The following is a 144,179-nucleotide window of genomic DNA, read 5'->3' as shown; positions in this document are numbered from 1 at the left end:
TCATGTTTGTTTGCCGCAGTCCCAGTAGCTTTCTCCCTAGAAAATACGAATGTGTAGCGCTGGTGTCTCCATGTGGAACCAATTAGTGATTCCAAGCACAAAATTAAATGTTCCCTGATAAAAAACATTCAAAACAATAAAGTCCGTGGAAAATATCAGGAATACAAAAACACAGAGGCTGTAGCAATATCTGGCATTGAGTTAGCCAAAACACAACCGGATATTTCCGGTTTCATCCAGTCATATCTGGACAAACTGGTGTGGAATTTGTATGCAATGGACCGAGAAAATCACAGTAAAAATGGTTGTGGAGAAAAGCAAACTCTTTTCTTTAGGCAAGTCCATAAAATGTCATCTATACAAACAGAAATATCATGTTTGTTTGCCGAACTTCCTCTAGCTTTCTATCTAGAAAATACGAATGTGTGGAGCTGGTGTCCCCTTGATGAACCAATGAGTGTTTCAACGGTAGAAAATTAAATGTTCCCTGATCAAAAACATTCAAAACAATAAAGTCCATCGATAATATCAAGAAAACACAAACACAGAGGCTTTCACAATATTTTGGATTGAGTTAGCCAAAACACAACCGGATATTTCTTGTTTCATCCAGTCATATCCGGACAAACTGGTGTGGAATTCGTATGCAATGGACCGAGAAAATCACAGTAAAATGGTTTTGGAGAAAAGCAAAGTCTTTTCGTTAGGCAAGTGCATAAAATGTCATCTATACAAACAGAAATATCATGTTTGTTTGCCACAGTTCCTCTAGCTTTCTCCCTAGAAAATACGAATGTGTAGTGCTGGTGTCTCCATGTGGAACCAATTACCGATTCCAAGCACAAAATTAAATGTTCCCCGATAAAAAACATTCAAAACAATAAAGTCCGTGGATAATATCAGGAATACAAAAACACAGAGGCTGTAGCAATATCTGGGATTGAGTTAGCCGAAACACAACCGGATATTTCCGGTTTCATCCAGTCATATCTGGACAAACTGGTGTGGAATTCGTATGCAATGGACCGAGAGAATCACAGTAGAAATGGTTTTGGAGAAAAGCAAAGTCTTTTCGTTAGGCAAGTGCAATTAGTGTTTCTGAGGTGCAAAATTAAATGTTGCCTGATAAAAACATTCAAAACAATACAGTCCATCAATAATATCCAGAAAACACAAACACACAGGCTTTCACAATGTTTCGGATTGAGTCAGCCAAAACTCAACAGTATATTTCTGTTTCATCGAATCATATCCGGACAAACTGGTGTGGAATTCGTATGCAATGGATTGAGAAAACCACAGTAAAAATGACTTTGGAGAAGAGCAAAGTCTTTTCGTTAGGCAAGTGCATAAAATGTCATCAATACAAACAGAAATATCATGTTTATTTGTCACAGTTCCTCTAGCTTTCTCCCTAGAAATACGAATGTGTAGAGCTGGTGTCTCCATGTGGAACCAATTACTGTATCCAAGCTTAAAATAAAATGTTCTCCGATAAAAAACATTCAAAACAATAAAGTCCGTTGATAATATCCAGAAAACACACACACTGAGGCTGTATTAATAGCTGGGATTGAGTTAGCCAAAACAAATCCGGATACTTTTTCACTTTCATTAAGGTCATATCCGGACAAAGTGGTGTGTAATTTCTATGCAATGCACTGAGAAAATCACAGTAAAAATGGTTTTGGAGAAAAGCAAAGTCTTTTCGTTAGGCAAGTGCATGAAATGTCATCTATACAAACAGATATATCATGTTTGTTTGCCGCAGTCCCAGTAGCTTTCTCCCTAGAAAATACGAATGTGTAGCGCTGGTGTCTCCATGTGCAACCAATTAGTGATTCCAAGCACAAAATTAAATGTTCCCTGATAAAAAACATTCAAAACAATAAAGTCCGTGGAAAATATCAGGAATACAAAAACACAGAGGCTGTAGCAATATCTGGCATTGAGTTAGCCAAAACACAACCGGATATATCCGGTTTCATCCAGTCATGTCTGGACAAACTGGTGTGGAATTTGTATGCAATGGACCGAGAAAATCACAGTAAAAATGGTTGTGGAGAAAAGCAAACTCTTTTCTTTAGGCAAGTCCATAAAATGTCATCTATACAAACAGACATATCATGATTGTTTGCCGAACTTCCTCTAGCTTTCTATCTAGAAAATACGAATGTGTGGAGCTGGTGTCCCCTTGATGAACCAATGAGTGTTTCAACGGTAGAAAATTAAATGTTCCCTGATCAAAAACATTCAAAACAATAAAGTCCATCGATAATATCAAGAAAACACAAACACAGAGGCTTTCACAATATTTTGGATTGAGTTAGCCAAAACACAACCGGATATTTCTTGTTTCATCCAGTCATATCCGGACAAACTGGTGTGGAATTCGTATGCAATGGACCGAGAAAATCACAGTAAAATGGTTTTGGAGAAAAGCAAAGTCTTTTCGTTAGGCAAGTGCATAAAATGTCATCTATACAAACAGAAATATCATGTTTGTTTGCCACAGTTCCTCTAGCTTTCTCCCTAGAAAATACGAATGTGTAGTGCTGGTGTCTCCATGTGGAACCAATTACCGATTCCAAGCACAAAATTAAATGTTCCCCGATAAAAAACATTCAAAACAATAAAGTCCGTGGATAATATCAGGAATACAAAAACACAGAGGCTGTAGCAATATCTGGGATTGAGTTAGCCAAAACACAACCGGATATTTCCGGTTTCATCCAGTCATATCTGGACAAACTGGTGTGGAATTCGTATGCAATGGACCGAGAGAATCACAGTAGAAATGGTTTTGGAGAAAAGCAAAGTCTTTTCGTTAGGCAAGTGCAATTAGTGTTTCTGAGGTGCAAAATTAAATGTTGCCTGATAAAAACATTCAAAACAATACAGTCCATCAATAATATCCAGAAAACACAAACACACAGGCTTTCACAATGTTTCGGATTGAGTCAGCCAAAACTCAACAGTATATTTCTGTTTCATCGAATCATATCCGGACAAACTGGTGTGGAATTCGTATGCAATGGATTGAGAAAACCACAGTAAAAATGACTTTGGAGAAGAGCAAAGTCTTTTCGTTAGGCAAGTGCATAAAATGTCATCAATACAAACAGAAATATCATGTTTATTTGTCACAGTTCCTCTAGCTTTCTCCCTAGAAATACGAATGTGTAGAGCTGGTGTCTCCATGTGGAACCAATTACTGTATCCAAGCTTAAAATAAAATGTTCTCCGATAAAAAACATTCAAAACAATAAAGTCCGTTGATAATATCCAGAAAACACACACACTGAGGCTGTATTAATAGCTGGGATTGAGTTAGCCAAAACAAATCCAGATACTTTTTCACTTTCATTAAGGTCATATCCGGACAAAGTGGTGTGTAATTTCTATGCAATGCACTGAGAAAATCACAGTAAAAATGGTTTTGGAGAAAAGCAAAGTCTTTTCGTTAGGCAAGTGCATGAAATGTCATCTATACAAACAGATATATCATGTTTGTTTGCCGCAGTCCCAGTAGCTTTCTCCCTAGAAAATACGAATGTGTAGCGCTGGTGTCTCCATGTGCAACCAATTAGTGATTCCAAGCACAAAATTAAATGTTCCCTGATAAAAAACATTCAAAACAATAAAGTCCGTGGAAAATATCAGGAATACAAAAACACAGAGGCTGTAGCAATATCTGGCATTGAGTTAGCCAAAACACAACCGGATATATCCGGTTTCATCCAGTCATGTCTGGACAAACTGGTGTGGAATTTGTATGCAATGGACCGAGAAAATCACAGTAAAAATGGTTGTGGAGAAAAGCAAACTCTTTTCTTTAGGCAAGTCCATAAAATGTCATCTATACAAACAGACATATCATGATTGTTTGCCGAACTTCCTCTAGCTTTCTATCTAGAAAATACGAATGTGTGGAGCTGGTGTCCCCTTGATGAACCAATGAGTGTTTCAACGGTAGAAAATTAAATGTTCCCTGATAAAAAACATTCAAAACAATAAAGTCCATCGATAATATCAAGAAAACACAAACACAGAGGCTTTCACAATATTTTGGATTGAGTTAGCCAAAACACAACCGGATATTTCTTGTTTCATCCAGTCATATCCGGACAAACTGGTGTGGAATTCGTATGCAATGGACCAAGAAAATCACAGTAAAATGGTTTTGGAGAAAAGCAAAGTCTTTTCGTTAGGCAAGTGCATAAAATGTCATCTATACAAACAGAAATATCATGTTTGTTTGCCACAGTTCCTCTAGCTTTCTCCCTAGAAAATACGAATGTGTAGTGCTGGTGTCTCCATGTGGAACCAATTACCGATTCCAAGCACAAAATTAAATGTTCCCCGATAAAAAACATTCAAAACAATAAAGTCCGTGGATAATATCAGGAATACAAAAACACAGAGGCTGTAGCAATATCTGGGATTGAGTTAGCCAAAACACAACCGGATATTTCCGGTTTCATCCAGTCATATCTGGACAAACTGGTGTGGAATTCGTATGCAATGGACCGAGAGAATCACAGTAGAAATGGTTTTGGAGAAAAGCAAAGTCTTTTCGTTAGGCAAGTGCAATTAGTGTTTCTGAGGTGCAAAATTAAATGTTGCCTGATAAAAACATTCAAAACAATACAGTCCATCAATAATATCCAGAAAACACAAACACACAGGCTTTCACAATGTTTCGGATTGAGTTAGCCAAAACTCAACAGTATATTTCTGTTTCATTAAGTCATATCCGGACAAACTGTTGTGGAATTCGTATGCAATGGATTGAGAAAACCACAGTAAAAATGACTTTGGAGAAGAGCAAAGTCTTTTCGTTAGGCAAGTGCATAAAATGTCATCAATACAAACAGAAATATCATGTTTATTTGTCACAGTTCCTCTAGCTTTCTCCCTAGAAATACGAATGTGTAGAGCTGGTGTCTCCATGTGGAACCAATTACTGTATCCAAGCTTAAAATAAAATGTTCTCCGATAAAAAACATTCAAAACAATAAAGTCCGTGGATAATATCCAGAAAACACACACACTGAGGCTGTATTAATAGCTGGGATTGAGTTAGCCAAAACAAATCCGGATACTTTTTCACTTTCATTAAGGTCATATCCGGACAAAGTGGTGTGTAATTTCTATGCAATGCACTGAGAAAATCACAGTAAAAATGGTTTTGGAGAAAAGCAAAGTCTTTTCGTTAGGCAAGTGCATGAAATGTCATCTATACAAACAGATATATCATGTTTGTTTGCCGCAGTCCCAGTAGCTTTCTCCCTAGAAAATACGAATGTGTAGCACTGGTGTCTCCATGTGGAACCAATTAGTGATTCCAAGCACAAAATTAAATGTTCCCTGATAAAAAACATTCAAAACAATAAAGTTCGTGGAAAATATCAGGAATACAAAAACACAGAGGCTGTAGCAATATCTGGCATTGAGTTAGCCAAAACACAACCGGATATTTCCGGTTTCATCCAGTCATATCTGGACAAACTGGTGTGGAATTTGTATGCAATGGACCGAGAAAATTACAGTAAAAATGGTTGTGGAGAAAAGCAAACTCTTTTCTTTAGGCAAGTCCATAAAATGTCATCTATACAAACAGAAATATCATGTTTGTTTGCCGAACTTCCTCTAGCTTTCTATCTAGAAAATACGAATGTGTGGAGCTGGTGTCCCCTTGATGAACCAATGAGTGTTTCAACGGTAGAAAATTAAATGTTCCCTGATAAAAAACATTCAAAACAATAAAGTCCATCGATAATATCAAGAAAACACAAACACAGAGGCTTTCACAATATTTTGGATTGAGTTAGCCAAAACACAACCGGATATTTCTTGTTTCATCCAGTCATATCCGGACAAACTGGTGTGGAATTCGTATGCAATGGACCGAGAAAATCACAGTAAAATGGTTTTGGAGAAAAGCAAAGTCTTTTCGTTAGGCAAGTGCATAAAATGTCATCTATACAAACAGAAATATCATGTTTGTTTGCCACAGTTCCTCTAGCTTTCTCCCTAGAAAATACGAATGTGTAGTGCTGGTGTCTCCATGTGGAACCAATTACCGATTCCAAGCACAAAATTAAATGTTCCCCGATAAAAAACATTCAAAACAATAAAGTCCGTGGATAATATCAGGAATACAAAAACACAGAGGCTGTAGCAATATCTGGGATTGAGTTAGCCAAAACACAACCGGATATTTCCGGTTTCATCCAGTCATATCTGGACAAACTGGTGTGGAATTCGTATGCAATGGACCGAGAGAATCACAGTAGAAATGGTTTTGGAGAAAAGCAAAGTCTTTTCGTTAGGCAAGTGCAATTAGTGCTTCTGAGGTGCAAAATTAAATGTTGCCTGATAAAAACATTCAAAACAATACAGTCCATCAATAATATCCAGAAAACACAAACACACAGGCTTTCACAATGTTTCGGATTCAGTTAGCCAAAACTCAACAGTATATTTCTGTTTCATCGAATCATATCCGGACAAACTGGTGTGGAATTCGTATGCAATGGATTGAGAAAACCACAGTAAAAATGACTTTGGAGAAGAGCAAAGTCTTTTCGTTAGGCAAGTGCATAAAATGTCATCAATACAAACAGAAATATCATGTTTATTTGTCACAGTTCCTCTAGCTTTCTCCCTAGAAATACGAATGTGTAGAGCTGGTGTCTCCATGTGGAACCAATTACTGTATCCAAGCTTAAAAAAAAATGTTCTCCGATAAAAAACATTCAAAACAATAAAGTCCGTGGATAATATCCAGAAAACACACACACTGAGGCTGTATTAATAGCTGGGATTGAGTTAGCCAAAACAAATCCGGATACTTTTTCACTTTCATTAAGGTCATATCCGGACAAAGTGGTGTGTAATTTCTATGCAATGCACTGAGAAAATCACAGTAAAAATGGTTTTGGAGAAAAGCAAAGTCTTTTCGTTAGGCAAGTGCATGAAATGTCATCTATACAAACAGATATATCATGTTTGTTTGCCGCAGTCCCAGTAGCTTTCTCCCTAGAAAATACGAATGTGTAGCGCTGGTGTCTCCATGTGGAACCAATTAGTGATTCCAAGCACAAAATTAAATGTTCCCTGATAAAAAACATTCAAAACAATAAAGTTCGTGGAAAATATCAGGAATACAAAAACACAGAGGCTGTAGCAATATCTGGGATTGAGTTAGCCAAAACACAACCGGATATTTCCGGTTTCATCCAGTCATATCTGGACAAACTGGTGTGGAATTCGTATGCAATGGACCGAGAGAATCACAGTAGAAATGGTTTTGGAGAAAAGCAAAGTCTTTTCGTTAGGCAAGTGCAATTAGTGCTTCTGAGGTGCAAAATTAAATGTTGCCTGATAAAAACATTCAAAACAATACAGTCCATCAATAATATCCAGAAAACACAAACACACAGGCTTTCACAATGTTTCGGATTCAGTTAGCCAAAACTCAACAGTATATTTCTGTTTCATCGAATCATATCCGGACAAACTGGTGTGGAATTCGTATGCAATGGATTGAGAAAACCACAGTAAAAATGACTTTGGAGAAGAGCAAAGTCTTTTCGTTAGGCAAGTGCATAAAATGTCATCAATACAAACAGAAATATCATGTTTATTTGTCACAGTTCCTCTAGCTTTCTCCCTAGAAATACGAATGTGTAGAGCTGGTGTCTCCATGTGGAACCAATTACTGTATCCAAGCTTAAAAAAAAATGTTCTCCGATAAAAAACATTCAAAACAATAAAGTCCGTGGATAATATCCAGAAAACACACACACTGAGGCTGTATTAATAGCTGGGATTGAGTTAGCCAAAACAAATCCGGATACTTTTTCACTTTCATTAAGGTCATATCCGGACAAAGTGGTGTGTAATTTCTATGCAATGCACTGAGAAAATCACAGTAAAAATGGTTTTGGAGAAAAGCAAAGTCTTTTCGTTAGGCAAGTGCATGAAATGTCATCTATACAAACAGATATATCATGTTTGTTTGCCGCAGTCCCAGTAGCTTTCTCCCTAGAAAATACGAATGTGTAGCACTGGTGTCTCCATGTGGAACCAATTAGTGATTCCAAGCACAAAATTAAATGTTCCCTGATAAAAAACATTCAAAACAATAAAGTTCGTGGAAAATATCAGGAATACAAAAACACAGAGGCTGTAGCAATATCTGGCATTGAGTTAGCCAAAACACAACCGGATATTTCCGGTTTCATCCAGTCATATCTGGACAAACTGGTGTGGAATTTGTATGCAATGGACCGAGAAAATTACAGTAAAAATGGTTGTGGAGAAAAGCAAACTCTTTTCTTTAGGCAAGTCCATAAAATGTCATCTATACAAACAGAAATATCATGTTTGTTTGCCGAACTTCCTCTAGCTTTCTATCTAGAAAATACGAATGTGTGGAGCTGGTGTCCCCTTGATGAACCAATGAGTGTTTCAACGGTAGAAAATTAAATGTTCCCTGATAAAAAACATTCAAAACAATAAAGTCCATCGATAATATCAAGAAAACACAAACACAGAGGCTTTCACAATATTTTGGATTGAGTTAGCCAAAACACAACCGGATATTTCTTGTTTCATCCAGTCATATCCGGACAAACTGGTGTGGAATTCGTATGCAATGGACCAAGAAAATCACAGTAAAATGGTTTTGGAGAAAAGCAAAGTCTTTTCGTTAGGCAAGTGCATAAAATGTCATCTATACAAACAGAAATATCATGTTTGTTTGCCACAGTTCCTCTAGCTTTCTCCCTAGAAAATACGAATGTGTAGTGCTGGTGTCTCCATGTGGAACCAATTACCGATTCCAAGCACAAAATTAAATGTTCCCCGATAAAAAACATTCAAAACAATAAAGTCCGTGGATAATATCAGGAATACAAAAACACAGAGGCTGTAGCAATATCTGGGATTGAGTTAGCCAAAACACAACCGGATATTTCCGGTTTCATCCAGTCATATCTGGACAAACTGGTGTGGAATTCGTATGCAATGGACCGAGAGAATCACAGTAGAAATGGTTTTGGAGAAAAGCAAAGTCTTTTCGTTAGGCAAGTGCAATTAGTGCTTCTGAGGTGCAAAATTAAATGTTGCCTGATAAAAACATTCAAAACAATACAGTCCATCAATAATATCCAGAAAACACAAACACACAGGCTTTCACAATGTTTCGGATTCAGTTAGCCAAAACTCAACAGTATATTTCTGTTTCATCGAATCATATCCGGACAAACTGGTGTGGAATTCGTATGCAATGGATTGAGAAAACCACAGTAAAAATGACTTTGGAGAAGAGCAAAGTCTTTTCGTTAGGCAAGTGCATAAAATGTCATCAATACAAACAGAAATATCATGTTTATTTGTCACAGTTCCTCTAGCTTTCTCCCTAGAAATACGAATGTGTAGAGCTGGTGTCTCCATGTGGAACCAATTACTGTATCCAAGCTTAAAAAAAAATGTTCTCCGATAAAAAACATTCAAAACAATAAAGTCCGTGGATAATATCCAGAAAACACACACACTGAGGCTGTATTAATAGCTGGGATTGAGTTAGCCAAAACAAATCCGGATACTTTTTCACTTTCATTAAGGTCATATCCGGACAAAGTGGTGTGTAATTTCTATGCAATGCACTGAGAAAATCACAGTAAAAATGGTTTTGGAGAAAAGCAAAGTCTTTTCGTTAGGCAAGTGCATGAAATGTCATCTATACAAACAGATATATCATGTTTGTTTGCCGCAGTCCCAGTAGCTTTCTCCCTAGAAAATACGAATGTGTAGCGCTGGTGTCTCCATGTGGAACCAATTACCGATTCCAAGCACAAAATTAAATGTTCCCTGATAAAAAACATTCAAAACAATAAAGTCCGTGGAAAATATCAGGAATACAAAAACACAGAGGCTGTAGCAATATCTGGCATTGAGTTAGCCAAAACACAACCGGATATTTCCGGTTTCATCCAGTCATATCTGGACAAACTGGTGTGGAATTTGTATGCAATGGACCGAGAAAATCACAGTAAAAATGGTTGTGGAGAAAAGCAAACTCTTTTCTTTAGGCAAGTCCATAAAATGTCATCTATACAAACAGAAATATCATGTTTGTTTGCCGAACTTCCTCTAGCTTTCTATCTAGAAAATACGAATGTGTGGAGCTGGTGTCCCCTTGATGAACCAATGAGTGTTTCAACGGTAGAAAATTAAATGTTCCCTGATAAAAAACATTCAAAACAATAAAGTCCATCGATAATATCAAGAAAACACAAACACAGAGGCTTTCACAATATTTTGGATTGAGTTAGCCAAAACACAACCGGATATTTCTTGTTTCATCCAGTCATATCCGGACAAACTGGTGTGGAATTCGTATGCAATGGACCGAGAAAATCACAGTAAAATGGTTTTGGAGAAAAGCAAAGTCTTTTCGTTAGGCAAGTGCATAAAATGTCATCTATACAAACAGAAATATCATGTTTGTTTGCCACAGTTCCTCTAGCTTTCTCCCTAGAAAATACGAATGTGTAGTGCTGGTGTCTCCATGTGGAACCAATTACCGATTCCAAGCACAAAATTAAATGTTCCCCGATAAAAAACATTCAAAACAATAAAGTCCGTGGATAATATCAGGAATACAAAAACACAGAGGCTGTAGCAATATCTGGGATTGAGTTAGCCAAAACACAACCGGATATTTCCGGTTTCATCCAGTCATATCTGGACAAACTGGTGTGGAATTCGTATGCAATGGACCGAGAGAATCACAGTAGAAATGGTTTTGGAGAAAAGCAAAGTCTTTTCGTTAGGCAAGTGCAATTAGTGTTTCTGAGGTGCAAAATTAAATGTTGCCTGATAAAAACATTCAAAACAATACAGTCCATCAATAATATCCAGAAAACACAAACACACAGGCTTTCACAATGTTTCGGATTGAGTTAGCCAAAACTCAACAGTATATTTCTGTTTCATCGAATCATATCCGGACAAACTGGTGTGGAATTCGTATGCAATGGATTGAGAAAACCACAGTAAAAATGACTTTGGAGAAGAGCAAAGTCTTTTCGTTAGGCAAGTGCATAAAATGTCATCAATACAAACAGAAATATCATGTTTATTTGTCACAGTTCCTCTAGCTTTCTCCCTAGAAATACGAATGTGTAGAGCTGGTGTCTCCATGTGGAACCAATTACTGTATCCAAGCTTAAAATAAAATGTTCTCCGATAAAAAACATTCAAAACAATAAGGTCCGTTGATAATATCCAGAAAACACACACGCTGAGGCTGTATTAATAGCTGGGATTGAGTTAGCCAAAACAAATCCGGATACTTTTTCACTTTCATTAAGGTCATATCCGGACAAAGTGGTGTGTAATTTCTATGCAATGCACTGAGAAAATCACAGTAAAAATGGTTTTGGAGAAAAGCAAAGTCTTTTCGTTAGGCAAGTGCATGAAATGTCATCTATACAAACAGATATATCATGTTTGTTTGCCGCAGTCCCAGTAGCTTTCTCCCTAGAAAATACGAATGTGTAGCGCTGGTGTCTCCATGTGCAACCAATTAGTGATTCCAAGCACAAAATTAAATGTTCCCTGATAAAAAACATTCAAAACAATAAAGTCCGTGGAAAATATCAGGAATACAAAAACACAGAGGCTGTAGCAATATCTGGGATTGAGTTAGCCAAAACACAACCGGATATTTCTGGTTTCATCCAGTCATATCTGGACAAACTGGTGTGGAATTTGTATGCAATGGACCGAGAAAATCACAGTAAAATGGTTTTGGAGAAAAGCAAAGTCTTTTCGTTAGGCAAGTGCATAAAATGTCATCTATACAAACAGAAATATCATGTTTGTTTGCCACAGTTCCTCTAGCTTTCTCCCTAGAAAATACGAATGTGTAGTGCTGGTGTCTCCATGTGGAACCAATTACCGATTCCAAGCACAAAATTAAATGTTCCCCGATAAAAAACATTCAAAACAATAAAGTCCGTGGAAAATATCAGGAATACAAAAACACAGAGGCTGTAGCAATATCTGGCATTGAGTTAGCCACAACACAACTGGATATTTCCGGTTTCATCCAGTCATATCTGGACAAACTGGTGTGGAATTTGTATGCAATGGACCGAGAAAATCACAGTAAAAATGGTTGTGGAGAAAAGCAAACTCTTTTCTTTAGGCAAGTCCATAAAATGTCATCTATACAAACAGAAATATCATGTTTGTTTGCCGAACTTCCTCTAGCTTTCTATCTAGAAAATACGAATGTGTGGAGCTGGTGTCCCCTTGATGAACCAATGAGTGTTTCAACGGTAGAAAATTAAATGTTCCCTGATAAAAAAACATTCAAAACAATAAAGTCCATCGATAATATCAAGAAAACACAAACACAGAGGCTTTCACAATATTTTGGATTGAGTTAGCCAAAACACAACCGGATATTTCTTGTTTCATCCAGTCATATCCGGACAAACTGGTGTGGAATTCGTATGCAATGGACCGAGAAAATCACAGTAAAATGGTTTTGGAGAAAAGCAAAGTCTTTTCGTTAGGCAAGTGCAATTAGTGTTTCTGAGGTGCAAAATTAAATGTTGCCTGATAAAAACATTCAAAACAATACAGTCCATCAATAATATCCAGAAAACACAAACACACAGGCTTTCACAATGTTTCGGATTGAGTTAGCCAAAACTCAACAGTATATTTCTGTTTCATCGAATCATATCCGGACAAACTGGTGTGGAATTCGTATGCAATGGATTGAGAAAACCACAGTAAAAATGACTTTGGAGAAGAGCAAAGTCTTTTCGTTAGGCAAGTGCATAAAATGTCTTCAATACAAACAGAAATATCATGTTTATTTGTCACAGTTCCTCTAGCTTTCTCCCTAGAAATACGAATGTGTAGAGCTGGTGTCTCCATGTGGAACCAATTACTGTATCCAAGCTTAAAATAAAATGTTCTCCGATAAAAAACATTCAAAACAATAAAGTCCGTTGATAATATCCAGAAAACACACACACTGAGGCTGTATTAATAGCTGGGATTGAGTTAGCCAAAACAAATCCGGATACTTTTTCACTTTCATTAAGGTCATATCCGGACAAAGTGGTGTGTAATTTCTATGCAATGCACTGAGAAAATCACAGTAAAAATGGTTTTGGAGAAAAGCAAATTCTTTTCGTTAGGCAAGTGCATGAAATGTCATCTATACAAACAGATATATCATGTTTGTTTGCCGCAGTCCCAGTAGCTTTCTCCCTAGAAAATACGAATGTGTAGCGCTGGTGTCTCCATGTGGAACCAATTAGTGATTCCAAGCACAAAATTAAATGTTCCCTGATAAAAAACATTCAAAACAATAAAGTCCGTGGAAAATATCAGGAATACAAAAACACAGAGGCTGTAGCAATATCTGGCATTGAGTTAGCCAAAACACAACCGGATATTTCCGGTTTCATCCAGTCATATCTGGACAAACTGGTGTGGAATTTGTATGCAATGGACCGAGAAAATCACAGTAAAAATGGTTGTGGAGAAAAGCAAACTCTTTTCTTTAGGCAAGTCCATAAAATGTCATCTATACAAACAGAAATATCATGTTTGTTTGCCGAACTTCCTCTAGCTTTCTATCTAGAAAATACGAATGTGTGGAGCTGGTGTCCCCTTGATGAACCAATGAGTGTTTCAACGGTAGAAAATTAAATGTTCCCTGATAAAAAACATTCAAAACAATAAAGTCCATCGATAATATCAAGAAAACACAAACACAGAGGCTATCACAATATTTCGGATTGAGTTAGCCAAAACACAACTGGATATTTCTTGTTTCATCCAGTCATATACGGACAAACTGGTGTGGAATTCGTATGCAATGGACCGAGAAAATCACAGTAAAATGGTTTTGGAGAAAAGCAAAGTCTTTTCGTTAGGCAAGTGCATAAAATGTCATCTATACAAACAGAAATATCATGTTTGTTTGCCACAGTTCCTCTAGCTTTCTCCCTAGAAAATACGAATGTGTAGTGCTGGTGTCTCCATGTGGAACCAATTACCGATTCCAAGCACAAAATTAAATGTTCCCCGATAAAAAACATTCAAAACAATAAAGTCCGTGGAAAATATCAGGAATACAAAAACACAGAGGCTGTAGCAATATCTGGCATTGAGTTAGCCACAACACAACTGGATATTTCCGGTTTCATCCAGTCATATCTGGACAAACTGGTGTGGAATTTGTATGCAATGGACCGAGAAAATCACAGTAAAAATGGTTGTGGAGAAAAGCAAACTCTTTTCTTTAGGCAAGTCCATAAAATGTCATCTATACAAACAGAAATATCATGTTTGTTTGCCGAACTTCCTCTAGCTTTCTATCTAGAAAATACGAATGTGTGGAGCTGGTGTCCCCTTGATGAACCAATGAGTGTTTCAACGGTAGAAAATTAAATGTTCCCTGATAAAAAAACATTCAAAACAATAAAGTCCATCGATAATATCAAGAAAACACAAACACAGAGGCTTTCACAATATTTTGGATTGAGTTAGCCAAAACACAACCGGATATTTCTTGTTTCATCCAGTCATATCCGGACAAACTGGTGTGGAATTCGTATGCAATGGACCGAGAAAATCACAGTAAAATGGTTTTGGAGAAAAGCAAAGTCTTTTCGTTAGGCAAGTGCAATTAGTGTTTCTGAGGTGCAAAATTAAATGTTGCCTGATAAAAACATTCAAAACAATACAGTCCATCAATAATATCCAGAAAACACAAACACACAGGCTTTCACAATGTTTCGGATTGAGTTAGCCAAAACTCAACAGTATATTTCTGTTTCATCGAATCATATCCGGACAAACTGGTGTGGAATTCGTATGCAATGGATTGAGAAAACCACAGTAAAAATGACTTTGGAGAAGAGCAAAGTCTTTTCGTTAGGCAAGTGCATAAAATGTCTTCAATACAAACAGAAATATCATGTTTATTTGTCACAGTTCCTCTAGCTTTCTCCCTAGAAATACGAATGTGTAGAGCTGGTGTCTCCATGTGGAACCAATTACTGTATCCAAGCTTAAAATAAAATGTTCTCCGATAAAAAACATTCAAAACAATAAAGTCCGTTGATAATATCCAGAAAACACACACACTGAGGCTGTATTAATAGCTGGGATTGAGTTAGCCAAAACAAATCCGGATACTTTTTCACTTTCATTAAGGTCATATCCGGACAAAGTGGTGTGTAATTTCTATGCAATGCACTGAGAAAATCACAGTAAAAATGGTTTTGGAGAAAAGCAAATTCTTTTCGTTAGGCAAGTGCATGAAATGTCATCTATACAAACAGATATATCATGTTTGTTTGCCACAGTCCCAGTAGCTTTCTCCCTAGAAAATACGAATGTGTAGCGCTGGTGTCTCCATGTGGAACCAATTAGTGATTCCAAGCACAAAATTAAATGTTCCCTGATAAAAAACATTCAAAACAATAAAGTCCGTGGAAAATATCAGGAATACAAAAACACAGAGGCTGTAGCAATATCTGGCATTGAGTTAGCCAAAACACAACCGGATATTTCCGGTTTCATCCAGTCATATCTGGACAAACTGGTGTGGAATTTGTATGCAATGGACCGAGAAAATCACAGTAAAAATGGTTGTGGAGAAAAGCAAACTCTTTTCTTTAGGCAAGTCCATAAAATGTCATCTATACAAACAGAAATATCATGTTTGTTTGCCGAACTTCCTCTAGCTTTCTATCTAGAAAATACGAATGTGTGGAGCTGGTGTCCCCTTGATGAACCAATGAGTGTTTCAACGGTAGAAAATTAAATGTTCCCTGATAAAAAAACATTCAAAACAATAAAGTCCATCGATAATATCAAGAAAACACAAACACAGAGGCTTTCACAATATTTTGGATTGAGTTAGCCAAAACACAACCGGATATTTCTTGTTTCATCCAGTCATATCCGGACAAACTGGTGTGGAATTCGTATGCAATGGACCGAGAAAATCACAGTAAAATGGTTTTGGAGAAAAGCAAAGTCTTTTCGTTAGGCAAGTGCATAAAATGTCATCTATACAAACAGAAATATCATGTTTGTTTGCCACAGTTCCTCTAGCTTTCTCCCTAGAAAATACGAATGTGTAGTGCTGGTGTCTCCATGTGGAACCAATTACCGATTCCAAGCACAAAATTAAATGTTCCCCGATAAAAAACATTCAAAACAATAAAGTCCGTGGATAATATCAGGAATACAAAAACACAGAGGCTGTAGCAATATCTGGGATTGAGTTAGCCAAAACACAACCGGATATTTCCGGTTTCATCCAGTCATATCTGGACAAACTGGTGTGGAATTCGTATGCAATGGACCGAGAGAATCACAGTAGAAATGGTTTTGGAGAAAAGCAAAGTCTTTTCGTTAGGCAAGTGCAATTAGTGTTTCTGAGGTGCAAAATTAAATGTTGCCTGATAAAAACATTCAAAACAATACAGTCCATCAATAATATCCAGAAAACACAAACACACATGCTTTCACAATGTTTCGGATTGAGTTAGCCAAAACTCAACAGTATATTTCTGTTTCATCGAATCATATCCGGACAAACTGGTGTGGAATTCGTATGCAATGGATTGAGAAAACCACAGTAAAAATGACTTTGGAGAAGAGCAAAGTCTTTTCGTTAGGCAAGTGCATAAAATGTCATCAATACAAACAGAAATATCATGTTTATTTGTCACAGTTCCTCTAGCTTTCTCCCTAGAAATACGAATGTGTAGAGCTGGTGTCTCCATGTGGAACCAATTACTGTATCCAAGCTTAAAATAAAATGTTCTCCAATAAAAAACATTCAAAACAATAAAGTCCGTTGATAATATCCAGAAAACACACACACTCAGGCTGTATTAATAGCTGGGATTGAGTCAGCCAAAACAAATCCGGATACTTTTTCACTTTCATTAAGGTCATATCCGGACAAAGTGGTGTGTAATTTCTATGCAATGCACTGAGAAAATCACAGTAAAAATGGTTTTGGAGAAAAGCAAAGTCTTTTCGTTAGGCAAGTGCATGAAATGTCATCTATACAAACAGATATATCATGTTTGTTTGCCGCAGTCCCAGTAGCTTTCTCCCTAGAAAATACGAATGTGTAGCGCTGGTGTCTCCATGTGGAACCAATTAGTGATTCCAAGCACAAAATTAAATGTTCCCTGATAAAAAACATTCAAAACAATAAAGTCCGTGGAAAATATCAGGAATACAAAAACACAGAGGCTGTAGCAATATCTGGCATTGAGTTAGCCAAAACACAACCGGATATTTCCGGTTTCATCCAGTCATATCTGGACAAACTGGTGTGGAATTTGTACGCAATGGACCGAGAAAATCACAGTAAAAATGGTTGTGGAGAAAAGCAAACTCTTTTCTTTAGGCAAGTCCATAAAATGTCATCTATACAAACAGAAATATCATGTTTGTTTGCCGAACTTCCTCTAGCTTTCTATCTAGAAAATACGAAAGTGTGGAGCTGGTGTCCCCTTGATGAACCAATGAGTGTTTCAACGGTAGAAAATTAAATGTTCCCTGATAAAAAACATTCAAAACAATAAAGTCCATCGATAATATCAAGAAAACACAAACACAGAGGCTTTCACAATATTTTGGATTGAGTTAGCCAAAACACAACCGGATATTTCTTGTTTCATCCAGTCATATCCAGACAAACTGGTGTGGAATTCGTATGCAATGGACCGAGAAAATCACAGTAAAATGGTTTTGGAGAAAAGCAAAGTCTTTTCGTTAGGCAAGTGCATAAAATGTCATCTATACAAACAGAAATATCATGTTTGTTTGCCACAGTTCCTCTAGCTTTCTCCCTAGAAAATACGAATGTGTAGTGCTGGTGTCTCCATGTGGAACCAATTACCGATTCCAAGCACAAAATTAAATGTTCCCCGATAAAAAACATTCAAAACAATAAAGTCCGTGGATAATATCAGGAATACAAAAACACAGAGGCTGTAGCAATATCTGGGATTGAGTTAGCCAAAACACAACCGGATATTTCCGGTTTCATCCAGTCATATCTGGACAAACTGGTGTGGAATTCGTATGCAATGGACCGAGAGAATCACAGTAGAAATGGTTTTGGAGAAAAGCAAAGTCTTTTCGTTAGGCAAGTGCAATTAGTATTTCTGAGGTGCAAAATTAAATGTTGCCTGATAAAAACATTCAAAACAATACAGTCCATCAATAATATCCAGAAAACACAAACACACATGCTTTCACAATGTTTCGGATTGAGATAGCCAAAACTCAACAGTATATTTCTGTTTCATCGAATCATATCCGGACAAACTGGTGTGGAATTCGTATGCAATGGATTGAGAAAACCACAGTAAAAATGACTTTGGAGAAGAGCAAAGTCTTTTCGTTAGGCAAGTGCATAAAATGTCATCAATACAAACAGAAATATCATGTTTATTTGTCACAGTTCCTCTAGCTTTCTCCCTAGAAATACGAATGTGTAGAGCTGGTGTCTCCATGTGGAACCAATTACTGTATCCAAGCTTAAAATAAAATGTTCTCCGATAAAAAACATTCAAAACAATAAAGTCCGTTGATAATATCCAGAAAACACACACACTGAGGCTGTATTAATATTTGGGATTGAGTTAGCCAAAACAAATCCGGATACTTTTTCACTTTCATTAAGGTCATATCCGGACAAAGTGGTGTGTAATTTCTATGCAATGCACTGAGAAAATCACAGTAAAAATGGTTTTGGAGAAAAGCAAAGTCTTTTCGTTAGGCAAGTGCATGAAATGTCATCTATACAAACAGATATATCATGTTTGTTTGCCGCAGTCCCAGTAGCTTTCTCCCTAGAAAATACGAATGTGTAGCGCTGGTGTCTCCATGTGGAACCAATTAGTGATTCCAAGCACAAAATTAAATGTTCCCTGATAAAAAACATTCAAAACAATAAAGTCCGTGGAAAATATCAGGAATACAAAAACACAGAGGCTGTAGCAATATCTGGCATTGAGTTAGCCAAAACACAACCGGATATTTCCGGTTTCATCCAGTCATATCTGGACAAACTGGTGTGGAATTTGTATGCAATGGACCGAGAAAATCACAGTAAAAATGGTTGTGGAGAAAAGCAAACTCTTTTCTTTAGGCAAGTCCATAAAATGTCATCTATACAAACAGAAATATCATGTTTGTTTGCCGAACTTCCTCTAGCTTTCTATCTAGAAAATACGAATGTGTGGAGCTGGTGTCCCCTTGATGAACCAATGAGTGTTTCAACGGTAGAAAATTAAATGTTCCCTGATCAAAAACATTCAAAACAATAAAGCCCATCGATAATATCAAGAAAACACAAACACAGAGGCTTTCACAATATTTTGGATTGAGTTAGCCAAAACACAACCGGATATTTCTTGTTTCATCCAGTCATATCCGGACAAACTGGTGTGGAATTCGTATGCAATGGACCGAGAAAATCACAGTAAAATGGTTTTGGAGAAAAGCAAAGTCTTTTCGTTAGGCAAGTGCATAAAATGTCATCTATACAAACAGAAATATCATGTTTGTTTGCCACAGTTCCTCTAGCTTTCTCCCTAGAAAATACGAATGTGTAGTGCTGGTGTCTCCATGTGGAACCAATTACCGATTCCAAGCACAAAATTAAATGTTCCCCGATAAAAAACATTCAAAACAATAAAGTCCGTGGATAATATCAGGAATACAAAAACACAGAGGCTGTAGCAATATCTGGGATTGAGTTAGCCAAAACACAACCGGATATTTCCGGTTTCATCCAGTCATATCTGGACAAACTGGTGTGGAATTCGTATGCAATGGACCGAGAGAATCACAGTAGAAATGGTTTTGGAGAAAAGCAAAGTCTTTTCGTTAGGCAAGTGCAATTAGTGTTTCTGAGGTGCAAAATTAAATGTTGCCTGATAAAAACATTCAAAACAATACAGTCCATCAATAATATCCAGAAAACACAAACACACATGCTTTCACAATGTTTCGGATTGAGTTAGCCAAAACTCAACAGTATATTTCTGTTTCATCGAATCATATCCGGACAAACTGGTGTGGAATTCGTATGCAATGGATTGAGAAAACCACAGTAAAAATGACTTTGGAGAAGAGCAAAGTCTTTTCGTTAGGCAAGTGCATAAAATGTCATCAATACAAACAGAAATATCATGTTTATTTGTCACAGTTCCTCTAGCTTTCTCCCTAGAAATACGAATGTGTAGAGCTGGTGTCTCCATGTGGAACCAATTACTGTATCCAAGCTTAAAATAAAATGTTCTCCAATAAAAAACATTCAAAACAATAAAGTCCGTTGATAATATCCAGAAAACACACACACTGAGGCTGTATTAATAGCTGGGATTGAGTTAGCCAAAACAAATCCGGATACTTTTTCACTTTCATTAAGGTCATATCCGGACAAAGTGGTGTGTAATTTCTATGCAATGCACTGAGAAAATCACAGTAAAAATGGTTTTGGAGAAAAGCAAAGTCTTTTCGTTAGGCAAGTGCATGAAATGTCATCTATACAAACAGATATATCATGTTTGTTTGCCGCAGTCCCAGTAGCTTTCTCCCTAGAAAATACGAATGTGTAGCGCTGGTGTCTCCATGTGGAACCAATTACCGATTCCAAGCACAAAATTAAATGTTCCCTGATAAAAAACATTCAAAACAATAAAGTCCGTGGAAAATATCAGGAATACAAAAACACAGAGGCTGTAGCAATATCTGGCATTGAGTTAGCCAAAACACAACCGGATATTTCCGGTTTCATCCAGTCATATCTGGACAAACTGGTGTGGAATTTGTATGCAATGGACCGAGAAAATCACAGTAGAAATGGTTGTGGAGAAAAGCAAACTCTTTTCTTTAGGCAAGTCCATAAAATGTCATCTATACAAACAGAAATATCATGTTTGTTTGCCGAACTTCCTCTAGCTTTCTATCTAGAAAATACGAATGTGTGGAGCTGGTGTCCCCTTGATGAACCAATGAGTGTTTCAACGGTAGAAAATTAAATGTTCCCTGATAAAAAACATTCAAAACAATAAAGTCCATCGATAATATCAAGAAAACACAAACACAGAGGCTTTCACAATATTTTGGATTGAGTTAGCCAAAACACAACCGGATATTTCTTGTTTCATCCAGTCATATCCGGACAAACTGGTGTGGAATTCGTATGCAATGGACCGAGAAAATCACAGTAAAATGGTTTTGGAGAAAAGCAAAGTCTTTTCGTTAGGCAAGTGCATAAAATGTCATCTATACAAACAGAAATATCATGTTTGTTTGCCACAGTTCCTCTAGCTTTCTCCCTAGAAAATACGAATGTGTAGTGCTGGTGTCTCCATGTGGAACCAATTACCGATTCCAAGCACAAAATTAAATGTTCCCCGATAAAAAACATTCAAAACAATAAAGTCCGTGGATAATATCAGGAATACAAAAACACAGAGGCTGTAGCAATATCTGGGATTGAGTTAGCCAAAACACAACCGGATATTTCCGGTTTCATCCAGTCATATCTGGACAAACTGGTGTGGAATTCGTATGCAATGGACCGAGAGAATCACAGTAGAAATGGTTTTGGAGAAAAGCAAAGTCTTTTCGTTAGGCAAGTGCAATTAGTGTTTCTGAGGTGCAAAATTAAATGTTGCCTGATAAAAACATTCAAAACAATACAGTCCATCAATAATATCCAGAAAACACAAACACACAGGCTTTCACAATGTTTCGGATTGAGTTAGCCAAAACTCAACAGTATATTTCTGTTTCATCCAGTCATATCCGGAAAAACTGGTGTGGAATTCGTATGCAATGGATTGAGAAAACCACAGTAAAAATGACTTTGGAGAAGAGCAAAGTCTTTTCGTTAGGCAAGTGCATAAAATGTCATCAATACAAACAGAAATATCATGTTTATTTGTCACAGTTCCTCTAGCTTTCTCCCTAGAAATACGAATGTGTAGAGCTGGTGTCTCCATGTGGAACCAATTACTGTATCCAAGCTTAAAATAAAATGTTCTCCGATAAAAAACATTCAAAACAATAAAGTCCGTTGATAATATCCAGAAAACACACACACTGAGGCTGTATTAATAGCTGGGATTGAGTTAGCCAAAACAAATCCGGATACTTTTTCACTTTCATTAAGGTCATATCCGGACAAAGTGGTGTGTAATTTCTATGCAATGCACTGAGAAAATCACAGTAAAAATGGTTTTGGAGAAAAGCAAAGTCTTTTCGTTAGGCAAGTGCATGAAATGTCATCTATACAAACAGATATATCATGTTTGTTTGCCGCAGTCCCAGTAGCTTTCTCCCTAGAAAATACGAATGTGTAGCACTGGTGTCTCCATGTGGAACCAATTAGTGATTCCAAGCACAAAATTAAATGTTCCCTGATAAAAAACATTCAAAACAATAAAGTCCGTGGAAAATATCAGGAATACAAAAACACAGAGGCTGTAGCAATATCTGGCATTGAGTTAGCCAAAACACAACCGGATATTTCCGGTTTCATCCAGTCATATCTGGACAAACTGGTGTGGAATTTGTATGCAATGGACCGAGAAAATCACAGTAAAAATGGTTGTGGAGAAAAGCAAACTCTTTTCTTTAGGCAAGTCCATAAAATGTCATCTATACAAACAGAAATATCATGTTTGTTTGCCGAACTTCCTCTAGCTTTCTATCTAGAAAATACGAATGTGTGGAGCTGGTGTCCCCTTGATGAACCAATGAGTGTTTCAACGGTAGAAAATTAAATGTTCCCTGATAAAAAACATTCAAAACAATAAAGTCCATCGATAATATCAAGAAAACACAAACACAGAGGCTTTCACAATATTTTGGATTGAGTTAGCCAAAACACAACCGGATATTTCTTGTTTCATCCAGTCATATCCGGACAAACTGGTGTGGAATTCGTATGCAATGGACCGAGAAAATCACAGTAAAATGGTTTTGGAGAAAAGCAAAGTCTTTTCTTTAGGCAAGTGCAATTAGTGTTTCTGAGGTGCAAAATTAAATGTTGCCTGATAAAAACATTCAAAACAATACAGTCCATCAATAATATCCAGAAAACACAAACACACAGGCTTTCACAATGTTTCGGATTGAGTTAGCCAAAACTCAACAGTATATTTCTGTTTCATCGAATCATATCCGGACAAACTGGTGTGGAATTCGTATGCAATGGATTGAGAAAACCACAGTAAAAATGACTTTGGAGAAGAGCAAAGTCTTTTCGTTAGGCAAGTGCATAAAATGTCATCAATACAAACAGAAATATCATGTTTATTTGTCACAGTTCCTCTAGCTTTCTCCCTAGAAATACGAATGTGTAGAGCTGGTGTCTCCATGTGGAACCAATTACTGTATCCAAGCTTAAAATAAAATGTTCTCCAATAAAAAACATTCAAAACAATAAAGTCCGTTGATAATATCCAGAAAACACACACACTCAGGCTGTATTAATAGCTGGGATTGAGTCAGCCAAAACAAATCCGGATACTTTTTCACTTTCATTAAGGTCATATCCGGACAAAGTGGTGTGTAATTTCTATGCAATGCACTGAGAAAATCACAGTAAAAATGGTTTTGGAGAAAAGCAAAGTCTTTTCGTTAGGCAAGTGCATGAATTGTCATCTATACAAACAGATATATCATGTTTGTTTGCCGCAGTCCCAGTAGCTTTCTCCCTAGAAAATACGAATGTGTAGCGCTGGTGTCTCCATGTGGAACCAATTAGTGATTCCAAGCACAAAATTAAATGTTCCCTGATAAAAAACATTCAAAACAATAAAGTCCGTGGAAAATATCAGGAATACAAAAACACAGAGGCTGTAGCAATATCTGGCATTGAGTTAGCCAAAACACAACCGGATATTTCCGGTTTCATCCAGTCATATCTGGACAAACTGGTGTGGAATTTGTACGCAATGGACCGAGAAAATCACAGTAAAAATGGTTGTGGAGAAAAGCAAACTCTTTTCTTTAGGCAAGTCCATAAAATGTCATCTATACAAACAGAAATATCATGTTTGTTTGCCGAACTTCCTCTAGCTTTCTATCTAGAAAATACGAAAGTGTGGAGCTGGTGTCCCCTTGATGAACCAATGAGTGTTTCAACGGTAGAAAATTAAATGTTCCCTGATAAAAAACATTCAAAACAATAAAGTCCATCGATAATATCAAGAAAACACAAACACAGAGGCTTTCACAATATTTTGGATTGAGTTAGCCAAAACACAACCGGATATTTCTTGTTTCATCCAGTCATATCCGGACAAACTGGTGTGGAATTCGTATGCAATGGACCGAGAAAATCACAGTAAAATGGTTTTGGAGAAAAGCAAAGTCTTTTCGTTAGGCAAGTGCATAAAATGTCATCTATACAAACAGAAATATCATGTTTGTTTGCCACAGTTCCTCTAGCTTTCTCCCTAGAAAATACGAATGTGTAGTGCTGGTGTCTCCATGTGGAACCAATTACCGATTCCAAGCACAAAATTAAATGTTCCCCGATAAAAAACATTCAAAACAATAAAGTCCGTGGATAATATCAGGAATACAAAAACACAGAGGCTGTAGCAATATCTGGGATTGAGTTAGCCAAAACACAACCGGATATTTCCGGTTTCATCCAGTCATATCTGGACAAACTGGTGTGGAATTCGTATGCAATGGACCGAGAGAATCACAGTAGAAATGGTTTTGGAGAAAAGCAAAGTCTTTTCGTTAGGCAAGTGCAATTAGTATTTCTGAGGTGCAAAATTAAATGTTGCCTGATAAAAACATTCAAAACAATACAGTCCATCAATAATATCCAGAAAACACAAACACACATGCTTTCACAATGTTTCGGATTGAGATAGCCAAAACTCAACAGTATATTTCTGTTTCATCGAATCATATCCGGACAAACTGGTGTGGAATTCGTATGCAATGGATTGAGAAAACCACAGTAAAAATGACTTTGGAGAAGAGCAAAGTCTTTTCGTTAGGCAAGTGCATAAAATGTCATCAATACAAACAGAAATATCATGTTTATTTGTCACAGTTCCTCTAGCTTTCTCCCTAGAAATACGAATGTGTAGAGCTGGTGTCTCCATGTGGAACCAATTACTGTATCCAAGCTTAAAATAAAATGTTCTCCGATAAAAAACATTCAAAACAATAAAGTCCGTTGATAATATCCAGAAAACACACACACTGAGGCTGTATTAATAGCTGGGATTGAGTTAGCCAAAACAAATCCGGATACTTTTTCACTTTCATTAAGGTCATATCCGGACAAAGTGGTGTGTAATTTCTATGCAATGCACTGAGAAAATCACAGTAAAAATGGTTTTGGAGAAAAGCAAAGTCTTTTCGTTAGGCAAGTGCATGAAATGTCATCTATACAAACAGATATATCATGTTTGTTTGCCGCAGTCCCAGTAGCTTTCTCCCTAGAAAATACGAATGTGTAGCGCTGGTGTCTCCATGTGCAACCAATTAGTGATTCCAAGCACAAAATTAAATGTTCCCTGATAAAAAACATTCAAAACAATAAAGTCCGTGGAAAATATCAGGAATACAAAAACACAGAGGCTGTAGCAATATCTGGCATTGAGTTAGCCAAAACACAACCGGATATTTCCGGTTTCATCCAGTCATATCTGGACAAACTGGTGTGGAATTTGTATGCAATGGACCGAGAAAATCACAGTAAAAATGGTTGTGGAGAAAAGCAAACTCTTTTCTTTAGGCAAGTCCATAAAATGTCATCTATACAAACAGAAATATCATGTTTGTTTGCCGAACTTCCTCTAGCTTTCTATCTAGAAAATACGAATGTGTGGAGCTGGTGTCCCCTTGATGAACCAATGAGTGTTTCAACGGTAGAAAATTAAATGTTCCCTGATCAAAAACATTCAAAACAATAAAGCCCATCGATAATATCAAGAAAACACAAACACAGAGGCTTTCACAATATTTTGGATTGAGTTAGCCAAAACACAACCGGATATTTCTTGTTTCATCCAGTCATATCCGGACAAACTGGTGTGGAATTCGTATGCAATGGACCGAGAAAATCACAGTAAAATGGTTTTGGAGAAAAGCAAAGTCTTTTCGTTAGGCAAGTGCATAAAATGTCATCTATACAAACAGAAATATCATGTTTGTTTGCCACAGTTCCTCTAGCTTTCTCCCTAGAAAATACGAATGTGTAGTGCTGGTGTCTCCATGTGGAACCAATTACCGATTCCAAGCACAAAATTAAATGTTCCCCGATAAAAAACATTCAAAACAATAAAGTCCGTGGATAATATCAGGAATACAAAAACACAGAGGCTGTAGCAATATCTGGGATTGAGTTAGCCAAAACACAACCGGATATTTCCGGTTTCATCCAGTCATATCTGGACAAACTGGTGTGGAATTCGTATGCAATGGACCGAGAGAATCACAGTAGAAATGGTTTTGGAGAAAAGCAAAGTCTTTTCGTTAGGCAAGTGCAATTAGTGTTTCTGAGGTGCAAAATTAAATGTTGCCTGATAAAAACATTCAAAACAATACAGTCCATCAATAATATCCAGAAAACACAAACACACATGCTTTCACAATGTTTCGGATTGAGTTAGCCAAAACTCAACAGTATATTTCTGTTTCATCGAATCATATCCGGACAAACTGGTGTGGAATTCGTATGCAATGGATTGAGAAAACCACAGTAAAAATGACTTTGGAGAAGAGCAAAGTCTTTTCGTTAGGCAAGTGCATAAAATGTCATCAATACAAACAGAAATATCATGTTTATTTGTCACAGTTCCTCTAGCTTTCTCCCTAGAAATACGAATGTGTAGAGCTGGTGTCTCCATGTGGAACCAATTACTGTATCCAAGCTTAAAATAAAATGTTCTCCAATAAAAAACATTCAAAACAATAAAGTCCGTTGATAATATCCAGAAAACACACACACTGAGGCTGTATTAATAGCTGGGATTGAGTTAGCCAAAACAAATCCGGATACTTTTTCACTTTCATTAAGGTCATATCCGGACAAAGTGGTGTGTAATTTCTATGCAATGCACTGAGAAAATCACAGTAAAAATGGTTTTGGAGAAAAGCAAAGTCTTTTCGTTAGGCAAGTGCATGAAATGTCATCTATACAAACAGATATATCATGTTTGTTTGCCGCAGTCCCAGTAGCTTTCTCCCTAGAAAATACGAATGTGTAGCGCTGGTGTCTCCATGTGGAACCAATTACCGATTCCAAGCACAAAATTAAATGTTCCCTGATAAAAAACATTCAAAACAATAAAGTCCGTGGAAAATATCAGGAATACAAAAACACAGAGGCTGTAGCAATATCTGGCATTGAGTTAGCCAAAACACAACCGGATATTTCCGGTTTCATCCAGTCATATCTGGACAAACTGGTGTGGAATTTGTATGCAATGGACCGAGAAAATCACAGTAGAAATGGTTGTGGAGAAAAGCAAACTCTTTTCTTTAGGCAAGTCCATAAAATGTCATCTATACAAACAGAAATATCATGTTTGTTTGCCGAACTTCCTCTAGCTTTCTATCTAGAAAATACGAATGTGTGGAGCTGGTGTCCCCTTGATGAACCAATGAGTGTTTCAACGGTAGAAAATTAAATGTTCCCTGATAAAAAACATTCAAAACAATAAAGTCCATCGATAATATCAAGAAAACACAAACACAGAGGCTTTCACAATATTTTGGATTGAGTTAGCCAAAACACAACCGGATATTTCTTGTTTCATCCAGTCATATCCGGACAAACTGGTGTGGAATTCGTATGCAATGGACCGAGAAAATCACAGTAAAATGGTTTTGGAGAAAAGCAAAGTCTTTTCGTTAGGCAAGTGCATAAAATGTCATCTATACAAACAGAAATATCATGTTTGTTTGCCACAGTTCCTCTAGCTTTCTCCCTAGAAAATACGAATGTGTAGTGCTGGTGTCTCCATGTGGAACCAATTACCGATTCCAAGCACAAAATTAAATGTTCCCCGATAAAAAACATTCAAAACAATAAAGTCCGTGGATAATATCAGGAATACAAAAACACAGAGGCTGTAGCAATATCTGGGATTGAGTTAGCCAAAACACAACCGGATATTTCCGGTTTCATCCAGTCATATCTGGACAAACTGGTGTGGAATTCGTATGCAATGGACCGAGAGAATCACAGTAGAAATGGTTTTGGAGAAAAGCAAAGTCTTTTCGTTAGGCAAGTGCAATTAGTGTTTCTGAGGTGCAAAATTAAATGTTGCCTGATAAAAACATTCAAAACAATACAGTCCATCAATAATATCCAGAAAACACAAACACACAGGCTTTCACAATGTTTCGGATTCAGTTAGCCAAAACTCAACAGTATATTTCTGTTTCATCGAATCATATCCGGACAAACTGGTGTGGAATTCGTATGCAATGGATTGAGAAAACCACAGTAAAAATGACTTTGGAGAAGAGCAAAGTCTTTTCGTTAGGCAAGTGCATAAAATGTCATCAATACAAACAGAAATATGTTTATTTGTCACAGTTCCTCTAGCTTACTCCCTAGAAATACGAATGTGTAGAGCTGGTGTCTCCATGTGGAACCAATTACTGTATCCAAGCTTAAAATAAAATGTTCTCCGATAAAAAACATTCAAAACAATAAAGTCCGTTGATAATATCCAGAAAACACACACACTGAGGCTGTATTAATAGCTGGGATTGAGTTAGCCAAAACAAATCCGGATACTTTTTCACTTTCATTAAGGTCATATCCGGACAAAGTGGTGTGGAATTCGTATGCAATGCACTGAGAAAATCACAGTAAAAATGGTTTTGGAGAAAAGCAAAGTCTTTTCATTAGGCAAGTGCATGAAATGTCATCTATACAAACAGATATATCATGTTTGTTTGCCGCAGTCCCAGTAGCTTTCTCCCTAGAAAATACGAATGTGTAGTGCTGGTGTCTCCATGTGGAACCAATTAGTGATTCCAAGCACAAATTAAATGTTCCCTGATAAAAAACATTCAAAACAATAAAGTCCGTGGAAAATATCAGGAATACAAAAACACAGAGGCTGTAGCAATATCTGGCATTGAGTTAGCCAAAACACAACCGGATATTTCCGGTTTCATCCAGTCATATCTGGACAAACTGGTGTGGAATTTGTATGCAATGGACCGAGAAAATCACAGTAAAAATGGTTGTGGAGAAAAGCAAACTCTTTTCTTTAGGCAAGTCCATAAAATGTCATCTATACAAACAGAAATATCATGTTTGTTTGCCGAACTTCCTCTAGCTTTCTATCTAGAAAATACGAATGTGTGGAGCTGGTGTCCCCTTGATGAACCAATGAGTGTTTCAACGGTAGAAAATTAAATGTTCCCTGATAAAAAACATTCAAAACAATAAAGTCCATCGATAATATCAAGAAAACACAAACACAGAGGCTTTCACAATATTTTGGATTGAGTTAGCCAAAACACAACCGGATATTTCTTGTTTCATCAAGTCATATCCGGACAAACTGGTGTGGAATTCGTATGCAATGGACCGAGAAAATCACAGTAAAATGGTTTTGGAGAAAAGCAAAGTCTTTTCGTTAGGCAAGTGCATAAAATGTCATCTATACAAACAGAAATATCATGTTTGTTTGCCGCAGTCCCAGTAGCTTTCTCCCTAGAAAATATGAATGTGTAGTGCTGGTGTCTCCATGTGGAACCAATTAGTGATTCCAAGCACAAATTAAATGTTCCCTGATAAAAAACATTCAAAACAATAAAGTCCGTGGATAATATCAGGAATACAAAAACACAGAGGCTGTAGCAATATCTGGCATTGAGTTAGCCAAAACACAACCGGATATTTCCGGTTTCATCCAGTCATATCTGCACAAACTGGTGTGGAATTCGTATGCAATGGACCGAGAGAATCACAGTAGAAATGGTTTTGGAGAAAAGCAAAGTCTTTTCATTAGGCAAGTGCAATTAGTGTTTCTGAGGTGCAAAATTAAATGTTGCCTGATAAAAACATTCAAAACAATACAGTCCATCAATAATATCCAGAAAACACAAACACACAGGCTTTCACAATGTTTCGGATTCAGTTAGCCAAAACTCAACAGTATATTTCTGTTTCATCGAATCATATCCGGACAAACTGGTGTGGAATTCGTATGCAATGGATTGAGAAAACCACAGTAAAAATGACTTTGGAGAAGAGCAAAGTCTTTTCGTTAGGCAAGTGCATAAAATGTCATCAATACAAACAGAAATATGTTTATTTGTCACAGTTCCTCTAGCTTTCTCCCTAGAAATACGAATGTGTAGAGCTGGTGTCTCCATGTGGAACCAATTACTGTATCCAAGCTTAAAATAAAATGTTCTCCGATAAAAAACATTCAAAACAATAAAGTCCGTTGATAATATCCAGAAAACACACACACTGAGGCTGTATTAATAGCTGGGATTGAGTTAGCCAAAACAAATCCGGATACTTTTTCACTTTCATTAAGGTCATATCCGGACAAAGTGGTGTGGAATTCGTATGCAATGCACTGAGAAAATCACAGTAAAAATGGTTTTGGAGAAAAGCAAAGTCTTTTCGTTAGGCAAGTGCATGAAATGTCATCTATACAAACAGATATATCATGTTTGTTTGCCGCAGTCCCAGTAGCTTTCTCCCTAGAAAATACGAATGTGTAGCGCTGGTGTCTCCATGTGGAACCAATTAGTGATTCCAAGCACAAAATTAAATGTTCCCTGATAAAAAACATTCAAAACAATAAAGTCCGTGGAAAATATCAGGAATACAAAAACACAGAGGCTGTAGCAATATCTGGCATTGAGTTAGCCAAAACACAACCGGATATTTCCGGTTTCATCCAGTCATATCTGGACAAACTGGTGTGGAATTTGTATGCAATGGACCGAGAAAATCACAGTAGAAATGGTTGTGGAGAAAAGCAAACTCTTTTCTTTAGGCAAGTCCATAAAATGTCATCTATACAAACAGAAATATCATGTTTGTTTGCCGAACTTCCTCTAGCTTTCTATCTAGAAAATACGAATGTGTGGAGCTGGTGTCCCCTTGATGAACCAATGAGTGTTTCAACGGTAGAAAATTAAATGTTCCCTGATCAAAAACATTCAAAACAATAAAGTCCATCGATAATATCAAGAAAACACAAACACAGAGGCTTTCACAATATTTTGGATTGAGTTAGCCAAAACACAACCGGATATTTCTTGTTTCATCCAGTCATATCTGGACAAACTGGTGTGGAATTCGTATGCAATGGACCGAGAAAATCACAGTAAAATGGTTTTGGAGAAAAGCAAAGTCTTTTCGTTAGGCAAGTGCATAAAATGTCATCTATACAAACAGAAATATCATGTTTGTTTGCCACAGTTCCTCTAGCTTTCTCCCTAGAAAATACGAATGTGTAGTGCTGGTGTCTCCATGTGGAACCAATTACCGATTCCAAGCACAAAATTAAATGTTCCCCGATAAAAAACATTCAAAACAATAAAGTCCGTGGATAATATCAGGAATACAAAAACACAGAGGCTGTAGCAATATCTGGGATTGAGTTAGCCAAAACACAACCGGATATTTCCGGTTTCATCCAGTCATATCTGGACAAACTGGTGTGGAATTCGTATGCAATGGACCGAGAGAATCACAGTAGAAATGGTTTTGGAGAAAAGCAAAGTCTTTTCGTTAGGCAAGTGCAATTAGTGTTTCTGAGGTGCAAAATTAAATGTTGCCTGATAAAAACATTCAAAACAATACAGTCCATCAATAATATCCAGAAAACACAAACACACAGGCTTTCACAATGTTTCGGATTGAGTTAGCCAAAACTCAACAGTATATTTCTGTTTCATCGAATCATATCCGGACAAACTGCTGTGGAATTCGTATGCAATGGATTGAGAAAACCACAGTAAAAATGACTTTGGAGAAGAGCAAAGTCTTTTCGTTAGGCAAGTGCATAAAATGTCATCAATACAAACAGAAATATGTTTATTTGTCACAGTTCCTCTAGCTTTCTCCCTAGAAATACGAATGTGTAGAGCTGGTGTCTCCATGTGGAACCAATTACTGTATCCAAGCTTAAAATAAAATGTTCTCCGATAAAAAACATTCAAAACAATAAAGTCCGTGGATAATATCCAGAAAACACACACACTGAGGCTGTATTAATAGCTGGGATTGAGTTAGCCAAAACAAATCCGGATACTTTTTCACTTTCATTAAGGTCATATCCGGACAAAGTGGTGTGGAATTCGTATGCAATGCACTGAGAAAATCACAGTAAAAATGGTTTTGGAGAAAAGCAAAGTCTTTTCATTAGGCAAGTGCATGAAATGTCATCTATACAAACAGATATATCATGTTTGTTTCCCGCAGTCCCAGTAGCTTTCTCCCTAGAAAATACGAATGTGTAGCGCTGGTGTCTCCATGTGGAACCAATTAGTGATTCCAAGCACAAAATTAAATGTTCCCTGATAAAAAATATTCAAAACAATAAAGTCCGTGGAAAATATCAGGAATACAAAAACACAGAGGCTGTAGCAATATCTGGCATTGAGTTAGCCAAAACACAACCGGATATTTCCGGTTTCATCCAGTCATATCTGGACAAACTGGTGTGGAATTTGTATGCAATGGACCGAGAAAATCACAGTAAAAATGGTTGTGGAGAAAAGCAAACTCTTTTCTTTAGGCAAGTCCATAAAATGTCATCTATACAAACAGAAATATCATGTTTGTTTGCCGAACTTCCTCTAGCTTTCTATCTAGAAAATACGAATGTGTGGAGCTGGTGTCCCCTTGATGAACCAATGAGTGTTTCAACGGTAGAAAATTAAATGTTCCCTGATAAAAAACATTCAAAACAATAAAGTCCATCGATAATATCAAGAAAACACAAACACAGAGGCTTTCACAATATTTTGGATTGAGTTAGCCAAAACACAACCGGATATTTCTTGTTTCATCCAGTCATATCCGGACAAACTGGTGTGGAATTCGTATGCAATGGACCGAGAAAATCACAGTAAAATGGTTTTGGAGAAAAGCAAAGTCTTTTCGTTAGGCAAGTGCATAAAATGTCATCTATACAAACAGAAATATCATGTTTGTTTGCCACAGTTCCTCTAGCTTTCTCCCTAGAAAATACGAATGTGTAGTGCTGGTGTCTCCATGTGGAACCAATTACCGATTCCAAGCACAAAATTAAATGTTCCCCGATAAAAAACATTCAAAACAATAAAGTCCGTGGATAATATCAGGAATACAAAAACACAGAGGCTGTAGCAATATCTGGGATTGAGTTAGCCAAAACACAACCGGATATTTCCGGTTTCATCCAGTCATATCTGGACAAACTGGTGTGGAATTCGTATGCAATGGACCGAGAGAATCACAGTAGAAATGGTTTTGGAGAAAAGCAAAGTCTTTTCGTTAGGCAAGTGCAATTAGTGTTTCTGAGGTGCAAAATTAAATGTTGCCTGATAAAAACATTCAAAACAATACAGTCCATCAATAATATCCAGAAAACACAAACACACAGGCTTTCACAATGTTTCGGATTCAGTTAGCCAAAACTCAACAGTATATTTCTGTTTCATCGAATCATATCCGGACAAACTGGTGTGGAATTCGTATGCAATGGATTGAGAAAACCACAGTAAAAATGACTTTGGAGAAGAGCAAAGTCTTTTCGTTAGGCAAGTGCATAAAATGTCATCAATACAAACAGAAATATGTTTATTTGTCACAGTTCCTCTAGCTTACTCCCTAGAAATACGAATGTGTAGAGCTGGTGTCTCCATGTGGAACCAATTACTGTATCCAAGCTTAAAATAAAATGTTCTCCGATAAAAAACATTCAAAACAATAAAGTCCGTTGATAATATCCAGAAAACACACACACTGAGGCTGTATTAATAGCTGGGATTGAGTTAGCCAAAACAAATCCGGATACTTTTTCACTTTCATTAAGGTCATATCCGGACAAAGTGGTGTGGAATTCGTATGCAATGCACTGAGAAAATCACAGTAAAAATGGTTTTGGAGAAAAGCAAAGTCTTTTCATTAGGCAAGTGCATGAAATGTCATCTATACAAACAGATATATCATGTTTGTTTGCCGCAGTCCCAGTAGCTTTCTCCCTAGAAAATACGAATGTGTAGTGCTGGTGTCTCCATGTGGAACCAATTAGTGATTCCAAGCACAAATTAAATGTTCCCTGATAAAAAACATTCAAAACAATAAAGTCCGTGGAAAATATCAGGAATACAAAAACACAGAGGCTGTAGCAATATCTGGCATTGAGTTAGCCAAAACACAACCGGATATTTCCGGTTTCATCCAGTCATATCTGGACAAACTGGTGTGGAATTTGTATGCAATGGACCGAGAAAATCACAGTAAAAATGGTTGTGGAGAAAAGCAAACTCTTTTCTTTAGGCAAGTCCATAAAATGTCATCTATACAAACAGAAATATCATGTTTGTTTGCCGAACTTCCTCTAGCTTTCTATCTAGAAAATACGAATGTGTGGAGCTGGTGTCCCCTTGATGAACCAATGAGTGTTTCAACGGTATAAAATTAAATGTTCCCTGATAAAAAACATTCAAAACAATAAAGTCCATCGATAATATCAAGAAAACACAAACACAGAGGCTTTCACAATATTTTGGATTGAGTTAGCCAAAACACAACCGGATATTTCTTGTTTCATCCAGTCATATCCGGACAAACTGGTGTGGAATTCGTATGCAATGGACCGAGAAAATCACAGTAAAATGGTTTTGGAGAAAAGCAAAGTCTTTTCGTTAGGCAAGTGCATAAAATGTCATCTATACAAACAGAAATATCATGTTTGTTTGCCGCAGTCCCAGTAGCTTTCTCCCTAGAAAATATGAATGTGTAGTGCTGGTGTCTCCATGTGGAACCAATTAGTGATTCCAAGCACAAATTAAATGTTCCCTGATAAAAAACATTCAAAACAATAAAGTCCGTGGATAATATCAGGAATACAAAAACACAGAGGCTGTAGCAATATCTGGCATTGAGTTAGCCAAAACACAACCGGATATTTCCGGTTTCATCCAGTCATATCTGGACAAACTGGTGTGGAATTCGTATGCAATGGACCGAGAGAATCACAGTAGAAATGGTTTTGGAGAAAAGCAAAGTCTTTTCGTTAGGCAAGTGCAATTAGTGTTTCTGAGGTGCAAAATTAAATGTTGCCTGATAAAAACATTCAAAACAATACAGTCCATCAATAATATCCAGAAAACACAAACACACAGGCTTTCACAATGTTTCGGATTCAGTTAGCCAAAACTCAACAGTATATTTCTGTTTCATCGAATCATATCCGGACAAACTGGTGTGGAATTCATATGCAATGGATTGAGAAAACCACAGTAAAAATGACTTTGGAGAAGAGCAAAGTCTTTTCGTTAGGCAAGTGCATAAAATGTCATCAATACAAACAGAAATATGTTTATTTGTCACAGTTCCTCTAGCTTACTCCCTAGAAATACGAATGTGTAGAGCTGGTGTCTCCATGTGGAACCAATTACTGTATCCAAGCTTAAAATAAAATGTTCTCCGATAAAAAACATTCAAAACAATAAAGTCCGTTGATAATATCCAGAAAACACACACACTGAGGCTGTATTAATAGCTGGGATTGAGTTAGCCAAAACAAATCCGGATACTTTTTCACTTTCATTAAGGTCATATCCGGACAAAGTGGTGTGGAATTCGTATGCAATGCACTGAGAAAATCACAGTAAAAATGGTTTTGGAGAAAAGCAAAGTCTTTTCATTAGGCAAGTGCATGAAATGTCATCTATACAAACAGATATATCATGTTTGTTTGCCGCAGTCCCAGTAGCTTTCTCCCTAGAAAATACGAATGTGTAGTGCTGGTGTCTCCATGTGGAACCAATTAGTGATTCCAAGCACAAATTAAATGTTCCCTGATAAAAAACATTCAAAACAATAAAGTCCGTGGAAAATATCAGGAATACAAAAACACAGAGGCTGTAGCAATATCTGGCATTGAGTTAGCCAAAACACAACCGGATATTTCCGGTTTCATCCAGTCATATCTGGACAAACTGGTGTGGAATTTGTATGCAATGGACCGAGAAAATCACAGTAAAAATGGTTGTGGAGAAAAGCAAACTCTTTTCTTTAGGCAAGTCCATAAAATGTCATCTATACAAACAGAAATATCATGTTTGTTTGCCGAACTTCCTCTAGCTTTCTATCTAGAAAATACGAATGTGTGGAGCTGGTGTCCCCTTGATGAACCAATGAGTGTTTCAACGGTAGAAAATTAAATGTTCCCTGATAAAAAACATTCAAAACAATAAAGTCCATCGATAATATCAAGAAAACACAAACACAGAGGCTTTCACAATATTTTGGATTGAGTTAGCCAAAACACAACCGGATATTTCTTGTTTCATCCAGTCATATCCGGACAAACTGGTGTGGAATTCGTATGCAATGGACCGAGAAAATCACAGTAAAATGGTTTTGGAGAAAAGCAAAGTCTTTTCGTTAGGCAAGTGCATAAAATGTCATCTATACAAACAGAAATATCATGTTTGTTTGCCGCAGTCCCAGTAGCTTTCTCCCTAGAAAATATGAATGTGTAGTGCTGGTGTCTCCATGTGGAACCAATTAGTGATTCCAAGCACAAATTAAATGTTCCCTGATAAAAAACATTCAAAACAATAAAGTCCGTGGATAATATCAGGAATACAAAAACACAGAGGCTGTAGCAATATCTGGCATTGAGTTAGCCAAAACACAACCGGATATTTCCGGTTTCATCCAGTCATATCTGGACAAACTGGTGTGGAATTCGTATGCAATGGACCGAGAGAATCACAGTAGAAATGGTTTTGGAGAAAAGCAAAGTCTTTTCGTTAGGCAAGTGCAATTAGTGTTTCTGAGGTGCAAAATTAAATGTTGCCTGATAAAAACATTCAAAACAATACAGTCCATCAATAATATCCAGAAAACACAAACACACAGGCTTTCACAATGTTTCGGATTCAGTTAGCCAAAACTCAACAGTATATTTCTGTTTCATCGAATCATATCCGGACAAACTGGTGTGGAATTCGTATGCAATGGATTGAGAAAACCACAGTAAAAATGACTTTGGAGAAGAGCAAAGTCTTTTCGTTAGGCAAGTGCATAAAATGTCATCAATACAAACAGAAATATGTTTATTTGTCACAGTTCCTCTAGCTTTCTCCCTAGAAATACGAATGTGTAGAGCTGGTGTCTCCATGTGGAACCAATTACTGTATCCAAGCTTAAAATAAAATGTTCTCCGATAAAAAACATTCAAAACAATAAAGTCCGTTGATAATATCCAGAAAACACACACACTGAGGCTGTATTAATAGCTGGGATTGAGTTAGCCAAAACAAATCCGGATACTTTTTCACTTTCATTAAGGTCATATCCGGACAAAGTGGTGTGTAATTTCTATGCAATGCACTGAGAAAATCACAGTAAAAATGGTTTTGGAGAAAAGCAAAGTCTTTTCGTTAGGCAAGTGCATGAAATGTCATCTATACAAACAGATATATCATGTTTGTTTGCCGCAGTCCCAGTAGCTTTCTCCCTAGAAAATACGAATGTGTAGCGCTGGTGTCTCCATGTGGAACCAATTAGTGATTCCAAGCACAAAATTAAATGTTCCCTGATAAAAAACATTCAAAACAATAAAGTCCGTGGAAAATATCAGGAATACAAAAACACAGAGGCTGTAGCAATATCTGGCATTGAGTTAGCCAAAACACAACCGGATATTTCCGGTTTCATCCAGTCATATCTGGACAAACTGGTGTGGAATTTGTATGCAATGGACCGAGAAAATCACAGTAGAAATGGTTGTGGAGAAAAGCAAACTCTTTTCTTTAGGCAAGTCCATAAAATGTCATCTATACAAACAGAAATATCATGTTTGTTTGCCGAACTTCCTCTAGCTTTCTATCTAGAAAATACGAATGTGTGGAGCTGGTGTCCCCTTGATGAACCAATGAGTGTTTCAACGGTAGAAAATTAAATGTTCCCTGATCAAAAACATTCAAAACAATAAAGTCCATCGATAATATCAAGAAAACACAAACACAGAGGCTTTCACAATATTTTGGATTGAGTTAGCCAAAACACAACCGGATATTTCTTGTTTCATCCAGTCATATCCGGACAAACTGGTGTGGAATTCGTATGCAATGGACCGAGAAAATCACAGTAAAATGGTTTTGGAGAAAAGCAAAGTCTTTTCGTTAGGCAAGTGCATAAAATGTCATCTATACAAACAGAAATATCATGTTTGTTTGCCACAGTTCCTCTAGCTTTCTCCCTAGAAAATACGAATGTGTAGTGCTGGTGTCTCCATGTGGAACCAATTACCGATTCCAAGCACAAAATTAAATGTTCCCCGATAAAAAACATTCAAAACAATAAAGTCCGTGGATAATATCAGGAATACAAAAACACAGAGGCTGTAGCAATATCTGGGATTGAGTTAGCCAAAACACAACCGGATATTTCCGGTTTCATCCAGTCATATCTGGACAAACTGGTGTGGAATTCGTATGCAATGGACCGAGAGAATCACAGTAGAAATGGTTTTGGAGAAAAGCAAAGTCTTTTCGTTAGGCAAGTGCAATTAGTGTTTCTGAGGTGCAAAATTAAATGTTGCCTGATAAAAACATTCAAAACAATACAGTCCATCAATAATATCCAGAAAACACAAACACACAGGCTTTCACAATGTTTCGGATTCAGTTAGCCAAAACTCAACAGTATATTTCTGTTTCATCGAATCATATCCGGACAAACTGGTGTGGAATTCGTATGCAATGGATTGAGAAAACCACAGTAAAAATGACTTTGGAGAAGAGCAAAGTCTTTTCGTTAGGCAAGTGCATAAAATGTCATCAATACAAACAGAAATATGTTTATTTGTCACAGTTCCTCTAGCTTACTCCCTAGAAATACGAATGTGTAGAGCTGGTGTCTCCATGTGGAACCAATTACTGTATCCAAGCTTAAAATAAAATGTTCTCCGATAAAAAACATTCAAAACAATAAAGTCCGTTGATAATATCCAGAAAACACACACACTGAGGCTGTATTAATAGCTGGGATTGAGTTAGCCAAAACAAATCCGGATACTTTTTCACTTTCATTAAGGTCATATCCGGACAAAGTGGTGTGGAATTCGTATGCAATGCACTGAGAAAATCACAGTAAAAATGGTTTTGGAGAAAAGCAAAGTCTTTTCATTAGGCAAGTGCATGAAATGTCATCTATACAAACAGATATATCATGTTTGTTTGCCGCAGTCCCAGTAGCTTTCTCCCTAGAAAATACGAATGTGTAGTGCTGGTGTCTCCATGTGGAACCAATTAGTGATTCCAAGCACAAATTAAATGTTCCCTGATAAAAAACATTCAAAACAATAAAGTCCGTGGAAAATATCAGGAATACAAAAACACAGAGGCTGTAGCAATATCTGGCATTGAGTTAGCCAAAACACAACCGGATATTTCCGGTTTCATCCAGTCATATCTGGACAAACTGGTGTGGAATTTGTATGCAATGGACCGAGAAAATCACAGTAAAAATGGTTGTGGAGAAAAGCAAACTCTTTTCTTTAGGCAAGTCCATAAAATGTCATCTATACAAACAGAAATATCATGTTTGTTTGCCGAACTTCCTCTAGCTTTCTATCTAGAAAATACGAATGTGTGGAGCTGGTGTCCCCTTGATGAACCAATGAGTGTTTCAACGGTAGAAAATTAAATGTTCCCTGATAAAAAACATTCAAAACAATAAAGTCCATCGATAATATCAAGAAAACACAAACACAGAGGCTTTCACAATATTTTGGATTGAGTTAGCCAAAACACAACCGGATATTTCTTGTTTCATCCAGTCATATCCGGACAAACTGGTGTGGAATTCGTATGCAATGGACCGAGAAAATCACAGTAAAATGGTTTTGGAGAAAAGCAAAGTCTTTTCGTTAGGCAAGTGCATAAAATGTCATCTATACAAACAGAAATATCATGTTTGTTTGCCGCAGTCCCAGTAGCTTTCTCCCTAGAAAATATGAATGTGTAGTGCTGGTGTCTCCATGTGGAACCAATTAGTGATTCCAAGCACAAATTAAATGTTCCCTGATAAAAAACATTCAAAACAATAAAGTCCGTGGATAATATCAGGAATACAAAAACACAGAGGCTGTAGCAATATCTGGCATTGAGTTAGCCAAAACACAACCGGATATTTCCGGTTTCATCCAGTCATATCTGGACAAACTGGTGTGGAATTCGTATGCAATGGACCGAGAGAATCACAGTAGAAATGGTTTTGGAGAAAAGCAAAGTCTTTTCGTTAGGCAAGTGCAATTAGTGTTTCTGAGGTGCAAAATTAAATGTTGCCTGATAAAAACATTCAAAACAATACAGTCCATCAATAATATCCAGAAAACACAAACACACAGGCTTTCACAATGTTTCGGATTCAGTTAGCCAAAACTCAACAGTATATTTCTGTTTCATCGAATCATATCCGGACAAACTGGTGTGGAATTCATATGCAATGGATTGAGAAAACCACAGTAAAAATGACTTTGGAGAAGAGCAAAGTCTTTTCGTTAGGCAAGTGCATAAAATGTCATCAATACAAACAGAAATATGTTTATTTGTCACAGTTCCTCTAGCTTACTCCCTAGAAATACGAATGTGTAGAGCTGGTGTCTCCATGTGGAACCAATTACTGTATCCAAGCTTAAAATAAAATGTTCTCCGATAAAAAACATTCAAAACAATAAAGTCCGTTGATAATATCCAGAAAACACACACACTGAGGCTGTATTAATAGCTGGGATTGAGTTAGCCAAAACAAATCCGGATACTTTTTCACTTTCATTAAGGTCATATCCGGACAAAGTGGTGTGGAATTCGTATGCAATGCACTGAGAAAATCACAGTAAAAATGGTTTTGGAGAAAAGCAAAGTCTTTTCATTAGGCAAGTGCATGAAATGTCATCTATACAAACAGATATATCATGTTTGTTTGCCGCAGTCCCAGTAGCTTTCTCCCTAGAAAATACGAATGTGTAGTGCTGGTGTCTCCATGTGGAACCAATTAGTGATTCCAAGCACAAATTAAATGTTCCCTGATAAAAAACATTCAAAACAATAAAGTCCGTGGAAAATATCAGGAATACAAAAACACAGAGGCTGTAGCAATATCTGGCATTGAGTTAGCCAAAACACAACCGGATATTTCCGGTTTCATCCAGTCATATCTGGACAAACTGGTGTGGAATTTGTATGCAATGGACCGAGAAAATCACAGTAAAAATGGTTGTGGAGAAAAGCAAACTCTTTTCTTTAGGCAAGTCCATAAAATGTCATCTATACAAACAGAAATATCATGTTTGTTTGCCGAACTTCCTCTAGCTTTCTATCTAGAAAATACGAATGTGTGGAGCTGGTGTCCCCTTGATGAACCAATGAGTGTTTCAACGGTAGAAAATTAAATGTTCCCTGATAAAAAACATTCAAAACAATAAAGTCCATCGATAATATCAAGAAAACACAAACACAGAGGCTTTCACAATATTTTGGATTGAGTTAGCCAAAACACAACCGGATATTTCTTGTTTCATCCAGTCATATCCGGACAAACTGGTGTGGAATTCGTATGCAATGGACCGAGAAAATCACAGTAAAATGGTTTTGGAGAAAAGCAAAGTCTTTTCGTTAGGCAAGTGCATAAAATGTCATCTATACAAACAGAAATATCATGTTTGTTTGCCGCAGTCCCAGTAGCTTTCTCCCTAGAAAATATGAATGTGTAGTGCTGGTGTCTCCATGTGGAACCAATTAGTGATTCCAAGCACAAATTAAATGTTCCCTGATAAAAAACATTCAAAACAATAAAGTCCGTGGATAATATCAGGAATACAAAAACACAGAGGCTGTAGCAATATCTGGCATTGAGTTAGCCAAAACACAACCGGATATTTCCGGTTTCATCCAGTCATATCTGGACAAACTGGTGTGGAATTCGTATGCAATGGACCGAGAGAATCACAGTAGAAATGGTTTTGGAGAAAAGCAAAGTCTTTTCGTTAGGCAAGTGCAATTAGTGTTTCTGAGGTGCAAAATTAAATGTTGCCTGATAAAAACATTCAAAACAATACAGTCCATCAATAATATCCAGAAAACACAAACACACAGGCTTTCACAATGTTTCGGATTCAGTTAGCCAAAACTCAACAGTATATTTCTGTTTCATCGAATCATATCCGGACAAACTGGTGTGGAATTCGTATGCAATGGATTGAGAAAACCACAGTAAAAATGACTTTGGAGAAGAGCAAAGTCTTTTCGTTAGGCAAGTGCATAAAATGTCATCAATACAAACAGAAATATGTTTATTTGTCACAGTTCCTCTAGCTTTCTCCCTAGAAATACGAATGTGTAGAGCTGGTGTCTCCATGTGGAACCAATTACTGTATCCAAGCTTAAAATAAAATGTTCTCCGATAAAAAACATTCAAAACAATAAAGTCCGTTGATAATATCCAGAAAACACACACACTGAGGCTGTATTAATAGCTGGGATTGAGTTAGCCAAAACAAATCCGGATACTTTTTCACTTTCATTAAGGTCATATCCGGACAAAGTGGTGTGTAATTTCTATGCAATGCACTGAGAAAATCACAGTAAAAATGGTTTTGGAGAAAAGCAAAGTCTTTTCGTTAGGCAAGTGCATGAAATGTCATCTATACAAACAGATATATCATGTTTGTTTGCCGCAGTCCCAGTAGCTTTCTCCCTAGAAAATACGAATGTGTAGCGCTGGTGTCTCCATGTGGAACCAATTAGTGATTCCAAGCACAAAATTAAATGTTCCCTGATAAAAAACATTCAAAACAATAAAGTCCGTGGAAAATATCAGGAATACAAAAACACAGAGGCTGTAGCAATATCTGGCATTGAGTTAGCCAAAACACAACCGGATATTTCCGGTTTCATCCAGTCATATCTGGACAAACTGGTGTGGAATTTGTATGCAATGGACCGAGAAAATCACAGTAGAAATGGTTGTGGAGAAAAGCAAACTCTTTTCTTTAGGCAAGTCCATAAAATGTCATCTATACAAACAGAAATATCATGTTTGTTTGCCGAACTTCCTCTAGCTTTCTATCTAGAAAATACGAATGTGTGGAGCTGGTGTCCCCTTGATGAACCAATGAGTGTTTCAACGGTAGAAAATTAAATGTTCCCTGATCAAAAACATTCAAAACAATAAAGTCCATCGATAATATCAAGAAAACACAAACACAGAGGCTTTCACAATATTTTGGATTGAGTTAGCCAAAACACAACCGGATATTTCTTGTTTCATCCAGTCATATCTGGACAAACTGGTGTGGAATTCGTATGCAATGGACCGAGAAAATCACAGTAAAATGGTTTTGGAGAAAAGCAAAGTCTTTTCGTTAGGCAAGTGCATAAAATGTCATCTATACAAACAGAAATATCATGTTTGTTTGCCACAGTTCCTCTAGCTTTCTCCCTAGAAAATACGAATGTGTAGTGCTGGTGTCTCCATGTGGAACCAATTACCGATTCCAAGCACAAAATTAAATGTTCCCCGATAAAAAACATTCAAAACAATAAAGTCCGTGGATAATATCAGGAATACAAAAACACAGAGGCTGTAGCAATATCTGGGATTGAGTTAGCCAAAACACAACCGGATATTTCCGGTTTCATCCAGTCATATCTGGACAAACTGGTGTGGAATTCGTATGCAATGGACCGAGAGAATCACAGTAGAAATGGTTTTGGAGAAAAGCAAAGTCTTTTCGTTAGGCAAGTGCAATTAGTGTTTCTGAGGTGCAAAATTAAATGTTGCCTGATAAAAACATTCAAAACAATACAGTCCATCAATAATATCCAGAAAACACAAACACACAGGCTTTCACAATGTTTCGGATTGAGTTAGCCAAAACTCAACAGTATATTTCTGTTTCATCGAATCATATCCGGACAAACTGGTGTGGAATTCGTATGCAATGGATTGAGAAAACCACAGTAAAAATGACTTTGGAGAAGAGCAAAGTCTTTTCGTTAGGCAAGTGCATAAAATGTCATCAATACAAACAGAAATATGTTTATTTGTCACAGTTCCTCTAGCTTTCTCCCTAGAAATACGAATGTGTAGAGCTGGTGTCTCCATGTGGAACCAATTACTGTATCCAAGCTTAAAATAAAATGTTCTCCGATAAAAAACATTCAAAACAATAAAGTCCGTTGATAATATCCAGAAAACACACACACTGAGGCTGTATTAATAGCTGGGATTGAGTTAGCCAAAACAAATCCGGATACTTTTTCACTTTCATTAAGGTCATATCCGGACAAAGTGGTGTGGAATTCGTATGCAATGCACTGAGAAAATCACAGTAAAAATGGTTTTGGAGAAAAGCAAAGTCTTTTCGTTAGGCAAGTGCATAAAATGTCATCTATACAAACAGAAATATCATGTTTGTTTGCCACAGTTCCTCTAGCTTTCTCCCTAGAAAATACGAATGTGTAGTGCTGGTGTCTCCATGTGGAACCAATTACCGATTCCAAGCACAAAATTAAATGTTCCCCGATAAAAAACATTCAAAACAATAAAGTCCGTGGATAATATCAGGAATACAAAAACACAGAGGCTGTAGCAATATCTGGGATTGAGTTAGCCAAAACACAACCGGATATTTCCGGTTTCATCCAGTCATATCTGGACAAACTGGTGTGGAATTCGTATGCAATGGACCGAGAGAATCACAGTAGAAATGGTTTTGGAGAAAAGCAAAGTCTTTTCGTTAGGCAAGTGCAATTAGTGTTTCTGAGGTGCAAAATTAAATGTTGCCTGATAAAAACATTCAAAACAATACAGTCCATCAATAATATCCAGAAAACACAAACACACAGGCTTTCACAATGTTTCGGATTGAGTTAGCCAAAACTCAACAGTATATTTCTGTTTCATCGAATCATATCCGGACAAACTGGTGTGGAATTCGTATGCAATGGATTGAGAAAACCACAGTAAAAATGACTTTGGAGAAGAGCAAAGTCTTTTCGTTAGGCAAGTGCATAAAATGTCATCAATACAAACAGAAATATGTTTATTTGTCACAGTTCCTCTAGCTTTCTCCCTAGAAATACGAATGTGTAGAGCTGGTGTCTCCATGTGGAACCAATTACTGTATCCAAGCTTAAAATAAAATGTTCTCCGATAAAAAACATTCAAAACAATAAAGTCCGTTGATAATATCCAGAAAACACACACACTGAGGCTGTATTAATAGCTGGGATTGAGTTAGCCAAAACAAATCCGGATACTTTTTCACTTTCATTAAGGTCATATCCGGACAAAGTGGTGTGGAATTCGTATGCAATGCACTGAGAAAATCACAGTAAAAATGGTTTTGGAGAAAAGCAAAGTCTTTTCATTAGGCAAGTGCATGAAATGTCATCTATACAAACAGATATATCATGTTTGTTTGCCGCAGTCCCAGTAGCTTTCTCCCTAGAAAATACGAATGTGTAGCGCTGGTGTCTCCATGTGGAACCAATTAGTGATTCCAAGCACAAAATTAAATGTTCCCTGATAAAAAATATTCAAAACAATAAAGTCCGTGGAAAATATCAGGAATACAAAAACACAGAGGCTGTAGCAATATCTGGCATTGAGTTAGCCAAAACACAACCGGATATTTCCGGTTTCATCCAGTCATATCTGGACAAACTGGTGTGGAATTTGTATGCAATGGACCGAGAAAATCACAGTAAAAATGGTTGTGGAGAAAAGCAAACTCTTTTCTTTAGGCAAGTCCATAAAATGTCATCTATACAAACAGAAATATCATGTTTGTTTGCCGAACTTCCTCTAGCTTTCTATCTAGAAAATACGAATGTGTGGAGCTGGTGTCCCCTTGATGAACCAATGAGTGTTTCAACGGTAGAAAATTAAATGTTCCCTGATAAAAAACATTCAAAACAATAAAGTCCATCGATAATATCAAGAAAACACAAACACAGAGGCTTTCACAATATTTTGGATTGAGTTAGCCAAAACACAACCGGAAATTTCTTGTTTCATCCAGTCATATCCGGACAAACTGGTGTGGAATTCGTATGCAATGGACCGAGAAAATCACAGTAAAATGGTTTTGGAGAAAAGCAAAGTCTTTTCGTTAGGCAAGTGCATAAAATGTCATCAATACAAACAGAAATATCATGTTTATTTGTCACAGTTCCTCTAGCTTTCTCCCTAGAAATACGAATGTGTAGAGCTGGTGTCTCCCTGTGGAACCAATTACTGTATCCAAGCTTAAAATAAAATGTTCTCCGATAAAAAACATTCAAAACAATAAAGTCCGTTGATAATATCCAGAAAACACACACACTGAGGCTGTATTAATAGCTGGGATTGAGTTAGCCAAAACAAATCCGGATACTTTTTCACTTTCATTAAGGTCATATCCGGACAAAGTGGTGTGGAATTCGTATGCAATGCACTGAGAAAATCACAGTAAAAATGGTTTTGGAGAAAAGCAAAGTCTTTTCGTTAGGCAAGTGCATGAAATGTCATCTATACAAACAGATATATCATGTTTGTTTGCCGCAGTCCCAGTAGCTTTCTCCCTAGAAAATACGAATGTGTAGCGCTGGTGTCTCCATGTGGAACCAATTAGTGATTCCAAGCACAAAATTAAATGTTCCCTGATAAAAAACATTCAAAACAATAAAGTCCGTGGAAAATATCAGGAATACAAAAACACAGAGGCTGTAGCAATATCTGGCATTGAGTTAGCCAAAACACAACCGGATATTTCCGGTTTCATCCAGTCATATCTGGACAAACTGGTGTGGAATTTGTATGCAATGGACCGAGAAAATCACAGTAAAAATGGTTGTGGAGAAAAGCAAACTCTTTTCTTTAGGCAAGTCCATAAAATGTCATCTATACAAACAGAAATATCATGTTTGTTTGCCGAACTTCCTCTAGCTTTCTATCTAGAAAATACGAATGTGTGGAGCTGGTGTCCCCTTGATGAACCAATGAGTGTTTCAACGGTAGAAAATTAAATGTTCCCTGATAAAAAACATTCAAAACAATAAAGTCCATCGATAATATCAAGAAAACACAAACACAGAGGCTTTCACAATATTTTGGATTGAGTTAGCCAAAACACAACCGGAAATTTCTTGTTTCATCCAGTCATATCCGGACAAACTGGTGTGGAATTCGTATGCAATGGACCGAGAAAATCACAGTAAAATGGTTTTGGAGAAAAGCAAAGTCTTTTCGTTAGGCAAGTGCATAAAATGTCATCAATACAAACAGAAATATCATGTTTATTTGTCACAGTTCCTCTAGCTTTCTCCCTAGAAATACGAATGTGTAGAGCTGGTGTCTCCCTGTGGAACCAATTACTGTATCCAAGCTTAAAATAAAATGTTCTCCGATAAAAAACATTCAAAACAATAAAGTCCGTTGATAATATCCAGAAAACACACACACTGAGGCTGTATTAATAGCTGGGATTGATTTGCCAAAACAAATCCGGATACTTTTTCACTTTCATTAAGGTCATATCCGGACAAAGTGGTGTGGAATTCGTATGCAATGCACTGAGAAAATCACAGTAAAAATGGTTTTGGAGAAAAGCAAAGTCTTTTCGTTAGGCAAGTGCATGAAATGTCATCTATACAAACAGATATATCATGTTTGTTTGCCGCAGTCCCAGTAGCTTTCTCCCTAGAAAATACGAATGTGTAGCGCTGGTGTCTCCATGTGGAACCAATTAGTGATTCCAAGCACAAAATTAAATGTTCCCTGATAAAAAACATTCAAAACAATAAAGTCCGTGGAAAATATCAGGAATACAAAAACACAGAGGCTGTAGCAATATCTGGCATTGAGTTAGCCAAAACACAACCGGATATTTCCGGTTTCATCCAGTCATATCTGGACAAACTGGTGTGGAATTTGTATGCAATGGACCGAGAAAATCACAGTAAAAATGGTTGTGGAGAAAAGCAAACTCTTTTCTTTAGGCAAGTCCATAAAATGTCATCTATACAAACAGAAATATCATGTTTGTTTGCCGAAATTCCTCTAGCTTTCTATCTAGAAAATACGAATGTGTGGAGCTGGTGTCCCCTTGATGAACCAATGAGTGTTTCAACGGTAGAAAATTAAATGTTCCCTGATAAAAAACATTCAAAACAATAAAGTCCATCGATAATATCAAGAAAACACAAACACAGAGGCTTTCACAATATTTTGGATTGAGTTAGCCAAAACACAACCGGATATTTCTTGTTTCATCCAGTCATATCCGGACAAACTGGTGTGGAATTCGTATGCAATGGACCGAGAAAATCACAGTAAAATGGTTTTGGAGAAAAGCAAAGTCTTTTCGTTAGGCAATTGCATAAAATGTCATCAATACAAACAGAAATATCATGTTTATTTGTCACAGTTCCTCTAGCTTTCTCCCTAGAAATACGAATGTGTAGAGCTGGTGTCTCCCTGTGGAACCAATTACTGTATCCAAGCTTAAAATAAAATGTTCTCCGATAAAAAACATTCAAAACAATAAAGTCCGTTGATAATATCCAGAAAACACACACACTGAGGCTGTATTAATAGCTGGGATTGAGTTAGCCAAAACAAATCCGGATACTTTTTCACTTTCATTAAGGTCATATCCGGACAAAGTGGTGTGGAATTCGTATGCAATGCACTGAGAAAATCACAGTAAAAATGGTTTTGGAGAAAAGCAAAGTCTTTTCGTTAGGCAAGTGCATGAAATGTCATCTATACAAACAGATATATCATGTTTGTTTGCCGCAGTCCCAGTAGCTTTCTCCCTAGAAAATACGAATGTGTAGCGCTGGTGTCTCCATGTGGAACCAATTAGTGATTCCAAGCACAAAATTAAATGTTCCCTGATAAAAAACATTCAAAACAATAAAGTCCGTGGAAAATATCAGGAATACAAAAACACAGAGGCTGTAGCAATATCTGGCATTGAGTTAGCCAAAACACAACCGGATATTTCCGGTTTCATCCAGTCATATCTGGACAAACTGGTGTGGAATTTGTATGCAATGGACCGAGAAAATCACAGTAAAAATGGTTGTGGAGAAAAGCAAACTCTTTTCTTTAGGCAAGTCCATAAAATGTCATCTATACAAACAGAAATATCATGTTTGTTTGCCGAACTTCCTCTAGCTTTCTATCTAGAAAATACGAATGTGTGGAGCTGGTGTCCCCTTGATGAACCAATGAGTGTTTCAACGGTAGAAAATTAAATGTTCCCTGATAAAAAACATTCAAAACAATAAAGTCCATCGATAATATCAAGAAAACACAAACACAGAGGCTTTCACAATATTTTGGATTGAGTTAGCCAAAACACAACCGGATATTTCTTGTTTCATCCAGTCATATCCGGACAAACTGGTGTGGAATTCGTATGCAATGGACCGAGAAAATCACAGTAAAATGGTTTTGGAGAAAAGCAAAGTCTTTTCGTTAGGCAAGTGCATAAAATGTCATCTATACAAACAGAAATATCATGTTTGTTTGCCACAGTTCCTCTAGCTTTCTCCCTAGAAAATACGAATGTGTAGTGCTGGTGTCTCCATGTGGAACCAATTACCGATTCCAAGCACAAAATTAAATGTTCCCCGATAAAAAACATTCAAAACAATAAAGTCCGTGGATAATATCAGGAATACAAAAACACAGAGGCTGTAGCAATATCTGGGATTGAGTTAGCCAAAGCACAACCGGATATTTCCAGTTTCATCCAGTCAAATCTGGACAAACTGGTGTGGAATTCGTATGCAATGGACCGAGAGAATCACAGTAGAAATGGTTTTGGAGAAAAGCAAAGTCTTTTCGTTAGGCAAGTGCAATTAGTGTTTCTGAGGTGCAAAATTAAATGTTGCCTGATAAAAACATTCAAAACAATACAGTCCATCAATAATATCCAGAAAACACAAACACACAGGCTTTCACAATGTTTCGGATTGAGTTAGCCAAAACTCAACAGTATATTTCTGTTTCATCGAATCATATCCGGACAAACTGGTGTGGAATTCGTATGCAATGGATTGAGAAAACCACAGTAAAAATGACTTTGGAGAAGAGCAAAGTCTTTTCGTTAGGCAAGTGCATAAAATGTCATCAATACAAACAGAAATATGTTTATTTGTCACAGTTCCTCTAGCTTTCTCCCTAGAAATACGAATGTGTAGAGCTGGTGTCTCCATGTGGAACCAATTACTGTATCCAAGCTTAAAATAAAATGTTCTCCGATAAAAAACATTCAAAACAATAAAGTCCGTTGATAATATCCAGAAAACACACACACTGAGGCTGTATTAATAGCTGGGATTGAGTTAGCCAAAACAAATCCGGATACTTTTTCACTTTCATTAAGGTCATATCCGGACAAAGTGGTGTGGAATTCGTATGCAATGCACTGAGAAAATCACAGTAAAAATGGTTTTGGAGAAAAGCAAAGTCTTTTCATTAGGCAAGTGCATGAAATGTCATCTATACAAACAGATATATCATGTTTGTTTGCCGCAGTCCCAGTAGCTTTCTCCCTAGAAAATACGAATGTGTAGCGCTGGTGTCTCCATGTGGAACCAATTAGTGATACGAAGCACAAAATTAAATGTTCCCTGATAAAAAACATTCAAAACAATAAAGTCCGTGGAAAATATCAGGAATACAAAAACACAGAGGCTGTAGCAATATCTGGCATTGAGTTAGCCAAAACACAACCGGATATTTCCGGTTTCATCCAGTCATATCTGGACAAACTGGTGTGGAATTTGTATGCAATGGACCGAGAAAATCACAGTAAAAATGGTTGTGGAGAAAAGCAAACTCTTTTCTTTAGGCAAGTCCATAAAATGTCATCTATACAAACAGAAATATCATGTTTGTTTGCCGAACTTCCTCTAGCTTTCTATCTAGAAAATACGAATGTGTGGAGCTGGTGTCCCCTTGATGAACCAATGAGTGTTTCAACGGTAGAAAATTAAATGTTCCCTGATCAAAAACATTCAAAACAATAAAGTCCATCGATAATATCAAGAAAACACAAACACAGAGGCTTTCACAATATTTTGGATTGAGTTAGCCAAAACACAACCGGATATTTCTTGTTTCATCCAGTCATATCCGGACAAACTGGTGTGGAATTCGTATGCAATGGACCGAGAAAATCACAGTAAAATGGTTTTGGAGAAAAGCAAAGTCTTTTCGTTAGGCAAGTGCATAAAATGTCATCAATACAAACAGAAATATCATGTTTATTTGTCACAGTTCCTCTAGCTTTCTCCCTAGAAATACGAATGTGTAGAGCTGGTGTCTCCCTGTGGAACCAATTACTGTATCCAAGCTTAAAATAAAATGTTCTCCGATAAAAAACATTCAAAACAATAAAGTCCGTTGATAATATCCAGAAAACACACACACTGAGGCTGTATTAATAGCTGGGATTGAGTTAGCCAAAACAAATCCGGATACTTTTTCACTTTCATTAAGGTCATATCCGGACAAAGTGGTGTGGAATTCGTATGCAATGCACTGAGAAAATCACAGTAAAAATGGTTTTGGAGAAAAGCAAAGTCTTTTCGTTAGGCAAGTGCATGAAATGTCATCTATACAAACAGATATATCATGTTTGTTTGCCGCAGTCCCAGTAGCTTTCTCCCTAGAAAATACGAATGTGTAGCGCTGGTGTCTCCATGTGGAACCAATTAGTGATTCCAAGCACAAAATTAAATGTTCCCTGATAAAAAACATTCAAAACAATAAAGTCCATCGATAATATCAAGAAAACACAAACACAGAGGCTTTCACAATATTTTGGATTGAGTTAGCCAAAACACAACCGGATATTTCTTGTTTCATCCAGTCATATCCGGACAAACTGGTGTGGAATTCGTATGCAATGGACCGAGAAAATCACAGTAAAATGGTTTTGGAGAAAAGCAAAGTCTTTTCGTTAGGCAAGTGCATAAAATGTCATCAATACAAACAGAAATATCATGTTTATTTGTCACAGTTCCTCTAGCTTTCTCCCTAGAAATACGAATGTGTAGAGCTGGTGTCTCCATGTGGAACCAATTACTGTATCCAAGCTTAAAATAAAATGTTCCCCGATAAAAAACATTCAAAACAATAAAGTCCGTTGATAATATCCAGAAAACACACACACTGAGGCTGTATTAATAGCTGGGATTGAGTTAGCCAAAACAAATCCGGATACTTTTTCACTTTCATTAAGGTCATATCCGGACAAAGTGGTGTGGAATTCGTATGCAATGCACTGAGAAAATCACAGTAAAAATGGTTTTGGAGAAAAGCAAAGTCTTTTCGTTAGGCAAGTGCATGAAATGTCATCTATACAAACAGATATATCATGTTTGTTTGCCGCAGTCCCAGTAGCTTTCTCCCTAGAAAATACGAATGTGTAGCGCTGGTGTCTCCATGTGGAACCAATTAGTGATTCCAAGCACAAAATTAAATGTTCCCTGATAAAAAACATTCAAAACAATAAAGTCCGTGGAAAATATCAGGAATACAAAAACACAGAGGCTGTAGCAATATCTGGCATTGAGTTAGCCAAAACACAACCGGATATTTCCGGTTTCATCCAGTCATATCTGGACAAACTGGTGTGGAATTTGTATGCAATGGACCGAGAAAATCACAGTAGAAATGGTTGTGGAGAAAAGCAAACTCTTTTCTTTAGGCAAGTCCATAAAATGTCATCTATACAAACAGAAATATCATGTTTGTTTGCCGAACTTCCTCTAGCTTTCTATCTAGAAAATACGAATGTGTGGAGCTGGTGTCCCCTTGATGAACCAATGAGTGTTTCAACGGTAGAAAATTAAATGTTCCCTGATAAAAAACATTCAAAACAATAAAGTCCATCGATAATATCAAGAAAACACAAACACAGAGGCTTTCACAATATTTTGGATTGAGTTAGCCAAAACACAACCGGATATTTCTTGTTTCATCCAGTCATATCCGGACAAACTGGTGTGGAATTCGTATGCAATGGACCGAGAAAATCACAGTAAAATGGTTTTGGAGAAAAGCAAAGTCTTTTCGTTAGGCAAGTGCATAAAATGTCATCTATACAAACAGAAATATCATGTTTGTTTGCCACAGTTCCTCTAGCTTTCTCCCTAGAAAATACGAATGTGTAGTGCTGGTGTCTCCATGTGGAACCAATTACCGATTCCAAGCACAAAATTAAATGTTCCCCGATAAAAAACATTCAAAACAATAAAGTCCGTGGATAATATCAGGAATACAAAAACACAGAGGCTGTAGCAATATCTGGCATTGAGTTAGCCAAAACACAACCGGATATTTCCGGTTTCATCCAGTCATATCTGGACAAACTGGTGTGGAATTCGTATGCAATGGGCCGAGAGAATCACAGTAGAAATGGTTTTGGAGAAAAGCAAAGTCTTTTCGTTAGGCAAGTGCAATTAGTGTTTCTGAGGTGCAAAATTAAATGTTGCCTGATAAAAACATTCAAAACAATACAGTCCATCAATAATATCCAGAAAACACAAACACACAGGCTTTCACAATGTTTCGGATTCAGTTAGCCAAAACTCAACAGTATATTTCTGTTTCATCGAATCATATCCGGACAAACTGGTGTGGAATTCGTATGCAATGGATTGAGAAAACCACAGTAAAAATGACTTTGGAGAAGAGCAAAGTCTTTTCATTAGGCAAGTGCATAAAATGTCATCAATACAAACAGAAATATCATGTTTATTTGTCACAGTTCCTCTAGCTTTCTCCCTAGAAATACGAATGTGTAGAGCTGGTGTCTCCATGTGGAACCAATTACTGTATCCAAGCTTAAAATAAAATGTTCTCCGATAAAAAACATTCAAAACAATAAAGTCCGTTGATAATATCCAGAAAACACACACACTGAGGCTGTATTAATAGCTGGGATTGAGTTAGCCAAAACAAATCCGGATATTTTTTCACTTTCATTAAGGTCATATCCGGACAAAGTGGTGTGGAATTCGTATGCAATGCACTGAGAAAATCACAGTAAAAATGGTTTTGGAGAAAAGCAAAGTCTTTTCGTTAGGCAAGTGCATGAAATGTCATCTATACAAACAGATATATCATGTTTGTTTGCCGCAGTCCCAGTAGCTTTCTCCCTAGAAAATACGAATGTGTAGCGCTGGTGTCTCCATGTGGAACCAATTAGTGATTCCAAGCACAAAATTAAATGTTCCCTGATAAAAAACATTCAAAACAATAAAGTCCGTGGAAAATATCAGGAATACAAAAACACAGAGGCTGTAGCAATATCTGGCATTGAGTTAGCCAAAACACAACCGGATATTTCCGGTTTCATCCAGTCATATCTGGACAAACTGGTGTGGAATTTGTATGCAATGGCCCGAGAAAATCACAGTAAAAATGGTTGTGGAGAAAAGCAAACTCTTTTCTTTAGGCAAGTCCATAAAATGTCATCTATACAAACAGAAATATCATGTTTGTTTGCCGAACTTCCTCTAGCTTTCTATCTAGAAAATACGAATGTGTGGAGCTGGTGTCCCCTTGATGAACCAATGAGTGTTTCAACGGTAGAAAATTAAATGTTCCCTGATAAAAAACATTCAAAACAATAAAGTCCATCGATAATATCAAGAAAACACAAACACAGAGGCTTTCACAATATTTTGGATTGAGTTAGCCAAAACACAACCGGATATTTCTTGTTTCATCCAGTCATATCCGGACAAACTGGTGTGGAATTCGTATGCAATGGACCGAGAAAATCACAGTAAAATGGTTTTGGAGAAAAGCAAAGTCTTTTCGTTAGGCAAGTGCATAAAATGTCATCAATACAAACAGAAATATCATGTTTATTTGTCACAGTTCCTCTAGCTTTCTCCCTAGAAATACGAATGTGTAGAGCTGGTGTCTCCATGTGGAACCAATTACTGTATCCAAGCTTAAAATAAAATGTTCTCCGATAAAAAACATTCAAAACAATAAAGTCCGTTGATAATATCCAGAAAACACACACACTGAGGCTGTATTAATAGCTGGGATTGAGTTAGCCAAAACAAATCCGGATACTTTTTCACTTTCATTAAGGTCATATCCGGACAAAGTGGTGTGGAATTCGTATGCAATGCACTGAGAAAATCACAGTAAAAATGGTTTTGGAGAAAAGCAAAGTCTTTTCGTTAGGCAAGTGCATGAAATGTCATCTATACAAACAGATATATCATGTTTGTTTGCCGCAGTCCCAGTAGCTTTCTCCCTAGAAAATACGAATGTGTAGCGCTGGTGTCTCCATGTGGAACCAATTAGTGATTCCAAGCACAAAATTAAATGTTCCCTGATAAAAAACATTCAAAACAATAAAGTCCGTGGAAAATATCAGGAATACAAAAACACAGAGGCTGTAGCAATATCTGGCATTGAGTTAGCCAAAACACAACCGGATATTTCCGGTTTCATCCAGTCATATCTGGACAAACTGGTGTGGAATTTGTATGCAATGGACCGAGAAAATCACAGTAAAAATGGTTGTGGAGAAAAGCAAACTCTTTTCTTTAGGCAAGTCCATAAAATGTCATCTATACAAACAGAAATATCATGTTTGTTTGCCGAACTTCCTCTAGCTTTCTATCTAGAAAATACGAATGTGTGGAGCTGGTGTCCCCTTGATGAACCAATGAGTGTTTCAACGGTAGAAAATTAAATGTTCCCTGATAAAAAACATTCAAAACAATAAAGTCCATCGATAATATCAAGAAAACACAAACACAGAGGCTTTCACAATATTTTGGATTGAGTTAGCCAAAACACAACCGGATATTTCTTGTTTCATCCAGTCATATCCGGACAAACTGGTGTGGAATTCGTATGCAATGGACCGAGAAAATCACAGTAAAATGGTTTTGGAGAAAAGCAAAGACTTTTCGTTAGGCAAGTGCATAAAATGTCATCAATACAAACAGAAATATCATGTTTATTTGTCACAGTTCCTCTAGCTTTCTCCCTAGAAATACGAATGTGTAGAGCTGGTGTCTCCATGTGGAACCAATTACTGTATCCAAGCTTAAAATAAAATGTTCTCCGATAAAAAACATTCAAAACAATAAAGTCCGTTGATAATATCCAGAAAACACACACACTGAGGCTGTATTAATAGCTGGGATTGAGTTAGCCAAAACAAATCCGGATACTTTTTCACTTTCATTAAGGTCATATCCGGACAAAGTGGTGTGGAATTCGTATGCAATGCACTGAGAAAATCACAGTAAAAATGGTTTTGGAGAAAAGCAAAGTCTTTTCGTTAGGCAAGTGCATGAAATGTCATCTATACAAACACATATATCATGTTTGTTTGCCGCAGTCCCAGTAGCTTTCTCCCTAGAAAATACGAATGTGTAGCGCTGGTGTCTCCATGTGGAACCAATTAGTGATTCCAAGCACAAAATTAAATGTTCCCTGATAAAAAATATTCAAAACAATAAAGTCCGTGGAAAATATTAGGAATACAAAAACACAGAGGCTGTAGCAATATCTGGCATTGAGTTAGCCAAAACACAACCGGATATTTCCGGTTTCATCCAGTCATATCTGGACAAACTGGTGTGGAATTTGTATGCAATGGACCGAGAAAATCACAGTAGAAATGGTTGTGGAGAAAAGCAAACTCTTTTCTTTAGGCAAGTCCATAAAATGTCATCTATACAAACAGAAATATCATGTTTGTTTGCCGAACTTCCTCTAGCTTTCTATCTAGAAAATACGAATGTGTGGAGCTGGTGTCCCCTTGATGAACCAATGAGTGTTTCAACGGTAGAAAATTAAATGTTCCCTGATAAAAAACATTCAAAACAATAAAGTCCATCGATAATATCAAGAAAACACAAACACAGAGGCTTTCACAATATTTTGGATTGAGTTAGCCAAAACACAACCGGATATTTCTTGTTTCATCCAGTCATATCCGGACAAACTGGTGTGGAATTCGTATGCAATGGACCGAGAAAATCACAGTAAAATGGTTTTGGAGAAAAGCAAAGTCTTTTCGTTAGGCAAGTGCATAAAATGTCATCTATACAAACAGAAATATCATGTTTGTTTGCCACAGTTCCTCTAGCTTTCTCCCTAGAAAATACGAATGTGTAGTGCTGGTGTCTCCATGTGGAACCAATTACCGATTCCAAGCACAAAATTAAATGTTCCCCGATAAAAAACATTCAAAACAATAAAGTCCGTGGATAATATCAGGAATACAAAAACACAGAGGCTGTAGCAATATCTGGGATTGAGTTAGCCAAAACACAACCGGATATTTCCGGTTTCATCCAGTCATATCTGGACAAACTGGTGTGGAATTCGTATGCAATGGACCGAGAGAATCACAGTAGAAATGGTTTTGGAGAAAAGCAAAGTCTTTTCGTTAGGCAAGTGCAATTAGTGTTTCTGAGGTGCAAAATTAAATGTTGCCTGATAAAAACATTCAAAACAATACAGTCCATCAATAATATCCAGAAAACACAAACACACAGGCTTTCACAATGTTTCGGATTCAGTTAGCCAAAACTCAACAGTATATTTCTGTTTCATCGAATCATATCCGGACAAACTGGTGTGGAATTCGTATGCAATGGATTGAGAAAACCACAGTAAAAATGACTTTGGAGAAGAGCAAAGTCTTTTCATTAGGCAAGTGCATAAAATGTCATCAATACAAACAGAAATATCATGTTTATTTGTCACAGTTCCTCTATCTTTCTCCCTAGAAATACGAATGTGTAGAGCTGGTGTCTCCATGTGGAACCAATTACTGTATCCAAGCTTAAAATAAAATGTTCTCCGATAAAAAACATTCAAAACAATAAAGTCCGTTGATAATATCCAGAAAACACACACACTGAGGCTGTATTAATAGCTGGGATTGAGTTAGCCAAAACAAATCCGGATACTTTTTCACTTTCATTAAGGTCATATCCGGACAAAGTGGTGTGGAATTCGTATGCAATGCACTGAGAAAATCACAGTAAAAATGGTTTTGGAGAAAAGCAAAGTCTTTTCGTTAGGCAAGTGCATGAAATGTCATCTATACAAACAGATATATCATGTTTGTTTGCCGCAGTCCCAGTAGCTTTCTCCCTAGAAAATACGAATGTGTAGCGCTGGTGTCTCCATGTGGAACCAATTAGTGATTCCAAGCACAAAATTAAATGTTCCCTGATAAAAAACATTCAAAACAATAAAGTCCGTGGAAAATATCAGGAATACAAAAACACAGAGGCTGTAGCAATATCTGGCATTGAGTTAGCCAAAACACAACCGGATATTTCCGGTTTCATCCAGTCATATCTGGACAAACTGGTGTGGAATTTGTATGCAATGGCCCGAGAAAATCACAGTAAAAATGGTTGTGGAGAAAAGCAAACTCTTTTCTTTAGGCAAGTCCATAAAATGTCATCTATACAAACAGAAATATCATGTTTGTTTGCCGAACTTCCTCTAGCTTTCTATCTAGAAAATACGAATGTGTGGAGCTGGTGTCCCCTTGATGAACCAATGAGTGTTTCAACGGTAGAAAATTAAATGTTCCCTGATCAAAAACATTCAAAACAATAAAGTCCATCGATAATATCAAGAAAACACAAACACAGAGGCTTTCACAATATTTTGATTGAGTTAGCCAAAACACAACCGGATATTTCTTGTTTCATCCAGTCATATCCGGACAAACTGGTGTGGAATTCGTATGCAATGGACCGAGAAAATCACAGTAAAATGGTTTTGGAGAAAAGCAAAGTCTTTTCGTTAGGCAAGTGCATAAAATGTCATCAATACAAACAGAAATATCATGTTTATTTGTCACAGTTCCTCTAGCTTTCTCCCTAGAAATACGAATGTGTAGAGCTGGTGTCTCCATGTGGAACCAATTACTGTATCCAAGCTTAAAATAAAATGTTCTCCGATAAAAAACATTCAAAACAATAAAGTCCGTTGATAATATCCAGAAAACACACACACTGAGGCTGTATTAATAGCTGGGATTGAGTTAGCCAAAACAAATCCGGATACTTTTTCACTTTCATTAAGGTCATATCCGGACAAAGTGGTGTGTAATTTCTATGCAATGCACTGAGAAAATCACAGTAAAAATGGTTTTGGAGAAAAGCAAAGTCTTTTCGTTAGGCAAGTGCATGAAATGTCATCTATACAAACACATATATCATGTTTGTTTGCCGCAGTCCCAGTAGCTTTCTCCCTAGAAAATACGAATGTGTAGCGCTGGTGTCTCCATGTGGAACCAATTAGTGATTCCAAGCACAAAATTAAATGTTCCCTGATAAAAAACATTCAAAACAATAAAGTCCGTGGAAAATATCAGGAATACAAAAACACAGAGGCTGTAGCAATATCTGGCATTGAGTTAGCCAAAACACAACCGGATATTTCCGGTTTCATCCAGTCATATCTGGACAAACTGGTGTGGAATTTGTATGCAATGGACCGAGAAAATCACAGTAAAAATGGTTGTGGAGAAAAGCAAACTCTTTTCTTTAGGCAAGTCCATAAAATGTCATCTATACAAACAGAAATATCATGTTTGTTTGCCGAACTTCCTCTAGCTTTCTATCTAGAAAATACGAATGTGTGGAGCTGGTGTCCCCTTGATGAACCAATGAGTGTTTCAACGGTAGAAAATTAAATGTTCCCTGATAAAAAACATTCAAAACAATAAAGTCCATCGATAATATCAAGAAAACACAAACACAGAGGCTTTCACAATATTTTGGATTGAGTTAGCCAAAACACAACCGGATATTTCTTGTTTCATCCAGTCATATCCGGACAAACTGGTGTGGAATTCGTATGCAATGGACCGAGAAAATCACAGTAAAATGGTTTTGGAGAAAAGCAAAGTCTTTTCGTTAGGCAAGTGCATAAAATGTCATCAATACAAACAGAAATATCATGTTTATTTGTCACAGTTCCTCTAGCTTTCTCCCTAGAAATACGAATGTGTAGAGCTGGTGTCTCCATGTGGAACCAATTACTGTATCCAAGCTTAAAATAAAATGTTCTCCGATAAAAAACATTCAAAACAATAAAGTCCGTTGATAATATCCAGAAAACACACACACTGAGGCTGTATTAATAGCTGGGATTGAGTTAGCCAAAACAAATCCGGATACTTTTTCACTTTCATTAAGGTCATATCCGGACAAAGTGGTGTGGAATTCGTATGCAATGCACTGAGAAAATCACAGTAAAAATGGTTTTGGAGAAAAGCAAAGTCTTTTCGTTAGGCAAGTGCATGAAATGTCATCTATACAAACACATATATCATGTTTGTTTGCCGCAGTCCCAGTAGCTTTCTCCCTAGAAAATACGAATGTGTAGCGCTGGTGTCTCCATGTGGAACCAATTAGTGATTCCAAGCACAAAATTAAATGTTCCCTGATAAAAAACATTCAAAACAATAAAGTCCGTGGAAAATATCAGGAATACAAAAACACAGAGGCTGTAGCAATATCTGGCATTGAGTTAGCCAAAACACAACCGGATATTTCCGGTTTCATCCAGTCATATCTGGACAAACTGGTGTGGAATTTGTATGCAATGGACCGAGAAAATCACAGTAAAAATGGTTGTGGAGAAAAGCAAACTCTTTTCTTTAGGCAAGTCCATAAAATGTCATCTATACAAACAGAAATATCATGTTTGTTTGCCGAACTTCCTCTAGCTTTCTATCTAGAAAATACGAATGTGTGGAGCTGGTGTCCCCTTGATGAACCAATGAGTGTTTCAACGGTAGAAAATTAAATGTTCCCTGATAAAAAACATTCAAAACAATAAAGTCCATCGATAATATCAAGAAAACACAAACACAGAGGCTTTCACAATATTTTGGATTGAGTTAGCCAAAACACAACCGGATATTTCTTGTTTCATCCAGTCATATCCGGACAAACTGGTGTGGAATTCGTATGCAATGGACCGAGAAAATCACAGTAAAATGGTTTTGGAGAAAAGCAAAGTCTTTTCGTTAGGCAAGTGCATAAAATGTCATCTATACAAACAGAAATATCATGTTTGTTTGCCACAGTTCCTCTAGCTTTCTCCCTAGAAAATACGAATGTGTAGTGCTGGTGTCTCCATGTGGAACCAATTACCGATTCCAAGCACAAAATTAAATGTTCCCCGATAAAAAACATTCAAAACAATAAAGTCCGTGGATAATATCAGGAATACAAAAACACAGAGGCTGTAGCAATATCTGGGATTGAGTTAGCCAAAACACAACCGGATATTTCCGGTTTCATCCAGTCATATCTGGACAAACTGGTGTGGAATTCGTATGCAATGGACCGAGAGAATCACAGTAGAAATGGTTTTGGAGAAAAGCAAAGTCTTTTCGTTAGGCAAGTGCAATTAGTGTTTCTGAGGTGCAAAATTAAATGTTGCCTGATAAAAACATTCAAAACAATACAGTCCATCAATAATATCCAGAAAACACAAACACACAGGCTTTCACAATGTTTCGGATTCAGTTAGCCAAAACTCAACAGTATATTTCTGTTTCATCGAATCATATCCGGACAAACTGGTGTGGAATTCGTATGCAATGGATTGAGAAAACCACAGTAAAAATGACTTTGGAGAAGAGCAAAGTCTTTTCGTTAGGCAAGTGCATAAAATGTCATCAATACAAACAGAAATATCATGTTTCTTTGTCACAGTTCCTCTAGCTTTCTCCCTAGAAATACGAATGTGTAGAGCTGGTGTCTCCATGTGGAACCAATTACTGTATCCAAGCTTAAAATAAAATGTTCTCCGATAAAAAACATTCAAAACAATAAAGTCCGTAGATAATATCCAGAAAACACACACACTGAGGCTGTATTAATAGCTGGGATTGAGTTAGCCAAAACAAATCCGGATACTTTTTCACTTTCATTAAGGTCATATCCGGACAAAGTGGTGTGGAATTCGTATGCAATACACTGAGAAAATCACAGTAAAAATGGTTTTGGAGAAAAGCAAAGTCTTTTCGTTAGGCAAGTGCATGAAATGTCATCTATACAAACAGATATATCATGTTTGTTTGCCGCAGTCCCAGTAGCTTTCTCCCTAGAAAATACGAATGTGTAGCGCTGGTGTCTCCATGTGGAACCAATTAGTGATTCCAAGCACAAAATTAAATGTTCCCTGATAAAAAACATTCAAAACAATAAAGTCCGTGGAAAATATCAGGAATACAAAAACACAGAGGCTGTAGCAATATCTGGCATTGAGTTAGCCAAAACACAACCGGATATTTCCGGTTTCATCCAGTCATATCTGGACAAACTGGTGTGGAATTTGTATGCAATGGACCGAGAAAATCACAGTAAAAATGGTTGTGGAGAAAAGCAAACTCTTTTCTTTAGGCAAGTCCATAAAATGTCATCTATACAAACAGAAATATCATGTTTGTTTGCCAAACTTCCTCTAGCTTTCTATCTAGAAAATACGAATGTGTGGAGCTGGTGTCCCCTTGATGAACCAATGAGTGTTTCAACGGTAGAAAATTAAATGTTCCCTGATAAAAAACATTCAAAACAATAAAGTCCATCGATAATATCAAGAAAACACAAACACAGAGGCTTTCACAATATTTTGGATTGAGTTAGCCAAAACACAACCGGATATTTCTTGTTTCATCCAGTCATATCCGGACAAACTGGTGTGGAATTCGTATGCAATGGACCGAGAAAATCACAGTAAAATGGTTTTGGAGAAAAGCAAAGTCTTTTCGTTAGGCAAGTGCATAAAATGTCATCTATACAAACAGAAATATCATGTTTGTTTGCCACAGTTCCTCTAGCTTTCTCCCTAGAAAATACGAATGTGTAGTGCTGGTGTCTCCATGTGGAACCAATTACCGATTCCAAGCACAAAATTAAATGTTCCCCGATAAAAAACATTCAAAACAATAAAGTCCGTGGATAATATCAGGAATACAAAAACACAGAGGCTGTAGCAATATCTGGGATTGAGTTAGCCAAAACACAACCGGATATTTCCGGTTTCATCCAGTCATATCTGGACAAACTGGTGTGGAATTCGTATGCAATGGACCGAGAGAATCACAGTAGAAATGGTTTTGGAGAAAAGCAAAGTCTTTTCGTTAGGCAAGTGCAATTAGTGTTTCTGAGGTGCAAAATTAAATGTTGCCTGATAAAAACATTCAAAACAATACAGTCCATCAATAATATCCAGAAAACACAAACACACAGGCTTTCACAATGTTTCGGATTCAGTTAGCCAAAACTCAACAGTATATTTCTGTTTCATCGAATCATATCCGGACAAACTGGTGTGGAATTCGTATGCAATGGATTGAGAAAACCACAGTAAAAATGACTTTGGAGAAGAGCAAAGTCTTTTCGTTAGGCAAGTGCATAAAATGTCATCAATACAAACAGAAATATCATGTTTCTTTGTCACAGTTCCTCTAGCTTTCTCCCTAGAAATACGAATGTGTAGAGCTGGTGTCTCCATGTGGAACCAATTACTGTATCCAAGCTTAAAATAAAATGTTCTCCGATAAAAAACATTCAAAACAATAAAGTCCGTAGATAATATCCAGAAAACACACACACTGAGGCTGTATTAATAGCTGGGATTGAGTTAGCCAAAACAAATCCGGATACTTTTTCACTTTCATTAAGGTCATATCCGGACAAAGTGGTGTGGAATTCGTATGCAATACACTGAGAAAATCACAGTAAAAATGGTTTTGGAGAAAAGCAAAGTCTTTTCGTTAGGCAAGTGCATGAAATGTCATCTATACAAACAGATATATCATGTTTGTTTGCCGCAGTCCCAGTAGCTTTCTCCCTAGAAAATACGAATGTGTAGCGCTGGTGTCTCCATGTGGAACCAATTAGTGATTCCAAGCACAAAATTAAATGTTCCCTGATAAAAAACATTCAAAACAATAAAGTCCGTGGAAAATATCAGGAATACAAAAACACAGAGGCTGTAGCAATATCTGGCATTGAGTTAGCCAAAACACAACCGGATATTTCCGGTTTCATCCAGTCATATCTGGACAAACTGGTGTGGAATTTGTATGCAATGGACCGAGAAAATCACAGTAAAAATGGTTGTGGAGAAAAGCAAACTCTTTTCTTTAGGCAAGTCCATAAAATGTCATCTATACAAACAGAAATATCATGTTTGTTTGCCGAACTTCCTCTAGCTTTCTATCTAGAAAATACGAATGTGTGGAGCTGGTGTCCCCTTGATGAACCAATGAGTGTTTCAACGGTAGAAAATTAAATGTTCCCTGATAAAAAACATTCAAAACAATAAAGTCCATCGATAATATCAAGAAAACACAAACACAGAGGCTTTCACAATATTTTGGATTGAGTTAGCCAAAACACAACCGGATATTTCTTGTTTCATCCAGTCATATCCGGACAAACTGGTGTGGAATTCGTATGCAATGGACCGAGAAAATCACAGTAAAATGGTTTTGGAGAAAAGCAAAGTCTTTTCGTTAGGCAAGTGCATAAAATGTCATCTATACAAACAGAAATATCATGTTTGTTTGCCACAGTTCCTCTAGCTTTCTCCCTAGAAAATACGAATGTGTAGTGCTGGTGTCTCCATGTGGAACCAATTACCGATTCCAAGCACAAAATTAAATGTTCCCCGATAAAAAACATTCAAAACAATAAAGTCCGTGGATAATATCAGGAATACAAAAACACAGAGGCTGTAGCAATATCTGGGATTGAGTTAGCCAAAACACAACCGGATATTTCCGGTTTCATCCAGTCATATCTGGACAAACTGGTGTGGAATTCGTATGCAATGGACCGAGAGAATCACAGTAGAAATGGTTTTGGAGAAAAGCAAAGTCTTTTCGTTAGGCAAGTGCAATTAGTGTTTCTGAGGTGCAAAATTAAATGTTGCCTGATAAAAACATTCAAAACAATACAGTCCATCAATAATATCCAGAAAACACAAACACACAGGCTTTCACAATGTTTCGGATTCAGTTAGCCAAAACTCAACAGTATATTTCTGTTTCATCGAATCATATCCGGACAAACTGGTGTGGAATTCGTATGCAATGGATTGAGAAAACCACAGTAAAAATGACTTTGGAGAAGAGCAAAGTCTTTTCGTTAGGCAAGTGCATAAAATGTCTTCAATACAAACAGAAATATCATGTTTATTTGTCACAGTTCCTCTAGCTTTCTCCCTAGAAATACGAATGTGTAGAGCTGGTGTCTCCATGTGGAACCAATTACTGTATCCAAGCTTAAAATAAAATGTTCTCCGATAAAAAACATTCAAAACAATAAAGTCCGTTGATAATATCCAGAAAACACACACACTGAGGCTGCATTAATAGCTGGGATTGAGTTAGCCAAAACAAATCCGGATATTTTTTCACTTTCATTAAGGTCATATCCGGACAAAGTGGTGTGTAATTTCTATGCAATGCACTGAGAAAAGCACAGTAAAAATGGTTTTGGAGAAAAGCAAAGTCTTTTCGTTAGGCAAGTGCATGAAATGTCATCTATACAAACAGATATATCATGTTTGTTTGCCGCAGTCCCAGTAGCTTTCTCCCTAGAAAATACGAATGTGTAGCGCTGGTGTCTCCATGTGGAACCAATTAGTGATTCCAAGCACAAAATTAAATGTTCCCTGATAAAAAACATTCAAAACAATAAAGTCCGTGGAAAATATCAGGAATACAAAAACACAGAGGCTGTAGCAATATCTGGCATTGAGTTAGCCAAAACACAACCGGATATTTCCGGTTTCATCCAGTCATATCTGGACAAACTGGTGTGGAATTTGTATGCAATGGACCGAGAAAATCACAGTAAAAATGGTTGTGGAGAAAAGCAAACTCTTTTCTTTAGGCAAGTCCATAAAATGTCATCTATACAAACAGAAATATCATGTTTGTTTGCCGAACTTCCTCTAGCTTTCTATCTAGAAAATACGAATGTGTGGAGCTGGTGTCCCCTTGATGAACCAATGAGTGTTTCAACGGTAGAAAATTAAATGTTCCCTGATAAAAAACATTCAAAACAATAAAGTCCATCGATAATATCAAGAAAACACAAACACAGAGGCTTTCACAATATTTTGGATTGAGTTAGCCAAAACACAACCGGATATTTCTTGTTTCATCCAGTCATATCCGGACAAACTGGTGTGGAATTCGTATGCAATGGACCGAGAAAATCACAGTAAAATGGTTTTGGAGAAAAGCAAAGTCTTTTCGTTAGGCAAGTGCATAAAATGTCATCTATACAAACAGAAATATCATGTTTGTTTGCCACAGTTCCTCTAGCTTTCTCCCTAGAAAATACGAATGTGTAGTGCTGGTGTCTCCATGTGGAACCAATTACCGATTCCAAGCACAAAATTAAATGTTCCCCGATAAAAAACATTCAAAACAATAAAGTCCGTGGATAATATCAGGAATACAAAAACACAGAGGCTGTAGCAATATCTGGGATTGAGTTAGCCAAAACACAACCGGATATTTCCGGTTTCATCCAGTCATATCTGGACAAACTGGTGTGGAATTCGTATGCAATGGACCGAGAGAATCACAGTAGAAATGGTTTTGGAGAAAAGCAAAGTCTTTTCGTTAGGCAAGTGCAATTAGTGTTTCTGAGGTGCAAAATTAAATGTTGCCTGATAAAAACATTCAAAACAATACAGTCCATCAATAATATCCAGAAAACACAAACACACAGGCTTTCACAATGTTTCGGATTGAGTCAGCCAAAACTCAACAGTATATTTCTGTTTCATCGAATCATATCCGGACAAACTGGTGTGGAATTCGTATGCAATGGATTGAGAAAACCACAGTAAAAATGACTTTGGAGAAGAGCAAAGTCTTTTCGTTAGGCAAGTGCATAAAATGTCATCAATACAAACAGAAATATCATGTTTCTTTGTCACAGTTCCTCTAGCTTTCTCCCTAGAAATACGAATGTGTAGAGCTGGTGTCTCCATGTGGAACCAATTACTGTATCCAAGCTTAAAATAAAATGTTCTCCGATAAAAAACATTCAAAACAATAAAGTCCGTAGATAATATCCAGAAAACACACACACTGAGGCTGTATTAATAGCTGGGATTGAGTTAGCCAAAACAAATCCGGATACTTTTTCACTTTCATTAAGGTCATATCCGGACAAAGTGGTGTGGAATTCGTATGCAATACACTGAGAAAATCACAGTAAAAATGGTTTTGGAGAAAAGCAAAGTCTTTTCGTTAGGCAAGTGCATGAAATGTCATCTATACAAACAGATATATCATGTTTGTTTGCCGCAGTCCCAGTAGCTTTCTCCCTAGAAAATACGAATGTGTAGCGCTGGTGTCTCCATGTGGAACCAATTAGTGATTCCAAGCACAAAATTAAATGTTCCCTGATAAAAAACATTCAAAACAATAAAGTCCGTGGAAAATATCAGGAATACAAAAACACAGAGGCTGTAGCAATATCTGGCATTGAGTTAGCCAAAACACAACCGGATATTTCCGGTTTCATCCAGTCATATCTGGACAAACTGGTGTGGAATTTGTATGCAATGGACCGAGAAAATCACAGTAAAAATGGTTGTGGAGAAAAGCAAACTCTTTTCTTTAGGCAAGTCCATAAAATGTCATCTATACAAACAGAAATATCATGTTTGTTTGCCAAACTTCCTCTAGCTTTCTATCTAGAAAATACGAATGTGTGGAGCTGGTGTCCCCTTGATGAACCAATGAGTGTTTCAACGGTAGAAAATTAAATGTTCCCTGATAAAAAACATTCAAAACAATAAAGTCCATCGATAATATCAAGAAAACACAAACACAGAGGCTTTCACAATATTTTGGATTGAGTTAGCCAAAACACAACCGGATATTTCTTGTTTCATCCAGTCATATCCGGACAAACTGGTGTGGAATTCGTATGCAATGGACCGAGAAAATCACAGTAAAATGGTTTTGGAGAAAAGCAAAGTCTTTTCGTTAGGCAAGTGCATAAAATGTCATCTATACAAACAGAAATATCATGTTTGTTTGCCACAGTTCCTCTAGCTTTCTCCCTAGAAAATACGAATGTGTAGTGCTGGTGTCTCCATGTGGAACCAATTACCGATTCCAAGCACAAAATTAAATGTTCCCCGATAAAAAACATTCAAAACAATAAAGTCCGTGGATAATATCAGGAATACAAAAACACAGAGGCTGTAGCAATATCTGGGATTGAGTTAGCCAAAACACAACCGGATATTTCCGGTTTCATCCAGTCATATCTGGACAAACTGGTGTGGAATTCGTATGCAATGGACCGAGAGAATCACAGTAGAAATGGTTTTGGAGAAAAGCAAAGTCTTTTCGTTAGGCAAGTGCAATTAGTGTTTCTGAGGTGCAAAATTAAATGTTGCCTGATAAAAACATTCAAAACAATACAGTCCATCAATAATATCCAGAAAACACAAACACACAGGCTTTCACAATGTTTCGGATTGAGTTAGCCAAAACTCAACAGTATATTTCTGTTTCATCGAATCATATCCGGACAAACTGGTGTGGAATTCGTATGCAATGGATTGAGAAAACCACAGTAAAAATGACTTTGGAGAAGAGCAAAGTCTTTTCGTTAGGCAAGTGCATAAAATGTCTTCAATACAAACAGAAATATCATGTTTATTTGTCACAGTTCCTCTAGCTTTCTCCCTAGAAATACGAATGTGTAGAGCTGGTGTCTCCATGTGGAACCAATTACTGTATCCAAGCTTAAAATAAAATGTTCTCCGATAAAAAACATTCAAAACAATAAAGTCCGTTGATAATATCCAGAAAACACACACACTGAGGCTGCATTAATAGCTGGGATTGAGTTAGCCAAAACAAATCCGGATATTTTTTCACTTTCATTAAGGTCATATCCGGACAAAGTGGTGTGTAATTTCTATGCAATGCACTGAGAAAAGCACAGTAAAAATGGTTTTGGAGAAAAGCAAAGTCTTTTCGTTAGGCAAGTGCATGAAATGTCATCTATACAAACAGATATATCATGTTTGTTTGCCGCAGTCCCAGTAGCTTTCTCCCTAGAAAATACGAATGTGTAGCGCTGGTGTCTCCATGTGGAACCAATTAGTGATTCCAAGCACAAAATTAAATGTTCCCTGATAAAAAACATTCAAAACAATAAAGTCCGTGGAAAATATCAGGAATACAAAAACACAGAGGCTGTAGCAATATCTGGCATTGAGTTAGCCAAAACACAACCGGATATTTCCGGTTTCATCCAGTCATATCTGGACAAACTGGTGTGGAATTTGTATGCAATGGACCGAGAAAATCACAGTAAAAATGGTTGTGGAGAAAAGCAAACTCTTTTCTTTAGGCAAGTCCATAAAATGTCATCTATACAAACAGAAATATCATGTTTGTTTGCCGAACTTCCTCTAGCTTTCTATCTAGAAAATACGAATGTGTGGAGCTGGTGTCCCCTTGATGAACCAATGAGTGTTTCAACGGTAGAAAATTAAATGTTCCCTGATAAAAAACATTCAAAACAATAAAGTCCATCGATAATATCAAGAAAACACAAACACAGAGGCTTTCACAATATTTTGGATTGAGTTAGCCAAAACACAACCGGATATTTCTTGTTTCATCCAGTCATATCCGGACAAACTGGTGTGGAATTCGTATGCAAAGGACCGAGAAAATCACAGTAAAATGGTTTTGGAGAAAAGCAAAGTCTTTTCGTTAGGCAAGTGCATAAAATGTCATCTATACAAACAGAAATATCATGTTTGTTTGCCACAGTTCCTCTAGCTTTCTCCCTAGAAAATACGAATGTGTAGTGCTGGTGTCTCCATGTGGAACCAATTACCGATTCCAAGCACAAAATTAAATGTTCCCCGATAAAAAACATTCAAAACAATAAAGTCCGTGGATAATATCAGGAATACAAAAACACAGAGGCTGTAGCAATATCTGGGATTGAGTTAGCCAAAACACAACCGGATATTTCCGGTTTCATCCAGTCATATCTGGACAAACTGGTGTGGAATTCGTATGCAATGGACCGAGAGAATCACAGTAGAAATGGTTTTGGAGAAAAGCAAAGTCTTTTCGTTAGGCAAGTGCAATTAGTGTTTCTGAGGTGCAAAATTAAATGTTGCCTGATAAAAACATTCAAAACAATACAGTCCATCAATAATATCCAGAAAACACAAACACACAGGCTTTCACAATGTTTCGGATTGAGTTAGCCAAAACTCAACAGTATATTTCTGTTTCATCGAATCATATCCGGACAAACTGGTGTGGAATTCGTATGCAATGGATTGAGAAAACCACAGTAAAAATGACTTTGGAGAAGAGCAAAGTCTTTTCGTTAGGCAAGTGCATAAAATGTCTTCAATACAAACAGAAATATCATGTTTATTTGTCACAGTTCCTCTAGCTTTCTCCCTAGAAATACGAATGTGTAGAGCTGGTGTCTCCATGTGGAACCAATTACTGTATCCAAGCTTAAAATAAAATGTTCTCCGATAAAAAACATTCAAAACAATAAAGTCCGTTGATAATATCCAGAAAACACACACACTGAGGCTGCATTAATAGCTGGGATTGAGTTAGCCAAAACAAATCCGGATATTTTTTCACTTTCATTAAGGTCATATCCGGACAAAGTGGTGTGTAATTTCTATGCAATGCACTGAGAAAAGCACAGTAAAAATGGTTTTGGAGAAAAGCAAAGTCTTTTCGTTAGGCAAGTGCATGAAATGTCATCTATACAAACAGATATATCATGTTTGTTTGCCGCAGTCCCAGTAGCTTTCTCCCTAGAAAATACGAATGTGTAGCGCTGGTGTCTCCATGTGGAACCAATTAGTGATTCCAAGCACAAAATTAAATGTTCCCTGATAAAAAACATTCAAAACAATAAAGTCCGTGGAAAATATCAGGAATACAAAAACACAGAGGCTGTAGCAATATCTGGCATTGAGTTAGCCAAAACACAACCGGATATTTCCGGTTTCATCCAGTCATATCTGGACAAACTGGTGTGGAATTTGTATGCAATGGACCAAGAAAATCACAGTAAAAATGGTTGTGGAGAAAAGCAAACTCTTTTCTTTAGGCAAGTCCATAAAATGTCATCTATACAAACAGAAATATCATGTTTGTTTGCCGAACTTCCTCTAGCTTTCTATCTAGAAAATACGAATGTGTGGAGCTGGTGTCCCCTTGATGAACCAATGAGTGTTTCAACGGTAGAAAATTAAATGTTCCCTGATAAAAAAACATTCAAAACAATAAAGTCCATCGATAATATCAAGAAAACACAAACACAGAGGCTTTCACAATATTTTGGATTGAGTTAGCCAAAACACAACCGGATATTTCTTGTTCCATCCAGTCATATCTGGACAAACTGGTGTGGAATTCGCATGCAATGGACCGAGAAAATCACAGTAAAATGGTTTTGGAGAAAAGCAAAGTCTTTTCGTTAGGCAAGTGCATAAAATGTCATCTATACAAAAAGAAATATCATGTTTGTTTGCCACAGTTCCTCTAGCTTTCTCCCTAGAAAATACGAATGTGTAGTGCTGGTGTCTCCATGTGGAACCAATTACCGATTCCAAGCACAAAATTAAATGTTCCCCGATAAAAAACATTCAAAACAATAAAGTCCGTGGATAATATCAGGAATACAAAAACACAGAGGCTGTAGCAATATCTGGGATTGAGTTAGCCAAAACACAACCGGATATTTCCGGTTTCATCCAGTCATATCTGGACAAACTGGTGTGGAATTCGTATGCAATGGACCGAGAGAATCACAGTAGAAATGGTTTTGGAGAAAAGCAAAGTCTTTTCGTTAGGCAAGTGCAATTAGTGTTTCTGAGGTGCAAAATTAAATGTTGCCTGATAAAAACATTCAAAACAATACAGTCCATCAATAATATCCAGAAAACACAAACACACAGGCTTTCACAATGTTTCGGATTGAGTTAGCCAAAACTCAACAGTATATTTCTGTTTCATCGAATCATATCCGGACAAACTGGTGTGGAATTCGTATGCAATGGATTGAGAAAACCACAGTAAAAATGACTTTGGAGAAGAGCAAAGTCTTTTCGTTAGGCAAGTGCATAAAATGTCATCAATACAAACAGAAATATCATGTTTATTTGTCACAGTTCCTCTAGCTTTCTCCCTAGAAATACGAATGTGTAGAGCTGGTGTCTCCATGTGGAACCAATTACTGTATCCAAGCTTAAAATAAAATGTTCTCCGATAAAAAACATTCAAAACAATAAAGTCCATTGATAATATCCAGAAAACACACACACTGAGGCTGTATTAATAGCTGGGATTGAGTTAGCCAAAACAAATCCGGATACTTTTTCACTTTCATTAAGGTCATATCCGGACAAAGTGGTGTGTAATTTCTATGCAATGCACTGAGAAAATCACAGTAAAAATGGTTTTGGAGAAAAGCAAAGTCTTTTCGTTAGGCAAGTGCATGAAATGTCCTCTATACAAACAGATATATCATGTTTGTTTGCCGCAGTCCCAGTAGCTTTCTCCCTAGAAAATACGAATGTGTAGCGCTGGTGTCTCCATGTGGAACCAATTAGTGATTCCAAGCACAAAATTAAATGTTCCCTGATAAAAAACATTCAAAACAATAAAGTCCGTGGAAAATATCAGGAATACAAAAACACAGAGGCTGTAGCAATATCTGGCATTGAGTTAGCCAAAACACAACCGGATATTTCCGGTTTCATCCAGTCATATCTGGACAAACTGGTGTGGAATTTGTATGCAATGGACCGAGAAAATCACAGTAAAAATGGTTGTGGAGAAAAGCAAACTCTTTTCTTTAGGCAAGTCCATAAAATGTCATCTATACAAACAGAAATATCATGTTTGTTTGCCGAACTTCCTCTAGCTTTCTATCTAGAAAATACGAATGTGTGGAGCTGGTGTCCCCTTGATGAACCAATGAGTGTTTCAACGGTAGAAAATTAAATGTTCCCTGATAAAAAAACATTCAAAACAATAAAGTCCATCGATAATATCAAGAAAACACAAACACAGAGGCTTTCACAATATTTTGGATTGAGTTAGCCAAAACACAACCGGATATTTCTTGTTCCATCCAGTCATATCCGGACAAACTGGTGTGGAATTCGTATGCAATGGACCGAGAAAATCACAGTAAAATGGTTTTGGAGAAAAGCAAAGTCTTTTCGTTAGGCAAGTGCATAAAATGTCATCTATACAAACAGAAATATCATGTTTGTTTGCCACAGTTCCTCTAGCTTTCTCCCTAGAAAATACGAATGTGTAGTGCTGGTGTCTCCATGTGGAACCAATTACCGATTCCAAGCACAAAATTAAATGTTCCCCGATAAAAAACATTCAAAACAATAAAGTCCGTGGATAATATCAGGAATACAAAAACACAGAGGCTGTAGCAATATCTGGGATTGAGTTAGCCAAAACACAACCGGATATTTCCGGTTTCATCCAGTCATATCTGGACAAACTGGTGTGGAATTCGTATGCAATGGACCGAGAGAATCACAGTAGAAATGGTTTTGGAGAAAAGCAAAGTCTTTTCATTAGGCAAGTGCAATTAGTGTTTCTGAGGTGCAAAATTAAATGTTGCCTGATAAAAACATTCAAAACAATACAGTCCATCAATAATATCCAGAAAACACAAACACACAGGCTTTCACAATGTTTCGGATTGAGTTAGCCAAAACTCAACAGTATATTTCTGTTTCATCGAATCATATCCGGACAAACTGGTGTGGAATTCGTATGCAATGGATTGAGAAAACCACAGTAAAAATGACTTTGGAGAAGAGCAAAGTCTTTTCGTTAGGCAAGTGCATAAAATGTCTTCAATACAAACAGAAATATCATGTTTATTTGTCACAGTTCCTCTAGCTTTCTCCCTAGAAATACGAATGTGTAGAGCTGGTGTCTCCATGTGGAACCAATTACTGTATCCAAGCTTAAAATAAAATGTTCTCCGATAAAAAACATTCAAAACAATAAAGTCCGTTGATAATATCCAGAAAACACACACACTGAGGCTGCATTAATAGCTGGGATTGAGTTAGCCAAAACAAATCCGGATATTTTTTCACTTTCATTAAGGTCATATCCGGACAAAGTGGTGTGTAATTTCTATGCAATGCACTGAGAAAAGCACAGTAAAAATGGTTTTGGAGAAAAGCAAAGTCTTTTCGTTAGGCAAGTGCATGAAATGTCATCTATACAAACAGATATATCATGTTTGTTTGCCGCAGTCCCAGTAGCTTTCTCCCTAGAAAATACGAATGTGTAGCGCTGGTGTCTCCATGTGGAACCAATTAGTGATTCCAAGCACAAAATTAAATGTTCCCTGATAAAAAACATTCAAAACAATAAAGTCCGTGGAAAATATCAGGAATACAAAAACACAGAGGCTGTAGCAATATCTGGCATTGAGTTAGCCAAAACACAACCGGATATTTCCGGTTTCATCCAGTCATATCTGGACAAACTGGTGTGGAATTTGTATGCAATGGACCAAGAAAATCACAGTAAAAATGGTTGTGGAGAAAAGCAAACTCTTTTCTTTAGGCAAGTCCATAAAATGTCATCTATACAAACAGAAATATCATGTTTGTTTGCCGAACTTCCTCTAGCTTTCTATCTAGAAAATACGAATGTGTGGAGCTGGTGTCCCCTTGATGAACCAATGAGTGTTTCAACGGTAGAAAATTAAATGTTCCCTGATAAAAAAACATTCAAAACAATAAAGTCCATCGATAATATCAAGAAAACACAAACACAGAGGCTTTCACAATATTTTGGATTGAGTTAGCCAAAACACAACCGGATATTTCTTGTTCCATCCAGTCATATCTGGACAAACTGGTGTGGAATTCGCATGCAATGGACCGAGAAAATCACAGTAAAATGGTTTTGGAGAAAAGCAAAGTCTTTTCGTTAGGCAAGTGCATAAAATGTCATCTATACAAAAAGAAATATCATGTTTGTTTGCCACAGTTCCTCTAGCTTTCTCCCTAGAAAATACGAATGTGTAGTGCTGGTGTCTCCATGTGGAACCAATTACCGATTCCAAGCACAAAATTAAATGTTCCCCGATAAAAAACATTCAAAACAATAAAGTCCGTGGATAATATCAGGAATACAAAAACACAGAGGCTGTAGCAATATCTGGGATTGAGTTAGCCAAAACACAACCGGATATTTCCGGTTTCATCCAGTCATATCTGGACAAACTGGTGTGGAATTCGTATGCAATGGACCGAGAGAATCACAGTAGAAATGGTTTTGGAGAAAAGCAAAGTCTTTTCGTTAGGCAAGTGCAATTAGTGTTTCTGAGGTGCAAAATTAAATGTTGCCTGATAAAAACATTCAAAACAATACAGTCCATCAATAATATCCAGAAAACACAAACACACAGGCTTTCACAATGTTTCGGATTGAGTTAGCCAAAACTCAACAGTATATTTCTGTTTCATCGAATCATATCCGGACAAACTGGTGTGGAATTCGTATGCAATGGATTGAGAAAACCACAGTAAAAATGACTTTGGAGAAGAGCAAAGTCTTTTCGTTAGGCAAGTGCATAAAATGTCATCAATACAAACAGAAATATCATGTTTATTTGTCACAGTTCCTCTAGCTTTCTCCCTAGAAATACGAATGTGTAGAGCTGGTGTCTCCATGTGGAACCAATTACTGTATCCAAGCTTAAAATAAAATGTTCTCCGATAAAAAACATTCAAAACAATAAAGTCCATTGATAATATCCAGAAAACACACACACTGAGGCTGTATTAATAGCTGGGATTGAGTTAGCCAAAACAAATCCGGATACTTTTTCACTTTCATTAAGGTCATATCCGGACAAAGTGGTGTGTAATTTCTATGCAATGCACTGAGAAAATCACAGTAAAAATGGTTTTGGAGAAAAGCAAAGTCTTTTCGTTAGGCAAGTGCATGAAATGTCCTCTATACAAACAGATATATCATGTTTGTTTGCCGCAGTCCCAGTAGCTTTCTCCCTAGAAAATACGAATGTGTAGCGCTGGTGTCTCCATGTGGAACCAATTAGTGATTCCAAGCACAAAATTAAATGTTCCCTGATAAAAAACATTCAAAACAATAAAGTCCGTGGAAAATATCAGGAATACAAAAACACAGAGGCTGTAGCAATATCTGGCATTGAGTTAGCCAAAACACAACCGGATATTTCCGGTTTCATCCAGTCATATCTGGACAAACTGGTGTGGAATTTGTATGCAATGGACCGAGAAAATCACAGTAAAAATGGTTGTGGAGAAAAGCAAACTCTTTTCTTTAGGCAAGTCCATAAAATGTCATCTATACAAACAGAAATATCATGTTTGTTTGCCGAACTTCCTCTAGCTTTCTATCTAGAAAATACGAATGTGTGGAGCTGGTGTCCCCTTGATGAACCAATGAGTGTTTCAACGGTAGAAAATTAAATGTTCCCTGATAAAAAAACATTCAAAACAATAAAGTCCATCGATAATATCAAGAAAACACAAACACAGAGGCTTTCACAATATTTTGGATTGAGTTAGCCAAAACACAACCGGATATTTCTTGTTCCATCCAGTCATATCCGGACAAACTGGTGTGGAATTCGTATGCAATGGACCGAGAAAATCACAGTAAAATGGTTTTGGAGAAAAGCAAAGTCTTTTCGTTAGGCAAGTGCATAAAATGTCATCTATACAAACAGAAATATCATGTTTGTTTGCCACAGTTCCTCTAGCTTTCTCCCTAGAAAATACGAATGTGTAGTGCTGGTGTCTCCATGTGGAACCAATTACCGATTCCAAGCACAAAATTAAATGTTCCCCGATAAAAAACATTCAAAACAATAAAGTCCGTGGATAATATCAGGAATACAAAAACACAGAGGCTGTAGCAATATCTGGGATTGAGTTAGCCAAAACACAACCGGATATTTCCGGTTTCATCCAGTCATATCTGGACAAACTGGTGTGGAATTCGTATGCAATGGACCGAGAGAATCACAGTAGAAATGGTTTTGGAGAAAAGCAAAGTCTTTTCGTTAGGCAAGTGCAATTAGTGTTTCTGAGGTGCAAAATTAAATGTTGCCTGATAAAAACATTCAAAACAATACAGTCCATCAATAATATCCAGAAAACACAAACACACAGGCTTTCACAATGTTTCGGATTGAGTTAGCCAAAACTCAACAGTATATTTCTGTTTCATCGAATCATATCCGGACAAACTGGTGTGGAATTCGTATGCAATGGATTGAGAAAACCACAGTAAAAATGACTTTGGAGAAGAGCAAAGTCTTTTCGTTAGGCAAGTGCATAAAATGTCTTCAATACAAACAGAAATATCATGTTTATTTGTCACAGTTCCTCTAGCTTTCTCCCTAGAAATATGAATGTGTAGAGCTGGTGTCTCCATGTGGAACCAATTACTGTATCCAAGCTTAAAATAAAATGTTCTCCGATAAAAAACATTCAAAACAATAAAGTCCGTTGATAATATCCAGAAAACACACACACTGAGGCTGTATTAATAGCTGGGATTGAGTTAGCCAAAACAAATCCGGATACTTTTTCACTTTCATTAAGGTCATATCCGGACAAAGTGGTGTGTAATTTCTATGCAATGCACTGAGAAAATCACAGTAAAAATGGTTTTGGAGAAAAGCAAAGTCTTTTCGTTAGGCAAGTGCATGAAATGTCATCTATACAAACAGATATATCATGTTTGTTTGCCGCAGTCCCAGTAGCTTTCTCCCTAGAAAATACGAATGTGTAGCGCTGGTGTCTCCATGTGGAACCAATTAGTGATTCCAAGCACAAAATTAAATGTTCCCTGATAAAAAACATTCAAAACAATAAAGTCCGTGGAAAATATCAGGAATACAAAAACACAGAGGCTGTAGCAATATCTGGCATTGAGTTAGCCAAAACACCACCGGATATTTCCGGTTTCATCCAGTCATATCTGGACAAACTGGTGTGGAATTTGTATGCAATGGACCGAGAAAATCACAGTAAAAATGGTTGTGGAGAAAAGCAAACTCTTTTCTTTAGGCAAGTCCATAAAATGTCATCTATACAAACAGAAATATCATGTTTGTTTGCCGAACTTCCTCTAGCTTTCTATCTAGAAAATACGAATGTGTGGAGCTGGTGTCCCCTTGATGAACCAATGAGTGTTTCAACGGTAGAAAATTAAATGTTCCCTGATAAAACACATTCAAAACAATAAAGTCCATCGATAATATCAAGAAAACACAAACACAGAGGCTTTCACAATATTTCGGATTGAGTTAGCCAAAACACAACCGGATATTTCTTGTTTCATCCAGTCATATCCGGACAAACTGGTGTGGAATTCGTATGCAATGGACCGAGAAAATCACAGTAAAATGGTTTTGGAGAAAAGCAAAGTCTTTTCGTTAGGCAAGTGCATAAAATGTCATCTATACAAACAGAAATATCATGTTTGTTTGCCACAGTTCCTCTAGCTTTCTCCCTAGAAAATACGAATGTGTAGTGCTGGTGTCTCCATGTGGAACCAATTACCGATTCCAAGCACAAAATTAAATGTTCCCCGATAAAAAACATTCAAAACAATAAAGTCCGTGGATAATATCAGGAATACAAAAACACAGAGGCTGTAGCAATATCTGGGATTGAGTTAGCCAAAACACAACCGGATATTTCTGGTTTCATCCAGTCATATCTGGACAAACTGGTATGGAATTCGTATGCAATGGACCGAGAGAATCACAGTAGAAATGGTTTTGGAGAAAAGCAAAGTCTTTTCGTTAGGCAAGTGCAATTAGTGTTTCTGAGGTGCAAAATTAAATGTTGCCTGATAAAAACATTCAAAACAATACAGTCCATCAATAATATCCAGAAAACACAAACACACAGGCTTTCACAATGTTTCGGATTGAGTTAGCCAAAACTCAACAGCATATTTCTGTTTCATCGAATCATATCCGGACAAACTGGTGTGGAATTCGTATGCAATGGATTGAGAAAATCACAGTAAAAATGACTTTGGAGAAGAGCAAAGTCTTTTCGTTAGGCAAGTGCATAAAATGTCATCAATACAAACAGAAATATCATGTTTATTTGTCACAGTTCCTCTGGCTTTCTCCCTAGAAATACGAATGTGTAGAGCTGGTGTCTCCATGTGGAACCAATTACTGTATCCAAGCTTAAAATAAAATGTTCTCCGATAAAAAACATTCAAAACAATAAAGTCCGTTGATAATATCCAGAAAACACACACACTGAGGCTGTATTAATAGCTGGGATTGAGTTAGCCAAAACAAATCCAGATACTTTTTCACTTTCATTAAGGTCATATCCGGACAAAGTGGTGTGTAATTTCTATGCAATGCACTGAGAAAATCACAGTAAAAATGGTTTTGGAGAAAAGCAAAGACTTTTCGTTAGGCAAGTGCATGAAATGTCATCTATACAAACAGATATATCATGTTTGTTTGCTGCAATCCCAGTAGCTTTCTCCCTAGAAAATACGAATGTGTAGAGCTGGTGTCTCCATGTGGAACCAATTACTGTATCCAAGCTTAAAATAAAATGTTCTCCGATAAAAAACATTCAAAACAATAAAGTCCGTTGATAATATCCAGAAAACACACACACTAAGGCTGTATTAGCAGCTGGGATTGAGTTAGCCAAAACAAATCCGGATACTTTTTCACTTTCATTAAGGTCATATCCGGACAAAGTGGTGTGTAATTTCTATGCAATGCACTGAGAAAATCACAGTAAAAATGGTTTTGGAGAAAAGCAAAGTCTTTTCGTTAGGCAAGTGCATGAAATGTCATCTATACAAACAGATATATCATGTTTGTTTGCCGCAGTCCCAGTAGCTTTCTCCCAAGAAAATACGAATGTGTAGCGCTGGTGTCTCCATGTGGAACCAATTAGTGATTCCAAGCACAAAATTAAATGTTCCCTGATAAAAAACATTCAAAACAATAAAGTCCGTGGAAAATATCAGGAATACAAAAACACAGAGGCTGTAGCAATATCTGGCATTGAGTTAGCCAAAACACAACCGGATATTTCCGGTTTCATCCAGTCATATCTGGACAAACTGGTGTGGAATTTGTATGCAATGGACCGAGAAAATCACAGTAAAAATGGTTGTGGAGAAAAGCAAACTCTTTTCTTTAGGCAAGTCCATAAAATGTCATCTATACAAACAGAAATATCATGTTTGTTTGCCGAACTTCCTCTAGCTTTCTATCTAGAAAATACGAATGTGTGGAGCTGGTGTCCCCTTGATGAACCAATGAGTGTTTCAACGGTAGAAAATTAAATGTTCCCTGATAAAAAACATTCAAAACAATAAAGTCCATCGATAATATCAAGAAAACACAAACACAGAGGCTTTCACAATATTTTGGATTGAGTTAGCCAAAACACAACCGGATATTTCTTGTTTCATCCAGTCATATCCGGACAAACTGGTGTGGAATTCGTATGCAATGGACCGAGAAAATCACAGTAAAATGGTTTTGGAGAAAAGCAAAGTCTTTTCGTTAGGCAAGTGCATAAAATGTCATCTATACAAACAGAAATATCATGTTTGTTTGCCACAGTTCCTCTAGCTTTCTCCCTAGAAAATACGAATGTGTAGTGCTGGTGTCTCCATGTGGAACCAATTACCGATTCCAAGCACAAAATTAAATGTTCCCCGATAAAAAACATTCAAAACAATAAAGTCCGTGGATAATATCAGGAATACAAAAACACAGAGGCTGTAGCAATATCTGGGATTGAGTTAGCCAAAACACAACCGGATATTTCCGGTTTCATCCAGTCATATCTGGACAAACTGGTGTGGAATTCGTATGCAATGGACCGAGAGAATCACAGTAGAAATGGTTTTGGAGAAAAGCAAAGTCTTTTCGTTAGGCAAGTGCAATTAGTGTTTCTGAGGTGCAAAATTAAATGTTGCCTGATAAAAACATTCAAAACAATACAGTCCATCAATAATATCCAGAAAACACAAACACACAGGCTTTCACAATGTTTCGGATTGAGTTAGCCAAAACTCAACAGTATATTTCTGTTTCATCGAATCATATCCGGACAAACTGGTGTGGAATTCGTATGCAATGGATTGAGAAAACCACAGTAAAAATGACTTTGGAGAAGAGCAAAGTCTTTTCGTTAGGCAAGTGCATAAAATGTCATCAATACAAACAGAAATATCATGAATATTTTTCACAGTTCCTCTAGCTTTCTCCCTAGAAATACGAATGTGTAGAGCTGGTGTCTCCATGTGGAACCAATTACTGTATCCAAGCTTAAAAAAAATGTTCTCCGGTAAAAAACATTCAAAACAATAAAGTCCGTGGATAATATCCAGAAAACACACACACTGAGGCTGTATTAATAGCTGGGATTGAGTTAGCCAAAACAAATCCGGATACTTTTTCACTTTCATTAAGGTCATATCCGGACAAAGTGGTGTGTAATTTCTATGCAATGCACTGAGAAAATCACAGTAAAAATGGTTTTGGAGAAAAGCAAAGTCTTTTCGTTAGGCAAGTGCATGAAATGTCATCTATACAAACAGATATATCATGTTTGTTTGCCGCAGTCCCAGTAGCTTTCTCCCTAGAAAATACGAATGTGTAGCGCTGGTGTCTCCATGTGCAACCAATTAGTGATTCCAAGCACAAAATTAAATGTTCCCTGATAAAAAACATTCAAAACAATAAAGTCCGTGGAAAATATCAGGAATACAAAAACACAGAGGCTGTAGCAATATCTGGCATTGAGTTAGCCAAAACACAACCGGATATTTCCGGTTTCATCCAGTCATATCTGGACAAACTGGTGTGGAATTTGTATGCAATGGACCGAGAAAATCACAGTAAAAATGGTTGTGGAGAAAAGCAAACTCTTTTCTTTAGGCAAGTCCATAAAATGTCATCTATACAAACAGAAATATCATGTTTGTTTGCCGAACTTCCTCTAGCTTTCTATCTAGAAAATACGAATGTGTGGAGCTGGTGTCCCCTTGATGAACCAATGAGTGTTTCAACGGTAGAAAATTAAATGTTCCCTGATAAAAAAACATTCAAAACAATAAAGTCCATCGATAATATCAAGAAAACACAAACACAGAGGCTTTCACAATATTTTGGATTGAGTTAGCCAAAACACAACCGGATATTTCTTGTTTCATCCAGTCATATCCGGACAAACTGGTGTGGAATTCGTATGCAATGGACCGAGAAAATCACAGTAAAATGGTTTTGGAGAAAAGCAAAGTCTTTTCGTTAGGCAAGTGCATAAAATGTCATCTATACAAACAGAAATATCATGTTTGTTTGCCACAGTTCCTCTAGCTTTCTCCCTAGAAAATACGAATGTGTAGTGCTGGTGTCTCCATGTGGAACCAATTACCGATTCCAAGCACAAAATTAAATGTTCCCCGATAAAAAACATTCAAAACAATAAAGTCCGTGGATAATATCAGGAATACAAAAACACAGAGGCTGTAGCAATATCTGGGATTGAGTTAGCCAAAACACAACCGGATATTTCCGGTTTCATCCAGTCATATCTGGACAAACTGGTGTGGAATTCGTATGCAATGGACCGAGAGAATCACAGTAGAAATGGTTTTGGAGAAAAGCAAAGTCTTTTCGTTAGGCAAGTGCAATTAGTGTTTCTGAGGTGCAAAATTAAATGTTGCCTGATAAAAACATTCAAAACAATACAGTCCATCAATAATATCCAGAAAACACAAACACACAGGCTTTCACAATGTTTCGGATTGAGTTAGCCAAAACTCAACAGCATATTTCTGTTTCATCGAATCATATCCGGACAAACTGGTGTGGAATTCGTATGCAATGGATTGAGAAAATCACAGTAAAAATGACTTTGGAGAAGAGCAAAGTCTTTTCGTTAGGCAAGTGCATAAAATGTCATCAATACAAACAGAAATATCATGTTTATTTGTCACAGTTCCTCTGGCTTTCTCCCTAGAAATACGAATGTGTAGAGCTGGTGTCTCCATGTGGAACCAATTACTGTATCCAAGCTTAAAATAAAATGTTCTCCGATAAAAAACATTCAAAACAATAAAGTCCGTTGATAATATCCAGAAAACACACACACTGAGGCTGTATTAATAGCTGGGATTGAGTTAGCCAAAACAAATCCAGATACTTTTTCAATTTCATTAAGGTCATATCCGGACAAAGTGGTGTGTAATTTCTATGCAATGCACTGAGAAAATCACAGTAAAAATGGTTTTGGAGAAAAGCAAATTCTTTTCGTTAGGCAAGTGCATGAAATGTCATCTATACAAACAGATATATCATGTTTGTTTGCTGCAATCCCAGTAGCTTTCTCCCTAGAAAATACGAATGTGTAGAGCTGGTGTCTCCATGTGGAACCAATTACTGTATCCAAGCTTAAAATAAAATGTTCTCCGATAAAAAACATTCAAAACAATAAAGTCCGTAGATAATATCCAGAAAACACACACACTGAGGCTGTATTAGTAGCTGGGATTGAGTTAGCCAAAACAAATCCGGATACTTTTTCACTTTCATTAAGGTCATATCCGGACAAAGTGGTGTGTAATTTCTATGCAATGCACTGAGAAAATCACAGTAAAAATGGTTTTGGAGAAAAGCAAAGTCTTTTCGTTAGGCAAGTGCATGAAATGTCATCTATACAAACAGATATATCATGTTTGTTTGCCGCAGTCCCAGTAGCTTTCTCCCAAGAAAATACGAATGTGTAGTGCTGGTGTCTCCATGTGGAACCAATTAGTGATTCCAAGCACAAAATTAAATGTTCCCTGATAAAAAACATTCAAAACAATAAAGTCCGTGGAAAATATCAGGAATACAAAAACACAGAGGCTGTAGCAATATCTGGCATTGAGTTAGCCAAAACACAACCGGATATTTCCGGTTTCATCCAGTCATATCTGGACAAACTGGTGTGGAATTTGTATGCAATGGACCAAGAAAATCACAGTAAAAATGGTTGTGGAGAAAAGCAAACTCTTTTCTTTAGGCAAGTCCATAAAATGTCATCTATACAAACAGAAATATCATGTTTGTTTGCCGAACTTCCTCTAGCTTTCTATCTAGAAAATACGAATGTGTGGAGCTGGTGTCCCCTTGATGAACCAATGAGTGTTTCAACGGTAGAAAATTAAATGTTCCCTGATAAAAAACATTCAAAACAATAAAGTCCATCGATAATATCAAGAAAACACAAACACAGAGGCTTTCACAATATTTTGGATTGAGTTAGCCAAAACACAACCGGATATTTCTTGTTTCATCCAGTCATATCCGGACAAACTGGTGTGGAATTCGTATGCAATGGACCGAGAAAATCACAGTAAAATGGTTTTGGAGAAAAGCAAAGTCTTTTCGTTAGGCAAGTGCATAAAATGTCATCTATACAAACAGAAATATCATGTTTGTTTGCCACAGTTCCTCTAGCTTTCTCCCTAGAAAATACGAATGTGTAGTGCTGGTGTCTCCATGTGGAACCAATTACCGATTCCAAGCACAAAATTAAATGTTCCCCGATAAAAAACATTCAAAACAATAAAGTCCGTGGATAATATCAGGAATACAAAAACACAGAGGCTGTAGCAATATCTGGGATTGAGTTAGCCAAAACACAACCGGATATTTCCGGTTTCATCCAGTCATATCTGGACAAACTGGTGTGGAATTCGTATGCAATGGACCGAGAGAATCACAGTAGAAATGGTTTTGGAGAAAAGCAAAGTCTTTTCGTTAGGCAAGTGCAATTAGTGTTTCTGAGGTGCAAAATTAAATGTTGCCTGATAAAAACATTCAAAACAATACAGTCCATCAATAATATCCAGAAAACACAAACACACAGGCTTTCACAATGTTTCGGATTGAGTTAGCCAAAACTCAACAGTATATTTCTGTTTCATCGAATCATATCCGGACAAACTGGTGTGGAATTCGTATGCAATGGATTGAGAAAACCACAGTAAAAATGACTTTGGAGAAGAGCAAAGTCTTTTCGTTAGGCAAGTGCATAAAATGTCATCAATACAAACAGAAATATCATGAATATTTTTCACAGTTCCTCTAGCTTTCTCCCTAGAAATACGAATGTGTAGAGCTGGTGTCTCCATGTGGAACCAATTACTGTATCCAAGCTTAAAAAAAATGTTCTCCGGTAAAAAACATTCAAAACAATAAAGTCCGTGGATAATATCCAGAAAACACACACACTGAGGCTGTATTAATAGCTGGGATTGAGTTAGCCAAAACAAATCCGGATACTTTTTCACTTTCATTAAGGTCATATCCGGACAAAGTGGTGTGTAATTTCTATGCAATGCACTGAGAAAATCACAGTAAAAATGGTTTTGGAGAAAAGCAAAGTCTTTTCGTTAGGCAAGTGCATGAAATGTCATCTATACAAACAGATATATCATGTTTGTTTGCCGCAGTCCCAGTAGCTTTCTCCCTAGAAAATACGAATGTGTAGCGCTGGTGTCTCCATGTGCAACCAATTAGTGATTCCAAGCACAAAATTAAATGTTCCCTGATAAAAAACATTCAAAACAATAAAGTCCGTGGAAAATATCAGGAATACAAAAACACAGAGGCTGTAGCAATATCTGGCATTGAGTTAGCCAAAACACAACCGGATATTTCCGGTTTCATCCAGTCATATCTGGACAAACTGGTGTGGAATTTGTATGCAATGGACCGAGAAAATCACAGTAAAAATGGTTGTGGAGAAAAGCAAACTCTTTTCTTTAGGCAAGTCCATAAAATGTCATCTATACAAACAGAAATATCATGTTTGTTTGCCGAACTTCCTCTAGCTTTCTATCTAGAAAATACGAATGTGTGGAGCTGGTGTCCCCTTGATGAACCAATGAGTGTTTCAACGGTAGAAAATTAAATGTTCCCTGATAAAAAAACATTCAAAACAATAAAGTCCATCGATAATATCAAGAAAACACAAACACAGAGGCTTTCACAATATTTTGGATTGAGTTAGCCAAAACACAACCGGATATTTCTTGTTTCATCCAGTCATATCCGGACAAACTGGTGTGGAATTCGTATGCAATGGACCGAGAAAATCACAGTAAAATGGTTTTGGAGAAAAGCAAAGTCTTTTCGTTAGGCAAGTGCATAAAATGTCATCTATACAAACAGAAATATCATGTTTGTTTGCCACAGTTCCTCTAGCTTTCTCCCTAGAAAATACGAATGTGTAGTGCTGGTGTCTCCATGTGGAACCAATTACCGATTCCAAGCACAAAATTAAATGTTCCCCGATAAAAAACATTCAAAACAATAAAGTCCGTGGATAATATCAGGAATACAAAAACACAGAGGCTGTAGCAATATCTGGGATTGAGTTAGCCAAAACACAACCGGATATTTCCGGTTTCATCCAGTCATATCTGGACAAACTGGTGTGGAATTCGTATGCAATGGACCGAGAGAATCACAGTAGAAATGGTTTTGGAGAAAAGCAAAGTCTTTTCGTTAGGCAAGTGCAATTAGTGTTTCTGAGGTGCAAAATTAAATGTTGCCTGATAAAAACATTCAAAACAATACAGTCCATCAATAATATCCAGAAAACACAAACACACAGGCTTTCACAATGTTTCGGATTGAGTTAGCCAAAACTCAACAGTATATTTCTGTTTCATCGAATCATATCCGGACAAACTGGTGTGGAATTCGTATGCAATGGATTGAGAAAACCACAGTAAAAATGACTTTGGAGAAGAGCAAAGTCTTTTCGTTAGGCAAGTGCATAAAATGTCATCAATACAAACAGAAATATCATGTTTATTTGTCACAGTTCCTCTAGCTTTCTCCCTAGAAATACGAATGTGTAGAGCTGGTGTCTCCATGTGGAACCAATTACTGTATCCAAGCTTAAAATAAAATGTTCTCCGATAAAAAACATTCAAAACAATAAAGTCCGTTGATAATATCCAGAAAACACACACACTGAGGCTGTATTAATAGCTGGGATTGAGTTAGCCAAAACAAATCCGGATACTTTTTCACTTTCATTAAGGTCATATCCGGACAAAGTGGTGTGTAATTTCTATGCAATGCACTGAGAAAATCACAGTAAAAATGGTTTTGGAGAAAAGCAAATTCTTTTCGTTAGGCAAGTGCATGAAATGTCATCTATACAAACAGATATATCATGTTTGTTTGCCGCAGTCCCAGTAGCTTTCTCCCTAGAAAATACGAATGTGTAGCGCTGGTGTCTCCATGTGGAACCAATTAGTGATTCCAAGCACAAAATTAAATGTTCCCTGATAAAAAACATTCAAAACAATAAAGTCCGTGGAAAATATCAGGAATACAAAAACACAGAGGCTGTAGCAATATCTGGCATTGAGTTAGCCAAAACACAACCGGATATTTCCGGTTTCATCCAGTCATATCTGGACAAACTGGTGTGGAATTTGTATGCAATGGACCGAGAAAATCACAGTAAAAATGGTTGTGGAGAAAAGCAAACTCTTTTCTTTAGGCAAGTCCATAAAATGTCATCTATACAAACAGAAATATCATGTTTGTTTGCCGAACTTCCTCTAGCTTTCTATCTAGAAAATACGAATGTGTGGAGCTGGTGTCCCCTTGATGAACCAATGAGTGTTTCAACGGTAGAAAATTAAATGTTCCCTGATAAAAAACATTCAAAACAATAAAGTCCATCGATAATATCAAGAAAACACAAACACAGAGGCTTTCACAATATTTTGGATTGAGTTAGCCAAAACACAACCGGATATTTCTTGTTTCATCCAGTCATATCCGGACAAACTGGTGTGGAATCCGTATGCAATGGACCGAGAAAATCACAGTAAAATGGTTTTGGAGAAAAGCAAAGTCTTTTCGTTAGGCAAGTGCATAAAATGTCATCTATACAAACAGAAATATCATGTTTGTTTGCCACAGTTCCTCTAGCTTTCTCCCTAGAAAATACGAATGTGTAGTGCTGGTGTCTCCATGTGGAACCAATTACCGATTCCAAGCACAAAATTAAATGTTCCCCGATAAAAAACATTCAAAACAATAAAGTCCGTGGATAATATCAGGAATACAAAAACACAGAGGCTGTAGCAATATCTGGGATTGAGTTAGCCAAAACACAACCGGATATTTCCGGTTTCATCCAGTCATATCTGGACAAACTGGTGTGGAATTCGTATGCAATGGACCGAGAGAATCACAGTAGAAATGGTTTTGGAGAAAAGCAAAGTCTTTTCGTTAGGCAAGTGCAATTAGTGTTTCTGAGGTGCAAAATTAAATGTTGCCTGATAAAAACATTCAAAACAATACAGTCCATCAATAATATCCAGAAAACACAAACACACAGGCTTTCACAATGTTTCGGATTGAGTTAGCCAAAACTCAACAGTATATTTCTGTTTCATCGAATCATATCCGGACAAACTGGTGTGGAATTCGTATGCAATGGATTGAGAAAACCACAGTAAAAATGACTTTGGAGAAGAGCAAAGTCTTTTCGTTAGGCAAGTGCATAAAATGTCATCAATACAAACAGAAATATCATGTTTATTTGTCACAGTTCTTCTAGCTTTCTCCCTAGAAATACGAATGTGTAGAGCTGGTGTCTCCATGTGGAACCAATTATGTATCCAAGCTTAAAATAAAATGTTCTCCGATAAAAAACATTCAAAACAATAAAGTCCGTTGATAATATCCAGAAAACACACACACTGAGGCTGTATTAATAGCTGGGATTGAGTTAGCCAAAACAAATCCGGATACTTTTTCACTTTCATTAACGTCATATCCGGACAAAGTGGTGTGTAATTTCTATGCAATGCACTGAGAAAATCACAGTAAAAATGGTTTTGGAGAAAAGCAAAGTCTTTTCGTTAGGCAAGTGCATGAAATGTCATCTATACAAACACATATATCATGTTTGTTTGCCGCAGTCCCAGTAGCTTTCTCCCTAGAAAATACGAATGTGTAGCGCTGGTGTCTCCATGTGCAACCAATTAGTGATTCCAAGCACAAAATTAAATGTTCCCTGATAAAAAACATTCAAAACAATAAAGTCCGTGGAAAATATCAGGAATACAAAAACACAGAGGCTGTAGCAATATCTGGCATTGAGTTAGCCAAAACACAACCGGATATTTCCGGTTTCATCCAGTCATATCTGGACAAACTGGTGTGGAATTTGTATGCAATGGACCGAGAAAATCACAGTAAAAATGGTTGTGGAGAAAAGCAAACTCTTTTCTTTAGGCAAGTCCATAAAATGTCATCTATACAAACAGAAATATCATGTTTGTTTGCCGAACTTCCTCTAGCTTTCTATCTAGAAAATACGAATGTGTGGAGCTGGTGTCCCCTTGATGAACCAATGAGTGTTTCAACGGTAGAAAATTAAATGTTCCCTGATAAAAAAACATTCAAAACAATAAAGTCCATCGATAATATCAAGAAAACACAAACACAGAGGCTTTCACAATATTTTGGATTGAGTTAGCCAAAACACAACCGGATATTTCTTGTTTCATCCAGTCATATCCGGACAAACTGGTGTGGAATCCGTATGCAATGGACCGAGAAAATCACAGTAAAATGGTTTTGGAGAAAAGCAAAGTCTTTTCGTTAGGCAAGTGCATAAAATGTCATCTATACAAACAGAAATATCATGTTTGTTTGCCACAGTTCCTCTAGCTTTCTCCCTAGAAAATACGAATGTGTAGTGCTGGTGTCTCCATGTGGAACCAATTACCGATTCCAAGCACAAAATTAAATGTTCCCCGATAAAAAACATTCAAAACAATAAAGTCCGTGGATAATATCAGGAATACAAAAACACAGAGGCTGTAGCAATATCTGGGATTGAGTTAGCCAAAACACAACCGGATATTTCCGGTTTCATCCAGTCATATCTGGACAAACTGGTGTGGAATTCGTATGCAATGGACCGAGAGAATCACAGTAGAAATGGTTTTGGAGAAAAGCAAAGTCTTTTCGTTAGGCAAGTGCAATTAGTGTTTCTGAGGTGCAAAATTAAATGTTGCCTGATAAAAACATTCAAAACAATACAGTCCATCAATAATATCCAGAAAACACAAACACACAGGCTTTCACAATGTTTCGGATTGAGTTAGCCAAAACTCAACAGTATATTTCTGTTTCATCGAATCATATCCGGACAAACTGGTGTGGAATTCGTATGCAATGGATTGAGAAAACCACAGTAAAAATGACTTTGGAGAAGAGCAAAGTCTTTTCGTTAGGCAAGTGCATAAAATGTCATCAATACAAACAGAAATATCATGAATATTTTTCACAGTTCCTCTAGCTTTCTCCCTAGAAATACGAATGTGTAGAGCTGGTGTCTCCATGTGGAACCAATTACTGTATCCAAGCTTAAAAAAAATGTTCTCCGATAAAAAACATTCAAAACAATAAAGTCCGTGGATAATATCCAGAAAACACACACACTGAGGCTGTATTAATAGCTGGGATTGAGTTAGCCAAAACAAATCCGGATACTTTTTCACTTTCATTAAGGTCATATCCGGACAAAGTGGTGTGTAATTTCTATGCAATGCACTGAGAAAATCACAGTAAAAATGGTTTTGGAGAAAAGCAAAGTCTTTTCGTTAGGCAAGTGCATGAAATGTCATCTATACAAACAGATATATCATGTTTGTTTGCCGCAGTCCCAGTAGCTTTCTCCCTAGAAAATACGAATGTGTAGCGCTGGTGTCTCCATGTGGAACCAATTAGTGATTCCAAGCACAAAATTAAATGTTCCCTGATAAAAAACATTCAAAACAATAAAGTCCGTGGAAAATATCAGGAATACAAAAACACAGAGGCTGTAGCAATATCTGGCATTGAGTTAGCCAAAACACAACCGGATATTTCCGGTTTCATCCAGTCATATCTGGACAAACTGGTGTGGAATTCGTATGCAATGGACCGAGAAAATCACAGTAAAAATGGTTGTGGAGAAAAGCAAACTCTTTTCTTTAGGCAAGTCCATAAAATGTCATCTATACAAACAGAAATATCATGTTTGTTTGCCGAACTTCCTCTAGCTTTCTATCTAGAAAATACGAATGTGTGGAGCTGGTGTCCCCTTGATGAACCAATGAGTGTTTCAACGGTAGAAAATTAAATGTTCCCTGATAAAAAACATTCAAAACAATAAAGTCCATCGATAATATCAAGAAAACACAAACACAGAGGCTTTCACAATATTTTGGATTGAGTTAGCCAAAACACAACCGGATATTTCTTGTTTCATCCAGTCATATCCGGACAAACTGGTGTGGAATCCGTATGCAATGGACCGAGAAAATCACAGTAAAATGGTTTTGGAGAAAAGCAAAGTCTTTTCGTTAGGCAAGTGCATAAAATGTCATCTATACAAACAGAAATATCATGTTTGTTTGCCACAGTTCCTCTAGCTTTCTCCCTAGAAAATACGAATGTGTAGTGCTGGTGTCTCCATGTGGAACCAATTACCGATTCCAAGCACAAAATTAAATGTTCCCCGATAAAAAACATTCAAAACAATAAAGTCCGTGGAAAATATCAGGAATACAAAAACACAGAGGCTGTAGCAATATCTGGCATTGAGTTAGCCAAAACACAACCGGATATTTCCGGTTTCATCCAGTCATATCTGGACAAACTGGTGTGGAATTCGTATGCAATGGACCGAGAGAATCACAGTAGAAATGGTTTTGGAGAAAAGCAAAGTCTTTTCGTTAGGCAAGTGCAATTAGTGTTTCTGAGGTGCAAAATTAAATGTTGCCTGATAAAAACATTCAAAACAATACAGTCCATCAATAATATCCAGAAAACACAAACACACAGGCTTTCACAATGTTTCGGATTGAGTTAGCCAAAACTCAACAGTATATTTCTGTTTCATCGAATCATATCCGGACAAACTGGTGTGGAATTTGTATGCAATGGATTGAGAAAACCACAGTAAAAATGACTTTGGAGAAGAGCAAAGTCTTTTCGTTAGGCAAGTGCATAAAATGTCATCAATACAAACAGAAATATCATGTTTATTTGTCACAGTTCTTCTAGCTTTCTCCCTAGAAATACGAATGTGTAGAGCTGGTGTCTCCATGTGGAACCAATTATGTATCCAAGCTTAAAATAAAATGTTCTCCGATAAAAAACATTCAAAACAATAAAGTCCGTTGATAATATCCAGAAAACACACACACTGAGGCTGTATTAATAGCTGGGATTGAGTTAGCCAAAACAAATCCGGATACTTTTTCACTTTCATTAAGGTCATATCCGGACAAAGTGGTGTGTAATTTCTATGCAATGCACTGAGAAAATCACAGTAAAAATGGTTTTGGAGAAAAGCAAAGTCTTTTCGTTAGGCAAGTGCATGAAATGTCATCTATACAAACACATATATCATGTTTGTTTGCCGCAGTCCCAGTAGCTTTCTCCCTAGAAAATACGAATGTGTAGCGCTGGTGTCTCCATGTGCAACCAATTAGTGATTCCAAGCACAAAATTAAATGTTCCCTGATAAAAAACATTCAAAACAATAAAGTCCGTGGAAAATATCAGGAATACAAAAACACAGAGGCTGTAGCAATATCTGGCATTGAGTTAGCCAAAACACAACCGGATATTTCCGGTTTCATCCAGTCATATCTGGACAAACTGGTGTGGAATTTGTATGCAATGGACCGAGAAAATCACAGTAAAAATGGTTGTGGAGAAAAGCAAACTCTTTTCTTTAGGCAAGTCCATAAAATGTCATCTATACAAACAGAAATATCATGTTTGTTTGCCGAACTTCCTCTAGCTTTCTATCTAGAAAATACGAATGTGTGGAGCTGGTGTCCCCTTGATGAACCAATGAGTGTTTCAACGGTAGAAAATTAAATGTTCCCTGATAAAAAAACATTCAAAACAATAAAGTCCATCGATAATATCAAGAAAACACAAACACAGAGGCTTTCACAATATTTTGGATTGAGTTAGCCAAAACACAACCGGATATTTCTTGTTCCATCCAGTCATATCCGGACAAACTGGTGTGGAATCCGTATGCAATGGACCGAGAAAATCACAGTAAAATGGTTTTGGAGAAAAGCAAAGTCTTTTCGTTAGGCAAGTGCATAAAATGTCATCTATACAAACAGAAATATCATGTTTGTTTGCCACAGTTCCTCTAGCTTTCTCCCTAGAAAATACGAATGTGTAGTGCTGGTGTCTCCATGTGGAACCAATTACCGATTCCAAGCACAAAATTAAATGTTCCCCGATAAAAAACATTCAAAACAATAAAGTCCGTGGATAATATCAGGAATACAAAAACACAGAGGCTGTAGCAATATCTGGGATTGAGTTAGCCAAAACACAACCGGATATTTCCGGTTTCATCCAGTCATATCTGGACAAACTGGTGTGGAATTCGTATGCAATGGACCGAGAGAATCACAGTAGAAATGGTTTTGGAGAAAAGCAAAGTCTTTTCGTTAGGCAAGTGCAATTAGTGTTTCTGAGGTGCAAAATTAAATGTTGCCTGATAAAAACATTCAAAACAATACAGTCCATCAATAATATCCAGAAAACACAAACACACAGGCTTTCACAATGTTTCGGATTGAGTTAGCCAAAACTCAACAGTATATTTCTGTTTCATCGAATCATATCCGGACAAACTGGTGTGGAATTCGTATGCAATGGATTGAGAAAACCACAGTAAAAATGACTTTGGAGAAGAGCAAAGTCTTTTCGTTAGGCAAGTGCATAAAATGTCATCAATACAAACAGAAATATCATGTTTATTTGTCACAGTTCCTCTAGCTTTCTCCCTAGAAATACGAATGTGTAGAGCTGGTGTCTCCATGTGGAACCAATTACTGTATCCAAGCTTAAAAAAAATGTTCTCCGATAAAAAACATTCAAAACAATAAAGTCCGTGGATAATATCCAGAAAACACACACACTGAGGCTGTATTAATAGCTGGGATTGAGTTAGCCAAAACAAATCCGGATACTTTTTCACTTTCATTAAGGTCATATCCGGACAAAGTGGTGTGTAATTTCTATGCAATGCACTGAGAAAATCACAGTAAAAATGGTTTTGGAGAAAAGCAAAGTCTTTTCGTTAGGCAAGTGCATGAAATGTCATCTATACAAACAGATATATCATGTTTGTTTGCCGCAGTCCCAGTAGCTTTCTCCCTAGAAAATACGAATGTGTAGCGCTGGTGTCTCCATGTGGAACCAATTAGTGATTCCAAGCACAAAATTAAATGTTCCCTGATAAAAAACATTCAAAACAATAAAGTCCGTGGAAAATATCAGGAATACAAAAACACAGAGGCTGTAGCAATATCTGGCATTGAGTTAGCCAAAACACAACCGGATATTTCCGGTTTCATCCAGTCATATCTGGACAAACTGGTGTGGAATTTGTATGCAATGGACCGAGAAAATCACAGTAAAAATGGTTGTGGAGAAAAGCAAACTCTTTTCTTTAGGCAAGTCCATAAAATGTCATCTATACAAACAGAAATATCATGTTTGTTTGCCGAACTTCCTCTAGCTTTCTATCTAGAAAATACGAATGTGTGGAGCTGGTGTCCCCTTGATGAACCAATGAGTGTTTCAACGGTAGAAAATTAAATGTTCCCTGATAAAAAAACATTCAAAACAATAAAGTCCATCGATAATATCAAGAAAACACAAACACAGAGGCTTTCACAATATTTTGGATTGAGTTAGCCAAAACACAACCGGATATTTCTTGTTCCATCCAGTCATATCCGGACAAACTGGTGTGGAATTCGTATGCAATGGACCGAGAAAATCACAGTAAAATGGTTTTGGAGAAAAGCAAAGTCTTTTCGTTAGGCAAGTGCATAAAATGTCATCTATACAAACAGAAATATCATGTTTGTTTGCCACAGTTCCTCTAGCTTTCTCCCTAGAAAATACGAATGTGTAGTGCTGGTGTCTCCATGTGGAACCAATTACCGATTCCAAGCACAAAATTAAATGTTCCCCGATAAAAAACATTCAAAACAATAAAGTCCGTGGATAATATCAGGAATACAGAAACACAGAGGCTGTAGCAATATCTGGGATTGAGTTAGCCAAAACACAACCGGATATTTCCGGTTTCATCCAGTCATATCTGGACAAACTGGTGTGGAATTCGTATGCAATGGACCGAGAGAATCACAGTAGAAATGGTTTTGGAGAAAAGCAAAGTCTTTTCGTTAGGCAAGTGCAATTAGTGTTTCTGAGGTGCAAAATTAAATGTTGCCTGATAAAAACATTCAAAACAATACAGTCCATCAATAATATCCAGAAAACACAAACACACAGGCTTTCACAATGTTTCGGATTGAGTTAGCCAAAACTCAACAGTATATTTCTGTTTCATCGAATCATATCCGGACAAACTGGTGTGGAATTCGTATGCAATGGATTGAGAAAACCACAGTAAAAATGACTTTGGAGAAGAGCAAAGTCTTTTCGTTAGGCAAGTGCATAAAATGTCTTCAATACAAACAGAAATATCATGTTTATTTGTCACAGTTCCTCTAGCTTTCTCCCTAGAAATATGAATGTGTAGAGCTGGTGTCTCCATGTGGAACCAATTACTGTATCCAAGCTTAAAATAAAATGTTCTCCGATAAAAAACATTCAAAACAATAAAGTCCGTTGATAATATCCAGAAAACACACACACTGAGGCTGTATTAATAGCTGGGATTGAGTTAGCCAAAACAAATCCGGATACTTTTTCACTTTCATTAAGGTCATATCCGGACAAAGTGGTGTGTAATTTCTATGCAATGCACTGAGAAAATCACAGTAAAAATGGTTTTGGAGAAAAGCAAAGTCTTTTCGTTAGGCAAGTGCATGAAATGTCATCTATACAAACAGATATATCATGTTTGTTTGCCGCAGTCCCAGTAGCTTTCTCCCTAGAAAATAAGAATGTGTAGCGCTGGTGTCTCCATGTGGAACCAATTAGTGATTCCAAGCACAAAATTAAATGTTCCCTGATAAAAAACATTCAAAACAATAAAGTCCGTGGAAAATATCAGGAATACAAAAACACAGAGGCTGTAGCAATATCTGGCATTGAGTTAGCCAAAACACCACCGGATATTTCCGGTTTCATCCAGTCATATCTGGACAAACTGGTGTGGAATTTGTATGCAATGGACCGAGAAAATCACAGTAAAAATGGTTGTGGAGAAAAGCAAACTCTTTTCTTTAGGCAAGTCCATAAAATGTCATCTATACAAACAGAAATATCATGTTTGTTTGCCGAACTTCCTCTAGCTTTCTATCTAGAAAATACGAATGTGTGGAGCTGGTGTCCCCTTGATGAACCAATGAGTGTTTCAACGGTAGAAAATTAAATGTTCCCTGATAAAACACATTCAAAACAATAAAGTCCATCGATAATATCAAGAAAACACAAACACAGAGGCTTTCACAATATTTCGGATTGAGTTAGCCAAAACACAACCGGATATTTCTTGTTTCATCCAGTCATATCCGGACAAACTGGTGTGGAATTCGTATGCAATGGACCGAGAAAATCACAGTAAAATGGTTTTGGAGAAAAGCAAAGTCTTTTCGTTAGGCAAGTGCATAAAATGTCATCTATACAAACAGAAATATCATGTTTGTTTGCCACAGTTCCTCTAGCTTTCTCCCTAGAAAATACGAATGTGTAGTGCTGGTGTCTCCATGTGGAACCAATTACCGATTCCAAGCACAAAATTAAATGTTCCCCGATAAAAAACATTCAAAACAATAAAGTCCGTGGATAATATCAGGAATACAAAAACACAGAGGCTGTAGCAATATCTGGGATTGAGTTAGCCAAAACACAACCGGATATTTCTGGTTTCATCCAGTCATATCTGGACAAACTGGTATGGAATTCGTATGCAATGGACCGAGAGAATCACAGTAGAAATGGTTTTGGAGAAAAGCAAAGTCTTTTCGTTAGGCAAGTGCAATTAGTGTTTCTGAGGTGCAAAATTAAATGTTGCCTGATAAAAACATTCAAAACAATACAGTCCATCAATAATATCCAGAAAACACAAACACACAGGCTTTCACAATGTTTCGGATTGAGTTAGCCAAAACTCAACAGCATATTTCTGTTTCATCGAATCATATCCGGACAAACTGGTGTGGAATTCGTATGCAATGGATTGAGAAAATCACAGTAAAAATGACTTTGGAGAAGAGCAAAGTCTTTTCGTTAGGCAAGTGCATAAAATATCATCAATACAAACAGAAATATCATGTTTATTTGTCACAGTTCCTCTGGCTTTCTCCCTAGAAATACGAATGTGTAGAGCTGGTGTCTCCATGTGGAACCAATTACTGTATCCAAGCTTAAAATAAAATGTTCTCCGATAAAAAACATTCAAAACAATAAAGTCCGTTGATAATATCCAGAAAACACACACACTGAGGCTGTATTAATAGCTGGGATTGAGTTAGCCAAAACAAATCCAGATACTTTTTCACTTTCATTAAGGTCATATCCGGACAAAGTGGTGTGTAATTTCTATGCAATGCACTGAGAAAATCACAGTAAAAATGGTTTTGGAGAAAAGCAAAGACTTTTCGTTAGGCAAGTGCATGAAATGTCATCTATACAAACAGATATATCATGTTTGTTTGCTGCAATCCCAGTAGCTTTCTCCCTAGAAAATACGAATGTGTAGAGCTGGTGTCTCCATGTGGAACCAATTACTGTATCCAAGCTTAAAATAAAATGTTCTCCGATAAAAAACATTCAAAACAATAAAGTCCGTTGATAATATCCAGAAAACACACACACTAAGGCTGTATTAGCAGCTGGGATTGAGTTAGCCAAAACAAATCCGGATACTTTTTCACTTTCATTAAGGTCATATCCGGACAAAGTGGTGTGTAATTTCTATGCAATGCACTGAGAAAATCACAGTAAAAATGGTTTTGGAGAAAAGCAAAGTCTTTTCGTTAGGCAAGTGCATGAAATGTCATCTATACAAACAGATATATCATGTTTGTTTGCCGCAGTCCCAGTAGCTTTCTCCCAAGAAAATACGAATGTGTAGCGCTGGTGTCTCCATGTGGAACCAATTAGTGATTCCAAGCACAAAATTAAATGTTCCCTGATAAAAAACATTCAAAACAATAAAGTCCGTGGAAAATATCAGGAATACAAAAACACAGAGGCTGTAGCAATATCTGGCATTGAGTTAGCCAAAACACAACCGGATATTTCCGGTTTCATCCAGTCATATCTGGACAAACTGGTGTGGAATTTGTATGCAATGGACCGAGAAAATCACAGTAAAAATGGTTGTGGAGAAAAGCAAACTCTTTTCTTTAGGCAAGTCCATAAAATGTCATCTATACAAACAGAAATATCATGTTTGTTTGCCGAACTTCCTCTAGCTTTCTATCTAGAAAATACGAATGTGTGGAGCTGGTGTCCCCTTGATGAACCAATGAGTGTTTCAACGGTAGAAAATTAAATGTTCCCTGATAAAAAACATTCAAAACAATAAAGTCCATCGATAATATCAAGAAAACACAAACACAGAGGCTTTCACAATATTTTGGATTGAGTTAGCCAAAACACAACCGGATATTTCTTGTTTCATCCAGTCATATCCGGACAAACTGGTGTGGAATTCGTATGCAATGGACCGAGAAAATCACAGTAAAATGGTTTTGGAGAAAAGCAAAGTCTTTTCGTTAGGCAAGTGCATAAAATGTCATCTATACAAACAGAAATATCATGCTTGTTTGCCACAGTTCCTCTAGCTTTCTCCCTAGAAAATACGAATGTGTAGTGCTGGTGTCTCCATGTGGAACCAATTACCGATTCCAAGCACAAAATTAAATGTTCCCCGATAAAAAACATTCAAAACAATAAAGTCCGTGGATAATATCAGGAATACAAAAACACAGAGGCTGTAGCAATATCTGGGATTGAGTTAGCCAAAACACAACCGGATATTTCCGGTTTCATCCAGTCATATCTGGACAAACTGGTGTGGAATTCGTATGCAATGGACCGAGAGAATCACAGTAGAAATGGTTTTGGAGAAAAGCAAAGTCTTTTCGTTAGGCAAGTGCAATTAGTGTTTCTGAGGTGCAAAATTAAATGTTGCCTGATAAAAACATTCAAAACAATACAGTCCATCAATAATATCCAGAAAACACAAACACACAGGCTTTCACAATGTTTCGGATTGAGTTAGCCAAAACTCAACAGTATATTTCTGTTTCATCGAATCATATCCGGACAAACTGGTGTGGAATTCGTATGCAATGGATTGAGAAAACCACAGTAAAAATGACTTTGGAGAAGAGCAAAGTCTTTTCGTTAGGCAAGTGCATAAAATGTCATCAATACAAACAGAAATATCATGAATATTTTTCACAGTTCCTCTAGCTTTCTCCCTAGAAATACGAATGTGTAGAGCTGGTGTCTCCATGTGGAACCAATTACTGTATCCAAGCTTAAAAAAAATGTTCTCCGGTAAAAAACATTCAAAACAATAAAGTCCGTGGATAATATCCAGAAAACACACACACTGAGGCTGTATTAATAGCTGGGATTGAGTTAGCCAAAACAAATCCGGATACTTTTTCACTTTCATTAAGGTCATATCCGGACAAAGTGGTGTGTAATTTCTATGCAATGCACTGAGAAAATCACAGTAAAAATGGTTTTGGAGAAAAGCAAAGTCTTTTCGTTAGGCAAGTGCATGAAATGTCATCTATACAAACAGATATATCATGTTTGTTTGCCGCAGTCCCAGTAGCTTTCTCCCTAGAAAATACGAATGTGTAGCGCTGGTGTCTCCATGTGCAACCAATTAGTGATTCCAAGCACAAAATTAAATGTTCCCTGATAAAAAACATTCAAAACAATAAAGTCCGTGGAAAATATCAGGAATACAAAAACACAGAGGCTGTAGCAATATCTGGCATTGAGTTAGCCAAAACACAACCGGATATTTCCGGTTTCATCCAGTCATATCTGGACAAACTGGTGTGGAATTTGTATGCAATGGACCGAGAAAATCACAGTAAAAATGGTTGTGGAGAAAAGCAAACTCTTTTCTTTAGGCAAGTCCATAAAATGTCATCTATACAAACAGAAATATCATGTTTGTTTGCCGAACTTCCTCTAGCTTTCTATCTAGAAAATACGAATGTGTGGAGCTGGTGTCCCCTTGATGAACCAATGAGTGTTTCAACGGTAGAAAATTAAATGTTCCCTGATAAAAAAACATTCAAAACAATAAAGTCCATCGATAATATCAAGAAAACACAAACACAGAGGCTTTCACAATATTTTGGATTGAGTTAGCCAAAACACAACCGGATATTTCTTGTTTCATCCAGTCATATCCGGACAAACTGGTGTGGAATTCGTATGCAATGGACCGAGAAAATCACAGTAAAATGGTTTTGGAGAAAAGCAAAGTCTTTTCGTTAGGCAAGTGCATAAAATGTCATCTATACAAACAGAAATATCATGTTTGTTTGCCACAGTTCCTCTAGCTTTCTCCCTAGAAAATACGAATGTGTAGTGCTGGTGTCTCCATGTGGAACCAATTACCGATTCCAAGCACAAAATTAAATGTTCCCCGATAAAAAACATTCAAAACAATAAAGTCCGTGGATAATATCAGGAATACAAAAACACAGAGGCTGTAGCAATATCTGGGATTGAGTTAGCCAAAACACAACCGGATATTTCCGGTTTCATCCAGTCATATCTGGACAAACTGGTGTGGAATTCGTATGCAATGGACCGAGAGAATCACAGTAGAAATGGTTTTGGAGAAAAGCAAAGTCTTTTCGTTAGGCAAGTGCAATTAGTGTTTCTGAGGTGCAAAATTAAATGTTGCCTGATAAAAACATTCAAAACAATACAGTCCATCAATAATATCCAGAAAACACAAACACACAGGCTTTCACAATGTTTCGGATTGAGTTAGCCAAAACTCAACAGCATATTTCTGTTTCATCGAATCATATCCGGACAAACTGGTGTGGAATTCGTATGCAATGGATTGAGAAAATCACAGTAAAAATGACTTTGGAGAAGAGCAAAGTCTTTTCGTTAGGCAAGTGCATAAAATGTCATCAATACAAACAGAAATATCATGTTTATTTGTCACAGTTCCTCTGGCTTTCTCCCTAGAAATACGAATGTGTAGAGCTGGTGTCTCCATGTGGAACCAATTACTGTATCCAAGCTTAAAATAAAATGTTCTCCGATAAAAAACATTCAAAACAATAAAGTCCGTTGATAATATCCAGAAAACACACACACTGAGGCTGTATTAATAGCTGGGATTGAGTTAGCCAAAACAAATCCAGATACTTTTTCACTTTCATTAAGGTCATATCCGGACAAAGTGGTGTGTAATTTCTATGCAATGCACTGAGAAAATCACAGTAAAAATGGTTTTGGAGAAAAGCAAATTCTTTTCGTTAGGCAAGTGCATGAAATGTCATCTATACAAACAGATATATCATGTTTGTTTGCTGCAATCCCAGTAGCTTTCTCCCTAGAAAATACGAATGTGTAGAGCTGGTGTCTCCATGTGGAACCAATTACTGTATCCAAGCTTAAAATAAAATGTTCTCCGATAAAAAACATTCAAAACAATAAAGTCCGTTGATAATATCCAGAAAACACACACACTGAGGCTGTATTAGTAGCTGGGATTGAGTTAGCCAAAACAAATCCGGATACTTTTTCACTTTCATTAAGGTCATATCCGGACAAAGTGGTGTGTAATTTCTATGCAATGCACTGAGAAAATCACAGTAAAAATGGTTTTGGAGAAAAGCAAAGTCTTTTCGTTAGGCAAGTGCATGAAATGTCATCTATACAAACAGATATATCATGTTTGTTTGCCGCAGTCCCAGTAGCTTTCTCCCAAGAAAATACGAATGTGTAGCGCTGGTGTCTCCATGTGGAACCAATTAGTGATTCCAAGCACAAAATTAAATGTTCCCTGATAAAAAACATTCAAAACAATAAAGTCCGTGGAAAATATCAGGAATACAAAAACACAGAGGCTGTAGCAATATCTGGCATTGAGTTAGCCAAAACACAACCGGATATTTCCGGTTTCATCCAGTCATATCTGGACAAACTGGTGTGGAATTTGTATGCAATGGACCAAGAAAATCACAGTAAAAATGGTTGTGGAGAAAAGCAAACTCTTTTCTTTAGGCAAGTCCATAAAATGTCATCTATACAAACAGAAATATCATGTTTGTTTGCCGAACTTCCTCTAGCTTTCTATCTAGAAAATACGAATGTGTGGAGCTGGTGTCCCCTTGATGAACCAATGAGTGTTTCAACGGTAGAAAATTAAATGTTCCCTGATAAAAAACATTCAAAACAATAAAGTCCATCGATAATATCAAGAAAACACAAACACAGAGGCTTTCACAATATTTTGGATTGAGTTAGCCAAAACACAACCGGATATTTCTTGTTTCATCCAGTCATATCCGGACAAACTGGTGTGGAATTCGTATGCAATGGACCGAGAAAATCACAGTAAAATGGTTTTGGAGAAAAGCAAAGTCTTTTCGTTAGGCAAGTGCATAAAATGTCATCTATACAAACAGAAATATCATGTTTGTTTGCCACAGTTCCTCTAGCTTTCTCCCTAGAAAATACGAATGTGTAGTGCTGGTGTCTCCATGTGGAACCAATTACCGATTCCAAGCACAAAATTAAATGTTCCCCGATAAAAAACATTCAAAACAATAAAGTCCGTGGATAATATCAGGAATACAAAAACACAGAGGCTGTAGCAATATCTGGGATTGAGTTAGCCAAAACACAACCGGATATTTCCGGTTTCATCCAGTCATATCTGGACAAACTGGTGTGGAATTCGTATGCAATGGACCGAGAGAATCACAGTAGAAATGGTTTTGGAGAAAAGCAAAGTCTTTTCGTTAGGCAAGTGCAATTAGTGTTTCTGAGGTGCAAAATTAAATGTTGCCTGATAAAAACATTCAAAACAATACAGTCCATCAATAATATCCAGAAAACACAAACACACAGGCTTTCACAATGTTTCGGATTGAGTTAGCCAAAACTCAACAGTATATTTCTGTTTCATCGAATCATATCCGGACAAACTGGTGTGGAATTCGTATGCAATGGATTGAGAAAACCACAGTAAAAATGACTTTGGAGAAGAGCAAAGTCTTTTCGTTAGGCAAGTGCATAAAATGTCATCAATACAAACAGAAATATCATGAATATTTTTCACAGTTCCTCTAGCTTTCTCCCTAGAAATATGAATGTGTAGAGCTGGTGTCTCCATGTGGAACCAATTACTGTATCCAAGCTTAAAAAAAATGTTCTCCGGTAAAAAACATTCAAAACAATAAAGTCCGTGGATAATATCCAGAAAACACACACACTGAGGCTGTATTAATAGCTGGGATTGAGTTAGCCAAAACAAATCCGGATACTTTTTCACTTTCATTAAGGTCATATCCGGACAAAGTGGTGTGTAATTTCTATGCAATGCACTGAGAAAATCACAGTAAAAATGGTTTTGGAGAAAAGCAAAGTCTTTTCGTTAGGCAAGTGCATGAAATGTCATCTATACAAACAGATATATCATGTTTGTTTGCCGCAGTCCCAGTAGCTTTCTCCCTAGAAAATACGAATGTGTAGCGCTGGTGTCTCCATGTGCAACCAATTAGTGATTCCAAGCACAAAATTAAATGTTCCCTGATAAAAAACATTCAAAACAATAAAGTCCGTGGAAAATATCAGGAATACAAAAACACAGAGGCTGTAGCAATATCTGGCATTGAGTTAGCCAAAACACAACCGGATATTTCCGGTTTCATCCAGTCATATCTGGACAAACTGGTGTGGAATTTGTATGCAATGGACCGAGAAAATCACAGTAAAAATGGTTGTGGAGAAAAGCAAACTCTTTTCTTTAGGCAAGTCCATAAAATGTCATCTATACAAACAGAAATATCATGTTTGTTTGCCGAACTTCCTCTAGCTTTCTATCTAGAAAATACGAATGTGTGGAGCTGGTGTCCCCTTGATGAACCAATGAGTGTTTCAACGGTAGAAAATTAAATGTTCCCTGATAAAAAAACATTCAAAACAATAAAGTCCATCGATAATATCAAGAAAACACAAACACAGAGGCTTTCACAATATTTTGGATTGAGTTAGCCAAAACACAACCGGATATTTCTTGTTTCATCCAGTCATATCCGGACAAACTGGTGTGGAATTCGTATGCAATGGACCGAGAAAATCACAGTAAAATGGTTTTGGAGAAAAGCAAAGTCTTTTCGTTAGGCAAGTGCATAAAATGTCATCTATACAAACAGAAATATCATGTTTGTTTGCCACAGTTCCTCTAGCTTTCTCCCTAGAAAATACGAATGTGTAGTGCTGGTGTCTCCATGTGGAACCAATTACCGATTCCAAGCACAAAATTAAATGTTCCCCGATAAAAAACATTCAAAACAATAAAGTCCGTGGATAATATCAGGAATACAAAAACACAGAGGCTGTAGCAATATCTGGGATTGAGTTAGCCAAAACACAACCGGATATTTCCGGTTTCATCCAGTCATATCTGGACAAACTGGTGTGGAATTCGTATGCAATGGACCGAGAGAATCACAGTAGAAATGGTTTTGGAGAAAAGCAAAGTCTTTTCGTTAGGCAAGTGCAATTAGTGTTTCTGAGGTGCAAAATTAAATGTTGCCTGATAAAAACATTCAAAACAATACAGTCCATCAATAATATCCAGAAAACACAAACACACAGGCTTTCACAATGTTTCGGATTGAGTTAGCCAAAACTCAACAGTATATTTCTGTTTCATCGAATCATATCCGGACAAACTGGTGTGGAATTCGTATGCAATGGATTGAGAAAACCACAGTAAAAATGACTTTGGAGAAGAGCAAAGTCTTTTCGTTAGGCAAGTGCATAAAATGTCATCAATACAAACAGAAATATCATGTTTATTTGTCACAGTTCCTCTAGCTTTCTCCCTAGAAATACGAATGTGTAGAGCTGGTGTCTCCATGTGGAACCAATTACTGTATCCAAGCTTAAAATAAAATGTTCTCCGATAAAAAACATTCAAAACAATAAAGTCCGTTGATAATATCCAGAAAACACACACACTGAGGCTGTATTAATAGCTGGGATTGAGTTAGCCAAAACAAATCCGGATACTTTTTCACTTTCATTAAGGTCATATCCGGACAAAGTGGTGTGTAATTTCTATGCAATGCACTGAGAAAATCACAGTAAAAATGGTTTTGGAGAAAAGCAAATTCTTTTCGTTAGGCAAGTGCATGAAATGTCATCTATACAAACAGATATATCATGTTTGTTTGCCGCAGTCCCAGTAGCTTTCTCCCTAGAAAATACGAATGTGTAGCGCTGGTGTCTCCATGTGGAACCAATTAGTGATTCCAAGCACAAAATTAAATGTTCCCTGATAAAAAACATTCAAAACAATAAAGTCCGTGGAAAATATCAGGAATACAAAAACACGGAGGCTGTAGCAATATCTGGCATTGAGTTAGCCAAAACACAACCGGATATTTCCGGTTTCATCCAGTCATATCTGGACAAACTGGTGTGGAATTTGTATGCAATGGACCGAGAAAATCACAGTAAAAATGGTTGTGGAGAAAAGCAAACTCTTTTCTTTAGGCAAGTCCATAAAATGTCATCTATACAAACAGAAATATCATGTTTGTTTGCCGAACTTCCTCTAGCTTTCTATCTAGAAAATACGAATGTGTGGAGCTGGTGTCCCCTTGATGAACCAATGAGTGTTTCAACGGTAGAAAATTAAATGTTCCCTGATAAAAAAACATTCAAAACAATAAAGTCCATCGATAATATCAAGAAAACACAAACACAGAGGCTTTCACAATATTTTGGATTGAGTTAGCCAAAACACAACCAGATATTTCTTGTTTCATCCAGTCATATCCGGACAAACTGGTGTGGAATTCGTATGCAATGGACCGAGAAAATCACAGTAAAATGGTTTTGGAGAAAAGCAAAGTCTTTTCATTAGGCAAGTGCATAAAATGTCATCTATACAAACAGAAATATCATGTTTGTTTGCCACAGTTCCTCTAGCTTTCTCCCTAGAAAATACGAATGTGTAGTGCTGGTGTCTCCATGTGGAACCAATTACCGATTCCAAGCACAAAATAAAATGTTCCCCGATAAAAAACATTCAAAACAATAAAGTCCGTGGATAATATCAGGAATACAAAAACACAGAGGCTGTAGCAATATCTGGGATTGAGTTAGCCAAAACACAACCGGATATTTCAGGTTTCATCCAGTCATATCTGGACAAACTGGTGTGGAATTCGTATGCAATGGACCGAGAGAATCACAGTAGAAATGGTTTTGGAGAAAAGCAAAGTCTTTTCGTTAGGCAAGTGCAATTAGTGTTTCTGAGGTGCAAAATTAAATGTTGCCTGATAAAAACATTCAAAACAATACAGTCCATCAATAATATCCAGAAAACACAAACACACAGGCTTTCACAATGTTTCGGATTGAGTTAGCCAAAACTCAACAGTATATTTCTGTTTCATCGAATCATATCCGGACAAACTGGTGTGGAATTCGTATGCAATGGATTGAGAAAACCACAGTAAAAATGACTTTGGAGAAGAGCAAAGTCTTTTCGTTAGGCAAGTGCATAAAATGTCATCAATACAAACAGAAATATCATGTTTCTTTGTCACAGTTCCTCTAGCTTTCTCCCTAGAAATACGAATGTGTAGAGCTGGTGTCTCCATGTGGAACCAATTACTGTATCCAAGCTTAAAATAAAATGTTCTCCGATAAAAAACATTCAAAACAATAAAGTCCGTGGATAATATCCAGAAAACACACACACTGAGGCTGTATTAATAGCTGGGATTGAGTTAGCCAAAACAAATCCGGATACTTTTTCACTTTCATTAAGGTCATATCCGGACAAAGTGGTGTGTAATTTCTATGCAATGCACTGAGAAAATCACAGTAAAATGGTTTTGGAGAAAAGCAAAGTCTTTTCGTTAGGCAAGTGCATGAAATGTCATCTATACAAACAGATATATCATGTTTGTTTGCCGCAGTCCCAGTAGCTTTCTCCCTAGAAAATACGAATGTGTAGCGCTGGTGTCTCCATGTGGAACCAATTAGTGATTCCAAGCACAAAATTAAATGTTCCCTGATAAAAAACATTCAAAACAATAAAGTCCGTGGAAAATATCAGGAATACAAAAACACAGAGGCTGTAGCAATATCTGGCATTGAGTTAGCCAAAACACAACCGGATATTTCCGGTTTCATCCAGTCATATCTGGACAAACTGGTGTGGAATTTGTATGCAATGGACCGAGAAAATCACAGTAAAAATGGTTGTGGAGAAAAGCAAACTCTTTTCTTTAGGCAAGTCCATAAAATGTCATCTATACAAACAGAAATATCATGTTTGTTTGCCGAACTTCCTCTAGCTTTCTATCTAGAAAATACGAATGTGTGGAGCTGGTGTCCCCTTGATGAACCAATGAGTGTTTCAACGGTAGAAAATTAAATGTTCCCTGATAAAAAACATTCAAAACAATAAAGTCCATCGATAATATCAAGAAAACACAAACACAGAGGCTTTCACAATATTTTGGATTGAGTTAGCCAAAACACAACCGGATATTTCTTGTTTCATCCAGTCATATCCGGACAAACTGGTGTGGAATCCGTATGCAATGGACCGAGAAAATCACAGTAAAATGGTTTTGGAGAAAAGCAAAGTCTTTTCGTTAGGCAAGTGCATAAAATGTCATCTATACAAACAGAAATATCATGTTTGTTTGCCACAGTTCCTCTAGCTTTCTCCCTAGAAAATACGAATGTGTAGTGCTGGTGTCTCCATGTGGAACCAATTACCGATTCCAAGCACAAAATTAAATGTTCCCCGATAAAAAACATTCAAAACAATAAAGTCCGTGGATAATATCAGGAATACAAAAACACAGAGGCTGTAGCAATATCTGGGATTGAGTTAGCCAAAACACAACCGGATATTTCCGGTTTCATCCAGTCATATCTGGACAAACTGGTGTGGAATTCGTATGCAATGGACCGAGAGAATCACAGTAGAAATGGTTTTGGAGAAAAGCAAAGTCTTTTCGTTAGGCAAGTGCAATTAGTGTTTCTGAGGTGCAAAATTAAATGTTGCCTGATAAAAACATTCAAAACAATACAGTCCATCAATAATATCCAGAAAACACAAACACACAGGCTTTCACAATGTTTCGGATTGAGTTAGCCAAAACTCAACAGTATATTTCTGTTTCATCGAATCATATCCGGACAAACTGGTGTGGAATTCGTATGCAATGGATTGAGAAAACCACAGTAAAAATGACTTTGGAGAAGAGCAAAGTCTTTTCGTTAGGCAAGTGCATAAAATGTCATCAATACAAACAGAAATATCATGTTTATTTGTCACAGTTCTTCTAGCTTTCTCCCTAGAAATACGAATGTGTAGAGCTGGTGTCTCCATGTGGAACCAATTATGTATCCAAGCTTAAAATAAAATGTTCTCCGATAAAAAACATTCAAAACAATAAAGTCCGTTGATAATATCCAGAAAACACACACACTGAGGCTGTATTAATAGCTGGGATTGAGTTAGCCAAAACAAATCCGGATACTTTTTCACTTTCATTAAGGTCATATCCGGACAAAGTGGTGTGTAATTTCTATGCAATGCACTGAGAAAATCACAGTAAAAATGGTTTTGGAGAAAAGCAAAGTCTTTTCGTTAGGCAAGTGCATGAAATGTCATCTATACAAACACATATATCATGTTTGTTTGCCGCAGTCCCAGTAGCTTTCTCCCTAGAAAATACGAATGTGTAGCGCTGGTGTCTCCATGTGCAACCAATTAGTGATTCCAAGCACAAAATTAAATGTTCCCTGATAAAAAACATTCAAAACAATAAAGTCCGTGGAAAATATCAGGAATACAAAAACACAGAGGCTGTAGCAATATCTGGCATTGAGTTAGCCAAAACACAACCGGATATTTCCGGTTTCATCCAGTCATATCTGGACAAACTGGTGTGGAATTTGTATGCAATGGACCGAGAAAATCACAGTAAAAATGGTTGTGGAGAAAAGCAAACTCTTTTCTTTAGGCAAGTCCATAAAATGTCATCTATACAAACAGAAATATCATGTTTGTTTGCCGAACTTCCTCTAGCTTTCTATCTAGAAAATACGAATGTGTGGAGCTGGTGTCCCCTTGATGAACCAATGAGTGTTTCAACGGTAGAAAATTAAATGTTCCCTGATAAAAAAACATTCAAAACAATAAAGTCCATCGATAATATCAAGAAAACACAAACACAGAGGCTTTCACAATATTTTGGATTGAGTTAGCCAAAACACAACCGGATATTTCTTGTTTCATCCAGTCATATCCGGACAAACTGGTGTGGAATCCGTATGCAATGGACCGAGAAAATCACAGTAAAATGGTTTTGGAGAAAAGCAAAGTCTTTTCGTTAGGCAAGTGCATAAAATGTCATCTATACAAACAGAAATATCATGTTTGTTTGCCACAGTTCCTCTAGCTTTCTCCCTAGAAAATACGAATGTGTAGTGCTGGTGTCTCCATGTGGAACCAATTACCGATTCCAAGCACAAAATTAAATGTTCCCCGATAAAAAACATTCAAAACAATAAAGTCCGTGGATAATATCAGGAATACAAAAACACAGAGGCTGTAGCAATATCTGGGATTGAGTTAGCCAAAACACAACCGGATATTTCCGGTTTCATCCAGTCATATCTGGACAAACTGGTGTGGAATTCGTATGCAATGGACCGAGAGAATCACAGTAGAAATGGTTTTGGAGAAAAGCAAAGTCTTTTCGTTAGGCAAGTGCAATTAGTGTTTCTGAGGTGCAAAATTAAATGTTGCCTGATAAAAACATTCAAAACAATACAGTCCATCAATAATATCCAGAAAACACAAACACACAGGCTTTCACAATGTTTCGGATTGAGTTAGCCAAAACTCAACAGTATATTTCTGTTTAATCGAATCATATCCGGACAAACTGGTGTGGAATTCGTATGCAATGGATTGAGAAAACCACAGTAAAAATGACTTTGGAGAAGAGCAAAGTCTTTTCGTTAGGCAAGTGCATAAAATGTCATCAATACAAACAGAAATATCATGAATATTTTTCACAGTTCCTCTAGCTTTCTCCCTAGAAATACGAATGTGTAGAGCTGGTGTCTCCATGTGGAACCAATTACTGTATCCAAGCTTAAAAAAAATGTTCTCCGATAAAAAACATTCAAAACAATAAAGTCCGTGGATAATATCCAGAAAACACACACACTGAGGCTGTATTAATAGCTGGGATTGAGTTAGCCAAAACAAATCCGGATACTTTTTCACTTTCATTAAGGTCATATCCGGACAAAGTGGTGTGTAATTTCTATGCAATGCACTGAGAAAATCACAGTAAAAATGGTTTTGGAGAAAAGCAAAGTCTTTTCGTTAGGCAAGTGCATGAAATGTCATCTATACAAACAGATATATCATGTTTGTTTGCCGCAGTCCCAGTAGCTTTCTCCCTAGAAAATACGAATGTGTAGCGCTGGTGTCTCCATGTGGAACCAATTAGTGATTCCAAGCACAAAATTAAATGTTCCCTGATAAAAAACATTCAAAACAATAAAGTCCGTGGAAAATATCAGGAATACAAAAACACAGAGGCTGTAGCAATATCTGGCATTGAGTTAGCCAAAACACAACCGGATATTTCCGGTTTCATCCAGTCATATCTGGACAAACTGGTGTGGAATTTGTATGCAATGGACCGAGAAAATCACAGTAAAAATGGTTGTGGAGAAAAGCAAACTCTTTTCTTTAGGCAAGTCCATAAAATGTCATCTATACAAACAGAAATATCATGTTTGTTTGCCGAACTTCCTCTAGCTTTCTATCTAGAAAATACGAATGTGTGGAGCTGGTGTCCCCTTGATGAACCAATGAGTGTTTCAACGGTAGAAAATTAAATGTTCCCTGATAAAAAACATTCAAAACAATAAAGTCCATCGATAATATCAAGAAAACACAAACACAGAGGCTTTCACAATATTTTGGATTGAGTTAGCCAAAACACAACCGGATATTTCTTGTTTCATCCAGTCATATCCGGACAAACTGGTGTGGAATCCGTATGCAATGGACCGAGAAAATCACAGTAAAATGGTTTTGGAGAAAAGCAAAGTCTTTTCGTTAGGCAAGTGCATAAAATGTCATCTATACAAACAGAAATATCATGTTTGTTTGCCACAGTTCCTCTAGCTTTCTCCCTAGAAAATACGAATGTGTAGTGCTGGTGTCTCCATGTGGAACCAATTACCGATTCCAAGCACAAAATTAAATGTTCCCCGATAAAAAACATTCAAAACAATAAAGTCCGTGGAAAATATCAGGAATACAAAAACACAGAGGCTGTAGCAATATCTGGCATTGAGTTAGCCAAAACACAACCGGATATTTCCGGTTTCATCCAGTCATATCTGGACAAACTGGTGTGGAATTCGTATGCAATGGACCGAGAGAATCACAGTAGAAATGGTTTTGGAGAAAAGCAAAGTCTTTTCGTTAGGCAAGTGCAATTAGTGTTTCTGAGGTGCAAAATTAAATGTTGCCTGATAAAAACATTCAAAACAATACAGTCCATCAATAATATCCAGAAAACACAAACACACAGGCTTTCACAATGTTTCGGATTGAGTTAGCCAAAACTCAACAGTATATTTCTGTTTCATCGAATCATATCCGGACAAACTGGTGTGGAATTTGTATGCAATGGATTGAGAAAACCACAGTAAAAATGACTTTGGAGAAGAGCAAAGTCTTTTCGTTAGGCAAGTGCATAAAATGTCATCAATACAAACAGAAATATCATGTTTCTTTGTCACAGTTCCTCTAGCTTTCTCCCTAGAAATACGAATGTGTAGAGCTGGTGTCTCCATGTGGAACCAATTATGTATCCAAGCTTAAAATAAAATGTTCTCCGATAAAAAACATTCAAAACAATAAAGTCCGTTGATAATATCCAGAAAACACACACACTGAGGCTGTATTAATAGCTGGGATTGAGTTAGCCAAAACAAATCCGGATACTTTTTCACTTTCATTAAGGTCATATCCGGACAAAGTGGTGTGTAATTTCTATGCAATGCACTGAGAAAATCACAGTAAAAATGGTTTTGGAGAAAAGCAAAGTCTTTTCGTTAGGCAAGTGCATGAAATGTCATCTATACAAACACATATATCATGTTTGTTTGCCGCAGTCCCAGTAGCTTTCTCCCTAGAAAATACGAATGTGTAGCGCTGGTGTCTCCATGTGCAACCAATTAGTGATTCCAAGCACAAAATTAAATGTTCCCTGATAAAAAACATTCAAAACAATAAAGTCCGTGGAAAATATCAGGAATACAAAAACACAGAGGCTGTAGCAATATCTGGCATTGAGTTAGCCAAAACACAACCGGATATTTCCGGTTTCATCCAGTCATATCTGGACAAACTGGTGTGGAATTTGTATGCAATGGACCGAGAAAATCACAGTAAAAATGGTTGTGGAGAAAAGCAAACTCTTTTCTTTAGGCAAGTCCATAAAATGTCATCTATACAAACAGAAATATCATGTTTGTTTGCCGAACTTCCTCTAGCTTTCTATCTAGAAAATACGAATGTGTGGAGCTGGTGTCCCCTTGATGAACCAATGAGTGTTTCAACGGTAGAAAATTAAATGTTCCCTGATAAAAAAACATTCAAAACAATAAAGTCCATCGATAATATCAAGAAAACACAAACACAGAGGCTTTCACAATATTTTGGATTGAGTTAGCCAAAACACAACCGGATATTTCTTGTTTCATCCAGTCATATCCGGACAAACTGGTGTGGAATCCGTATGCAATGGACCGAGAAAATCACAGTAAAATGGTTTTGGAGAAAAGCAAAGTCTTTTCGTTAGGCAAGTGCATAAAATGTCATCTATACAAACAGAAATATCATGTTTGTTTGCCACAGTTCCTCTAGCTTTCTCCCTAGAAAATACGAATGTGTAGTGCTGGTGTCTCCATGTGGAACCAATTACCGATTCCAAGCACAAAATTAAATGTTCCCCGATAAAAAACATTCAAAACAATAAAGTCCGTGGATAATATCAGGAATACAAAAACACAGAGGCTGTAGCAATATCTGGGATTGAGTTAGCCAAAACACAACCGGATATTTCCGGTTTCATCCAGTCATATCTGGACAAACTGGTGTGGAATTCGTATGCAATGGACCGAGAGAATCACAGTAGAAATGGTTTTGGAGAAAAGCAAAGTCTTTTCGTTAGGCAAGTGCAATTAGTGTTTCTGAGGTGCAAAATTAAATGTTGCCTGATAAAAACATTCAAAACAATACAGTCCATCAATAATATCCAGAAAACACAAACACACAGGCTTTCACAATGTTTCGGATTGAGTTAGCCAAAACTCAACAGTATATTTCTGTTTCATCGAATCATATCCGGACAAACTGGTGTGGAATTCGTATGCAATGGATTGAGAAAACCACAGTAAAAATGACTTTGGAGAAGAGCAAAGTCTTTTCGTTAGGCAAGTGCATAAAATGTCATCAATACAAACAGAAATATCATGTTTATTTGTCACAGTTCCTCTAGCTTTCTCCCTAGAAATACGAATGTGTAGAGCTGGTGTCTCCATGTGGAACCAATTACTGTATCCAAGCTTAAAAAAAATGTTCTCCGATAAAAAACATTCAAAACAATAAAGTCCGTGGATAATATCCAGAAAACACACACACTGAGGCTGTATTAATAGCTGGGATTGAGTTAGCCAAAACAAATCCGGATACTTTTTCACTTTCATTAAGGTCATATCCGGACAAAGTGGTGTGTAATTTCTATGCAATGCACTGAGAAAATCACAGTAAAAATGGTTTTGGAGAAAAGCAAAGTCTTTTCGTTAGGCAAGTGCATGAAATGTCATCTATACAAACAGATATATCATGTTTGTTTGCCGCAGTCCCAGTAGCTTTCTCCCTAGAAAATACGAATGTGTAGCGCTGGTGTCTCCATGTGGAACCAATTAGTGATTCCAAGCACAAAATTAAATGTTCCCTGATAAAAAACATTCAAAACAATAAAGTCCGTGGAAAATATCAGGAATACAAAAACACAGAGGCTGTAGCAATATCTGGCATTGAGTTAGCCAAAACACAACCGGATATTTCCGGTTTCATCCAGTCATATCTGGACAAACTGGTGTGGAATTCGTATGCAATGGACCGAGAAAATCACAGTAAAAATGGTTGTGGAGAAAAGCAAACTCTTTTCTTTAGGCAAGTCCATAAAATGTCATCTATACAAACAGAAATATCATGTTTGTTTGCCGAACTTCCTCTAGCTTTCTATCTAGAAAATACGAATGTGTGGAGCTGGTGTCCCCTTGATGAACCAATGAGTGTTTCAACGGTAGAAAATTAAATGTTCCCTGATAAAAAACATTCAAAACAATAAAGTCCATCGATAATATCAAGAAAACACAAACACAGAGGCTTTCACAATATTTTGGATTGAGTTAGCCAAAACACAACCGGATATTTCTTGTTTCATCCAGTCATATCCGGACAAACTGGTGTGGAATCCGTATGCAATGGACCGAGAAAATCACAGTAAAATGGTTTTGGAGAAAAGCAAAGTCTTTTCGTTAGGCAAGTGCATAAAATGTCATCTATACAAACAGAAATATCATGTTTGTTTGCCACAGTTCCTCTAGCTTTCTCCCTAGAAAATACGAATGTGTAGTGCTGGTGTCTCCATGTGGAACCAATTACCGATTCCAAGCACAAAATTAAATGTTCCCCGATAAAAAACATTCAAAACAATAAAGTCCGTGGAAAATATCAGGAATACAAAAACACAGAGGCTGTAGCAATATCTGGCATTGAGTTAGCCAAAACACAACCGGATATTTCCGGTTTCATCCAGTCATATCTGGACAAACTGGTGTGGAATTCGTATGCAATGGACCGAGAGAATCACAGTAGAAATGGTTTTGGAGAAAAGCAAAGTCTTTTCGTTAGGCAAGTGCAATTAGTGTTTCTGAGGTGCAAAATTAAATGTTGCCTGATAAAAACATTCAAAACAATACAGTCCATCAATAATATCCAGAAAACACAAACACACAGGCTTTCACAATGTTTCGGATTGAGTTAGCCAAAACTCAACAGTATATTTCTGTTTCATCGAATCATATCCGGACAAACTGGTGTGGAATTTGTATGCAATGGATTGAGAAAACCACAGTAAAAATGACTTTGGAGAAGAGCAAAGTCTTTTCGTTAGGCAAGTGCATAAAATGTCATCAATACAAACAGAAATATCATGTTTCTTTGTCACAGTTCCTCTAGCTTTCTCCCTAGAAATACGAATGTGTAGAGCTGGTGTCTCCATGTGGAACCAATTACTGTATCCAAGCTTAAAATAAAATGTTCTCCGATAAAAAACATTCAAAACAATAAAGTCCGTTGATAATATCCAGAAAACACACACACTGAGGCTGTATTAATAGCTGGGATTGAGTTAGCCAAAACAAATCCGGATACTTTTTCACTTTCATTAAGGTCATATCCGGACAAAGTGGTGTGTAATTTCTATGCAATGCACTGAGAAAATCACAGTAAAAATGGTTTTGGAGAAAAGCAAAGTCTTTTCGTTAGGCAATTGCATGAAATGTCATCTATACAAACACATATATCATGTTTGTTTGCCGCAGTCCCAGTAGCTTTCTCCCTAGAAAATACGAATGTGTAGCGCTGGTATCTCCATGTGGAACCAATTAGTGATTCCAAGCACAAAATTAAATGTTCCCTGATAAAAAACATTCAAAACAATAAAGTCCGTGGAAAATATCAGGAATACAAAAACACAGAGGCTGTAGCAATATCTGGCATTGAGTTAGCCAAAACACAACCGGATATTTCCGGTTTCATCCAGTCATATCTGGACAAACTGGTGTGGAATTTGTATGCAATGGACCGAGAAAATCACAGTAAAAATGGTTGTGGAGAAAAGCAAACTCTTTTCTTTAGGCAAGTCCATAAAATGTCATCTATACAAACAGAAATATCATGTTTGTTTGCCGAACTTCCTCTAGCTTTCTATCTAGAAAATACGAATGTGTGGAGCTGGTGTCCCCTTGATGAACCAATGAGTGTTTCAACGGTAGAAAATTAAATGTTCCCTGATAAAAAACATTCAAAACAATAAAGTCCATCGATAATATCAAGAAAACACAAACACAGAGGCTTTCACAATATTTTGGATTGAGTTAGCCAAAACACAACCGGATATTTCTTGTTTCATCCAGTCATATCCGGACAAACTGGTGTGGAATTCGTATGCAATGGACCGAGAAAATCACAGTAAAATGGTTTTGGAGAAAAGCAAAGTCTTTTCGTTAGGCAAGTGCATAAAATGTCATCTATACAAACAGAAATATCATGTTTGTTTGCCACAGTTCCTCTAGCTTTCTCCCTAGAAAATACGAATGTGTAGTGCTGGTGTCTCCATGTGGAACCAATTACCGATTCCAAGCACAAAATTAAATGTTCCCCGATAAAAAACATTCAAAACAATAAAGTCCGTGGATAATATCAGGAATACAAAAACACAGAGGCTGTAGCAATATCTGGGATTGAGTTAGCCAAAACACAACCGGATATTTCCGGTTTCATCCAGTCATATCTGGACAAACTGGTGTGGAATTCGTATGCAATGGACCGAGAGAATCACAGTAGAAATGGTTTTGGAGAAAAGCAAAGTCTTTTCGTTAGGCAAGTGCAATTAGTGTTTCTGAGGTGCAAAATTAAATGTTGCCTGATAAAAACATTCAAAACAATACAGTCCATCAATAATATCCAGAAAACACAAACACACAGGCTTTCACAATGTTTCGGATTGAGTTAGCCAAAACTCAACAGTATATTTCTGTTTCATCGAATCATATCCGGACAAACTGGTGTGGAATTCGTATGCAATGGATTGAGAAAACCACAGTAAAAATGACTTTGGAGAAGAGCAAAGTCTTTTCGTTAGGCAAGTGCATAAAATGTCATCAATACAAACAGAAATATCATGAATATTTTTCACAGTTCCTCTAGCTTTCTCCCTAGAAATACGAATGTGTAGAGCTGGTGTCTCCATGTGGAACCAATTACTGTATCCAAGCTTAAAATAAAATGTTCTCCGATAAAAAACATTCAAAACAATAAAGTCCGTGGATAATATCCAGAAAACACACACACTGAGGCTGTATTAATAGCTGGGATTGAGTTAGCCAAAACAAATCCGGATACTTTTTCACTTTCATTAAGGTCATATCCGGACAAAGTGGTGTGTAATTTCTATGCAATGCACTGAGAAAATCACAGTAAAAATGGTTTTGGAGAAAAGCAAAGTCTTTTCGTTAGGCAAGTGCATGAAATGTCATCTATACAAACAGATATATCATGTTTGTTTGCCGCAGTCCCAGTAGCTTTCTCCCTAGAAAATACGAATGTGTAGCGCTGGTGTCTCCATGTGGAACCAATTAGTGATTCCAAGCACAAAATTAAATGTTCCCTGATAAAAAACATTCAAAACAATAAAGTCCGTGGAAAATATCAGGAATACAAAAACACAGAGGCTGTAGCAATATCTGGGATTGAGTTAGCCAAAACACAACCGGATATTTCCGGTTTCATCCAGTCATATCTGGACAAACTGGTGTGGAATTTGTATGCAATGGACCGAGAAAATCACAGTAAAAATGGTTGTGGAGAAAAGCAAACTCTTTTCTTTAGGCAAGTCCATAAAATGTCATCTATACAAACAGAAATATCATGTTTGTTTGCCGAACTTCCTCTAGCTTTCTATCTAGAAAATACGAATGTGTGGAGCTGGTGTCCCCTTGATGAACCAATGAGTGTTTCAACGGTAGAAAATTAAATGTTCCCTGATAAAAAACATTCAAAACAATAAAGTCCATCGATAATATCAAGAAAACACAAACACAGAGGCTTTCACAATATTTTGGATTGAGTTAGCCAAAACACAACCGGATATTTCTTGTTTCATCCAGTCATATCCGGACAAACTGGTGTGGAATTCGTATGCAATGGACCGAGAAAATCACAGTAAAATGGTTTTGGAGAAAAGCAAAGTCTTTTCGTTAGGCAAGTGCATAAAATGTCATCTATACAAACAGAAATATCATGTTTGTTTGCCACAGTTCCTCTAGCTTTCTCCCTAGAAAATACGAATGTGTAGTGCTGGTGTCTCCATGTGGAACCAATTACCGATTCCAAGCACAAAATTAAATGTTCCCCGATAAAAAACATTCAAAACAATAAAGTCCGTGGATAATATCAGGAATACAAAAACACAGAGGCTGTAGCAATATCTGGGATTGAGTTAGCCAAAACACAACCGGATATTTCCGGTTTCATCCAGTCATATCTGGACAAACTGGTGTGGAATTTGTATGCAATGGACCGAGAGAATCACAGTAGAAATGGTTTTGGAGAAAAGCAAAGTCTTTTCGTTAGGCAAGTGCAATTAGTGTTTCTGAGGTGCAAAATTAAATGTTGCCTGATAAAAACATTCAAAACAATACAGTCCATCAATAATATCCAGAAAACACAAACACACAGGCTTTCACAATGTTTCGGATTGAGTTAGCCAAAACTCAACAGTATATTTCTGTTTCATCGAATCATATCCGGACAAACTGGTGTGGAATTCGTATGCAATGGATTGAGAAAACCACAGTAAAAATGACTTTAGAAGAGCAAAGTCTTTTCGTTAGGCAAGTGCATAAAATGTCATCAATACAAACAGAAATATCATGTTTCTTTGTCACAGTTCCTCTAGCTTTCTCCCTAAAAATACGAATGTGTAGAGCTGGTGTCTCCATGTGGAACCAATTACTGTATCCAAGCTTAAAATAAAATGTTCTCCGATAAAAAACATTCAAAACAATAAAGTCCGTGGATAATATCCAGAAAACACACACACTGAGGCTGTATTAATAGCTGGGATTGAGTTAGCCAAAACAAATCCGGATACTTTTTCACTTTCATTAAGGTCATATACGGACAAAGTGGTGTGTAATTTCTATGCAATGCACTGAGAAAATCACAGTAAAAATGGTTTTGGAGAAAAGCAAAGTCTTTTCGTTAGGCAAGTGCATGAAATGTCATCTATACAAACACATATATCATGTTTGTTTGCCGCAGTCCCAGTAGCTTTCTCCCTAGAAAATACGAATGTGTAGCGCTGGTGTCTCCATGTGGAACCAATTAGTGATTCCAAGCACAAAATTAAATGTTCCCTGATAAAAAACATTCAAAACAATAAAGTCCGTGGAAAATATCAGGAATACAAAAACACAGAGGCTGTAGCAATATCTGGCATTGAGTTAGCCAAAACACAACCGGATATTTCCGGTTTCATCCAGTCATATCTGGACAAACTGGTGTGGAATTTGTATGCAATGGACCGAGAAAATCACAGTAAAAATGGTTGTGGAGAAAAGCAAACTCTTTTCTTTAGGCAAGTCCATAAAATGTCATCTATACAAACAGAAATATCATGTTTGTTTGCCGAACTTCCTCTAGCTTTCTATCTAGAAAATACGAATGTGTGGAGCTGGTGTCCCCTTGATGAACCAATGAGTGTTTCAACGGTAGAAAATTAAATGTTCCCTGATAAAAAACATTCAAAACAATAAAGTCCATCGATAATATCAAGAAAACACAAACACAGAGGCTTTCACAATATTTTGGATTGAGTTAGCCAAAACACAACCGGATATTTCTTGTTTCATCCAGTCATATCCGGACAAACTGGTGTGGAATCCGTATGCAATGGACCGAGAAAATCACAGTAAAATGGTTTTGGAGAAAAGCAAAGTCTTTTCGTTAGGCAAGTGCATAAAATGTCATCTATACAAACAGAAATATCATGTTTGTTTGCCACAGTTCCTCTAGCTTTCTCCCTAGAAAATACGAATGTGTAGTGCTGGTGTCTCCATGTGGAACCAATTACCGATTCCAAGCACAAAATTAAATGTTCCCCGATAAAAAACATTCAAAACAATAAAGTCCGTGGATAATATCAGGAATACAAAAACACAGAGGCTGTAGCAATATCTGGCATTGAGTTAGCCAAAACACAACCGGATATTTCCGGTTTCATCCAGTCATATCTGGACAAACTGGTGTGGAATTCGTATGCAATGGACCGAGAGAATCACAGTAGAAATGGTTTTGGAGAAAAGCAAAGTCTTTTCGTTAGGCAAGTGCAATTAGTGTTTCTGAGGTGCAAAATTAAATGTTGCCTGATAAAAACATTCAAAACAATACAGTCCATCAATAATATCCAGAAAACACAAACACACAGGCTTTCACAATGTTTCGGATTGAGTTAGCCAAAACTCCACAGTATATTTCTGTTTCATCGAATCATATCCGGACAAACTGCTGTGGAATTCGTATGCAATGGATTGAGAAAACCACAGTAAAAATGACTTTGGAGAAGAGCAAAGTCTTTTCGTTAGGCAAGTGCATAAAATGTCATCAATACAAACAGAAATATCATGGTTCTTTGTCACAGTTCCTCTAGCTTTCTCCCTAGAAATACGAATGTGTAGAGCTGGTGTCTCCATGTGGAACCAATTACTGTATCCAAGCTTAAAATAAAATGTTCTCCGATAAAAAACATTCAAAACAATAAAGTCCGTTGATAATATCCAGAAAACACGCACACTGAGGCTGTATTAATAGCTGGGATTGAGTTAGCCAAAACAAATCCGGATACTTTTTCACTTTCATTAAGGTCATATCCGGACAAAGTGGTGTGTAATTTCTATGCAATGCACTGAGAAAATCACAGTAAAAATGGTTTTGGAGAAAAGCAAAGTCTTTTCGTTAGGCAAGTGCATGAAATGTCATCTATACAAACAGATATATCATGTTTGTTTGCCGCAGTCCCAGTAGCTTTCTCCCTAGAAAATACGAATGTGTAGCGCTGGTGTCTTCATGTGGAACCAATTAGTGATTCCAAGCACAAAATTAAATGTTCCCTGATAAAAAACATTCAAAACAATAAAGTCCGTGGAAAATATCAGGAATACAAAAACACAGAGGCTGTAGCAATATCTGGCATTGAGTTAGCCAAAACACAACCGGATATTTCCGGTTTCATCCAGTCATATCTGGACAAACTGGTGTGGAATTCGTATGCAATGGACCGAGAGAATCACAGTAGAAATGGTTTTGGAGAAAAGCAAAGTCTTTTCGTTAGGCAAGTGCAATTAGTGTTTCTGAGGTGCAAAATTAAATGTTGCCTGATAAAAACATTCAAAACAATACAGTCCATCAATAATATCCAGAAAACACAAACACACAGGCTTTCACAATGTTTCGGATTGAGTTAGCCAAAACTCAACAGTATATTTCTGTTTCATCGAATCATATCCGGACAAACTGGTGTGGAATTCGTATGCAATGGATTGAGAAAACCACAGTAAAAATGACTTTGGAGAAGAGCAAAGTCTTTTCGTTAGGCAAGTGCATAAAATGTCATCAATACAAACAGAAATATCATGTTTATTTGTCACAGTTCCTCTAGCTTTCTCCCTAGAAATACGAATGTGTAGAGCTGGTGTCTCCATGTGGAACCAATTACTGTATCCAAGCTTAAAATAAAATGTTCTCCGATAAAAAACATTCAAAACAATAAAGTCCGTGGATAATATCCAGAAAACACACACACTGAGGCTGTATTAATAGCTGGGATTGAGTTAGCCAAAACAAATCCGGATACTTTTTCACTTTCATTAAGGTCATATCCGGACAAAGTGGTGTGTAATTTCTATGCAATGCACTGAGAAAATCACAGTAAAAATGGTTTTGGAGAAAAGCAAAGTCTTTTCGTTAGGCAAGTGCATGAAATGTCATCTATACAAACAGATATATCATGTTTGTTTGCCGCAGTCCCAGTAGCTTTCTCCCTAGAAAATACGAATGTGTAGCGCTGGTGTCTCCATGTGGAACCAATTAGTGATTCCAAGCACAAAATTAAATGTTCCCTGATAAAAAACATTCAAAACAATAAAGTCCGTGGAAAATATCAGGAATACAAAAACACAGAGGCTGTAGCAATATCTGGCATTGAGTTAGCCAAAACACAACCGGATATTTCCGGTTTCATCCAGTCATATCTGGACAAACTGGTGTGGAATTTGTATGCAATGGACCGAGAAAATCACAGTAAAAATGGTTGTGGAGAAAAGCAAACTCTTTTCTTTAGGCAAGTCCATAAAATGTCATCTATACAAACAGAAATATCATGTTTGTTTGCCACAGTTCCTCTAGCTTTCTATCTAGAAAATACGAATGTGTGGAGCTGGTGTCCCCTTGATGAACCAATGAGTGTTTCAACGGTAGAAAATTAAATGTTCCCTGATAAAAAACATTCAAAACAATAAAGTCCATCGATAATATCAAGAAAACACAAACACAGAGGCTTTCACAATATTTTGGATTGAGTTAGCCAAAACACAACCGGATATTTCTTGTTTCATCCAGTCATATCCGGACAAACTGGTGTGGAATTCGTATGCAATGGACCGAGAAAATCACAGTAAAATGGTTTTGGAGAAAAGCAAAGTCTTTTCGTTAGGCAAGTGCATAAAATGTCATCTATACAAACAGAAATATCATGTTTGTTTGCCACAGTTCCTCTAGCTTTCTCCCTAGAAAATACGAATGTGTAGTGCTGGTGTCTCCATGTGGAACCAATTACCGATTCCAAGCACAAAATTAAATGTTCCCCGATAAAAAACATTCAAAACAATAAAGTCCGTGGATAATATCAGGAATACAAAAACACAGAGGCTGTAGCAATATCTGGGATTGAGTTAGCCAAAACACAACCGGATATTTCCGGTTTCATCCAGTCATATCTGGACAAACTGGTGTGGAATTCGTATGCAATGGACCGAGAGAATCACAGTAGAAATGGTTTTGGAGAAAAGCAAAGTCTTTTCGTTAGGCAAGTGCAATTAGTGTTTCTGAGGTGCAAAATTAAATGTTGCCTGATAAAAACATTCAAAACAATACAGTCCATCAATAATATCCAGAAAACACAAACACACAGGCTTTCACAATGTTTCGGATTGAGTTAGCCAAAACTCCACAGTATATTTCTGTTTCATCGAATCATATCCGGACAAACTGCTGTGGAATTCGTATGCAATGGATTGAGAAAACCACAGTAAAAATGACTTTGGAGAAGAGCAAAGTCTTTTCGTTAGGCAAGTGCATAAAATGTCATCAATACAAACAGAAATATCATGGTTCTTTGTCACAGTTCCTCTAGCTTTCTCCCTAGAAATACGAATGTGTAGAGCTGGTGTCTCCATGTGGAACCAATTACTGTATCCAAGCTTAAAATAAAATGTTCTCCGATAAAAAACATTCAAAACAATAAAGTCCGTTGATAATATCCAGAAAACACGCACACTGAGGCTGTATTAATAGCTGGGATTGAGTTAGCCAAAACAAATCCGGATACTTTTTCACTTTCATTAAGGTCATATCCGGACAAAGTGGTGTGTAATTTCTATGCAATGCACTGAGAAAATCACAGTAAAAATGGTTTTGGAGAAAAGCAAAGTCTTTTCGTTAGGCAAGTGCATGAAATGTCATCTATACAAACAGATATATCATGTTTGTTTGCCGCAGTCCCAGTAGCTTTCTCCCTAGAAAATACGAATGTGTAGCGCTGGTGTCTTCATGTGGAACCAATTAGTGATTCCAAGCACAAAATTAAATGTTCCCTGATAAAAAACATTCAAAACAATAAAGTCCGTGGAAAATATCAGGAATACAAAAACACAGAGGCTGTAGCAATATCTGGCATTGAGTTAGCCAAAACACAACCGGATATTTCCGGTTTCATCCAGTCATATCTGGACAAACTGGTGTGGAATTCGTATGCAATGGACCGAGAGAATCACAGTAGAAATGGTTTTGGAGAAAAGCAAAGTCTTTTCGTTAGGCAAGTGCAATTAGTGTTTCTGAGGTGCAAAATTAAATGTTGCCTGATAAAAACATTCAAAACAATACAGTCCATCAATAATATCCAGAAAACACAAACACACAGGCTTTCACAATGTTTCGGATTGAGTTAGCCAAAACTCAACAGTATATTTCTGTTTCATCGAATCATATCCGGACAAACTGGTGTGGAATTCGTATGCAATGGATTGAGAAAACCACAGTAAAAATGACTTTGGAGAAGAGCAAAGTCTTTTCGTTAGGCAAGTGCATAAAATGTCATCAATACAAACAGAAATATCATGTTTATTTGTCACAGTTCCTCTAGCTTTCTCCCTAGAAATACGAATGTGTAGAGCTGGTGTCTCCATGTGGAACCAATTACTGTATCCAAGCTTAAAATAAAATGTTCTCCGATAAAAAACATTCAAAACAATAAAGTCCGTGGATAATATCCAGAAAACACACACACTGAGGCTGTATTAATAGCTGGGATTGAGTTAGCCAAAACAAATCCGGATACTTTTTCACTTTCATTAAGGTCATATCCGGACAAAGTGGTGTGTAATTTCTATGCAATGCACTGAGAAAATCACAGTAAAAATGGTTTTGGAGAAAAGCAAAGTCTTTTCGTTAGGCAAGTGCATGAAATGTCATCTATACAAACAGAAATATCATGTTTGTTTGCCGCAGTCCCAGTAGCTTTCTCCCTAGAAAATACGAATGTGTAGCGCTGGTGTCTCCATGTGGAACCAATTAGTGATTCCAAGCACAAAATTAAATGTTCCCTGATAAAAAACATTCAAAACAATAAAGTCCGTGGAAAATATCAGGAATACAAAAACACAGAGGCTGTAGCAATATCTGGCATTGAGTTAGCCAAAACACAACCGGATATTTCCGGTTTCATCCAGTCATATCTGGACAAACTGGTGTGGAATTTGTATGCAATGGACCGAGAAAATCACAGTAAAAATGGTTGTGGAGAAAAGCAAACTCTTTTCTTTAGGCAAGTCCATAAAATGTCATCTATACAAACAGAAATATCATGTTTGTTTGCCACAGTTCCTCTAGCTTTCTATCTAGAAAATACGAATGTGTGGAGCTGGTGTCCCCTTGATGAACCAATGAGTGTTTCAACGGTAGAAAATTAAATGTTCCCTGATAAAAAACATTCAAAACAATAAAGTCCATCGATAATATCAAGAAAACACAAACACAGAGGCTTTCACAATATTTTGGATTGAGTTAGCCAAAACACAACCGGATATTTCTTGTTTCATCCAGTCATATCCGGACAAACTGGTGTGGAATCCGTATGCAATGGACCGAGAAAATCACAGTAAAATGGTTTTGGAGAAAAGCAAAGTCTTTTCGTTAGGCAAGTGCATAAAATGTCATCTATACAAACAGAAATATCATGTTTGTTTGCCACAGTTCCTCTAGCTTTCTCCCTAGAAAATACGAATGTGTAGTGCTGGTGTCTCCATGTGGAACCAATTACCGATTCCAAGCACAAAATTAAATGTTCCCCGATAAAAAACATTCAAAACAATAAAGTCCGTGGATAATATCAGGAATACAAAAACACAGAGGCTGTAGCAATATCTGGGATTGAGTTAGCCAAAACACAACCGGATATTTCCGGTTTCATCCAGTCATATCTGGACAAACTGGTGTGGAATTCGTATGCAATGGACCGAGAGAATCACAGTAGAAATGGTTTTGGAGAAAAGCAAAGTCTTTTCGTTAGGCAAGTGCAATTAGTGTTTCTGAGGTGCAAAATTAAATGTTGCCTGATAAAAACATTCAAAACAATACAGTCCATCAATAATATCCAGAAAACACAAACACACAGGCTTTCACAATGTTTCGGATTGAGTTAGCCAAAACTCAACAGTATATTTCTGTTTCATCGAATCATATCCAGACAAACTGGTGTGGAATTCGTATGCAATGGATTGAGAAAACCACAGTAAAAATGACTTTGGAGAAGAGCAAAGTCTTTTCGTTAGGCAAGTGCATAAAATGTCATCAATACAAACAGAAATATCATGTTTCTTTGTCACAGTTCCTCTAGCTTTCTCCCTAGAAATACGAATGTGTAGAGCTGGTGTCTCCATGTGGAACCAATTACTGTATCCAAGCTTAAAATAAAATGTTCTCCGATAAAAAACATTCAAAACAATAAAGTCCGTGGATAATATCCAGAAAACACACACACTGAGGCTGTATTAATAGCTGGGATTGAGTTAGCCAAAACAAATCCGGATACTTTTTCACTTTCATTAAGGTCATATCCGGACAAAGTGGTGTGTAATTTCTATGCAATGCACTGAGAAAATCACAGTAAAAATGGTTTTGGAGAAAAGCAAAGTCTTTTCGTTAGGCAAGTGCATGAAATGTCATCTATACAAACAGATATATCATGTTTGTTTGCCGCAGTCCCAGTAGCTTTCTCCCTAGAAAATACGAATGTGTAGCGCTGGTGTCTCCATGTGGAACCAATTAGTGATTCCAAGCACAAAATTAAATGTTCCCTGATAAAAAACATTCAAAACAATAAAGTCCGTGGAAAATATCAGGAATACAAAAACACAGAGGCTGTAGCAATATCTGGCATTGAGTTAGCCAAAACACAACCGGATATTTCCGGTTTCATCCAGTCATATCTGGACAAACTGGTGTGGAATTTGTATGCAATGGACCGAGAAAATCACAGTAAAAATGGTTGTGGAGAAAAGCAAACTCTTTTCTTTAGGCAAGTCCATAAAATGTCATCTATACAAACAGAAATATCATGTTTGTTTGCCGAACTTCCTCTAGCTTTCTATCTAGAAAATACGAATGTGTGGAGCTGGTGTCCCCTTGATGAACCAATGAGTGTTTCAACGGTAGAAAATTAAATGTTCCCTGATAAAAAACATTCAAAACAATAAAGTCCATCGATAATATCAAGAAAACACAAACACAGAGGCTTTCACAATATTTTGGATTGAGTTAGCCAAAACACAACCGGATATTTCTTGTTTCATCCAGTCATATCCGGACAAACTGGTGTGGAATTCGTATGCAATGGACCGAGAAAATCACAGTAAAATGGTTTTGGAGAAAAGCAAAGTCTTTTCATTAGGCAAGTGCATAAAATGTCATCTATACAAACAGAAATATCATGTTTGTTTGCCACAGTTCCTCTAGCTTTCTCCCTAGAAAATACGAATGTGTAGTGCTGGTGTCTCCATGTGGAACCAATTACCGATTCCAAGCACAAAATTAAATGTTCCCCGATAAAAAACATTCAAAACAATAAAGTCCGTGGATAATATCAGGAATACAAAAACACAGAGGCTGTAGCAATATCTGGGATTGAGTTAGCCAAAACACAACCGGATATTTCCGGTTTCATCCAGTCATATCTGGACAAACTGGTGTGGAATTCGTATGCAATGGACCGAGAGAATCACAGTAGAAATGGTTTTGGAGAAAAGCAAAGTCTTTTCGTTAGGCAAGTGCAATTAGTGTTTCTGAGGTGCAAAGTTAAATGTTGCCTGATAAAAACATTCAAAACAATACAGTCCATCAATAATATCCAGAAAACACAAACACACAGGCTTTCACAATGTTTCGGATTGAGTTAGCCAAAACTCAACAGTATATTTCTGTTTCATCGAATCATATCCGGACAAACTGGTGTGGAATTCGTATGCAATGGATTGAGAAAACCACAGTAAAAATGACTTTGGAGAAGAGCAAAGTCTTTTCGTTAGGCAAGTGCATAAAATGTCATCAATACAAACAGAAATATCATGTTTCTTTGTCACAGTTCCTCTAGCTTTCTCCCTAGAAATACGAATGTGTAGAGCTGGTGTCTCCATGTGGAACCAATTACTGTATCCAAGCTTAAAATAAAATGTTCTCCGATAAAAAACATTCAAAACAATAAAGTCCGTGGATAATATCCAGAAAACACACACACTGAGGCTGTATTAATAGCTGGGATTGAGTTAGCCAAAACAAATCCGGATACTTTTTCACTTTCATTAAGGTCATATCCGGACAAAGTGGTGTGTAATTTCTATGCAATGCACTGAGAAAATCACAGTAAAAATGGTTTTGGAGAAAAGCAAAGTCTTTTCGTTAGGCAAGTGCATGAAATGTCATCTATACAAACAGATATATCATGTTTGTTTGCCGCAGTCCCAGTAGCTTTCTCCCTAGAAAATACGAATGTGTAGCGCTGGTGTCTCCATGTGGAACCAATTAGTGATTCCAAGCACAAAATTAAATGTTCCCTGATAAAAAACATTCAAAACAATAAAGTCCGTGGAAAATATCAGGAATACAAAAACACAGAGGCTGTAGCAATATCTGGCATTGAGTTAGCCAAAACACAACCGGATATTTCCGGTTTCATCCAGTCATATCTGGACAAACTGGTGTGGAATTTGTATGCAATGGACCGAGAAAATCACAGTAAAAATGGTTGTGGAGAAAAGCAAACTCTTTTCTTTAGGCAAGTCCATAAAATGTCATCTATACAAACAGAAATATCATGTTTGTTTGCCGAACTTCCTCTAGCTTTCTATCTAGAAAATACGAATGTGTGGAGCTGGTGTCCCCTTGATGAACCAATGAGTGTTTCAACGGTAGAAAATTAAATGTTCCCTGATAAAAAACATTCAAAACAATAAAGTCCATCGATAATATCAAGAAAACACAAACACAGAGGCTTTCACAATATTTTGGATTGAGTTAGCCAAAACACAACCGGATATTTCTTGTTTCATCCAGTCATATCCGGACAAACTGGTGTGGAATCCGTATGCAATGGACCGAGAAAATCACAGTAAAATGGTTTTGGAGAAAAGCAAAGTCTTTTCGTTAGGCAAGTGCATAAAATGTCATCTATACAAACAGAAATATCATGTTTGTTTGCCACAGTTCCTCTAGCTTTCTCCCTAGAAAATACGAATGTGTAGTGCTGGTGTCTCCATGTGGAACCAATTACCGATTCCAAGCACAAAATTAAATGTTCCCCGATAAAAAACATTCAAAACAATAAAGTCCGTGGATAATATCAGGAATACAAAAACACAGAGGCTGTAGCAATATCTGGCATTGAGTTAGCCAAAACACAACCGGATATTTCCGGTTTCATCCAGTCATATCTGGACAAACTGGTGTGGAATTCGTATGCAATGGACCGAGAGAATCACAGTAGAAATGGTTTTGGAGAAAAGCAAAGTCTTTTCGTTAGGCAAGTGCAATTAGTGTTTCTGAGGTGCAAAATTAAATGTTGCCTGATAAAAACATTCAAAACAATACAGTCCATCAATAATATCCAGAAAACACAAACACACAGGCTTTCACAATGTTTCGGATTGAGTTAGCCAAAACTCAACAGTATATTTCTGTTTCATCGAATCATATCCGGACAAACTGGTGTGGAATTCGTATGCAATGGATTGAGAAAACCACAGTAAAAATGACTTTGGAGAAGAGCAAAGTCTTTTCGTTAGGCAAGTGCATAAAATGTCATCAATACAAACAGAAATATCATGTTTATTTCTCACAGTTCCTCTAGCTTTCTCCCTAGAAATACGAATGTGTAGAGCTGGTGTCTCCATGTGGAACCAATTACTGTATCCAAGCTTAAAATAAAATGTTCTCCGATAAAAAACATTCAAAACAATAAAGTCCGTTGATAATATCCAGAAAACACGCACACTGAGGCTGTATTAATAGCTGGGATTGAGTTAGCCAAAACAAATCCGGATACTTTTTCACTTTCATTAAGGTCATATCCGGACAAAGTGGTGTGTAATTTCTATGCAATGCACTGAGAAAATCACAGTAAAAATGGTTTTGGAGAAAAGCAAAGTCTTTTCGTTAGGCAAGTGCATGAAATGTCATCTATACAAACAGATATATCATGTTTGTTTGCCGCAGTCCCAGTAGCTTTCTCCCTAGAAAATACGAATGTGTAGCGCTGGTGTCTCCATGTGGAACCAATTAGTGATTCCAAGCACAAAATTAAATGTTCCCTGATAAAAAACATTCAAAACAATAAAGTCCGTGGAAAATATCAGGAATACAAAAACACAGAGGCTGTAGCAATATCTGGCATTGAGTTAGCCAAAACACAACCGGATATTTCCGGTTTCATCCAGTCATATCTGGACAAACTGGTGTGGAATTCGTATGCAATGGACCGAGAGAATCACAGTAGAAATGGTTTTGGAGAAAAGCAAAGTCTTTTCGTTAGGCAAGTGCAATTAGTGTTTCTGAGGTGCAAAATTAAATGTTGCCTGATAAAAACATTCAAAACAATACAGTCCATCAATAATATCCAGAAAACACAAACACACAGGCTTTCACAATGTTTCGGATTGAGTTAGCCAAAACTCAACAGTATATTTCTGTTTCATCGAATCATATCCGGACAAACTGCTGTGGAATTCGTATGCAATGGATTGAGAAAACCACAGTAAAAATGACTTTGGAGAAGAGCAAAGTCTTTTCGTTAGGCAAGTGCATAAAATGTCATCAATACAAACAGAAATATCATGTTTCTTTGTCACAGTTCCTCTAGCTTTCTCCCTAGAAATACGAATGTGTAGAGCTGGTGTCTCCATGTGGAACCAATTACTGTATCCAAGCTTAAAAAAAAAATGTTCTCCGATAAAAAACATTCAAAACAATAAAGTCCGTTGATAATATCCAGAAAACACACACACTGAGGCTGTATTAATAGCTGGGATTGAGTTAGCCAAAACAAATCCGGATACTTTTTCACTTTCATTAAGGTCATATCCGGACAAAGTGGTGTGTAATTTCTATGCAATGCACTGAGAAAATCACAGTAAAAATGGTTTTGGAGAAAAGCAAAGTCTTTTCGTTAGGCAAGTGCATGAAATGTCATCTATACAAACAGATATATCATGTTTGTTTGCCGCAGTCCCAGTAGCTTTCTCCCTAGAAAATACGAATGTGTAGCGCTGGTGTCTCCATGTGGAACCAATTAGTGATTCCAAGCACAAAATTAAATGTTCCCTGATAAAAAACATTCAAAACAATAAAGTCCGTGGAAAATATCAGGAATACAAAAACACAGAGGCTGTAGCAATATCTGGCATTGAGTTAGCCAAAACACAACCGGATATTTCCGGTTTCATCCAGTCATATCTGGACAAACTGGTGTGGAATTTGTATGCAATGGACCGAGAAAATCACAGTAAAAATGGTTGTGGAGAAAAGCAAACTCTTTTCTTTAGGCAAGTCCATAAAATGTCATCTATACAAACAGAAATATCATGTTTGTTTGCCGAACTTCCTCTAGCTTTCTATCTAGAAAATACGAATGTGTGGAGCTGGTGTCCCCTTGATGAACCAATGAGTGTTTCAACGGTAGAAAATTAAATGTTCCCTGATAAAAAACATTCAAAACAATAAAGTCCATCGATAATATCAAGAAAACACAAACACAGAGGCTTTCACAATATTTTGGATTGAGTTAGCCAAAACACAACCGGATATTTCTTGTTTCATCCAGTCATATCCGGACAAACTGGTGTGGAATTCGTATGCAATGGACCGAGAAAATCACAGTAAAATGGTTTTGGAGAAAAGCAAAGTCTTTTCGTTAGGCAAGTGCATAAAATGTCATCTATACAAACAGAAATATCATGTTTGTTTGCCACAGTTCCTCTAGCTTTCTCCCTAGAAAATACGAATGTGTAGTGCTGGTGTCTCCATGTGGAACCAATTAGTGATTCCAAGCACAAAATTAAATGTTCCCCGATAAAAAACATTCAAAACAATAAAGTCCGTGGATAATATCAGGAATACAAAAACACAGAGGCTGTAGCAATATCTGGGATTGAGTTAGCCAAAACACAACCGGATATTTCCGGTTTCATCCAGTCATATCTGGACAAACTGGTGTGGAATTCGTATGCAATGGACCGAGAGAATCACAGTAGAAATGGTTTTGGAGAAAAGCAAAGTCTTTTCGTTAGGCAAGTGCAATTAGTGTTTCTGAGGTGCAAAATTAAATGTTGCCTGATAAAAACATTCAAAACAATACAGTCCATCAATAATATCCAGAAAACACAAACACACAGGCTTTCACAATGTTTCGGATTGAGTTAGCCAAAACTCAACAGTATATTTCTGTTTCATCGAATCATATCCGGACAAACTGGTGTGGAATTCGTATGCAATGGATTGAGAAAACCACAGTAAAAATGACTTTGGAGAAGAGCAAAGTCTTTTCGTTAGGCAAGTGCATAAAATGTCATCAATACAAACAGAAATATCATGAATATTTTTCACAGTTCCTCTAGCTTTCTCCCTAGAAATACGAATGTGTAGAGCTGGTGTCTCCATGTGGAACCAATTACTGTATCCAAGCTTAAAAAAAATGTTCTCCGGTAAAAAACATTCAAAACAATAAAGTCCGTGGATAATATCCAGAAAACACACACACTGAGGCTGTATTAATAGCTGGGATTGAGTTAGCCAAAACAAATCCGGATACTTTTTCACTTTCATTAAGGTCATATCCGGACAAAGTGGTGTGTAATTTCTATGCAATGCACTGAGAAAATCACAGTAAAAATGGTTTTGGAGAAAAGCAAAGTCTTTTCGTTAGGCAAGTGCATGAAATGTCATCTATACAAACAGATATATCATGTTTGTTTGCCGCAGTCCCAGTAGCTTTCTCCCTAGAAAATACAAATGTGTAGCGCTGGTGTCTCCATGTGGAACCAATTAGTGATTCCAAGCACAAAATTAAATGTTCCCTGATAAAAAACATTCAAAACAATAAAGTCCGTGGAAAATATCAGGAATACAAAAACACAGAGGCTGTAGCAATATCTGGGATTGAGTTAGCCAAAACACAACCGGATATTTCCGGTTTCATCCAGTCATATCTGGACAAACTGGTGTGGAATTTGTATGCAATGGACCGAGAAAATCACAGTAAAAATGGTTGTGGAGAAAAGCAAACTCTTTTCTTTAGGCAAGTCCATAAAATGTCATCTATACAAACAGAAATATCATGTTTGTTTGCCGAACTTCCTCTAGCTTTCTATCTAGAAAATACGAATGTGTGGAGCTGGTGTCCCCTTGATGAACCAATGAGTGTTTCAACGGTAGAAAATTAAATGTTCCCTGATAAAAAACATTCAAAACAATAAAGTCCATCGATAATATCAAGAAAACACAAACACAGAGGCTTTCACAATATTTTGGATTGAGTTAGCCAAAACACAACCGGATATTTCTTGTTTCATCCAGTCATATCCGGACAAACTGGTGTGGAATTCGTATGCAATGGACCGAGAAAATCACAGTAAAATGGTTTTGGAGAAAAGCAAAGTCTTTTCGTTAGGAAAGTGCATAAAATGTCATCTATACAAACAGAAATATCATGTTTGTTTGCCACAGTTCCTCTAGCTTTCTCCCTAGAAAATACGAATGTGTAGTGCTGGTGTCTCCATGTGGAACCAATTACCGATTCCAAGCACAAAATTAAATGTTCCCCGATAAAAAACATTCAAAACAATAAAGTCCGTGGATAATATCAGGAATACAAAAACACAGAGGCTGTAGCAATATCTGGGATTGAGTTAGCCAAAACACAACCGGATATTTCCGGTTTCATCCAGTCATATCTGGACAAACTGGTGTGGAATTTGTATGCAATGGACCGAGAGAATCACAGTAGAAATGGTTTTGGAGAAAAGCAAAGTCTTTTCGTTAGGCAAGTGCAATTAGTGTTTCTGAGGTGCAAAATTAAATGTTGCCTGATAAAAACATTCAAAACAATACAGTCCATCAATAATATCCAGAAAACACAAACACACAGGCTTTCACAATGTTTCGGATTGAGTTAGCCAAAACTCAACAGTATATTTCTGTTTCATCGAATCATATCCGGACAAACTGGTGTGGAATTCGTATGCAATGGATTGAGAAAACCACAGTAAAAATGACTTTAGAAGAGCAAAGTCTTTTCGTTAGGCAAGTGCATAAAATGTCATCAATACAAACAGAAATATCATGTTTCTTTGTCACAGTTCCTCTAGCTTTCTCCCTAAAAATACGAATGTGTAGAGCTGGTGTCTCCATGTGGAACCAATTACTGTATCCAAGCTTAAAATAAAATGTTCTCCGATAAAAAACATTCAAAACAATAAAGTCCGTGGATAATATCCAGAAAACACACACACTGAGGCTGTATTAATAGCTGGGATTGAGTTAGCCAAAACAAATCCGGATACTTTTTCACTTTCATTAAGGTCATATCCGGACAAAGTGGTGTGTAATTTCTATGCAATGCACTGAGAAAATCACAGTAAAAATGGTTTTGGAGAAAAGCAAAGTCTTTTCGTTAGGCAAGTGCATGAAATGTCATCTATACAAACAGATATATCATGTTTGTTTGCCGCAGTCCCAGTAGCTTTCTCCCTAGAAAATACGAATGTGTAGCGCTGGTGTCTCCATGTGGAACCAATTAGTGATTCCAAGCACAAAATTAAATGTTCCCTGATAAAAAACATTCAAAACAATAAAGTCCGTGGAAAATATCAGGAATACAAAAACACAGAGGCTGTAGCAATATCTGGCATTGAGTTAGCCAAAACACAACCGGATATTTCCGGTTTCATCCAGTCATATCTGGACAAACTGGTGTGGAATTTGTATGCAATGGACCGAGAAAATCACAGTAAAAATGGTTGTGGAGAAAAGCAAACTCTTTTCTTTAGGCAAGTCCATAAAATGTCATCTATACAAACAGAAATATCATGTTTGTTTGCCGAACTTCCTCTAGCTTTCTATCTAGAAAATACGAATGTGTGGAGCTGGTGTCCCCTTGATGAACCAATGAGTGTTTCAACGGTAGAAAATTAAATGTTCCCTGATAAAAAACATTCAAAACAATAAAGTCCATCGATAATATCAAGAAAACACAAACACAGAGGCTTTCACAATATTTTGGATTGAGTTAGCCAAAACACAACCGGATATTTCTTGTTTCATCCAGTCATATCCGGACAAACTGGTGTGGAATCCGTATGCAATGGACCGAGAAAATCACAGTAAAATGGTTTTGGAGAAAAGCAAAGTCTTTTCGTTAGGCAAGTGCATAAAATGTCATCTATACAAACAGAAATATCATGTTTGTTTGCCACAGTTCCTCTAGCTTTCTCCCTAGAAAATACGAATGTGTAGTGCTGGTGTCTCCATGTGGAACCAATTACCGATTCCAAGCACAAAATTAAATGTTCCCCGATAAAAAACATTCAAAACAATAAAGTCCGTGGATAATATCAGGAATACAAAAACACAGAGGCTGTAGCAATATCTGGCATTGAGTTAGCCAAAACACAACCGGATATTTCCGGTTTCATCCAGTCATATCTGGACAAACTGGTGTGGAATTCGTATGCAATGGACCGAGAGAATCACAGTAGAAATGGTTTTGGAGAAAAGCAAAGTCTTTTCGTTAGGCAAGTGCAATTAGTGTTTCTGAGGTGCAAAATTAAATGTTGCCTGATAAAAACATTCAAAACAATACAGTCCATCAATAATATCCAGAAAACACAAACACACAGGCTTTCACAATGTTTCGGATTGAGTTAGCCAAAACTCCACAGTATATTTCTGTTTCATCGAATCATATCCGGACAAACTGCTGTGGAATTCGTATGCAATGGATTGAGAAAACCACAGTAAAAATGACTTTGGAGAAGAGCAAAGTCTTTTCGTTAGGCAAGTGCATAAAATGTCATCAATACAAACAGAAATATCATGGTTCTTTGTCACAGTTCCTCTAGCTTTCTCCCTAGAAATACGAATGTGTAGAGCTGGTGTCTCCATGTGGAACCAATTACTGTATCCAAGCTTAAAATAAAATGTTCTCCGATAAAAAACATTCAAAACAATAAAGTCCGTTGATAATATCCAGAAAACACGCACACTGAGGCTGTATTAATAGCTGGGATTGAGTTAGCCAAAACAAATCCGGATACTTTTTCACTTTCATTAAGGTCATATCCGGACAAAGTGGTGTGTAATTTCTATGCAATGCACTGAGAAAATCACAGTAAAAATGGTTTTGGAGAAAAGCAAAGTCTTTTCGTTAGGCAGGTGCATGAAATGTCATCTATACAAACAGATATATCATGTTTGTTTGCCGCAGTCCCAGTAGCTTTCTCCCTAGAAAATACGAATGTGTAGCGCTGGTGTCTCCATGTGGAACCAATTAGTGATTCCAAGCACAAAATTAAATGTTCCCTGATAAAAAACATTCAAAACAATAAAGTCCGTGGAAAATATCAGGAATACAAAAACACAGAGGCTGTAGCAATATCTGGCATTGAGTTAGCCAAAACACAACCGGATATTTCCGGTTTCATCCAGTCATATCTGGACAAACTGGTGTGGAATTCGTATGCAATGGACCGAGAGAATCACAGTAGAAATGGTTTTGGAGAAAAGCAAAGTCTTTTCGTTAGGCAAGTGCAATTAGTGTTTCTGAGGTGCAAAATTAAATGTTGCCTGATAAAAACATTCAAAACAATACAGTCCATCAATAATATCCAGAAAACACAAACACACAGGCTTTCACAATGTTTCGGATTGAGTTAGCCAAAACTCAACAGTATATTTCTGTTTCATCGAATCATATCCGGACAAACTGGTGTGGAATTCGTATGCAATGGATTGAGAAAACCACAGTAAAAATGACTTTGGAGAAGAGCAAAGTCTTTTCGTTAGGCAAGTGCATAAAATGTCATCAATACAAACAGAAATATCATGTTTATTTGTCACAGTTCCTCTAGCTTTCTCCCTAGAAATACGAATGTGTAGAGCTGGTGTCTCCATGTGGAACCAATTACTGTATCCAAGCTTAAAATAAAATGTTCTCCGATAAAAAACATTCAAAACAATAAAGTCCGTGGATAATATCCAGAAAACACACACACTGAGGCTGTATTAATAGCTGGGATTGAGTTAGCCAAAACAAATCCGGATACTTTTTCACTTTCATTAAGGTCATATCCGGACAAAGTGGTGTGTAATTTCTATGCAATGCACTGAGAAAATCACAGTAAAAATGGTTTTGGAGAAAAGCAAAGTCTTTTCGTTAGGCAAGTGCATGAAATGTCATCTATACAAACAGATATATCATGTTTGTTTGCCGCAGTCCCAGTAGCTTTCTCCCTAGAAAATACGAATGTGTAGCGCTGGTGTCTCCATGTGGAACCAATTAGTGATTCCAAGCACAAAATTAAATGTTCCCTGATAAAAAACATTCAAAACAATAAAGTCCGTGGAAAATATCAGGAATACAAAAACACAGAGGCTGTAGCAATATCTGGCATTGAGTTAGCCAAAACACAACCGGATATTTCCGGTTTCATCCAGTCATATCTGGACAAACTGGTGTGGAATTTGTATGCAATGGACCGAGAAAATCACAGTAAAAATGGTTGTGGAGAAAAGCAAACTCTTTTCTTTAGGCAAGTCCATAAAATGTCATCTATACAAACAGAAATATCATGTTTGTTTGCCGAACTTCCTCTAGCTTTCTATCTAGAAAATACGAATGTGTGGAGCTGGTGTCCCCTTGATGAACCAATGAGTGTTTCAACGGTAGAAAATTAAATGTTCCCTGATAAAAAACATTCAAAACAATAAAGTCCATCGATAATATCAAGAAAACACAAACACAGAGGCTTTCACAATATTTTGGATTGAGTTAGCCAAAACACAACCGGATATTTCTTGTTTCATCCAGTCATATCCGGACAAACTGGTGTGGAATTCGTATGCAATGGACCGAGAAAATCACAGTAAAATGGTTTTGGAGAAAAGCAAAGTCTTTTCGTTAGGCAAGTGCATAAAATGTCATCTATACAAACAGAAATATCATGTTTGTTTGCCACAGTTCCTCTAGCTTTCTCCCTAGAAAATACGAATGTGTAGTGCTGGTGTCTCCATGTGGAACCAATTACCGATTCCAAGCACAAAATTAAATGTTCCCCGATAAAAAACATTCAAAACAATAAAGTCCGTGGATAATATCAGGAATACAAAAACACAGAGGCTGTAGCAATATCTGGGATTGAGTTAGCCAAAACACAACCGGATATTTCCGGTTTCATCCAGTCATATCTGGACAAACTGGTGTGGAATTCGTATGCAATGGACCGAGAGAATCACAGTAGAAATGGTTTTGGAGAAAAGCAAAGTCTTTTCGTTAGGCAAGTGCAATTAGTGTTTCTGAGGTGCAAAATTAAATGTTGCCTGATAAAAACATTCAAAACAATACAGTCCATCAATAATATCCAGAAAACACAAACACACAGGCTTTCACAATGTTTCGGATTGAGTTAGCCAAAACTCCACAGTATATTTCTGTTTCATCGAATCATATCCGGACAAACTGCTGTGGAATTCGTATGCAATGGATTGAGAAAACCACAGTAAAAATGACTTTGGAGAAGAGCAAAGTCTTTTCGTTAGGCAAGTGCATAAAATGTCATCAATACAAACAGAAATATCATGGTTCTTTGTCACAGTTCCTCTAGCTTTCTCCCTAGAAATACGAATGTGTAGAGCTGGTGTCTCCATGTGGAACCAATTACTGTATCCAAGCTTAAAATAAAATGTTCTCCGATAAAAAACATTCAAAACAATAAAGTCCGTTGATAATATCCAGAAAACACGCACACTGAGGCTGTATTAATAGCTGGGATTGAGTTAGCCAAAACAAATCCGGATACTTTTTCACTTTCATTAAGGTCATATCCGGACAAAGTGGTGTGTAATTTCTATGCAATGCACTGAGAAAATCACAGTAAAAATGGTTTTGGAGAAAAGCAAAGTCTTTTCGTTAGGCAAGTGCATGAAATGTCATCTATACAAACAGATATATCATGTTTGTTTGCCGCAGTCCCAGTAGCTTTCTCCCTAGAAAATACGAATGTGTAGCGCTGGTGTCTTCATGTGGAACCAATTAGTGATTCCAAGCACAAAATTAAATGTTCCCTGATAAAAAACATTCAAAACAATAAAGTCCGTGGAAAATATCAGGAATACAAAAACACAGAGGCTGTAGCAATATCTGGCATTGAGTTAGCCAAAACACAACCGGATATTTCCGGTTTCATCCAGTCATATCTGGACAAACTGGTGTGGAATTTGTATGCAATGGACCGAGAAAATCACAGTAAAAATGGTTGTGGAGAAAAGCAAACTCTTTTCTTTAGGCAAGTCCATAAAATGTCATCTATACAAACAGAAATATCATGTTTGTTTGCCGAACTTCCTCTAGCTTTCTATCTAGAAAATACGAATGTGTGGAGCTGGTGTCCCCTTGATGAACCAATGAGTGTTTCAACGGTAGAAAATTAAATGTTCCCTGATAAAAAACATTCAAAACAATAAAGTCCATCGATAATATCAAGAAAACACAAACACAGAGGCTTTCACAATATTTTGGATTGAGTTAGCCAAAACACAACCGGATATTTCTTGTTTCATCCAGTCATATCCGGACAAACTGGTGTGGAATTCGTATGCAATGGACCGAGAAAATCACAGTAAAATGGTTTTGGAGAAAAGCAAAGTCTTTTCGTTAGGCAAGTGCATAAAATGTCATCTATACAAACAGAAATATCATGTTTGTTTGCCACAGTTCCTCTAGCTTTCTCCCTAGAAAATACGAATGTGTAGTGCTGGTGTCTCCATGTGGAACCAATTACCGATTCCAAGCACAAAATTAAATGTTCCCCGATAAAAAACATTCAAAACAATAAAGTCCGTGGATAATATCAGGAATACAAAAACACAGAGGCTGTAGCAATATCTGGCATTGAGTTAGCCAAAACACAACCGGATATTTCCGGTTTCATCCAGTCATATCTGGACAAACTGGTGTGGAATTCGTATGCAATGGACCGAGAGAATCACAGTAGAAATGGTTTTGGAGAAAAGCAAAGTCTTTTCGTTAGGCAAGTGCAATTAGTGTTTCTGAGGTGCAAAATTAAATGTTGCCTGATAAAAACATTCAAAACAATACAGTCCATCAATAATATCCAGAAAACACAAACACACAGGCTTTCACAATGTTTCGGATTGAGTTAGCCAAAACTCCACAGTATATTTCTGTTTCATCGAATCATATCCGGACAAACTGCTGTGGAATTCGTATGCAATGGATTGAGAAAACCACAGTAAAAATGACTTTGGAGAAGAGCAAAGTCTTTTCGTTAGGCAAGTGCATAAAATGTCATCAATACAAACAGAAATATCATGGTTCTTTGTCACAGTTCCTCTAGCTTTCTCCCTAGAAATACGAATGTGTAGAGCTGGTGTCTCCATGTGGAACCAATTACTGTATCCAAGCTTAAAATAAAATGTTCTCCGATAAAAAACATTCAAAACAATAAAGTCCGTTGATAATATCCAGAAAACACGCACACTGAGGCTGTATTAATAGCTGGGATTGAGTTAGCCAAAACAAATCCGGATACTTTTTCACTTTCATTAAGGTCATATCCGGACAAAGTGGTGTGTAATTTCTATGCAATGCACTGAGAAAATCACAGTAAAAATGGTTTTGGAGAAAAGCAAAGTCTTTTCCTTAGGCAAGTGCATGAAATGTCATCTATACAAACAGATATATCATGTTTGTTTGCCGCAGTCCCAGTAGCTTTCTCCCTAGAAAATACGAATGTGTAGCGCTGGTGTCTTCATGTGGAACCAATTAGTGATTCCAAGCACAAAATTAAATGTTCCCTGATAAAAAATATTCAAAACAATAAAGTCCGTGGAAAATATCAGGAATACAAAAACACAGAGGCTGTAGCAATATCTGGCATTGAGTTAGCCAAAACACAACCGGATATTTCCGGTTTCATCCAGTCATATCTGGACAAACTGGTGTGGAATTCGTATGCAATGGACCGAGAGAATCACAGTAGAAATGGTTTTGGAGAAAAGCAAAGTCTTTTCGTTAGGCAAGTGCAATTAGTGTTTCTGAGGTGCAAAATTAAATGTTGCCTGATAAAAACATTCAAAACAATACAGTCCATCAATAATATCCAGAAAACACAAACACACAGGCTTTCACAATGTTTCGGATTGAGTTAGCCAAAACTCAACAGTATATTTCTGTTTCATCGAATCATATCCGGACAAACTGGTGTGGAATTCGTATGCAATGGATTGAGAAAACCACAGTAAAAATGACTTTGGAGAAGAGCAAAGTCTTTTCGTTAGGCAAGTGCATAAAATGTCATCAATACAAACAGAAATATCATGTTTATTTGTCACAGTTCCTCTAGCTTTCTCCCTAGAAATACGAATGTGTAGAGCTGGTGTCTCCATGTGGAACCAATTACTGTATCCAAGCTTAAAATAAAATGTTCTCCGATAAAAAACATTCAAAACAATAAAGTCCGTGGATAATATCCAGAAAACACACACACTGAGGCTGTATTAATAGCTGGGATTGAGTTAGCCAAAACAAATCCGGATACTTTTTCACTTTCATTAAGGTCATATCCGGACAAAGTGGTGTGTAATTTCTATGCAATGCACTGAGAAAATCACAGTAAAAATGGTTTTGGAGAAAAGCAAAGTCTTTTCGTTAGGCAAGTGCATGAAATGTCATCTATACAAACAGATATATCATGTTTGTTTGCCGCAGTCCCAGTAGCTTTCTCCCTAGAAAATACGAATGTGTAGCGCTGGTGTCTCCATGTGGAACCAATTAGTGATTCCAAGCACAAAATTAAATGTTCCCTGATAAAAAACATTCAAAACAATAAAGTCCGTGGAAAATATCAGGAATACAAAAACACAGAGGCTGTAGCAATATCTGGCATTGAGTTAGCCAAAACACAACCGGATATTTCCGGTTTCATCCAGTCATATCTGGACAAACTGGTGTGGAATTTGTATGCAATGGACCGAGAAAATCACAGTAAAAATGGTTGTGGAGAAAAGCAAACTCTTTTCTTTAGGCAAGTCCATAAAATGTCATCTATACAAACAGAAATATCATGTTTGTTTGCCACAGTTCCTCTAGCTTTCTATCTAGAAAATACGAATGTGTGGAGCTGGTGTCCCCTTGATGAACCAATGAGTGTTTCAACGGTAGAATATTAAATGTTCCCTGATAAAAAACATTCAAAACAATAAAGTCCATCGATAATATCAAGAAAACACAAACACAGAGGCTTTCACAATATTTTGGATTGAGTTAGCCAAAACACAACCGGATATTTCTTGTTTCATCCAGTCATATCCGGACAAACTGGTGTGGAATTCGTATGCAATGGACCGAGAAAATCACAGTAAAATGGTTTTGGAGAAAAGCAAAGTCTTTTCGTTAGGCAAGTGCATAAAATGTCATCTATACAAACAGAAATATCATGTTTGTTTGCCACAGTTCCTCTAGCTTTCTCCCTAGAAAATACGAATGTGTAGTGCTGGTGTCTCCATGTGGAACCAATTACCGATTCCAAGCACAAAATTAAATGTTCCCCGATAAAAAACATTCAAAACAATAAAGTCCGTGGATAATATCAGGAATACAAAAACACAGAGGCTGTAGCAATATCTGGCATTGAGTTAGCCAAAACACAACCGGATATTTCCGGTTTCATCCAGTCATATCTGGACAAACTGGTGTGGAATTCGTATGCAATGGACCGAGAGAATCACAGTAGAAATGGTTTTGGAGAAAAGCAAAGTCTTTTCGTTAGGCAAGTGCAATTAGTGTTTCTGAGGTGCAAAATTAAATGTTGCCTGATAAAAACATTCAAAACAATACAGTCCATCAATAATATCCAGAAAACACAAACACACAGGCTTTCACAATGTTTCGGATTGAGTTAGCCAAAACTCAACAGTATATTTCTGTTTCATCGAATCATATCCGGACAAACTGGTGTGGAATTCGTATGCAATGGATTGAGAAAACCACAGTAAAAATGACTTTGGAGAAGAGCAAAGTCTTTTCGTTAGGCAAGTGCATAAAATGTCATCAATACAAACAGAAATATCATGTTTCTTTGTCACAGTTCCTCTAGCTTTCTCCCTAGAAATACGAATGTGTAGAGCTGGTGTCTCCATGTGGAACCAATTACTGTATCCAAGCTTAAAATAAAATGTTCTCCGATAAAAAACATTCAAAACAATAAAGTCCGTGGATAATATCCAGAAAACACACACACTGAGGCTGTATTAATAGCTGGGATTGAGTTAGCCAAAACAA

The sequence above is a fragment of the Lepus europaeus genome, unplaced genomic scaffold (genome assembly GCF_033115175.1).
Source record: "Lepus europaeus isolate LE1 unplaced genomic scaffold, mLepTim1.pri SCAFFOLD_28, whole genome shotgun sequence".
Taxonomy (NCBI): Eukaryota; Metazoa; Chordata; class Mammalia; order Lagomorpha; family Leporidae; genus Lepus; species Lepus europaeus.
This window is presented reverse-complemented; position numbering follows the sequence as displayed.